This window comes from Diospyros lotus, chromosome 12 (genome assembly GCF_014633365.1).
Source record: "Diospyros lotus cultivar Yz01 chromosome 12, ASM1463336v1, whole genome shotgun sequence".
NCBI lineage: Eukaryota > Viridiplantae > Streptophyta > Magnoliopsida > Ericales > Ebenaceae > Diospyros > Diospyros lotus.
In genome coordinates this window covers 36127077-36269673 of record NC_068349.1, presented here as the reverse complement: position 1 = coordinate 36269673, position 142597 = coordinate 36127077, and the positions used below count along the sequence as shown (strand labels likewise).

General features: G+C 36.7%; 9 protein-coding genes, 1 long non-coding RNA gene and 1 pseudogene across 22 annotated transcripts; 8 read left to right on the top strand and 3 right to left on the bottom strand.

The window, feature by feature from the left end:
• Positions 1 to 5214: 5214 nt before the first annotated feature.
• LOC127787389 (flap endonuclease GEN-like 1) lies at positions 5215 to 15768 on the top strand. The gene is made up of 8 exons (XM_052315407.1): positions 5215 to 5534; positions 6512 to 6688; positions 7274 to 7444; positions 13731 to 13912; positions 14028 to 14274; positions 14415 to 14547; positions 14788 to 15254; positions 15341 to 15768. The coding sequence occupies exons 1-8, from the start codon at positions 5340 to 5342 to the stop codon at positions 15587 to 15589; spliced, it is 1821 nt and encodes a 606-aa protein (XP_052171367.1). The 5' UTR covers positions 5215 to 5339; the 3' UTR covers positions 15590 to 15768.
• Positions 15769 to 23924: 8156 nt separating this feature from the next.
• Positions 23925 to 27717, top strand: LOC127787643 (uncharacterized). Its single transcript, XM_052315701.1, has 3 exons — positions 23925 to 24383; positions 24604 to 27217; positions 27515 to 27717. The coding sequence occupies exons 1-3, from the start codon at positions 23925 to 23927 to the stop codon at positions 27715 to 27717; spliced, it is 3276 nt and encodes a 1091-aa protein (XP_052171661.1).
• Positions 27718 to 38998: 11281 nt separating this feature from the next.
• LOC127813936 (UDP-galactose/UDP-glucose transporter 4) lies at positions 38999 to 41772 on the top strand. 2 transcript variants are annotated; one of them, XM_052355084.1, is made up of 7 exons: positions 39001 to 39249; positions 39884 to 39912; positions 40021 to 40222; positions 40315 to 40557; positions 40669 to 40770; positions 40858 to 40965; positions 41216 to 41772. In XM_052355084.1, the coding sequence occupies exons 1-7, from the start codon at positions 39121 to 39123 to the stop codon at positions 41477 to 41479; spliced, it is 1077 nt and encodes a 358-aa protein (XP_052211044.1). In that variant the 5' UTR covers positions 39001 to 39120; the 3' UTR covers positions 41480 to 41772. The 2 variants fall into 2 exon arrangements, with proteins under 2 accessions (XP_052211043.1, XP_052211044.1); XM_052355083.1 differs by having other exon boundaries at positions 38999 to 39249; positions 40669 to 40965.
• Positions 41773 to 46069: 4297 nt separating this feature from the next.
• LOC127787320 (protein-lysine N-methyltransferase EFM1) lies at positions 46070 to 55140 on the bottom strand. Of its 4 annotated transcripts, none has more exons than XM_052315296.1 (16): positions 54910 to 55113; positions 54734 to 54824; positions 53695 to 53869; positions 53497 to 53602; positions 53083 to 53165; positions 52270 to 52296; positions 52007 to 52170; positions 51748 to 51861; positions 50606 to 50686; positions 50366 to 50430; positions 49731 to 49787; positions 49284 to 49355; positions 48773 to 49018; positions 47726 to 47838; positions 46762 to 46857; positions 46070 to 46432 (listed from the first exon to the last, which is right to left on the bottom strand). In XM_052315296.1, exons 1-16 carry the CDS (start codon positions 54958 to 54960, stop codon positions 46282 to 46284), a joined length of 1692 nt encoding a protein of 563 aa, XP_052171256.1. In that variant the 5' UTR covers positions 54961 to 55113; the 3' UTR covers positions 46070 to 46281. The 4 variants fall into 4 exon arrangements, 2 of the variants coding, with proteins under 2 accessions (XP_052171256.1, XP_052171255.1); XM_052315295.1 differs by having other exon boundaries at positions 48773 to 49021; positions 54910 to 55107; XR_008020139.1 differs by lacking the exons at positions 46070 to 46432; positions 46762 to 46857 and adding an exon at positions 48071 to 48152 and having other exon boundaries at positions 47834 to 47981; positions 48773 to 49021; positions 54910 to 55140.
• Positions 55141 to 56757: 1617 nt separating this feature from the next.
• On the top strand, positions 56758 to 60274 carry LOC127813938 (zinc finger CCCH domain-containing protein 17-like; annotated as a pseudogene).
• Positions 60275 to 65287: 5013 nt separating this feature from the next.
• LOC127786718 (SPX domain-containing membrane protein At4g22990-like) lies at positions 65288 to 72583 on the top strand. 4 transcript variants are annotated; one of them, XM_052314334.1, is made up of 11 exons: positions 65288 to 65564; positions 68249 to 68327; positions 68589 to 69249; positions 69402 to 69506; positions 69635 to 69805; positions 69932 to 70089; positions 70278 to 70585; positions 70898 to 71097; positions 71491 to 71681; positions 71886 to 72019; positions 72194 to 72583. In XM_052314334.1, the coding sequence occupies exons 3-11, from the start codon at positions 69118 to 69120 to the stop codon at positions 72430 to 72432; spliced, it is 1638 nt and encodes a 545-aa protein (XP_052170294.1). In that variant the 5' UTR covers positions 65288 to 65564; positions 68249 to 68327; positions 68589 to 69117; the 3' UTR covers positions 72433 to 72583. The 4 variants fall into 4 exon arrangements, with proteins under 4 accessions (XP_052170294.1, XP_052170292.1, XP_052170290.1 ...); XM_052314330.1 differs by having other exon boundaries at positions 65289 to 65564; positions 68589 to 68709; positions 68938 to 69249; positions 69635 to 70089; XM_052314332.1 differs by having other exon boundaries at positions 69421 to 69462; positions 69635 to 70089.
• Positions 72584 to 75329: 2746 nt separating this feature from the next.
• LOC127786719 (ubiquitin-related modifier 1 homolog 2) lies at positions 75330 to 84995 on the bottom strand. Its single transcript, XM_052314335.1, has 4 exons — positions 84902 to 84995; positions 76302 to 76377; positions 76122 to 76204; positions 75330 to 75759 (listed from the first exon to the last, which is right to left on the bottom strand). Exons 1-4 carry the CDS (start codon positions 84922 to 84924, stop codon positions 75642 to 75644), a joined length of 300 nt encoding a protein of 99 aa, XP_052170295.1. The 5' UTR covers positions 84925 to 84995; the 3' UTR covers positions 75330 to 75641.
• Positions 84996 to 97573: 12578 nt separating this feature from the next.
• Positions 97574 to 107622, top strand: LOC127786850 (peroxisome biogenesis protein 16). Of its 3 annotated transcripts, none has more exons than XM_052314547.1 (8): positions 97574 to 97929; positions 98559 to 98616; positions 100526 to 100742; positions 100848 to 101158; positions 101245 to 101513; positions 106353 to 106420; positions 106517 to 106578; positions 107489 to 107622. In XM_052314547.1, the coding sequence occupies exons 1-8, from the start codon at positions 97861 to 97863 to the stop codon at positions 107521 to 107523; spliced, it is 1089 nt and encodes a 362-aa protein (XP_052170507.1). In that variant the 5' UTR covers positions 97574 to 97860; the 3' UTR covers positions 107524 to 107622. The 3 variants fall into 3 exon arrangements, with proteins under 3 accessions (XP_052170507.1, XP_052170506.1, XP_052170509.1); XM_052314546.1 differs by lacking the exon at positions 107489 to 107622 and adding an exon at positions 106704 to 107468; XM_052314549.1 differs by lacking the exon at positions 107489 to 107622 and adding an exon at positions 106704 to 107468 and having other exon boundaries at positions 98559 to 98632.
• A 5090-nt stretch (positions 107623 to 112712) lies between these two features.
• Positions 112713 to 114234, top strand: LOC127813997 (transcription factor TCP9-like). Its single transcript, XM_052355200.1, has one exon. The coding sequence runs from the start codon at positions 112748 to 112750 to the stop codon at positions 113687 to 113689; it is 942 nt and encodes a 313-aa protein (XP_052211160.1). The 5' UTR covers positions 112713 to 112747; the 3' UTR covers positions 113690 to 114234.
• A 1741-nt stretch (positions 114235 to 115975) lies between these two features.
• On the bottom strand, positions 115976 to 133173 carry LOC127786672 (phospholipase D beta 2-like). 3 transcript variants are annotated; one of them, XM_052314222.1, is made up of 10 exons: positions 131141 to 133173; positions 130202 to 130318; positions 120748 to 120942; positions 120188 to 120436; positions 120030 to 120098; positions 119798 to 119945; positions 117940 to 118088; positions 117544 to 117717; positions 116789 to 117040; positions 115976 to 116491 (listed from the first exon to the last, which is right to left on the bottom strand). In XM_052314222.1, exons 1-10 carry the CDS (start codon positions 132818 to 132820, stop codon positions 116198 to 116200), a joined length of 3327 nt encoding a protein of 1108 aa, XP_052170182.1. In that variant the 5' UTR covers positions 132821 to 133173; the 3' UTR covers positions 115976 to 116197. The 3 variants fall into 3 exon arrangements, with proteins under 3 accessions (XP_052170182.1, XP_052170183.1, XP_052170184.1); XM_052314223.1 differs by having other exon boundaries at positions 116789 to 116986; positions 131141 to 133172; XM_052314224.1 differs by lacking the exon at positions 115976 to 116491 and having other exon boundaries at positions 116868 to 117040; positions 117576 to 117717.
• A 2065-nt stretch (positions 133174 to 135238) lies between these two features.
• On the top strand, positions 135239 to 141055 carry LOC127786673 (uncharacterized). Of its 2 annotated transcripts, XR_008020036.1 has the most exons (6): positions 135239 to 135383; positions 135469 to 135609; positions 135731 to 138491; positions 138567 to 138619; positions 138747 to 138812; positions 140608 to 141055. It is a non-coding gene; the product is annotated as an uncharacterized LOC127786673 (long non-coding RNA). The 2 variants fall into 2 exon arrangements; XR_008020035.1 differs by lacking the exon at positions 135239 to 135383 and having other exon boundaries at positions 135470 to 135609; positions 138570 to 138619.
• Positions 141056 to 142597: the final 1542 nt, after the last annotated feature.

Sequence of the window (142597 nt, the reverse complement as noted above, 5' to 3'; positions counted from 1 at the left end):
TATGCATGTATTTAATTATTTTGTGTATTTAATTATATATTTATACATAAAATATATAATCATTTATTTGATTATATATTTATTTGTTTTAATGTAATGTTTTGAAATTGATCCTACAAATGAATGTCAAAATTACTCAATTAGATTATTTAATTTTGTATTTAAAATAATAATTATTATATCACAATGATAGTATTTATTTTTGTGATTTTTTACACAGTTTGACAATTAAATTTCGAATTATGAAAATATTTTAAATAATTTTGTTAAATAATCATTTTTAAAAAAATTATTTATAAATATATTAAATATTATAAAAAAATCTAATACCATCATATTTATTATTAAATTATCAAATAAATAATAAAATCTTATAATAATAAAAATTATAAGTGAGGTAAAATAAATAGAATTAAAATTTATTAATAAATAAGTGGGTTAGGGAGTGATAGAGAGGAGAATAGAGAGTGTGGTTGGAGCACGCACAATTTTTTAAGCAAAATTAGAATAGGGAGTGAATTGTTTATAATATAATAGGGAGTAGAATAAAAAGTGTGATCGGAGATATAGTGGCCAAGTCAAGACCAATCGCACGGGAGGAGTGAGGAACTTAATTCTGCAAAATGAATCAAATCCAACCAATAATATTAATTTAGTTCAATTAATTTGATTTAATTGAAATTTTGCTCAACACGAACGACAACCAACTTTATTTCTCTAATTATGCGTAACTATGAGACGAACATGCGTGAATTAATGGTTGGAAGGTCAAAAAATAAATGTGGAATTCATTGACGATAAACTGAATGGTTTTTACCATGCCGGTAATATAAATTTTTAAATACTACTAGTGAAATGAGGGTTACTACTAGTGAAAAAATAAATAATATTTTTCATAAACCTTTTCTTACATAAATTTTTCATCGCCTTATAAATCAATTTGAATTTCTTACATTTACACTTTTAAACAATCATCTCAACTTTTTCAACTTTGAAATTGATCTTGAACACATATAAAATCGATAAACTGTCTAACGCCATCAACAAATGTATCAATCAAATGTCTATCATCAGTGAACCTATTATGCATCTAGATGCTTAAGGATTTTCATTAAGTTTAATTCTAGATAATATATATATATATATATATGTATTGTCAATTTAAATGACTATTGTGGTATAATTGTACATGGTCAAATGATTGTGATTTATCTCATACCAGACATCAGCTCAACTAAAAGCAATACCAGAACAAATAAAAATTCTCAAGATCCAAATCTTTGATATAATTGTTGAACAAGCCACTAGCAACCTTTAAAATTCAGAAACAAAAGATTTTTAGAAGAATTTAACTTATTAAACTTATCCATCGGTACAGTCCCAACTTTTCAGTTGTAATCAATCAAATCTTTCACGCTATTGACCACTTTGAATATTTGAAATGTAACTAGAAAATAGAAAAAAAAAATAAAAAACAAAAAAACACAATTATCAATTAGGTATCACATGAAAGTTACACATAAATATAGTTTGACTATGCAGTGTTAAGTGCATCCTATAAGATCATCATCCCACCGCCTTTCAAACCTTCACATATAATGAGTGCATCAGAATCCAAAGACATCAAACCATAGTCAAATGTATTTATGAAATATATATTATCTATCTATATATATAAAGAAAGAGACCGAGGCAGGGAGGAGGAAGGAACTCCGAAGGACTGCCACTGTTGCAGGAGAGGATGATGGAAATTGGATTTTTACGAGGATGGGTTCAGTGCGGGCGAGTGAGGTAAAGGAAGAAGCTTAGATTTTTGGAGAGAGAGAGACGATTGGGAGAGGAAGAATCTCATATTTGGGGAGGGAGAGAGAGACAGTATGAGGAAGAAAGATTTAGGCGAATGAGAGGCCGGTGATGTTGGGGACGCTGGAGATGGTGGTCATTGCTGGAGAAGGTGATGCGGCGGATGAGGCGATAGGGATTCGACGGCTGCTGGACAAGGCGACACGGCGGTGGAGGCGAGACGGATCCAACAATTGCTAGAGACATGGCGGCCAAGGTAAAGAGACAGAGAGAAGGAGGTTGACGTCGAAGGTGAAAAGACAGAGAGAATGGGAGGTCGAGGTTGAGATCGAGAGAGCGAGGGAGAGGGGAGAGAGACAGAGTGGAAAATGTGGGTCTCCCAATTTGGGCGGGGATTCAAAATAATTGCCCAAATATTTGGCCATCAATTTCTCGCAGTAATTTAGTTAAAATCTCGCGACTATATCAGATTGTTAACAAACTTGTCGACCAAATTAGTCGTGTAGCATTATCCATTATCTCAATAATTTGGCTTTAAAATCTCAAGATAAATTGGGATTGTCAACTACATTATCGGCCAAATTAGTCGTGTAGCATTATCCATAATAGAAACGAAAATGCGGAGAAAATATATAAATAAAAAATATAAATATAATTTTTAATATAAAAATATAATTATTTAATTAAACATAAATATAAATTTTATTATCCATAAATATAAATACAAGTTATTTCTATTTCTAGTGTAATCAGCAAAATAGTAGAAAGAGAATTGCTTTCATTTCTAATGTAGTAGAGAAATAAAGATGTATTTCTAAATTAGAAATGTATTTTTAATATTTTTTAAATATTAAAAATTGACTTCAAAATGTTTTTAAAATTATAAAAATATATTCTTCTTCTTTTTCTTTTTCTTTTTTTGTTTCTTAGCACTTTAAGATAGTAAACGTTTTGAAAAATTTGAAATAATATCATTTCAGTGTGTATCAGAGTTTGTTGGTTGTAACCCCTCTTCCCCAAATAAGTAACAAAATCATCTTCTTTTTTTTTTTTCCTATTTGATTTTACAAAATAAATAAAACAATTAATAGTCATCAAGTATTGGCTACTAAGAGCTACTAGGCATCGAGAGAGGCATCTCGAATTAGGGGTGTGTGAATGATGGCTTAATTACACCAATAATAACTCAACTTTGCATTCTATTACTATTTGGTCAATGAACTTTGAAATGTTATCTGTTAGTCACTAATATTTCAAAACGGTTATTGTTTAGTCACTGAACTTAAAAATGTTACCTGTTAGTCACTGATATTTTAAAATTGTTACTACTTAGTCATCGAACTTTAAAATGTTATCTATTAGTCATTAATATTTACAAACTGTTACTGCTTAGTCACTGAACTTTAAAATATTAAATGTTAGTCATTGATATTTCAAAATCGTTTTTCACCCTTCACTCGATAATCACTGAACTTTAAATTTACGAGTGACGAATGAGGAACAATTTTGAAATATTAGTGACTAACAGGTAATATTTTAAAGTTCAATTTAACAGTTTTGAAATATCAGTGATTAATAGGTAACATTTTAAAGTTTAGTAACTAAACAGTAACAGTTTTGAAATATCAGTGATTAATAGGTAACATTTTAAAGTTTAGTAACTAAACAGTAACAGTTTTGAAATATCAGTAACTAACAGGTAACATTTCAAAGTTCAGTGACTAAGCAGTAACCGTTTTGAAATATCAGTGACTAACATGTAACATTTTAAAGTTCAGTGACCAAATAGTAATAAAATGCAAAGTTGAGTTATTATTAGTGTAATTAACCCGTGTGAATGATTGGTTCATTTAATAAATTGATCGAAATTCACTAATCTATTAAATTGAGTTGATGAGCAAAATCGAACAAAATTGACTAATTAACCCAAAAAATTGAACTAACCGATAATAAAAAAAATAAAACCCAAACCGTATAAATTGAATCAAAATAATTAAACCGAAAAAATTTGAAGTAACTGATAGAAAATACACAAAATAAAAAAATTAACATCGTTTTATAAATATCAAAACAACATCATTTTAAAGTTTGATCAGTTCAATTAATTTTATTATTCCAACCAAAAATCAAAAATCAAAATTTTGAAAAAAATTAACCGAATCGAACTAAACTAAACTTTTGCTTTCCCTTGTTTCAAATACATATTTGAGTTTGATAATAATAGAAAAAATAAGAGATGAACACAAATGCATCTAAATTCAATCTCATGCAGATGATAAAGAATACACTTAAAATGAGAGAGAAATAAAATAGGAGAGATTAAGAAAAAATATTTAAAAATATAAAAAAAGTTATTTTTTAATATTTAAATAAATAAATTAATGATAGATGAAATTACAACATAATATTAAACGTTAAATTTATTCGTTATATTTTTTCAAATATCAATAATAATTTTTACAATTATCTAAAACTTTAAAAATATATCATATAATTTTTAATAAAAAATTACTATCTATAAATGTTTTAATTTATTAATGACAATTTAATTTAATCGAGTGTGCTACTTTATGTGTTTTTAAATACAAACAATATTTTTAATTTAAAAATTACAGTGAATTGTTTTCGATTCTCTTGTAGCTTGGGTAGGCACTAACAAAATTTAGATTAAATCAAAATAATCAAATAAAATCGATCGAAATTTGCAATTTAGTTTGGTTCAATTTGTAGACTAATTCAGTTATGTTCTAAATTTGAGTTTTTCAGTTTGGTTCGATTTTCTTACCAAAAAAAAATCAAAATAATCAAATCAATTGAAATCTCGATACATGAATTATTAACTAATTAAGAAATTATTTTTAATTAAATAATATTGTATTTAGTCAAGTAACTAAATTCTTTAATTGATTAATAATTATTGGACATGAGTGTTAATCTCTATACTCAATTTATTAATCGATTAAATTTTTTTAATTAAATAATATTATTTTTATTCTAATAATAAATTTGTTTATTAAAAAATATTATTTTTAGTCGAGTAATAAATTTTTTTAATCGAGTAATATTTCTATACTAAAATCTAATTATAAAAGTTAATTAATTAATATTTATTTTTAAAATTATTTTTATATTTTTACACTTTGTTTTTATAATTTAAATAATTATTTAATTTTAAAAAAATATTCAATTTCAACAATAGAATTGATTTGATGTTCACCCTATTTTGGGCCATTGTATGGAACGCCTTTATATTTAAAAATGACTTTTAAAGTTAGGCCAGATGCGACAATGTTTAATTCTTATGGGCCGAAAATGGGCTTAATACGTGGCCCATCACCCATGTAAATCGGCCCATTTAGGGCCCATAAATCTGGCAACGGTACAAAAACTCTGCTTCCCTTCTGCTCTTCTTGCTTCTGCTCTCCTGTAACGGTACAAACGGCAAGGCTATGGAAGACGACGACTGGTCCGATGCCGACTCCATTTGAATTCCTGGAAAGCCCCTTCTCGTTATCGAAAACCAAGGCGAAGGAAGAATGGGAGTGGGAGGGCACTTCTGGGATTTGCTCAAGCCCTACAGCCGATCGGAGGGCTTCGATTTCCTGCGCAACAAACGCGTGGCCGTGGATCTCTCGATCTGGATCGTCCAGCACGAGACCGCCATCAGAGCCTACGCCCGAAACCCTAATCTCAGGCTCACATTTTTCCGCACCGTCAATCTCTTCTCCAAGGTACTTTTCTTGTATTCGCCGTCCGTTTGGCTTACCGGAGGGAAAACGAAGGGGATTATTAGTTAGGGTTGGGGAAATACTGTCAAGCTCTGCCTAATTGGATTTCTACGTTATATGGGTTCCTGAAACCGAAAGATAAAGGAAGAACACGTGTGGGTATTGAGTTCTTTCGGTTTGTTTTTCTTTTGGGCCGGAGAAAGTGAAAAACTCGACTTAAATAAACCACATTGTTTCCGAAACCAGAAGAACTATGAAAGAGATTTGGGGCTTTTGTGTTTCGTTGATTCGCGGTTGCAAAAACTGAAAATTTGAGTAACTTAGCGGAGAAATGGAAAGAAAGGCGGAGAAATTTTGTGGGTCCTCTGTTATTTGCGGGTTAGAAAACCGTAGAACGGAGCTTCACTTGTTTGGTTTCTGAATTCAAAAGAGAAGCTAGCGTTGTTCTGGGCCTGCAAGAGCTGCAAAACTTAGCTTAACTAAGCCAAATTGTTGCATCATCTTAAAAACTAAAAAATTGCCGATGGTTAAAGTTGTTTTATTCTGAAAGAAGGAAAATGAAAATGACATCTTGTTCAATTTTAAAAGGGGAGAAGGGTAGGTTGGGGAGAAAATAAGGCCTGCTGGTTGGAATCGTTGCATTTTCATTACCTTTGTTTTCACTTTTTTCAAATTGAAACTTATTGAGAAAGTAACCTCTTTTTCATAATTTTTCTTTTCCAGATCATAACAATCAACCATGAACTTGTAAGTTCTTTGAAACAGAAAACAGGATTTGAAACCGTAACAGCTTTCCTGTTATGTCCTTATTAGTTTCTTTAATTTCATTTTGCACCTGGATCCAAATAGGGGGAAGAAGAAAAATTTGTACTTCCCTTCCACCTGTGTTTGGTTTCTGCGTGTAGATTTTTATTCACTTCCTAACAGGTCTGCAGCCGAGCATCTTGTTTACCAATTTATTTAATGATTCCATTGTGCAGTTCGGTGCATTCCCTGTATTTGTGGTTGATGGAATGGCATCACCTTTGAAGTCTCAGGCAAGGATTGCACGGTTCTTTCAGTTATCAGGAATTGATTTGTCCAGTTCATCAGTGGCAGAGGAGGGTGTTTCAGTTGAAAGGAATTGGAAATTTCAAAAAAGTATTCAAGAGTGTGTGGTGAGTTGCTTCTTGAACAATATTTTAGTTGAAGTATGTTTGTGTAGTTCAAATGTGGGGTTGCAATGGTATTCCCATTCAATTTCTGTTTTTTAAGTTGGCATTGCCCTACTTTAGACTACAAGGATAACCATTTTTGTGTTTTCACATGTCTTGGTGGTACTACATATTCGTTCACACAATGGCAGTGGAGACCCAGGTTATTGCTGCAAGATAGAAATGCTCATAGCCTCAATCCATTAAGCTATTTTGAGTTATTTTGGGATATGCACATGTTATTTATCTCCCTGGGAATTAGAAAACTTGGAAATAGCACAAAGCATTTGCCCAGTGCATGTAACTGCTTCCAACTCTTTCATTCTCCAAAATGTTTTTAAATTCTTGCCCACTAAATCAGCACAAGGAAATTTGTTAAGTGAACAGTTTTTGCTGCATTTAGTTGCATCTCACTTAGCCAGGGGAGAGTTAGTAAGTTTGCATCGTATAACTCATTTTCATTTATGCCAAAGTAACCAAATTCTTTTCTTCCTATCTTATAACTGGCTTATGAATGTCCCCTGATCATCAGTGATCTTGTTATATTAGGAGCTGCTTGAACTTCTTGGGATGCCCATTCTTAAAGCAAAAGGGGAGGCTGAAGCACTTTGTGGCAAGCTAAACAGTGAAGGCCATGTAGATGCTTGCATTACCGCAGACAGTGATGCGTTCCTCTTTGGTGCTCATTGTGTAGTAAAACTCATTCGCCCCAACTCCAAAGTAAGTGCTAGGTTCTACGGGATCATTTTCCCTTTGTTCTTGTGTGGATATTCACTTGGGGTAATCTCTCTACTTCTTGATGCACTAGTTCGATGAACAAAACATGTAAAAGCGTTTTTCTTTTATTTTATGCTTTATGTATTTATAATTTTTTTTTGGATAGGGGGTTGGCAAAGATGATTCACATCTTACAAGCTATAACCCAAATCATGTCACTTCAGTTTGCTTTCTGCATAGCATCCTATATTGATCCGTTACATATGCTAGAAACATAAGCAAAATTAATTCTATAAAATGTATAAAAGAGGGAACTCTGCCTATGGATTCCTATCTACTACTAGTCCCAACCAAGCTTGGATAAAGGTGGAGGGTTGCATTAGGTAACCAATAGCCAGTGTAAAACTCATTGGATCAAACAAACATGAATTCTACACAAATGAAAAATTCTTGAGGGTGTGACCCTTCATATCTACGTACGTACTACACTGCTTGTGTGTAGTGACAAATGAGCTAAAGCCATTGTGTCAGTGACTGGATGTAATGTTCAATTTGCAAGGTTTTTTGCATTTTAATGGATGTATGTGAGTAAAGAAGCTAGTCTGAGATCATAGATTAAGGATTTGAACGTGGAATATTGGAATTTTAACAAGAAAATTTATGGAAGTGGTGGATGTGACTTAGGAGGAAAATTACTATTATGCGCCTCCAAAAGAAGAGATGGGTTGGAGAGGATGCTAACATATTAATAGAATTTGGATATAAACTTTGGTACTCAAGGAAGGATTGGGCAAAGAATGAAGTGGAATTTATTATGAATAAGAGTTTACATGATGGGGTAGTGGACGTGAGGAGTGTTTGTTAACCACTATTTCATCTAAAAGTTTAAACTGTTAGATATAAGGTTAATTTATCTTTTATATTATCACTTTCACTCTCATCATGCGCCTCACATGTGTTTATGTTTCATTGCATAACTGGCCCAAACACGTGCAACAATTTAATTATTGGGTCAGGGTGAGGTTTGAACTCAAGACTAGGCCTACTTTGATGCTATGTTAAATTGTTAACCACCATCTCATCTAAAAGCTTAAGTTGTTTGATGGAGGGCTAACTTTATCTCTTATACTATCATTTTCATTCTCATCAAAGAGAATAAGAGATATGATTATTGCAGTTAAAGTTGTTCTAGAAGAAGAAAGATGATTGTTTGTGTTGTAAGAATTGTAAAGTTATATGGGGACTATGCCTGACCACTCAAAATAGACTTTGGTCATTGCTGTTCGTATCAAAAAATGGAGGAAAAAGTGACACAAATGAAACCCAAGATCAAATGCTTGGATTTAAAAGGTGAAAAAGCAAACCATTTTCAAGGCAAAAGTGTGTTATGTCCCTAGGAAGATTAGAAGGGTAATATTGTGATAGGGATATAATAAAGGGTTAATATTGTAATAGGCTTATATTAGTTTGTTAAGAGATATTTGGTTGTTTGTTAGGAGCACATGGGTGCTGTTAGAAATTAGTTAAGGAGCTACCTATGCCTATAAAAAGGCCCATTGTAAGAGGAGATGATTATGCTTGATTTGAATGAATTCTTAATACTCATTTCTCTCTTAAGACTCTTTCCAATCTCCCTCAAATTCTCCCCCTTTCTCTCAATCTCTCTCTCTTTCTATTGATTTCCCCCTTCTACAATTCTGATTTCTTTCCCCAATTCCTATCACAACCCTAACTAACCCTAGGGTTGTGACAAATGGGGTTGTGGCAAATGGTATCAGAGCAGTCATTCCTCGGCTGTGAGTCCGGCAATCAAGTTAGTGTGTCTGACTTTTGAAGGTGAGTCCGACGGTGATTCCAACCAATAGCATTGAACATTCGTAACCTTCGCTTCTTATGTGTTTGCAAATTCCGACTATCTTGCGTCAAAATTCAGAGAAGATAGTAGTGGCAGAACGAACACCAATCCACAGTAGGTTTTGACGCTGACCAACGATTGGTGGCGGAAAGTAACAAGTCGCAGGAGGCGATTTCGGAAACAGCACAGTCGAACCATTTCGGTGGTGCGTTTGGAGGTGATGCATTCAGGAGTCTGTTCTAGAAGTGACTCATAGAAGCAAAACCCGAGGCAGGAAGGTGATTGATGGAAAGTAAGTAGTCGCTTTTGATTTGATTTTGGAAGGAGTCGGCGGGTAATATGATCATTGAATCCACAACGATTGCGAGCATAGTAGATCGAAGAAGGTGATCAAGAAGATGGTTCGACTTTTGGAGGTGAGAAAGAATCCGACTCTGTTATCGATCCCCAAAGGTGACTTACGTTGGTGATTAGGTGAAGCAATTCCGATAAAGTATAAAACCAAGCCAGTGGTCGCGGCCAATGGACAGTGATTGGGTGGGTCGCGACTGTTGCAAATCTGGCTTGACGGTGGATAGTTTGAGCTTCTGATCTGATCTGGAAAGTATCTACCATGATAGCAATTAGGTTTGGAGTCGGGAGAAGGATGGCGAGCTAACCAAGAGAATTCCGAACGGGTTTCCGAATATTGCTGCCGACGTGGTTAATTTCCAATAGGCGAGTAGCCCAGGAATTTTCGGACGACAATTTTGCTGATTCAATAACTCTGTCAATTTCAATTGGGTTCGGTATTGTAGGCGAGTAAGACCAACAGTTTTGATCGGATCTTGGAGTTGAACAAAGGAGGCAGAGTAGGTGTGCAAATCGGGTTGAGATTTTTAGTGATTCAGAGCAACAGAGTTGATTAATTTGATAGGCGATTCATAGTAGCGATTCAGCACAATGGATTCAAGGTTGTTGAATTGAGAGGGGATCAATTCTTAATTAGGCGAAGGCATAGCAACTATTTTGGAGTCAATTGATTTTCTGGAGGCTGCAACAGAACTGATCGAACTCATAGGAAGTACCACTGATCAAACTCACAGGAAGTACCACTGATCGAACTCATAGGAAGTACCATTGATCGAACTCATAGGAAGTACCCTGGGCTTTCGGTTCGACTTGTGGAGGAGGAGCGGAAGGTTCGACTGCGAAGGTGAAGCAACAGTTTGATTCGTTGTTGTGTCCAAGCTGCTGCAGTCGCGTTTTGGGAAGATCGCTGAACCATTTCAATTCTAGCAAGCAGTGAAGGCGTGAAGTGGACGTAGGTCCGAAGGATCCTGAATCTGTAGCATTTGCGAGCAAGTCAGGAGGCTGTTTATCGATTGTGTTAGGCAGCTTTAATTGGCAACTCAATTGCAGATCACAGTGGCGCAGTAGATTCGACGGATTCCATGTGAGAAGTGGATTCTTCCAGCTTGTTGATTGTTGGTGCTTGAGGCTGTGAGCAAAGGGAAACAAGGGTTAATTTCGGCTTTGAATTTTGGTTAGCTTGTTTGAAGAAGAGCAGTATGTATAAAACCCCTATCCCTTGGTCTTCCAAGTGTCATGTTCGTGAGATGTCAGCCATGGGGTCTCAATTGCAGCCGAAGGATGCTGCATTTTCAATGGGATGTCTTGCTCGAAGCCTTGGGAAGCATTGCACGTAGGAGACCATTGGAGCCTCAATTGCAGTAGATGAATGCTTCATTTTCAGTTGGAATGGAGCTTCAATGGCAGCCAAAGAAGGCTGCATTTTCAATTGACAGCAACAAGGATAAGCAGCAGTGTAGCCGGAAGAATCAAACATGGGGAAAGAAGTTTGAGAATGTGTATAGCTGAAGGGACAAAGGAACAAGCAGTGGGATTTATGAAGAGTGCAAGGAATTTGGCCGTATGTTCTGCGAGAAGCTACAGGAGTTTGCAATGATACTAATCAAGAAGTATCACTACAACTTTCCCATTGAATACTTCGATGATTATCGCGGGAGTTTTAACAAGGAAGAATTCCTTAAAGTGGAGTAGTCGAAGGAGGACAACCTTGCTGAAAGTAAATCCTTGGTGTACTCCAGTTACCAGCAAGTAAAAGTATTTCCAATGGAGAAGGCCTCTACTGAAGATATGAAAGGGTCTAAACATACTACTCCTTTGGTCTTGGCTATGGAGAAGGTTGAGGAGTACATGGAAGAAAAGATTGGGGAGGAGAAAGTGGAGGATGACACTTAATCAATTGGCAGTCTCTCAAGCACTGCCACTAGTGCTGAGACTCCTGAAACAACAAAATAAAGAGTCTAAAGAGAAGGAACAAAGGATTGCACCGGGCACCTTGCTTGGAACATCTCACATGTATGTCATTGGCATGGGCACACAAGACAAAGCAAAGTTAACATTGCCGCCCGAAGAGTTGGAGGATGGGGTTGTAGGATTGACGACGCATTTGGAGCAATGGAGGACGCAGAAGGATAAAGCGAAACAAGATGAAAGGAAGAAAGAGAAGGACTTCTTTGTTGAAGGGACCGAGACCCTTGATGTTTTGCTCATTCATGTTTCCATTGGTGTGGTAACAAGCCATAATGCTGTTGTTGCTGGGGAGAAAGAAAAGAGAAGGCAAAAGAAAAGGGAAAAACAAGATAAGAAGAAGGAAAAGCGAAGAAGAAACTACTGGGTGAAGATGGGCATTGGATAAAGAAGCAACGGCTAAGTGGTAATAAGTTTCTTGGGGACAAGAAACATTTCAAGGGAGGTGGGGGGGGGGGGGGAAATTGTCATGTCCCTAGGAAGATTAGAAGGGTAATATTGTGATAGGGATATAATAAAGGGGTAATATTGTAATAGGCTTATATTAGTTTGTTAGGAGATATTTGGTTGTTTGTTAGGAGCACATGGGTGCTATTAGAAATTAGTTAAGGAGCTACCTATGCCTATAAAAAGGCCCATTGTAAGAAGAGATGATTATGTTTGATTTGAATGAATTCTTAATACTCATTTCTCTCTAAGACTCTCTCCAATATCCTTCAAGTTCTCCCCCTTTCTCTCAATATCACTCCCTCTTTCTATTGATTTCCCCCTTCCTACAATTTTGATTTCTTTCCCCAATTCCTATCACAACCCTAACTAACCCTAGGGTTGTGACAAAGTGTGTGATAGAAGAAACTGGACTATAGAAGGAGAAGCTAGCCAAATGTGGAGTGAAATGGCTACTTCTATAATATGGCAAAAATGGTTCTAGTTGAGTTGAAGGGAAAAGTCCCAAATCAAAAGGAGTTTTGGTGGTGGAATAAAGAGGTACAAGAGAAAATACAAACTGGGAGAGCTTGCTAGAAGACTGTACATAAAGGTCGTAATGAAGAAAATATAAAGAGGTATGGTTTGACAAAAAAAAAAGAAGCAGAAAAGACAGTTACTGAAGAAGGTATTCTGTGAAAGGCATAAAAGATGAAAACCAAAAAGGACTAGTACATGAGGGAGTGATCAAGGAAATATGGAAGGAGTATTTCTTGAAGTTATATAGTGACAATAGAGAAAGAAGGGTTATGTTAGGGCATCTTAGTTAACTTTGAATAAGATAGAAATTACATGTTCTATGGATGTATATGCCCAAAAGAAATAGAATTAAGCATTAAAAAAGATGAAGAATAGTAAAATAGTTGGATCATAAAATATATCAATAGAAGTATGAAAATACAGGGAGAAAGAGGACTTATTTTGGTTAATGAAATTATTTAATATGATCCTTAAATAAAAAAGAATGTTAGATGAGTGGAAGAATAACACTTCAGTGCCTATTTACAAGAATAAAGCAGATGTTCAAAGTTGTGAAAATTAAAGATACGTATCATGGAGTGGAAACATGTGGAGGAGATACTAAGGCTTTTCCAATTACAATGGAACCACATCAAGGGTCTCTATTAAACTATTACCTATTTTAATTTGCCTTACTAATGAATGAACTCAATAAACATATATAGGAAGAGGTGTCGTGGTGTATGCTATTTGCATATGACATTGTGTTGGTGGATGAGATAAAAGAAGGCGTGAATGCTAAGCATGAGATATGGTGGAATATTTTAGAATCCAAAAGTTTTAAATAGAGTGAATATCCAAAGGCAGCTGGTCATATAAAAATTTCCTTCCAGCTTTAATGGAATAGATATAAAGAGAATAGTGAATATCCAAAGACAGCACAACACTGTCTGAAAGTCTTTTTATGTAGTCAATATTTATTGCATCACAATGCCGTGTCTCAAACTTCCTGATCTAGATCATGGCTCCATTAGTGATGGCATTGCATTAATGTCATAATTTTCCTGGTTAAAATGCAAAATACAGTTTTCTGCTATTACAATTTTTTGATGATGTATTATTTTTTAATTAGTTTTCCCATCTTGGCAAACATGATCATCTTACTATATGCAGGAACCATTTGAATGCTACAATATGTCAGATATTGAAGCTGGTCTTGGGTTGAAGAGAAAGCACTTGATAGCCATCGCCCTTTTGGTTGGAAATGACCATGATTTAAATGGCGTCCAAGGAATTGGGCTTGATACAGCCCTCCGTTTTGTGAAATCCTTCAGGGAAGATGAGGTTTTGATTAGGTTTGTTATACTGTACTGGTTTGGTTATCATTTCTTTGTTCTATTACTAGAATCAGAGCAAGTGATCACTGGGTGAACAATCTTAGTGTTTTATGGCATTTACTCTTTTTTGTAGGTTAAGTGAAATTGGCAGAGGAGACAGATTGCAGTTCCAGGGTGGCATTAGATCTGTCAGTGATTCTTTGTGCAGTTCAGATGATAGCTCGCCAAAACCAAAGTCTCGTCATTGTTCCTTGTGTGGGCATCCAGGCAGCAAGAAAGCTCATCTCGAGCTGGCTTGTGAATATTGTCATCCCCTTACGAATGAGGGTTGTATGCCAAAACCTGTGGGGTTCAAATGTGATTGCACCTCATGTTATTTGGTACGTTTGTGTCAAGTTTCCTCGCTTGCTTTCTCTATTGATATATGCTGGTTGGCTGCTTTAGTTTCTGTGCAAAGATTTGTGCAGAATGCCTGGCTCTATACTGCATGAGAAGGATGTTCATATTTTTGTAATGGCAGGATAGAAGGGACAAGGAACTGAAGAAGATCAAGAATTGGCAGTTTAAAGTTTGCCAAAAGATTGCTATGGAAGAGAATTTCCCAAATGTCGAGATTGTTGAATTGTATTTGAACAACCAACACGACTTCAGTGGTAAGAGTCATTAGCCTCATCAACTAAATCTTATTTCTGTTCGGCCCTCTTCATTCCTTGGTTTTCTTTTCCATGAATGCTTAGGTTTCTCAGGTGATTGGATATTTTCTGTTTGCAGTTGGAATTTTTGTTTTAATTTCGTAATTTCTCTTTTGTTCTTAGAACAGTTTTTGCTCACTGTCCACCGTTTTGGTCTTTGGTAGTAGCAATTAAATTCTTTGATCTTTCTGCATTTTGCAGCTGACGATGCGGGCCATTTAGCCTGGGAAAGCCCAGAAACCGAAATGCTGGTCGATTACTTAGCTTTCCATCAGCACTGGGAGCCCTCTTACATACGGCAAAAATTGCTTCCAATGCTGTCCACCATTTTCCTCAGAGAAATGGCCTCAAACCCGAATGGCGACTTGTTGTACGGCCAGTATGAGTTTCACTCTATCCAGCGGCTGAAGATCAGATATGGACATCAATCTTTCCTAGTTAAGTGGAAGAAAGCTTCACCTGCAGCCAACAATACGGTTCCAACTGCAAAGTCAGATGAAGTACAATCCGATTCCAGCAAGCTTGATGAATCCACCGATTCATTAGATGAAGCCGATGAACCCCAGATATTTCTCGAAAATGACTCATGGTTTTTGCTAACTGATGAAAACATGGAGCTCGTCGAGGCTGCTTTCCCTGAAACAGTGGATGCATTTTTGAAAGAGAAGGTTGGGAATCGTTTTATCTTCTTCATCCTGCTATCTAGCACTGTGCAGCTGTGTTCACCATGTTTTGTGTGCTTTGACAACTGCAGGAGCTGAAGGAAATGAAATCACGAACAAAGAAGTCTGGAGAAACTCCTTCCGAGTTGGCAACCCCGAAAGGCGTGCAGCGCAGTCTTACTGACTTTTATCGATCATCGAAAGCATTGTGTCAGGTGAAGATCCCAGATGGTTTAGCCAAAAACCGGCATCGGGGTACTACTGATTCTCCTGATGGAAAAAGAAAAGGTTCGAGTCCTAAACTTTCCAAATCTGTGAGGCGTCGTCTTCTCTTTGAGTAATGCATTTATTTAGCAGAGTCTGTCTAGTTTTGAAAAGGGGGAATTGCAGTTCTTATATGTAAATATCAGTATGACCTGACCTGTTAAGAGTATGTATTGTTACAGGTTTTGAAACAGATCTCATGTAGTTTTTGTTTAGGGTTTTGAAAGTTACCCTAAAAAATTTTTAGGGTTTTGCATCCGATTCCTTTTGTTTTTGATTTTCTCGTTAAAGGGTTACCCTAGCTTCAAGGGATATTCGTGTGTAGAATGAGGACTACCTACCCCACCCGAGCCCCGATGATGGTAGACTCAAAAGTCCGCTTAAGCCACTTATGACTTATGAGAATCGCTAATAAGTTGTCAATGGCAATATCAGTGGTCCCTTTGCCTTTAAACGTCGGCTCTAAGCATGGTGGGTCTCTCTTTGTATTCAAATTTGAGAACTCAATGCTAGACATTGATTGATACATATTTGAGAGTAGTAATTGTTGTTGCTTAAATATAAGAGTAAATTTTCTTATGGGGAGTGTGTCTCAATTAAGAGTTTGCGAGTGACTTGTAAAGAAAAAAAAATCGATTAGCGGTACGGATGACTTCTTGCGTGGGCCTTTTGATGTTTAAGTCAGTTTCCAAATGAGTGTGTAGAATACAGAGAAAGTAGAATTACTATAAATGTAGAATTTTAAGTATACTTTTACTAGAGTCGTCGTCTCTTATTTATAGAGGGAGAGATTGACAGGTGGAGGGACAGTCATAATTCTCGACAAGTATTTCGGGCTTTATTTTGGATTTATCGACGAGGATATTTTAAGTAGAATTGACTCTGTTTTTCATGGTCTCGCGTGAATAGTATGTGGAGATCAAATCTCTCAGGTTTATAGTCTCCCAAAAAGGTTTCTCGTGAGGTTGATAGAAAAGTTTTTGAATCGGAATGGCCCGCGGTCTCCCGAACAATAGTGCTCGAGTGAATTATTTTTGCTAATTTTTCTCTAGATAGGCTTTTGGGCTTCTTTGTTTGATCTTTGACTCACTTTCTTGAATACAACAATGGGTCTATTTACCCAACTAAAAATGTAATGATTATATAAAATTTATATTTTAAGTCACAGATAAAATTTATTTAAAATTTTTTGAAGATAAACTTTACTTACCCGTTTAAAATTAAAATAAGTTTAAAAGCTTTATATTTAAAAAATATAGATATAAGACATATTTTTAATATTTATTAATTAAACATAAAAATAAGTAAATAAACGACCCTAATTAGTAATTATGATATTTTCTGGGTAAATTACAAAAAAAAATTAAATCTTTTTTGAATTTGTAAATTTATTGGAACTTTTCAATTTTGTCAATTGTATTTCAATTGATTTAATTAAGTGTAATTTTATTTAACACCTAAATTCAATTTAAAAAATATGTGTTATGTTGACGTAACAAGTCACCTGTTATAAAATATATATATATAAATAAAAATCACATGTTCATATATAAATGAGATTTACGCGTACAAATATATATATATATGTATATGTGAGTTTCATTCATATTTTTTATGACATGTGACATGTCACATCAACAATGACACGTCTCTCAAATTAATTTTAAGTGTTGGATAAAATTACACCTAATTTAGTTAATTGAAATACAATTATTAAGATTGAAATGTGTAGATAAATATATAAATTTGCTAAAAGCTTAAAGAGTTTTTTTTGCTATTTGTCTTTTTTTTATTTATAAAATTAAGGTTTTGACGAAAATAAAAAAATACCCAACGATGCAAAGCAGACACGACAATATATCTTTTACTACTAATCATAATTTATTCAAAGTAAAACAACTTGGATTATTATTTAATTAGGGTAATTAATTAATTAATTAATCCCATATGTATGGTGGCCCACGTGTTTTAATTACTCCACGGGTCGTGCGGAAGAATCACTATTACCAATGTGGGTACTGCTGCAGATGCACACCGTACACGCAGCGTGGTTGTACCAACACAAATGGATCCAACCAAAATGGCTGATCCTTCCAGCAATGGCCACTCCAATCCCAAAGATGCTCTGCTAATCCCAACATTTTCATTAACTAAATCTCACCCTTTGATACTATTTTGTTTCTTAGATCAAAAATATTAACGGTGAGAGATTAAATTTGTCAAAAATTAAGACGATGCGTGGGTTAATCTTAAAATGATATATTTTTTTTAATAAATTATTACGCGTCGTCATCATTTTTATCTGGGTGATGAGATATAGGCTTTAGAGTGGTTCGAGAAGAATGCGTAGACCATATTCATAAGTCACATCATAAGAAATGATTTAGCAAAAATCACACTTAAACTATTTCGAACCCAACTATTTAATCTCTAAATTTTCTAGATGTAAGAGGAAGCTCATAACCTTAATTTGCGTGTTATTTCCCTGTTTTATTTACTTGATCACCAGAGATCTCATCTGAAGACAAAAGCCCCATTTGTTGTAGCAACATGAAATATATTATATTTTGTGTTATATTAATATAAATATACAACATATCAATGTACAAAAATTAGTGATGAGAGAATATTTTACAGAGGCAAATTTACTCTACTACCTCTGGGAAGATGCCATTAACTTGGAGCAACGTGTACTAGTAGAGGCCAGTATGTAATTGCCACGTGTCCATTCTTGAGAGCTCCATATGTCCTTATAATCTTTATTGTGATTTTGAATTAGAAGAGATAGAGAGAAAGAATAAGTCAAACAAGAATCTCTCAAACACTCCAAGATTTTTCTCCATTCGAAAGTTATCTTATCTCTATCTAAAAGTTATCTGATCTTTTCAGGGTAGGCTAAACACCATCTATAAATAGAGGACAATATCTGAGAATCTGACCCCTAAGGGATTTTTCTATTTTTTTTATTATTATCTTCAATTTATAACCCTATGAATTGACTTCGTCGGAGTGATCACGAGGAGCAAGTCTCTACCATTTTTACAAGTACTTGGTCAAGTACTTGGTCCAAGACAGAAGAAGGTGATCGGATCTGCATCATGAATTGATGCCCATCGTGGGACCCTCGTCTTTTCTTTCTGTCTGCCAAGTATAATTTCAAGTCGTATGAAATCTATTCAACTCAATTACACGTATGTGTTGATTGCATCATGGGTACGTTCGTTCCTTTAATGTTTTTGTGACTGCTACAGTTTTATTTTTCAATTATTGTTTTATGCAAAAAATAACTGAAAGAGAATGTCAAAAGATTTATATATATATATATATATATGCTGTAAGAAGTTCTGGTTGAGGCATGATAGAAAATTTAATCACAAAAAACAAGAATAAAATAATTTTGCCATTATTTTGTATCATATGCACATACATACATCATATACATATTCATTCACATTATAATATATTGAGAAAAGTTTCATGTGAAAGTTAGTGAAAAAGATTATTATATATATATATATTATACAAAAAGTTCCTGCAAGGCACTCCGTATACATATTTTATAGTTTTTTAAAGAAGCTTGATTATTAGAAAAAAGCAAATCCAGACCCATGTCGTTAAGCATATATATGTATATATTATATTATATGTTGTAAGGAGCTTCCAGAGAAAGCTTCCCTAGAAAAAGGCAAAATATGCAAGACCCCAAATAGCTAAGAAGAGATACAACATACCAAGTCGCCGCAGGAAGCTGTCGATGACGGCAACAGCAAGGCCAACGACGAATGTTGGAACCGGAGCAAGCAACGATGGCAAGGCCGCGAGCCGACATGAGCAATGTTGGGCCGCTGGCAACTAGCGACGGCGACAGCAAAAGTGATGGTGGTGAACCCAGTAGTTGGTGCTTTGTCTGAGGGGGGGCATGCAGATTTTTGTGAAGACCTTGATCGGCAATGACAATTGGCTAGTGAGGTGGTACATTATATATTATATATATACACATATATATTATCTTCAGGCGTTTCTGAAGAAGCTTGATAGCAAAAGAGTAGTGACCCATTAAAAAGGGCAGCCATGAACAGAACCCTTGGGAATTTTGCAAGCCCAACGCCATATCAAAGACATCTGTTTGAAGTCAATACATACAACACAATGCAGTTGAAACAAGGGTTGGGCTTAGTCAGGATTCGTATTCCCAAGTCAAAAGGAACCTCCGCCTCTAACGTCGCCACAAATCCTCCACTCCACGCGGTTACATCGAGTAATAGAAACGAAGATCACAAATCGACTTATTGTCCTATGCTTCTTTGAGTCTTTTTAAATGCACCTTACTGCGAATCGCCCAATCGAAGCCGATTTGGCCACTGATTTGTGTTTCGGATTGGATTGAAGTTTTGGATATCTCTGACTCAGTTTATTTGATTTGATGCACTATGATAATTGTTTGATTTTACGCATGTGTAGTAGGGGTCTCTTGCCGAATCAAGTTCAAATCTTTTGAGACTGCGAAGTTTGAGCCTTGAGTTGAAAGTATTCTCCAAGATTTTCACGGTGTTGGAGGTCAATGTTTTTTATCTAATTGGCATCCGGTGTGTTGACAATTGAAGACAAAAGAAGTTCGAGTGGTAAAAGCATTAAGGAGTCTCTTTCACGAATTACTCAAAATCACACCCAAAAAGCGCATGGATTGAAATGTTCCAGATCTGGGAGCTAAAGAAACAAATCTGAGTTGTTGAAAGAGCAGATCTAGAACAAATTTTCTAAAATGAATTTGGGTTGCTAAAGGTAAGGATCTGGATTGGATCGGGGTTAATATATATATATATATATGGATACTCTCTCTGATTGCGGATGTAGGCGTTACGCCGAATCGCAGAAAAAAAATATGGTTATTCTTTAATTGCAGATGTACGCGTAATGTCGAATTACAAAAATAAAATATTATTATTCTTTAATTGGGGACGTAGGCGTTACACCGAACCACGAAAATAAAATATTATTATTCTTTAATTGAGGACGTAAGCCTTACGCTGAACCGCAAAAGCAAAATATTATTATTCTTTAATTACGAATGTAAGCATTACGCTAAACTGCGAAAATAAAACTCACTCTGATTACGGGCGTAATCATTATGTTGAATAGCGAAAATAAAATATGGATATTCTTTAAACTCCTAGTCATCAACTACAATCCAAGCCAACATGTGCACACGAAGACCAAGGGTCCAAAAGGCCTCGATAACGCAAGAGTAAAGGATTAGATGTGATCCTCGGGGGGCTCTGAACCCCCGAACACTCAAAAATAAAGGATCAAATGTGATCCTCTGGGGGCCTCTAACCCTTGAACACTCAAGATAAAAAGATCAAATGTGATCCTCGGGAGGCCTCGAGCTCCCGACGACTCAAGACAAAAAGATCACATATGATCCTCGAATTCCTGACAACTAAAAATTAAAGAAAAATAAAATCAAACATGATCTTTAGGGGGACCACCCTTGACCAAAAAATGGGAACAACTCAGGGGACCACCCTTGACCAAAAATCAGGAAAAACTTTCAGGGGACAACCCTGAATCATAAAAAAAAAGGGGAAGAAAAAGGTTCAGTTGTGATCCTTGGGAGGTCCGCCAACCCAATTTTTAGTATCAGATGTGATCAAGGAAGAAAAAGTATCCAAGACTGCTAACTCAATTTTTAGTAGAACTTCTTCGCAAAGGCTTAGAAAAAACAATAACGACTACTCCTTCAACTGTCCAACCTCCTAACCTGATCAGCTCAAGGAATGGGAATGTAATACCCAGTATTAAATATCAAGAGAAGTTTTGGAAGTTATGGGATCAAAATGAAATTTACAATAGTTTCGGGCCTAAGTGCAATATGCTAACATAAACAGAAGGCGAGGGACTGTGTCAAGAGGATCAACAAAGGTCAAAATGGTTCAAATAAGCAATACTCAACACAATCAAGGGACTTTCAAAGGATTGAAGTCAAAAGCACGTAATTAGGAGCACCCGGGCAAAAGTGCAATTTTTGTAAACTGCCCGAGGGAGATCAAGATGACAAGTTTTTCAGAAATTCCAAAGGGAAATAGGAAATATACAACCTGAGGGTAATGGTGAAGGTGCTAGATAGTCTAGGGGTATCAGGAAATAAAAGAAAATTCAATTAAAAGTTGGCTGGGGGCTAAAATGCAATTTCTGAAAATTGCTTGGTGTGAAACCGACCGGCCGCCTATGGCCGCCGGCGGCCGCTTCTGGGGCATCGGGCAGGTCACCCGGAGGCTCTAGGCTAGCCTCCAGGCGACGACGAGGCCGTTGGGAGCTACCATTGGCCGGAAAATGGCCTTGATGTGATCGGAATTAATGGCCAAAAGATTTCCGATTTGGCCGAATTTTTCGAGGGATCTAGCGCTTGATGTGGTGTTTTTCGATTGGTTTAGAGGATAGATTTGGGCTTAAGGGATAAGGACGAGCCGGATATGGTAGGAAATCGGGTCCAAAACGAGTATAAAAGGAGGTTTTCGGCCGAGGGTTCAAAAACAAAAATCGCTCAAATTTCTTGTGTTTTTGCTTGAATCGAGCTTGAGGGATAAGGGGCTTTTGTTCCTTGGGTTGAGGGGATCATTTCTGGAGCATTTGGGAGCGTTTGGTGTAGATTTAGAGGGGTTTTGGAAGATTGGCCGGAAAACCGAACCGCCGCCACCGCGACCTGCAACTGGGTTTTAAACCCACCTCCGGCCACTTTTTCCGACGATTAAGGGCACCATTGAGGTCGCATTGAAGAGATCTACAAGCCCCTATAAGAATTTAGGGCATTGGACATCGCCGGAATCGGAGAAGACGATCGGAGAAGAAGACTGTGCGGCGGCGCGTGGCAACCACTCGCGGGACCTCTGGGTGGCGCGTGAGGGCGCGTGAGGTATGGTTTTTCTTTTATTTTAATTTCAGAATTTAGGTAAAATTATTTTAAGAATTATCATGGAAAAATATTTTGTGAAAATTGATGTTAGGTATTTTTAATGAATTTCCGAAGATAGAAATGTTTGAAAAATAAATAAAAATAGAGAAATTGTGGAAAAATAGAAATATTGATTCTAAAGGTCTTAAATGGTGAAATAGGAATCAATTGGGTCATTGGAAGAAGAATTACACAATTTTTGAGGTGTGGCACGTTTTTCGAGGCAAAATCCGGACTTTTCCGAATTAAGGTGAGTGGTTTGATTTTAGTCTTACCTTGACTCGAAAGTGTCTTAAAGTGCTTTTGGTGAGTTCTTGTGAGTATTTGTACGCTCCTAGACTTAGCTTATTTCACAAGGCATTTACTTACATTCGTTGTGTCAATATTGCATTAACTGTTTATTTTTTTAAAAGTATTGGTGCATGGCGTGTAAATTTTCATATCATATAGGGTCAAGTCTAATTGCATCGTTGGGTCCATATGGGGCGATAAGGGGTCTACTTGAGATTGGGACAATGTTAATCCAGGTGAACTGGTGTCACACTGGGGCACTCGAGGGAATAATGTTAAACCAGGTGAACGGGTGTCACGACGGTGCACTCGAGGGATTAACGTTGGACCAGGTGAACGTGTGCCACAGTGGGATATTCGAGGGATTAAGTATGTCAAGGTGATATCTCGAGTTAGATGTGTCTTGCATGTTATCGTATAGTATGCCATGCTCGTATGTCTTTATGCATTGTACATCTGTTTCATGCCTTCACTTAGATGGTTTATCATCTAACATGGGTTATGCCCCTGGAACATTCAACGTTCCAGTCAGGGACAGCTGCGAGGTCGAGGACACGGCCGGTGAATCTGTGGTGTTTATTTGATAATTGTTGTATTACTTTGGAAACACTAGTATTTATAATGTTGTATGTATGAGCAACCGCTCGACGGTGTTGTAATCGTTAGTATCAATGTTGTATACACATATCGGTATGGGAACATTTTGTGTGTAACACGTGGTGGGCCACGTCATTTTGATTAATTAAGTATTCCGCTGTGTTTATTTTATCTCGTTCAGTTAAGATTTGTTATTTCTAGCTAAATGAGTAAGACTGGAACTCTCGGGGTATATATCTGCATGAGGAGTGGTTCTTTGATCACCGCGGGAGCCGGATGTAGTTTTACGACGGGTGTTTCATCTGCATGCGAAGATTGTGCTCACAGGCGCCGCGGGTATCAAAAAAAAAAAAGAAGAAACCCCGGGAATTTCCTTATAGTGACATGCCTGTATAGGGCGGGGTGTTACAATTGGTATCAGAGCCCTAGGTTAAAACCCTAGGATGACTAGGCTAGGTTATTGAACTTAGCACGGTTAGAACATGAATATGGATTCTAGGTGTCATATGAAAACTTTAGGAAACACTTGTTTGAGGTTTCTGAGGAAAATCTTTGTGTATTATTAGTAGACAATGGTGGATCAAGTGCTGCTGTCACATTGGGCAAATAGGATCGAAGCTCGAGGAAACCCGCAAAATGAGGACATGAATGTGTTTTTGCTTGCAATGGAGGAAATTATTGATGATGTGCCCCCTAGTTACCGACAGATGGTAGATTTATCAGAGTTTCAGATCGGATTTCTTATTGACCAGCTGGAGGGGGAATGGAAGACTTTTGCGCAATGGTTATGGCAGGACTGGGAAGACGACTCTCTACGTGAATTCTGCGCAAGAATGCGGAACGAGCATCAGGATCTACTCGGGGACGTTATGGATGAGGAGGAACAGGCAGAGATTGCTGCAAATCTCGCGGATGAGGTCATAGATATTAGCTCTGATGAGGAATCAGATGAGGAATCTCAGGAAGTCCAAGATGATGACGAAGGACCCCCGGTAGCATCCGACAGTGACGGGGACCACAAGGAGTCATGGGTCTGGAGGCCGAAGAACTACTGAGTAGGGCCGAAGAGATAGTTGTTGGACGAAGCGATATGTAAATATAATATAAAATAAAATAAGATGTTATGTCTATTCTCCTTTTCGGTTGTACTAAGTTGTTCTGTTTGTGGGATATTATAAAGAAATAAAACTGTCCCCTTTGTGTAGAAACAATCTTGTCTTGAGTATAATCTATTTCCGTGATTCACTTCAGATGGTGAATACACGAAGGCTACGGGACGCAGCTCATGACGTAAGTGGAAGAAGAGAAGGAAATAATCTCGAAGATCAGGATGATCGCAGGAATCACTCAGGAGGGAACAGAAGATACGTCGGGGAATCGAGCTCCAGTGAGGACCGATTTGAGCGAATGGAGCGATTTTTAGAAAATATGCTAACATACGTGAGTCGAGAGGAGCCTACACGGCACACGACCACAGCTTTGGAGCGATACCGACATTTGAGACCCCCTGTGTTCAAAGGAAGGACAGGCGATGATCCTAGCTCAGCCGAGTATTGGCTGGAGCAGACCGAGAAACTACTTCAACATCTCCAATGCAGTGAAGAGGAGAAGGTGAGGTGTGCAACCTACACACTGGAAGAAGAAGCAGGTCGGTGGTGGCAGTCTACCGAACGATCATTAATAAGGTCTCAACAGGAGCGTGAAGCTGAGAATGAGGATGTACCAACCTATACTTGGGCGGGATTCAAGGAGGAGTTTAACGCCAAGTATTTTTCCAAGAGTTGGAAGGAAGAAAGAATTTGGGAGTTTATGAGGCTCAAGCAGACAGGAGAGATGACTGTGAGTCAATATGATAATCGGTTCATTCAACTGATTAAGTATGTACCCATGTATGAGACTGACGAGAGTCAGAAGGCACAAAAGTTTGTTTCAGGACTACAAGAACATCTCCAACAAGTTTTAAGTGGATGGGACGTTGAAACTTACAAAGAAGCATTGCACCGAGCTTTGACCATTGAGAGAAATCTGACACGAGCCAAGATCATCAAGACAGAGGAAGGAAGTAAGAGCGGTAAACTAGGCAGTCCGACGACTCAACCAAGGGATGACGGGAAGTGTCCTCGATGTAAGAGGAAACACCCTGGGAAGAGATGTGTCTTGCGGTGCTATGGATGCGGCGAAGAAGGTCACATTGGGAGAAATTGCCCAAAGATCAAAGCAATGCCCCAGGTTGGGAATCAGGGAAAGGTGGTGTGTTACAATTGTGGTCAACCAGGGCATATCTCGCGCGATTGCTCAAAAAGACAGAAGATGGAACCACCGAGTGGAAGTGCACAAAATGTTCGTCCAGGCCGAGTGTACAATCTGACTTGTGAGGACGCTGAGGCCGATCCTGCAGTTATTGAAGGTACACTGTTCTTTTCGAATATTCCAGCTCATGCTTTAATTGATCCAGGTGCTACGCATTCATTTGTGTCGCATGCATCATTAGAAGGTTTAAAATTAGAACCTAAGGAATTGGGTTATCAAATGGTAATAGCCACTCCTATGGGTTCAACTCTAAGAACTGCAGTAGGGTGCCGCGAGTGTATTTTTAGTATGGGATCGGAAAGTTTTAAGATTGATTTAGTGGTATTAGACATTCAAGATTTCGACATAATTATCGGTATGGATTTCCTATCGCTACATGAGGCTAAAATAGATTGTAAGAGTAAGACCGTGAGCTTACCCAAGCTTAACAGAGAATGGGTGGTGTTCCAGGGTCAAAGTAGGAAGACTAAGAGAGAAAATGGCGTGATTCTGCACACATTGCAATCAGCCAAACCCGAATCAGGAAAGAAAAGTCTCAAGTTGGAATCAGTGAGGGTCGTGAATGAGTATCCTGAGGTATTTCCTGAGGAATTACCAGGATTACCTCCCCAAAGAGAAATTGAATTTTCGATAGATCTTATACCAGGTACACAGCCAATATCCATACCTCCGTACAAGATGGCCCCAGCTGAGATGAGGGAATTGAAGGAGCAATTACAGGACTTGACCGACAAAGGATTTATCAGACCAAGTGTGTCACCCTGGGGAGCTCCGATATTGTTCGTGAAAAAGAAAGATGGTACCCTACGTATGTGTACTGACTACCGACAGTTGAACAAGGTAACTATAAAGAATAAATATCCTTTGCCTAGGATTGAAGAGTTGTTTGACCAACTCCAAGGAGCTAGAGTATTTTCTAAGATAGATCTTCGGTCTGGGTACTATCAAATGAAGATCAAACAGGAAGATGTGCCCAAGACTGCGTTTCGGTCACGGTATGGTCACTACGAATATCTAGTGATGCCGTTTGGATTGACCAATGCACCTGCTGCATTTATGGATTTAATGAACCGAACGTTTAGACCATACCTGGACAAGTTTGTAATAGTGTTCATAGATGACATTCTGATATACTCTGCAAGTGAGAGTAATCATGAAAAACATTTAAGGATAGTCTTGCAGACTTTAAAAGACCACAAATTGTACGCCAAGTTCTCGAAATGTGAATTTTGGCTTACTCAAGTAGCATTTCTTGGACATATAATTTCTGCAGAAGGTATAGCTGTCGATCCAGCAAAGATAGAAGCAGTTCAAAAATGGCAAGCACCTAAGACCGTTGGGGAGATCCGAAGTTTTCTTGGACTAGCTGGATACTATAGAAGGTTTGTAGAAGGGTTTTCAAAGATATCGGCTCCACTTACTCGATTGACGCAGAAAGAAGTTAAATTTGAATGGGATGCTAAATGTGAGCAAAGTTTCCAAGAACTTAAGGCACGATTAACCACGGCACCGATTCTAGCAATGCCAACGGAGGCAGGAAAGTTTGTGGTGTATAGTGATGCTTCGGGAATAGGGTTGGGATGTGTTCTAATGCAAGATGAAAAAGTAATCGCTTACGGATCTCGGCAATTGAAAAGACATGAGCAGAACTACCCAACTCACGACTTGGAATTAGCAGCTATAATTTATGCTTTGAAGTTATGGAGACATTATCTCTACGGGGTACAATTTGAGATTTTTACGGACCATAAAAGTTTGAAGTACATATTTTCTCAGAAAGAGTTAAACATGAGACAAAGAAGATGGATGGAGTATTTGAAGGATTATGATTGTACCATCTCCTATCATCCAGGAAAGGCGAACATAGTTGCAGACGCTCTTAGCCGAAGAAGCTCCGAAATTGTGGCTAACATGATGATCGAGGAATTTAGCCACCTAACAGTAGGTGTTAAGCCTAAACCAATCAAGGGATATATGGCAAATCTGACAATTCAACCTGATGTGGTGAATCAAATCAAATCAGCTCTTCAGTCAGACACAAGAAGAAGTCAGTAGATAGATGAGAACGATCAAGTTAAAGCACCTGAATTCAGTTACCATGGTGGTATACTTCGATTTCAAGGAAGAACATACGTGCCAAGGGATCAGGGTCTAAGACAAGTTATCTTGGGAGAAGCTCATCGGGCAAGATACACAGTACATCCCGGATCAACAAAAATGTATAAGGATCTTAGGGAAATTTACTGGTGGCCAGGAATGAAGAAGGACGTGGCACGGTACGTGGCACAATGTGACACCTGTCAACGTATCAAAATTGAGCATCAGCGTCCGGGAGGAAAGTTACAACCATTGGACATTCCCGAGTGGAAATGGGATCACGTCACTATGGATTTTGTAACCAATCTACCTCGAAGTCCCAAAGGAAATGATGCTATTTGGGTAATAGTGGATCGACTGACCAAGTCGGCACATTTCTTGCCTATTAAGATAGGGCAACCGACTCACGCTCTGGCTCAGCTGTACATTGAGGAAATAGTACGATTGCATGGAATACCTGCAAGTATAGTGTCAGATCGAGACCCACGATTTACGTCAAGATTTTGGGAAAGTTTCCACAAGTGTATGGGAACACAATTGAAGCTCAGCACAGCTTATCACCCTCAGACTGACGGACAGTCCGAGCGGACAATTCAAACGCTCGAGGACATGTTGAGGGCATGCATTTTGGAATTCTCGGGAAGTTGGGAAAAACATCTACCATTGGTAGAATTTGCCTACAATAACGGGCACCACAGCAGCATTGGAATGGCTCCCTACGAGGCATTATATGGGCGAAAATGCAGAACACCACTCTGCTGGGTAGAAACTGGAGAAGTAGGATTAGTGGGACCCGAGATTGTTCAGACTACTACTGAGAAGATTAAGCAAATACAAGAGAAAATGAGGATAAGTCAAAGTCGACAGAAATCGTATGCTGATCAACGAAGACGAAACTTGGAATTTTTGGTCGGTGACAAGGCATACTTAAAAGTCTCTCCATTTAAATCCGTGATTCGAGGAAAAAGGAAAGGGAAATTAAGCCCAAGATTCATAGGACCCTATGAGATTTTGGAGAAAATTGGATTAGTGGCTTACAGATTAGCTTTACCTGTGGCATTATCAAATATCCACGACGTGTTTCATGTGTCTCAACTACGGAAACATGAGCCAGACCCTACGCAGGTACTTCGAAATGAGACCATTGAGATACGAAATGATCTAACGTACCTTGAGGAACCAGTTCGAATCTTAGATCAAAGGGATCAAGTCTTAAGGAACAAGGTTATTCCCTTAGTGAAGGTACTATGGGGTAATCATGACGAAGAAGAGGCAACTTGGGAACGTGAAGAAGAGATGAAGATTTCCTATCCGCATTTATTTAACATTGTAAATTAGTAATTTCGAGGACGAAATTTCTTTTTAGAGGGGGAGGATGTAATACCCAGTATTAAATATCAAGAGAAGTTTTGGAAGTTATGGGATCAAAATGAAATTTACAATAGTTTCGGGCCTAAGTGCAATATGCTAACATAAACAGAAGGCGAGGGACTGTGTCAAGAGGATCAACAAAGGTCAAAATGGTTCAAATAAGCAATACTCAACACAATCAAGGGACTTTCAAAGGATTGAAGTCAAAAGCACGTAATTAGGAGCACCCGGGCAAAAGTGCAATTTTTGTAAACTGCCCGAGGGAGATCAAGATGACAAGTTTTTCAGAAATTCCAAAGGGAAATAGGAAATATACAACCTGAGGGTAATGGTGAAGGTGCTAGATAGTCTAGGGGTATCAGGAAATAAAAGAAAATTCAATTAAAAGTTGGCTGGGGGCTAAAATGCAATTTCTGAAAATTGCTTGGTGTGAAACCGACCGGCCGCCTATGGCCGCCGGCGGCCGCTTCTGGGGCATCGGGCAGGTCACCCGGAGGCTCTAGGCTAGCCTCCAGGCGACGACGAGGCCGTTGGGAGCTACCATTGGCCGGAAAATGGCCTTGATGTGATCGGAATTAATGGCCAAAAGATTTCCGATTTGGCCGAATTTTTCGAGGGATCTAGCGCTTGATGTGGTGTTTTTCGATTGGTTTAGAGGATAGATTTGGGCTTAAGGGATAAGGACGAGCCGGATATGGTAGGAAATCGGGTCCAAAACGAGTATAAAAGGAGGTTTTCGGCCGAGGGTTCAAAAACAAAAATCGCTCAAATTTCTTGTGTTTTTGCTTGAATCGAGCTTGAGGGATAAGGGGCTTTTGTTCCTTGGGTTGAGGGGATCATTTCTGGAGCATTTGGGAGCGTTTGGTGTAGATTTAGAGGGGTTTTGGAAGATTGGCCGGAAAACCGAACCGCCGCCACCGCGACCTGCAACTGGGTTTTAAACCCACCTCCGGCCACTTTTTCCGACGATTAAGGGCACCATTGAGGTCGCATTGAAGAGATCTACAAGCCCCTATAAGAATTTAGGGCATTGGACATCGCCGGAATCGGAGAAGACGATCGAAGAAGAAGACTGTGCGGCGGCGCGTGGCAACCACTCGCGGGACCTCTGGGTGGCGCGTGAGGGCGCGTGAGGTATGGTTTTTCTTTTATTTTAATTTCAGAATTTAGGTAAAATTATTTTAAGAATTATCATGGAAAAATATTTTGTGAAAATTGATGTTAGGTATTTTTAATGAATTTCCGAAGATAGAAATGTTTGAAAAATAAATAAAAATAGAGAAATTGTGGAAAAATAGAAATATTGATTCTAAAGGTCTTAAATGGTGAAATAGGAATCAATTGGGTCATTGGAAGAAGAATTACACAATTTTTGAGGTGTGGCACGTTTTTCGAGGCAAAATCCGGACTTTTCCGAATTAAGGTGAGTGGTTTGATTTTAGTCTTACCTTGACTCGAAAGTGTCTTAAAGTGCTTTTGGTGAGTTCTTGTGAGTATTTGTACGCTCCTAGACTTAGCTTATTTCACAAGGCATTTACTTACATTCGTTGTGTCAATATTGCATTAACTGTTTATTTTTTTAAAAGTATTGGTGCATGGCGTGTAAATTTTCATATCATATAGGGTCAAGTCTAATTGCATCGTTGGGTCCATATGGGGCGATAAGGGGTCTACTTGAGATTGGGACAATGTTAATCCAGGTGAACGGGTGTCACACTGGGGCACTCGAGGGAATAATGTTAAACCAGGTGAACGGGTGTCACGACGGTGCACTCGAGGGATTAACGTTGGACCAGGTGAACGTGTGCCACAGTGGGATATTCGAGGGATTAAGTATGTCAAGGTGATATCTCGAGTTAGATGTGTCTTGCATGTTATCGTATAGTATGCCATGCTCGTATGTCTTTATGCATTGTACATCTGTTTCATGCCTTCACTTAGATGGTTTATCATCTAACATGGGTTATGCCCCTGGAACATTCAACGTTCCAGTCAGGGACAGCTGCGAGGTCGAGGACACGGCCGGTGAATCTGTGGTGTTTATTTGATAATTGTTGTATTACTTTGGAAACACTAGTATTTATAATGTTGTATGTATGAGCAACCGCTCGACGGTGTTGTAATCGTTAGTATCAATGTTGTATACACATATCGGTATGGGAACATTTTGTGTGTAACACGTGGTGGGCCACGTCATTTTGATTAATTAAGTATTCCGCTGTGTTTATTTTATCTCGTTCAGTTAAGATTTGTTATTTCTAGCTAAATGAGTAAGACTGGAACTCTCGGGGTATATATCTGCATGAGGAGTGGTTCTTTGATCACCGCGGGAGCCGGATGTAGTTTTACGACGGGTGTTTCATCTGCATGCGAAGATTGTGCTCACAGGCGCCGCGGGTATCAAAAAAAAAAAAGAAGAAACCCCGGGAATTTCCTTATAGTGATCTTCAAGGGGGCCACCCCTGACCAAAAAACATGAACAACTCAAGGGACCACCCTTGACCAAAAATCAGGAAAAACTTCCAGGGGACCACCTCAAACCAAAAAAAAAGGAAGAAAAATGATCAGATGTGATACTTGGGAGGTCTACCAACCCAATTTTAATATCAGATGTGATCAAGGAAGAAAAAATATCCGAGACTACTAACCTAATTTTTAGTAGAACTTTTTCTCAAAGGCTTAGAAAAAACAATGACGACTACTCTTTCAACTACTCGAGCTCTTTATCGGATCAGCTCAAGGAGTGGGGGGGCAAGTGATGAGGGAATATTTTACAGAGGCAAATTGACTCTATTACCCCTGAAAGGATACCATTAACTTGGAGCCACGTGTACAAGTAGAGGCCAATATGTAATCGCCACATGTCCATTCCTAGGAGCTCCATATGTCCTTATAATCTCCATTGTGATTTTGAACTGGAAGAGATAGAGAGGAAGACTCAGTCAAACAAGAATCTCTCTAACACCTCAAGATTTTTCTCCATTCGAATGTTATCTTATCTCCATTTGAAAGTTATCTGATGTTCTCAGGGTAGGCTAAACGCCATCTATAAATAGAGGATAACAACCTCTACAAGTATGGGGGATCTGACCACTAAGGGAATTTTCTATTTTCTCTATTATTATCTCCAATTTATAACCCTATGAACTGATTTAAACGTTGGAGTGATCACAAGAAGCAAGTCCCTACCATTTTTGCAGGTACTTGGTCTGAGACAGAAGAAGGTGATCGGCACCTTGAGCTCCCGACGACTCAAGACAAAAGGATCACATATGATTCTCGAACTCCTGACAACTCAAAATCAAAGAAAAATAAGATCAGATGTGATCTTCAAGGGGGCCACCCCTGACCAAAAAACAGGAACAACTCAGGGGACCACCCTTGACCAAAAATCAGGAAAAACTTCCAAGGGACTACCTTGAACCAAACAAATAGGAAGAAAAAGGATCAGATGTGATACTCAGGAGGTCTGCCAACCCAATTTTTAGTAAAACTTTTTCGCAAAGGCTTAGAAAAAACAATGACGACTACTCCTTCAGCTGCCCGAGCTCTTTACTTGATCAGCTCAAGGAATGGGGGGGCAAGTGATGAGTGAATATTTTACATAGGCAAATTTACTCTACTACCCCTGGGATGATACCATTAACTTGGAGCCACGTGTATCAATGGAGGTCAGTATGTAATCGCCACATGTCCATTCCTAGGAGCTCCATATGTCCTTATAATCTCCATTGTGATTTTGAACTAGAAGAGATAGAGAGAAAGACTTAGTCAAACAAGAATCTTTCCAACACCTCAAGATTTTTCTCCATTCGAAGGTTATCTTATCTCTATTTGAAAGTTATCTGATGTTCTCAGGGTAGGCTAAATGCCATCTATAAATAGACGACGACAACCTCTACCAGTATGGGGGATCTGACTACTAAGGGAATTTTTTATTTTTTCTATTATTATCTCTAATTTATAACCCTATGAACTGACTTAAGCGTTAGAGTGATCACGGGGAGCAACTTCCCACCCTTTTTGCAAGTACTTGGTCCGAGACAGAAAAAAGTGATTGGCGCCTCGAGCTCCCGACGACTCAAGACAAAAGGATCACATATGATTCTTGAACTCTTGACAACTCAAAATCAAAGAAAAATAAGATTAGACGTGATCTTCAAGGGAACCACCCCTGACCAAAAAACAAGAACAACTCAGGGGACCACCCTTGACCAAAAATCAGGAAAAACTTCCAAGGGACCACCTCGAACCAAAAAAAAAGGAAGAAAAAGGATCAGATGTGATCCTCGAGAGGTCCGCTAACCCAATTTTTAATATCAGATGTGGTCAGGGAAGAAAAAGTATCCGAGACTGCTAACCCAATTTTTAGTAAAACTTTTTTGCAAAGGCTTAGAAAAAAATGATGACTACTCCTTCAGTTGCCCTAGCTCTTTACCCGATCAACTCAAGGAGTGGGGGGCAAGTGATAAGAGAATATTTTATAGAGACAAATTTACTCTACTATCCCTAGGAGGATACCATTAACTTGGAGTCACGTGTACCAGTAGAGGTTAGTATGTAATCGCCACGTGTCCATTCTTGAGAGCTCCATATGTCCTTATAGTCTCCATTGTGATTTTGAACTAGAAGAGATAGAGAGGAAGATTCAGTCAAACAAGAATCTCCCCAACACTCCAAGATCTTTTTCCATTCAAAGGTTATCTTATCTCCATCTGAAAGTTATCTGATCTTCTCAAGGTAGGCTAAACACCATCTATAAATAGAGGACAATCTCTGCAGGTATGGGGGATCTGACCTCTAAATTTTTTTTTATTTTTTCTATTATTATCTCTAATTTATAATTCTAAGAACTGATTTAAGTATTGGAGTGATCGTGAGATTAAATCTCCACCATTTTTTCAAGTATTTGATCCACGACAGATGAAGATGATAAGCCCACATCATCAACTAGTAAAAGTGTCACAAGTAAATATTAAAATAATATTTTCATCTCGAGGTAGTGTTTACTTTGATTTGAAAAATAATGGACGGATGCAATCGAGTTATTTTATTTACTAGATGCCCTTATAACGATGGAAGTTCATCTTCTGTACAAGTTACGGTTCTTTCTTTTTTAAGTCTTGATTGAGTGACCCCTAGAAGGACACCAACGCTGACTCAAAAAGTAAGTGACGAAATCACATGTCTAGGACACAAAAAGTCTATTTTACCTTTATATAGTATTCCTTTTTAACATTACATGTACTCTTGTTTGTCACATACGCGCAATAGACCTTTTAAGGGTAAATCACGTCAAAGATTTTTAAATTTTGATGTGTTTTTTATTTTACTCATTAAATTTTAATTTTTTATAATATAATCACATAAATGTAAAAAATTTTATAATATGATCACATATAAAATTTTTTGACTAATGTGATAAATAATAAAAATTATTATACAATGACAATTAATCAGAATGTGTCATGTATCAATATATATTTAAATAATATTTTTATTATTTATCACATCAGCGCCATGTCACTTACTTTGGCTGTAGAATGACTGAAAAATTTTATATGTGACCACATTACAAAAATTTTTAAATTTTTATGATTATATTAAAAAAAATTAAAGTTTAGTGACCAAAATAAAAAATATACTAAAATTTAATAATCTTTGATATGATTTACCTGACTTTTTAACGTTGTATCTAAATGAAAGAGAGTTGTACTAAATAATCGACCCATGATTTAAATTATAAGATTCTTTTTCTCATGAAAATTAAATCATATCTCGATTATGGAAAGTGGCACAATTATTTATTTGATATATTTAATTTCCATTTGAGGGGCATGTTGGAGAGCAATATTGGGCATCGGAATGTCAAATAAAAGAAAATTAATGAGTGAAGGGCGCATCAAATCAAGTGCAAATTGCCGTCTTTGTCATCCACGTGCCCATGAATTAATTGCTTCCTTTGTGGAGAAAATATTCTAAATGGCAATGTTATTTCAATATTAAGGAGAAAGGATATCACAAGAAATAAAAATGATAAAATAATATTTTTTAAAAAAATAAAAAATATATAGAGATATTTTTATAAATATAATTTTTAAAATAAAAATTATAAAAAATAATTATTTAATATAAAAATAAAGAAAAGTCTAGAGAGCCCGACGGGCTTACCGATCACCTTATCGAAAGGGGGCAAAAAGACGATTTTGCCTTCGCTCACTTTACAAATTTGCAAAGTGGGTCACTGTTGGTCTCTCTCTGCTCGCTCGTCTCCTTTCCATGGCCGTTACCATTGCCTCGCTGTCGTGCCTTGCCTCTGTTGCCTCTCTGCCATCGCCGTCTCACTACCTCGCCTCGCCAACCGTCGCTGCATCTTCAAGAGGCCGCAACGGTCGGCAAAGCGAGGTGAGGGTAGTGAGGCGATGGGGGCGAGGCCACAAGGCAGTGGCTGTGGAAGGGAGACGAGTGAGCAGGAATGAGAGTAGCAGTGGGCAAGGGCAAAATTGTCTTTTTGCCCCATTTCTGTAAGGGGCTCGATAAGGCCGTCGGACCCTATAGAATAACTTTAAAAATAAATATAAATTATATAATGCATTCAAATAAATTCTAAAAAAATTTAAAATTTTTAAGTTATAGACGAAAGAAATTCTACAAATAACTTTTTCTTAGATGGAGTTGCATTTCCTAATAAAAAACACATTTTTTATATTTTTGTAATATTACCAAATGGACTCCAAAAGTTTATGAAAGTACAAAAGTGGCCCAAAAATATTTTTTGGTGTTTTAAAAATAGAAATATTTTAAAAAAGTCGAAACAATGCTTCGAGACGTTTCTGTTAATCATAGATTATAAGTATTTTTTAACAAATCAATAATATTTATTTTATCTATTTTTTAAAAATATAATTTTTTTACTATGCATAAAAAGCACATAGTTTTTTCTTTTAAAAAAATAATTAATAATTTAATGAAGAAGTGTTATTAATTCTTTGAAACAGTACTTTTAACTTTGTAAGTGTTGAAAGATGATGTGCATATGTATTCATGCATATAATTTATTAATTTTGGTGTAAATAATAAAATAAATTATTAATTTTAAATTGGTAAATTATTTTTCATTCTTTTGTATAAAATATTTCATTATAAATTTATTTTTTTAATTTTTTTTGTTAACCAAACACTAAGTGGCAGCAATGAGACTCCCTGGACTTTCACTTGATCTTTGTTTTTAGTGTTGAAAGGGGAAAAACAACGTTGCTAGAAGTATAAAATCGATTCCGGTCACTTTGCAAGCCATAATAGACACCACCAAATCTTTCTGTTGTCCAAAAAAATATCCAAGAGGGAGTGAATTAGGTTTTTTAAAAAAATTATAATTTTAGTTATTTTGAAAACTCTTAAATTTGTGATTTTAATATGTGATAATTATAGTAAAATTAATAATAATAATAAAATCACACAATCACAAGGGACAAAAGAAATTTATAGAGATTCGACTCTAAAGAGCCTAATCATTTTTCTCAAGACTTAGCTTGAGATTCTATTAGGGAGAATCAATACTAACTTTTAATAGTAGCTAGAACCAACACTAGTTTTTAATTGGAGATAGAACCAACATACAATCATTTGCTCAAGCAAGAACTACTAGCATACTACTAACAAATATAATCCCCTCACACAACAAGTGAGTAAAAATAATAAACTTACAACAAGAGACAATTACAAACAAATCACCAACGATTGAGAATTCCACCAGTCAGCACACTTCCAACACTTCAAACCTACTCACTTTTGTTTGAATGCTCTATCAAGTTTGTTCTACCTTGAGTCTCCATACTTACCATATATATATATATATATACATATTCCAAACACACTAGCTATTAAAAAAAATGTTAATATGAAATTTAAAATTTAAAAAAATGTTTAGACTTTCTCAAACAATAAGAAAACATGTATTACCTTTAATTCAAAATAAATTTATTTTTTACATGAGAAATCAAGATTTGAAAATTTAAATATAAGTTTTTGAGACATAAATGATTAAAATAAAAAAATGTCTAAAAATAATATTTCTTTAATTCAAAATAAATTTACTTTTTGCATGAGTAAGAGAAAACATGTCTAAAAATAATTCTCCTTTAATTCAAGATTTAAAAATTCAAATATAAACTTTTGAAACATAAATGATTAAAATAAGAAAACATATCTAAAAATAATTATTTTTTAATTCAAAGTAAATTTACTTTTTCATCAGTAAGAGAAAATATGTTTAAAACTAATTTTCTTTAATTTAAAATAAATTTACTTTTTGTATGAGAAAGATAAAATATGTCTAAAAATAATTATATTTTAATTCAAATTAAATATACTTTTTACGTAAGTAAGAAATATATTTATCAATAAATAAAATTAAAACATAAACTTTTGAGACATAAATGATCAAAATAAATTTATTCTTTATACCCACTTTTAATTTAAAATAAATTTACTTTTATATGAGAAAAAAATACATTTATATCATAAAAATATTTTATTATCATCAAAATCGTATTTACTTTCCCTTGAGGTTAACATTTTTTTCAGTGATTTTTTCATTTGTCGCCACATTTGTCTCGCTGATACCATGATGTCTCGATGTTCATGTTTTTCGTCTCCGACAATAGCACACTCACCCCCACAGTCCATTTGTTTGTTTTGTTAAAGAATGACAACTTTTTCTATATGTCTTTAATCGAGCTTAGGCATGTCAACAAAATGAGTCATTTGGCATATTGACGAATTGTGTAATTAATTAAAAAATGTATAATTTAAAAATATAATCAAAATAATAAAAAAATTAAATTATTATATAAAAATATTCAAAATACAGAAAATTAGATTATGGGTTTTCCCAAGTTATAAATGACAAGTCTTGTCTATTGTCATTCATATTCATTTATCCATTGGGGGTGAAACACAAATATGACAAACTTTTGATAGTTTGGAGAAATATCACTTTTGGGAGTTTGGGTTCCCGTTTAGGCCCTCGCCTAAGGTTCAGCATGGGAATGCCAAGTGGCGGAAGCCAGCCACGTGTGTCATGCTAATGGCTATTCTGACTTTATCGGGAACCTAAGTGATATTTTATGATTCGTAAATAAATGATATTAAGACCCTCACATGCACTGTAGGGTTGGAGCCAGCAATAAGTTGAAATTCTGCAGATTTAATTCAAACTCTGCGCGCCCTAAATTTAATTTAATTTAATTTTAAAAGTATTATTTATAATAAAAATAATATTAAAAGTTATAATTAATGATGGTATCAACAGTTATGTATCGTATTTTTATTAGAAAATATGTTAGATATAGAAGATAATGGTATACGATCTCAATCTCTTCTAATAAGAAAGTGACACATAATTGATAATAACGTCATTAATTATAATTTATTATATTTTATAAAATATTAATATAAATATATAATACGTCAAAATATATAATCGTGTGTTTATTCGATAAGATAGACTTTCAAGTTTCGACTTACGATGAACTTGTTCGCTTATCTAAGATTGTAGAGCGAACGATCCATGATTATAAAAAAAGATGAGATAAAGTTAATTCATTGTAATTAATTGAATCAATGCCATTGACTCAAATTTTAAAAGTGAGTTGATTTGATTATACTTTGAGATCAAATCGGATTTGAGTTTAGAATTTCAAACTGGATTACTTAAATCAAAATCAACCCGACCCATGAACGTTCTAATCTATTGTAAAAAGGTAAACTTTTTTTTTAATTCTTTTTTGGCATTTCTCAATTTCCTTTCCAGACCTGTCAAATGGCTACATATACACGCGTTTAACGTAATTGAACCGATTCATCTTCCTTTTATATATATATATCTATTCCTTCCCTGTGTCCAAAGTCAGCATGCAAAGGTGGAAGAGTCCAACTTGATTCAAGATTCAAGGAAAATCGCAACGATTTGGGGGCTCCGAAGCCACAATGAAGAACAGCGAAGAGCAGGTTCGATCGCTTTTCGGAATCTCCCTCTCCGACAGGCCCAAATGGCATCAATTCCTCATCTGTTCTTCTGGGTTCTTCCTCGGCTACCTTGTTAATGGCATCTGCGAGGTATTTTCCGCTTGGTTCCCGAGAAAACGAGAAATATTTATCTTGTGAACTCCCCTGCTCTTTTTTTTTTTTTTTTTTTCTTTTCTCTGCATGTTGGGTTGCTGTCAAAATGGCGCACTGAGTCTCAGAGAGAGAGAGAGAGAGACTATTGTTGGGGTCAAAGTAATTCCCCCTTGTTTTCAGTGTTTTGGGTTTGGTTTTCCTTCACTTTCCTTCGGTTTCTTAGTAGCCAAACAGAGTGCTGCTTGTGCCTGCTTTACGCTGCTTTTATGACTCTTTTCCCATTCTGTAACCGATATATAACCGATCAATTGATATGATATTAACATGATCAAATCATGTTTGGCTACTGAGAAACCATGTTTTCCATTAATTTTGCTTTGCATGTGTCTACGGATGATTTTTTGTTTTCCTAAACCAAGACTTCACCATGAAAATTGGGGTTACCTTTCCGTGCTCCAATTAATTTCTTTTGATGCTTGAAACTCTAGGTACAAATCCTCAAATATTTTACCTTATTTGTCTAACTCGCCAAGGGATCATTATATTCTATGGCAATTTCTTATCATAATATGAAGACTTCACCTTATTTGCCTGCAAATTGAATTTCATCTCTCTAATTGCTTCATTTCAGGAATATGTGTATAATAGGCTCCAATTCAGGTCAGTTCTGGGTCTTTTTCATTGGCCAATTTGTAGTTTTTGAGGTTTCTTTTGTAGGGTTTGTGATTTTGGGGATTCAATTCTTTTTGCCAATTTTACTTGTTGCAGCTACGGTTGGTACTTCACATTTGTTCAAGGGTGGGTTTATCTTGTGTTGATTTACTTGCAAGGCTTCACCACCAAGCAAATGGTGAATCCATGGAAGACTTATGTGAAGCTCTCTGCAGTGCTTATGGGTTCTCATGGTCTCACCAAGGGTTCTCTGGCATTTCTCAATTACCCAGCGCAGCTCATGTTTAAATCCACCAAGGTAGAAGGCTGGATCGAAATGGGTCGTGTTAGACCGAAAATTTGCACCTTGACATAGCCGAGTTTTCTGATCTCACAGTTGGGCGATTGCAGGTTCTTCCAGTGATGATAATGGGCGCATTTATACCTGGACTGAGACGGAAGTACCCACCCCATGAATATGGGTCTGCTGTACTTCTAGTTGTGGGTTTGATCCTTTTCACTCTGGCAGATGCTCAAACTTCGCCCAACTTTAGTGTCGTTGGGGTTCTAATGGTGTCCGGTGCATTAGTGATGGACGCCTTTCTTGGGAACCTTCAAGAAGCAATCTTTACCATGAATCCCGAAACAACGCAGGTAGAGTGGATTGCGTGCATTGTGATTTTCTCCTTTGTTGTTAAAATGCAAGAAGAGGAAAAGGAATAACCAAAAGTAGCGCTTTCATCTTTTTCTATCTTTGTTCACCAGATGGAGATGCTGTTTTGTTCGACAGTGGTTGGTATGCCTTTCTTGATTCCACCCGTGCTCTTGACAGGAGAATTATTCAGAGCATGGAGATCGTGTTCACAGGTAGATCTTCAAGTTCCAAAACTCTCCTTTCTGTCTTCCTTCCATTGCCCTTTGCATCTTCTGAAAATGTTTTCGTTGTCCTTGCAGCATCCTTACGTGTATGGCGTGCTGGTTTTTGAAGCAATGGCTACGTTTGTTGGTCAAGTCTCTGTCCTTTCCCTCATCGCCATTTTTGGTGCTGCTACGACAGCAATGGTATGTTTATGCACCTGGCTTGCCTGCTTCCGTTACATCAAACTCATGCACACACACGAGATCGATGAACTTCACCTCCAAAAACCAAACCAAACCAAACGATAAGTCGAATTTAGTTTCTTCGAATGATGGATGGTGACATTTATAAGATGAATAATGCCTTGTTTTGGATGATCATTCTTAGTTTATGTTTAGGTCTCCTGTTGCTGCAGCTATCTCATAACCAAAGCTTTTTTTTTTTTTTATCCAGGTAACAACAGCCCGAAAGGCTGCAACATTGCTTCTATCGTACATGATATTTACAAAGCCATTAACCGAACAGCATGGGACTGGCCTTCTGCTAATATCCATGGGCATCATACTGAAGCTTTTGCCCGAGTACAAGCCCCCTAAACGCGCCCTGCCCTCATCTTCCGTCGCTGCGCTCAAGAAACCTCCTCATCATGACGACGAAGAGAACATAACTCGATTTCAGGCTGAAGAAGATGAAGAAGAGAGGAGGCCCTTGGTCTGAAAACAAGATGTCTTGATAGTGATTTGCTCATTTCTTGAAGATTTACAGGTATAAGAATAAGAAGCTTGCAGCTTTCCCCTTTGTTCTTGGCATTATTGGATGGTAGGCAATAGCTTTTGTAGAAGTTGTAAAATGGTCCCCTTTTTCTTTATCTTTGAATCAAAATGATGATGGAAACAAGTTGGAACTCTGCCAATTTGTTCTCTGTAAATTGATTTGTGCTTAGCTTTGAAGCATCACATTAGTTATTTGTTCCAAATGTGTGCTATATGCCCCATTTTTTGGTGTTGAAATTGCATATAGATTTTTGTGTGTTGGCTTACTTTGTGATTGTGGATAAAGTAAATTGACAGTATACCAACCTCAAACATATCTCAAGTGGAGTGATCTACGTTGTTATATGAAAACGAAAACGAAAAATGAATACGATATAAAATAAAAATAAGAAAATAATATTTAAAAAAAATAGAAAACGGAAAAGTGGAGAAACGCGTAAATAAAAAAAAAGATTTTTTTATAAATATAGTTTTTAATATAAAAAAATTATAAAAATAATTATTTAATTTAAAAATAAACATAAATTTTATAATACATTTAAATAAATTTTAAAAAAAATTAAAAATTTTAAGTTAGAGACGGTAAATATTTTTTCTCTGATGTCTTTATGGACGAAAATGCGTTTTTGATATTTTTTTAATATAACAAAATGATTTCAAAATATTTTTAAAGTTATAAAAATTAGTTATTTGTTCCAAATGTGTGCTATATGCCCCAATGTTTGGTGTTGAAATTGCATGCAGATTTTTGCGTGTGTGGGCTTACTTTGTGATTTTAGATAAAGTAAATTGACAGCACACCAACCTCGAAGAATATCTCAAGTGGGGGTGGTATGGAAACGAAAATGAAAAATAAGTATTATATAAGATAAAAATAGAAAAATGATATTTAAAAAAAAATAAAAAATAGAAATGTGGGAAAATGTGTAAATAAAAAATAATTATTTTTTTTGCAAATATATTTTTAAATATAAAAAATTATAAAAATAGTTATTTAATCTAAAAATAAATATAAATTTCATAATATATTTAAATAAATTTTGAAAAAAATTAAAAAAAATTAGTTAGAGACATTAAATATTTTTTTTATCTTGATGTCTTAATGGATAGAAATGCATTTTTGATATTTTTTTAATATTATGAAATGATTTCAAAATTATAAAAATGACCTAAAAATGTTTTCGACATTTTGAAAATGAAAATGTCTTAACGGTGGTGTGGAAAGAATTTTGAGTTGAACTATAAGCGTGCGTTTGATTGCAATGATAGAATTTGAGTGGAAAGAAAATGAATTTCAGATAATTAAATTATCTAAAATTAAATTCCAACCAAAATATCAATTGAAGATGTTCGATTGATTTAATTGAATTCCAAGGAATTGTCTAAAAATAAATAAAAAATATTATATAAAATATTTAAAAAATCAAATATATATACATATATATATACATACAGCTTGCTTTTGGTTGCCATGGCCGGCGTTACCCCCATGGCTGTCGTCACTGGCTGTCGCCGCTCGCGCTCACCCTCTTTCTTGCTCAGTTCCTCTCTCTCGCTCGCCCTCTCTCTCGTTCAATTCATTGCCATCACTGTCACTACTGCCGAGCTTCCCCTGTCGCCATCGTCGTTGTCCTCTCAACCACTACCTTTCGCAGTTCCTCTCGTTCAATCGCCCTCTCTCTCGCTCACCCTCTCGTTCAACCACTCTTCTTCTCTTCTACCTCTGTCAAATCACTCATCTCTCCTTGCTTGGAAAGTCTATTCCAACCCCCTCATGAAAAAATGAATTCCAATAAAAGTGAGAAATGAGGGTCACGTGAGACAAAGTGAGAAAATGTTTTCTATGAAAAAATTGGTTAATCAAACACTACAAAATCTAGAATTTGGATAGAAATTGACCATTTTTCATGAAAAAAATGTGCAATCAAACGCACGCTAAGAATTAAACCATGAATGCTCCAAATAAGCCTATTTCTTAGGAGCCACAATTGTCATTTTCTAAATGGAATCTTATCGATCAATGTATGAGGTCAATATACATAGTTTCATAGGAACTAGTCTAAGGGAAATATAAAATCCTCAGATTATCCTTACAAGAAAAAAAACGTGGGACATCCCTTAAATTTATGACCTTTGGTTCCCACATAACATCTCAAAGGATAGGGATTAAAAGGAAGGAAGCAAAGTACAAGCCAAAGATGTTGCATGATGTCAAGGCCCACATATTATGTCGCTATTTTGGGAGAAAAAGAGGGAAAGCAATTGGATAGTGTCCTTATTTTGTAAAGTGGTCACAGCATATGCCACCTCTTTATATTGTACTTTTTATTATTTTTTTACTTAACAAAACATTTTAATGAAGAAAATAATTTGTTAAAATATTATGATTTTAAAATAATAAAAGTGAAGAACTGTTTTTTTTTTTTTTTCTAGGCGATGGAAGATATATTTTTACATGGATTATTTTGTAAGTAAGAGTAAGATTGCGAATGGATTAGATTCGAGTTTGAATTATCTGATCTAAATTCGAGATTCGTTTAAGATTTCGGACTTAAGAACTAACCCATTTATTTGATTGATCTTGATAGGTGCATCCATCTCCAAAAATTGATAGACTTTAGGTTCGAAACTAATTGCTCACAACTAGATTAATATATAATATATATTGTAATTTAAATATATAATATGTTTTAAATAGATGTGGTACTAAGTAATTGGGTTAGAATAGGCATATCCATATTTAATCCAACTAACTTATGTTTAATTGGGTTCTGATTTAGTCCAATATAAATAGATCTCAAAAAAATACTAAACCCAAATAAATTGATCATAATCAGGTCCAATTCGGGTCCAAACCCAAAAAAATTGTATTTATTTTTTCATAAAATTTTTAAAGTATCAGTCAAAAATAAAAATAAAAAGATGAAAAAATAATTTGTAAAAGGCCATTCATCATTTTATTTTAATGTAAAAGGTCAAATACAATATATATATATATATAATTCAATTAAATATATATATATATTTAAGAGTATTTTGTGTAACATTTTGATTTATATTATTTTTGATTAAAATTATTTTCTTCATTTTTTTCTATCCAAAAAAGGCAGCAAAAGAACTAAAACTTTATTCAATAATGCTATTTGTATACTAAAAAAAATAGTAATGCATTTATAAAAAAATAGTGATATTTTACACAAAATTATCAATTAATTTTTAGAAAATATAAACACTTTACGTACTCAGTGTACAACTATCATTACCCAACTAATGCAGAAACCCGAAATAAAGCAAAAGAATAAACCCATTTACGCAAATCAAATATTATTAATCGATGTTAATAATCATAAGTCTGCCTTCAATTACAATCTAGAAGATTATTTATGGACAATAAAGATGAAATCAATTTAATTAGAATTGTATGGACTTTACTTAACGTTTGTTAAAATGAGTAAGATAAGGTTGTACCAAAATAATTTATCTGTAAAATCTAAAATAACTTATCTGAAGGGAGAAAAAGATAAATTTATTTAGAAAGTTCAATATAAGAAATCACATAACTTTTTTTTAAATAAATTTAATAAATACAATAAAAAATATTTTTATCAAAAATAATTTTCATATCTCACTTTTTTTAATTTATATCTTGATTAATAAACAGTACACTAAAAATGATAATGGTTGGGATCGTAAACAAAGATTTGTCCTATGTGAGCACCTACGGGAAGATGGAGCTCCACTACAGAGCCAGAGAGGGTCACAGAGAGATTTACAGAAATGGGGCAAAAAGTCAAAATTGCCCCCACCCACTTTGTAAATTTGCAAAGTGGGCTACTGTCCCTGCCCTTGTTTCTCTCCTCTCCCCTCCCATGGTCATCGCCCTCACCTCGCCTCGTTGTTGCGCCTTTGTCGTCTCGTTGCCCTCGCCTAGCCTTTGTCGCCTAGCTGCCATCACTGCCTCGTCTCGCCTCGTCAATCATCACTGAAGATGCAGCGACGATCGGGTGAGGCAAGGCGAGGGTAGCGACGAGGTTAGGGCAGCGGCCATAGGAGGGGAGAGGAGAGAAGCAGGGCGGTTGCAATCCATGGGAGGGGGAGGGAGCTAGCAGGGCGTGAGAGCAAAATCGTCTTTTTGCCCTCTTTCGGTAAACCCGTCGATAAGCCCATCGAACTTTCTAGCATTTTCCCAAGATATGAGGTTGTGTCCCTTATTTAGCTTTTAACACTCAAATCAATAAAATGGCACCAACTAATAACATGTAATAAGCAAAAATGAATCAGATTCAAATACTCTTACTTGTGGGGTCTTTACCTTTCATATAAGCTCGTCGAGACAAGATATTTAAAGTTGTCTTTGAGCGCAGGCAAATGGAAGATTTGTCGAACTAAATTTGGATAACAGTGAATCTTCCAAATCTTGTCTTCATGGCTTTCAGAAGTTGAATATGTTGACTTTTCTTTGGATTTGAACCAAATATAGGGACATATGTCATTTTTTTGTTACTTGTCAATGGCGACACAACGCGAAATGGGATAAATAAAACGAACAATACTAATTCCAAAAATTTACTATTCTGTCCAACATCACCCAAGAAACCATCATTCAAACTCAAGATACCAAGAATATACTTCATCACCAACCGAGTGGTGAGGACAAAATGCAAGAGAATTATTGTTCTAAAATTCTTCTAAAACTACAAAACTCATCTCCAGAGCTACCAAAGAGTAAGCAATGGATAAGTAGCTCTAGTTCCCCTCACTCAGAGCTAACTGCAAGGCATGCTCTGCTTCTCTCAAGAACAGCCGGGTCAGCTGCTTTTGTCCTCGTCGATATACTATGCTCGATCGCCGGTTTTTGCTCATCGTCTCGCACTCGCTCAACTCGTTGGTCTGACAACTGCAGCAGTTCAAAGAAAAGGAGGTTTCTGCAGTAAGCGAAACTGGGGACATAGTTGAGCATGCATGCAACTCGAAAGAGTAATGTTCAATGATCGAAGAGATGCGAGGTGTTCATACGCAAGGCTCTGAGAGTTCAGTCAGATGAACACATGACAGTCGATATGATGATGTTTGGGCTTAGGACAGCTCGAAAAAGTCTAGCAGGTATATCAGGGCACTTTTGAGTTTCAAATGAAAGCAGTAAACAAGCAACAGTTTACTTATCAAACATGGCATTAAGTAAAGCGGGAATAATCATCTTTGCCGTAATCTTGAGCTGTTTGGTACCTTTTGTACTCTCCTTGAGTTTGTCGGTCACGTGTTCCCTCCAGCAGTTCAGTGTCATGGTCCTCTGTTCCAGAACCCTCTTCGAGATCCATCATCCTAGCATAGAGGGGATCCGTTAGGACAACAAAGATGAGATGTTTGAGGCAAATCCATGCAGGATGATGTGAATTCAATAAATGACGAAAATGTGTAGAAACATTATGGGGAGAGGTGATGGTCTGGACCAGAGACTTCGAAATATTGATTGCAATAATCCCTCTATATCAACTAGTTTTGTTTATATGATAACAAGCTTCTTTCTTTCTCCATCTTTGGGGTGGGAAGAGGGTTTGGTTTGTTTCATAAGACTTTGGTACAAATTTGAGATCACATCATTAAAAATACTTCGACTCCCAGAGTGCTAACAAAGTGTGTGCGTATCTTGGTTGGAGACGCTAAAAGCATCCTCAAACACTTAAAAAGTTAACTGGACTCTTGCAGCGGATATAAAAATTTCTAGCTGTAACATAAAGATAGGAGACAATTAGAGCTTAAGATGAATGAATTCGGAACAGACAAATCCCAACAACTAAGATTATCGAGGAGATTCTTGTCTAATCGACAAGAGATAAATATACAACTTCAGGAGAACTTCTATTGCCATGGATTCGACAACAGTGCATCTGATGCATACATGCAACACTTGTCTGATCTTTTTTCCAATGACAAGTGTGCAAGTGCCATGTTTTGACCTAAGCTTCTGATGTAAAGCTCCTCACAAGTTTTAAACGATCCCATGACAGACAGTCAAATCTATAGCCAAGATTTTGGAACACAAGAACACCCTAATCTTTGAATACTCACTATACTGGCACAATTGAAGTTCCCAAGAAAGTTCGAACTATGTAAAGAATTTTACTGATAGCACAATCAAAAGATTCTAGTAGTACATAATGATGTAAGTGAACTAGTTTCCAGAGGTTACTTCATATTAAGACGGTCAACAAGCAGTTGTAAAGCTCCAGAATCCCCACAAGCTTCCCATATTGCCGCTTGAACTTCTATATCAGATGGTTGCCTCTCCTCACCAGAAACAAGCTTCAAGAAAAGAAACAGAATTTAGTTGCAACTCAAGACTAAAGGCTAAATAACTTGAAATAGACAAATTGCAAAAGTATCTGAGAGAAACACTTCCGAAAACAATGTCTTTGTGTCCTGTGGAAACGAAGCAGATCACCTTCCTGGGCAAGGAAGGATGAAGTATTTAGGAAAATCTGAACCTTACGGTGAATGTGCAAAAAACCTTTCAGGTTTTCCTATATTTGCTTACTGTTTGTGTGTATTTGGTCATTGTAAGACAAATGGCTTAGGAACATCAATCGATCAAACAACTTCTAGCTTTCTGGAGTAGCCTGAAAATATCATTCTATGGCGTCTAAGGACGCTTCCAAAAAATAAAGGGAACAATGTAAGGGAAGATTTCTCTCATTTAGCCAAGTTTGAATATCACTGGCACATCCTGATGATTCCACCACATGTATGTAAATCAGTGGGCATGCTTAGTACTTACAAGTATATCCTAACCGCAATCTTCAGAAACAACTAATTATAATCAACATGAGCTATCTGATTTAAACTTCTGTTTAGACAAGCACATTTTCACTCGATTATTATGTTCTCAATTAGAAATCACCTTTCATTTGCACTAGTAACTGAAAATATATTCCATGGAAGCTTTACGTAACAAGTTTCCTCATTCACTTTACAGGAGGTTCATAATAGTTGACATTGGCAAGGCGATCTACAATCAGCAAGGACCATTGTTCCTTGTTACTTGAATGCAATCTCTTAAGCCAATTAATTATAACAAGTGCGTATTATGGCATAGTGGTGGTGTTCAAGAGTTCATTTAATGAAATTAAATCAACTATAACCTAACCACATTACTGATACACAACATAGTAGTCAAAGCTGAAATTTAAAAAAAAAAACCCCATAGAGTAAATAGGCAATTTAAAGGGAAGCTACACACCTCTTTCAGCAATGATGTAGCCTGATAAACCTCTTCTTCCTGCATGGCTATGGTCCTCAAGGCAGTCAAGAAATCCTCAGGAAAAACAAGCTTATTTAAGTAAGAAGGCATCTTCCGCTGGCCACACCAACTATAGTTATGAGCCCCACCAACAGTGCTCTTATCATTGCCGTCTTTTTCTGGGGTACATAATGGAAAAAAACCATGATCCAGCAAGCTTTGAGGTAAGAGGCACCTCAATTCAGCCTTCTGCAAAATTGTCAAGTTTGTCAAGGAAGCAAATACTTTTACATAAAAACAAAAACATAGATAAATGTGCATTAAACATGCATCTGAACCCTGCACACAACGACAGACATTTTAAATACAGAACCTAGTTCAGTCAATTATATGTATCCAAATAATCCTCAAAAAGACATAAAGACATACATTATCCCCCCCCCCCCCCCCTCCAAAACAAAAAAAAAAAAAGAGAGAAGAAATTATAAGATTAGATCATTAACTTCCAGACCTGTGCTTCAAGAAGCTGTAATTTGGCCTCGGCGAAGGGGGTGCTCTGAATAGCCTCTAAAGGATAATTAACCTGTGTAGTTTATTTATGATATGAACTATCAGTTTCCAGCTTGTCACTCAATTTAGTAATCAAATCTCAAAAGAGGAAGCTTAGCAAGTACCAAGTATATAATACTGCACTGTTGCTAGATATTTAACCAGCATAATAGGCTAGAAAATGTGTATGAGAAGTAAACAAAAGGGGTGAACCCAGTGCATGAGGCACCGGCATTCCAGGCTCTGGAGAAGGTCAAATGTAAGCAGCCTTGCCCTTACTTAGTAAGGAGACTGTTTCTTGAGTTGAACCTGTGACCTCCACGTCACAATGAAGCAACCATACTGTTGCGTCAGGGCTCGCATTCATGTATGAGAAGTAAACATGCTAAGTTTAACATAAATAAATTACCATTAAATAGTCATCTGGATTATCATCAATAACAAATCCATACAAGTATAACAGTTCCTGCATTAAAGATAAATGATTGTCATGAAGCAAAAGCAGACGAAAACTTTCAGTACACAGTAAAATTAAATAGTAAATGTCTATATATGTGACAAATAACCTTGCATAAATTAACAGCCAAAATTAGGTAACATCATATCTTTAATCTATAAGCCTAATTCAATTAAGACCTCATTTCCACAATGTGCAGAATGCAGAGGCTTCTAGTTAGAGGGAGCACAACCTAGGAAAGCCAAATGAAGCAAGGCAAGGTACAGAGGAAATAAGTAATGACAAAGAACTCAAATAAGCTTGACTGAGCTCCAAAGCATTTTGCAGCCAATGCATAACAATCTATGACGATAAAACTGAAAAGTATCATTATTTTATGTGACTAGAAAGAATTAAGAGACTTGGAAAGATATATTTGATGACATTGCAAAAAGGTATCCTGCACAAATCTGGATTAAAAACAAATACTGTTGGTATGGAATTTATATAAGAAATTCATATATTATGATACACATAACTGTGTCACCAAGATAGATGCATACACAAGTGATTATGTGGTGCCCTCCTAGTGGGATTATAGGTAGTACCTCATTTCCTTTGTTACCATAGTTAATTGATATCTCTTTCTCGATTTTGAGGTGATCTTGTCCAGCTGGCCAATCACCAAAACGGAACAATCACTAGCAAGATATTGAGACAATTGACGAATGAAGGGAAGACATACAGTAGTGATCATCATAAAATGCCATGACAACAATGACACTGACAAGAGAATTTAGAACCTATATAATGAACGAAAGAGCATGAGATCAAGGAGAGAATACTACCAGAAAGCAGGTACATAGAACAAGGAACTCCTGTAGTCAATCCTGTTCCATCAACTTCCCAAGTTGCTGCAGCCCTTAAATCTGCATGACAATTTTCAAAGCAGTGGAGATAGGATAAATGCAAAATCCTTAGAATAATTCACCAAGAATGCAGTAAGTCCCCAAGCAAAGAAAGACTAAGACATTAGACTGGCTATTTACCAATATTAATGGTCAATAGACAAATGTCAAGAAATTGTTTATGACATAGATGCCAATAATTACATTTACTTAGACTTGGTGACAGTTACCAATTGTTGAAAGACAATCAATTAACAACATATTCTGTATCATACACCATAGTACTGAAAAAGAGAGAAGAGAACATAATGGTAAAAGTCCAAAATGTATATTCCTATATGTTATAAATATATATTTTACATGTACAAGAATTACCCTTCATGCCAAGGAATCAACATTAGGAGATAATATAAAGCTTTACTCCTAGTCAACAAAAAAATTTCATGGAATATCATAAAGCAACTGGAGAGGATATCCACCATCAGGTGGTCAAAAAATTATAATAAGTGCAGATGGCAGGAGCTGTGAGTATTGCATGAACACTTATAGGACCCAGCAGACACTTCAGCATGAAACAAAGAGAATCACTCCTGGAAAAACAGATAGATAGGGCTAAATAGTAAATAATAACTGTGAGAAACACCATAAGCAATTTTATATGGAATGAAGTACTCGTCAATTTGTAAACTAACAAAAATAAGCATACATTGAGATATGACCATGATAATGGATGAAAGCCAAAAAGTGTCCTACTCCTAAGCAGAGATAAGGCTGCAAATTCAGATAGATTATGTAGAACTACATAAACATACCAACTAGCCACAGAGGTTTCATAACATAAGCAAACTTCAAATCTTTTTTCTGAATGACTTGATAGTGTAGGAACCAATAGGGTGTTTACCAAAAAGTTTCTAGTATCCAACAGAATTGCCACATCAAGAAGCATCTTTCATATGCCAACCACATATGCACTATCAACAAAGATGACAGGAAAGAAGATGAAAAGGTAAAAAATAAAAATAAGGGCCAAGAGCAGGACATATAAGTGAAATGATAGCAATGACAATGACTGACTGAGATACCATGGTTGCAAAAATCGATGCCAGGGACGAGACCCTCAACCCAAACAGTCTCGCCTTGTATTGAAGTGACTGTCATTCCAGGGATTTGGCCTTCCATCCCACAAACCTCAACTCCTTAAAAGAACAAAAAGAAAGAAAAAGATTTTATTTATTTCATCAAAGCAAAAACAGCTAATGATAATCTTGTTATCATACAAATAGATTGAGAAGGTAGTATCTCATCGGCATGGGCATATAACAAGGAAAAACATGGACTCACCATTTCCATCAACCAATTCTTCACTGGAAATATTATTGACACACGCCTCATGATTTTTGTTAAAGCTTGAAAAGGTGTTCTCTTGGTCATCTTGCACTTGTGGAAATACATACGAACGTGGGAAAGGAATACTCAAAGCACGACTCCAAAATATGGAATTTGCCCTGTGATGACATTAAACAAGGTATAATCAATCCATGAATGCAGGAAATGGTGAAGATACGAGGCATAACTCACAAGTAGTTCTCTGAGGTGATGCCTACCAGAGGAAGTCTTCAAAACACACTTCACTGGCCAAGAAAAAGCACATTATCAAAAACTGATAACAATTCTGGGAATTTAAAAACTATCAAGGATGAAAATAGTAAGTCAATAACTCCATTGTTCTCATACCTATAAATAACTGAGTAGCACATAACAAACCATACTAACTATAGCCTACACCTTATGATCCATGAACACCGAACAAAATGAAAGAACGCCACCACAGCAGTTATAATCGTGACATTAAGAAAGCTCATCCAACACCATGAGGAATTGGCCAACAGCATAACTTTTGAAAAAAAAGTAGCTCAATATACAGAGATGATATCCACCAGAATTTTCTATATCTATGCATCTCGTGTATATGCATGTGTTAGAAGATGAACTTTATCTCATCTTCAAGTAAGGGAAGATGAAGTCAAGTTCCAACACCATCTTCAAAGTTTCACGAGATAGCGGTCAATGAAGATAATTGATATGGTCATGTTCTATCACATAGTTGATATTGTAAAACCAACCTATATGATATGGAAACAAGTTTGTTTCATGTTCACAAAAAAGCTTGTTAACAAGCTCGAATTGGATACCATATAAAATAAATAAAAGCTGCAACTCAAATTGGGTTTGTTTAAGTTAAATGAGTCAAGCCTGAATACTGTAACATTTTAATGAACATAGCCGGAACAACCTTTATAGAGCTTGAACACCTTAAAATGCAACTGAGTCGAGCCCAAACACAGCCAAGCTTGGTTTGCTTACATCCCTATGCAATTCCAGTGATGAACAAAATTAGAATAAGAAACTGCCCATACCTTTCTGTATCTCCATTGAGGGCCAAAAGCTTTTTCACCAGATTCTTCACTTTATCATCAAAGACTGCGTGCAGGTTTTTCTTCTGTAAAATTGAACCTGCCTCAATTAATTACATAATTTTGAAAACTGAAATGAAGCAATAAAAATTGAAAATGACAGAAAAAATTAAGTATTCTGCACGAGTAAATTTTAAAAAAATAACAGGATATACTTGCATCGTAAGATATTTTATTTGATTAAACGAAAAAGAAAAGGTCAAAGATGAATATTGATGGATAAGTTTTGGCTTCAGATATACAAATTTGGAGCCACGGGCCAATTCCTTCACCACGTGCCAACAAAATATCAGATAAAACAATTGGAGTGAGAGACTTGCCCATATATGTAAATGATACAGCTTGTAAAGCACTGACCTGCACATCAGTTGCATGATACAATGAGGTGCCTTTCAGCTCCAAAAGCTCATCATCACTGAACCAAAGTGGGTTCCCAAATGTGGTTGGAAGCATATCAAGATAACTAAATATGTTTTCTGCAAGATGTTAGTACCACAAACCAAAACAGACAATGACAAACCATCCAACAACTGACCAAATGCATACTGTACTTACGGCTTCCATGTAGAATTCTTTTGAACAATTTCCATGGTTAGAAACAAAATCATCAGAAACCTGTCGTCTACTTCCCCTTCCTCAAACATTGCTCTACATGCTGGTCCTATAATAGGCTCTCGTAGTACTCTCATTGGAGTTATAGCCAAGTCCAGTGGAACAACAAGCAAAACCCCTGGGTTTAAAATTGACAATTAATTCTATTTCTCTGTTGCAGAGGTGTGATGGAAAAGAAAATTGACAGAAGAATAGTTTAACAAAAAATCATGACTCATAGCATGCATCTTTTTTCACATCCACGAAATGTATGAAGTGGAAATGTTAAACAGAGCTAAAAATGAGGTATTTAGATTCCTAGGTATGACCATTTCTTCTTTACATTCATTGAGCGTGTAATGTCTCTTGAGTCTTATCTAACCTCGCATTTAGTTGCCAAAAGATTTAGGAAGTTAAATAAAATTTGAAGTAGCATTTATTTTAACATCCTCACATAAAATATGCTAATAAAGGAAGTCGATAGGTGAAAAAAAGAATCATGCCTGTGATACTTTCTCATAATCTAAAAACATTATTATCTATTTAACTCCATATCCTCTGTTAAGTTTACATCAAATGTATCTTTTGTTGCAGCCTAAAACATGTCCTCGGTTTTCCTCTTGTGATTTTGACACCGCCCACCTGGATAAAATTACTCATCAACATTGTATTCTACGGGCTGCTTCACAAACTGCCTAGTTCCTTGCTGACGTTTCAAATAATGAAAAAACTACAACTCAAATATCAATTGCTTTTGCATTCTCACTGACCAAGCAGAGCATACAAGACACAGCTACAACAGAATTAGAACAAAGGGGGGGGAACAAATTGTCTAATAGCAGGCTGCTACTAAGGTTCTTTAGAATTCATCAAATACAAAAAACAAAATTGCCATTTTTACTTTTCCCACATCTTCTCACCAACCAAACAGACCAGAAAGGCAAAAAACCACATAAACCCTACAGCTAAAACCGAATTGACAATAGCAGAAGCTTCAAATTACCATCGGAGACATCATCAGATGCGAAAAGACCAAACCCTTTGTCTGAATCGCATAACTTGATGTTGCAGCCGCGTAGCTCAATTCCATTAAACTGGGTTTAACAAATTCGAGCTCAAATTAGATTCGGCAAAAAGACATGACTCATTTCAAAATTAGGGTTTTGACAACTTCGTCACCTTTAGCCACTGGAGAAATCGCTCGAGCTTGGATTCTTCTGGGCTCGCCATTTCTGCTGTGTTATGGCGAGATGGACAACACTGGTGAGGTTTAACGGTGTACTCGGGAGAGAGAGAGAGGAAGAAAAACAATTGAATCAACTGAAAAGGGTTGGAAACATATTTTTATTTTATTATTTTGTTAACGTGAGAAATTCGAGAAATACTTAATCAATACATTAGTTTTAGTCGAAACTATCTCGCTCTCTCTAAAACTCATAATTCATCGTGTCTTTCATTGAGATTGTATCGTGTCTTTCATTCTTCAATCTCAATGGATAGATAAATGATTTGTGGATCAAAATCCAAGCCTTGATATACGAATAAATATAAAATTTATAATTTTATTATTATAATATTAAATAATAAATGATTATGAAAATTTATAAAAAAATATTCAAAAAATTGTAGGATACATAAAATATATTATAATATTGTAATAATGTTTTCAAAATATTCCAATATGGCCACACTCAAACCTAACAAGTTAAAGGATTTAATTAATTTTACAAATATTATGAAATATTGAACAAATATGCATGTATGGAGGATGGTTGAAATAGTGCAAAAAGTATTGTTAATGCAATAAAAAATTAATTAAATATGATTTCTAGTTCGAGAAATCAAAAACATTTATAAAAATAGATAAAAATAAAAATTAAACAAAATTATCACGAGATAAATCACAAATAACCAAAAAATCAACTAGAACACGTAAGAGAAGATATCAATCAAAGATAATTATGAATTAATAGTCTTTTGTCCAAAAATAAGAATAGATATATATATATTTTTAAATAAAACAAAAAAACTCATTAAAAAATTCTTATATGAGATTTCAAAACTACTAACAACAAAAATAAAATTATTAAAGTTGTTGATAAAAAAAAAAAAAGAGTTTCGTAAGTAAGATGGAGATATTGATACTAAATAAAGTATTATTATAAATATCAAGTTGTCAATCAATATGATTAAAATGGTCAAATCAACTAATTAATTTATAGTAAACGAGGTAAGACAAATAAATAACGATGGATAGTGTGATTAAATAGTAATTGATGAGATGTTTGGTTTAGAAAAAAAATCATATTTTGGAAATTTTTATTTCTTTTCTTTCATTATTTGATGAATCGTCAACAAAAAATAAGAAGATTGGAAAATAGTCGAAACAAACTAAAAAAAGGCTAAATTTGCATTAAAATTGATAAGTGATGGTTGCAAAAGGAAATAAAGCACAATTTTGGACAAATTTGAAATAACAACAAAATAAATCCAATTATTAGAATCTACATATATACAAGAGGACAAAGAGATTCCAAAACTATTGATAATGAAAACAAATAACAAATTTTTTTTTTAAACAAGATCGAAAATCTCATTGAAAATCTTTGTAAGAGATTTTAAAATTGTTGGTAATGAAAAGATGAAGATAAAGATATTAAATAAAGTATTATTATAAATATGATTAAAATGTAAATTAATGTAATCATAATACAAATAAGATAGAAATCGTGACTGAAAATCAAAAAATAAGATGCTTAGTTTAAATTGAGAATTTTTTTTATTTCATATGTAGCAAAATTTCATTATTTTCTTTCCTTTCTTTAACAAAAAAATATGGACATTAAATAGACGAAACAAACTAACAAGGCTAAATTTGCATTACAATTGACAAGCGAGGGATGCAAAAGCAAATAGAGCACACTTTTGGGCAAAACCGAAATAACAACAAAATACCCCCAACTAAACTGTAAACGACGTGGGAACCTATATATACAGGAGGGAGGGAGGGAGGGAGAGAGAGAGAGAGAGATTGGATTGGGTCAATTGGGATTGGCATTGGGATTTTGATTTGGATATGGATTTGAAAGCTATATAGAGACAGAGGAGGGAGGGCTGCGTCGTTCAGTGTTTGTTTTGCTGTCATTCTGAACGGTAAAGATTCAAGAATCGAGCGACCGGCGACCATTGTCGAAGGAAGCCCTTTAATCTCGACTTCAGGTTTGCATATTTCCCATCTGCTACCGATCTTTCTTTATCAGCATTGATGGTTGAGGGTTTTCTTTTACCGCAATCGTCAAGATGTCTATGGACTGATAGTTTAGGGTTTTCTTTTACCGCAATCCATGAAGAAGCTGTCAAGAAGGCTACGGCGACCGTAGTCGTCGGTTGTGTGTTTTTGAGTTGTCCGTGTTCGCCCTTTGGGGTTTCGAAACTTTGGAATTTTGTATTTTGGGAATGGAAATCCCGGGCTCGTTCACGGTCTTCGGCTTGCAGTCGAGAAATCCGAAGGCTCAGTGGTGTTGTGGGGATTAGAGATCCAGAGATTTTGGTCTTGATCGGTTTCTTGAATTTGGACGGTTTTCTTGATCGGCTTCTTGGATTTGGATATGACGGACGCTGTTGGTTACAGACTACAGCGCGATTGTTCACGTCATTAATTAATTAAATATCTCTCTGTGCATATAGCATGGCTACCGTAGCGGCAAGAGTTTCAGAAAGGAGGCAGGGGCCAGGTTTTCATCGGCGGCAATCCAGAGGAGGAGCATCGAACGTTATTTGTGCCTTTTGGCTTGAGGGGAGGTGCAGTCGATACCCGTGTAAGTTCTTGCACGCAGAATCAGAATCAGTGGCCTCACCGCGACCTAAACAATTCCAAGCCCCCAAGTCAAGAACCTGGAAGAGGACTCCCGACAACAGCAGTACTGTCAAGAATTCATCCGTGTTGTCTGGTGGAGAGGATGGAGCTGAACATATGAATGGTACTGAAAGAGTTCAAGACGAAGTTTGCCGACATTGGCTTTCTGGAAAGTGCGTGCGTGGTGAGGACTGCAAATACTTGCACTCGTGGTCCTGTGGCAATGGGTTTTCAATGTTCACGAAGCTAGAAGGGCACAGTAAGGTGATTGTTTGAAATTAAACAGTTGTTCCTGCATTTTCTTTTACTTTCAGTATGTGAATAACATTAATTTTGGGCACAATATATAGGCTGTTAAAGGGATTGCACTTCCTTCTGGCTCCTGCAAACTTTACACGGGTTGTAACTTGTAAGGACAAAACCGTACGCGTATGGGACTGCAATACTGGTCAGGTCAGAATAATTGCCTCCTTTTGCACTGGCCTCTTCTTATTGATAAATCTTGCTTTCCCTGCAATAAATAAATTGACATGCTTCGTCAATTCTATGCATGGAAAATGCACAGTGCGTTCAAGTGGTTGATCTTCCAGGTGAAGTTGGGTCGCTGATCAGTGAGGGTCCATGGGTATTTGCGGGCCTTGAAGATGCTGTTAAGGTACTTTTCATTCTGGCCTGAATGCACGATTGTAAATTTTATTTCCTAATATGGTGGTCCAAATTTGTTAATTCTTTTGTGGGTGTTGCAGGTGTGGAACACACAGACGGGCAATGAACTGACCCTCGTCAGACCAGTTGGACTAGTTCGTGCTTTGGCCACCGCGGATGATATGCTTTTGGCTGCGACACAGGTATACACTTTATGGACTTGTCAGTTGTTTCAGATATGTTGTTTCACAAGTCTCCATTGAGTACTCGTTAGAAAAAAATATATAGAGCCCACTATGATTGGTGTTTTGGATGCATATGTATGCTTCCATATTGTTGATAAACATATGTTCTCTTTTGAAAATTAGGAGTCTCTTTATGTAGCTAGCTAACAATGTGTAGTTTTTTCTTGAGGGTATCTGCATTTAGCTAACTGTGTTTTTCCTTTTTCCTTCTATCTTTTTTACTTTTTCTTCTCTTTTAAAAAAATTAAGATGCATGCTTGTGGTTAGCCTTAGATTTGTCAAGCAATCTTCTGACTGATCTTCCTTTTGCCTGTTGTTGTAATCTGATAATTTGTATGTTCTGAATTTCTTTTTTTTCCCCCCTTTTTACCATAGGATGGCACCATATTGGCTTGGAAATTTAGGTCCAAAAATGAACCACCTGAATTAATCGCGTCACTGAAGGGTCATAGTCATGCCGTTATTTGTCTTGCTATTGGAGCAAACAAGATCTACTCCGGTTCGATGGACAACACAATAAGAGTAAGTTGATTGGTGTTCTAATCTTCAATTGATCCGTTGTGGCCTATCATTTGTGTTGACCGCTCATATGTGTTGGCTTCCCCGGGTTTTCGGTGTGGGACCTGAATACCCTGCTCTGTGTCCAAACACTACAAGGACATACGGGTGCCGTTATGTCTGTTCTTTGCTGGGACAAGTATTTGCTCTCATGTTCACTGGATGGAAGCATAAAGGTTGGGTTTTTTTTTTTCCTGCTTTTAGTTCAGAGTAGCAGCCCCTATTTATATGCCATTTTCCTCTATTCTGATTATGTTTTTCTGAGCAGGCTTGGGGTTCCACTGAAGCTGCTGGGGACATGGAGATGATCTACACGCATGAAGAAGAACATGTAATGACTATTGTGAATGAATTTTCTGCACTAGCTGCATCCGTCCCCTGTATTGCATTTCTCTGCCTGCATTTAACATGTGGATATTTGTTCTTTTTTGCTTCTTTTCTCTCCTTTATCTTTTATGTTCTGTATTAGTTCAAATCATTTTAGCTCATCCAAACATAGTGGCCGCCAAAAATTCACAGTTTAACTGAATCGTAGGCATTTTCTTTTGTTCAAGAAGCATATCGGCTCATCATCCAAACATAGTGGCCAAAAGGTCGCAGTTGAACTAAATAAGATTGTAAAATTCCAATCTGTCTGATGTTTCAGGGTGTTCTTGGCCTTTGTGGGCTTAATGATGCTGAGGCCAAACCTATTCTGCTCTGCTCATGCCATGACAACTATGTTCGCTTGTATGACTTGCCAACGTAAGTATGAAATAGATGATACACACGTCTCCAAATGTCACCTTTTTGTTTACAGCACAAACAATTAACCAACCGACCAAGTGATTTGATTTTATGAAAATGAAATGGATTTCAGGTTCGCTGAAAGGGGCAAGTTGTTTTCAAAACGAGAAGTGCGGGCAATTCAGATTGGCCCAGCAGGCACAGGCCTCTTCTTCACCGGGGATGCAACGGGCCAAATAACAGTGTGGAAATTGGATGCAGAGTTGAAGACCTCGGCGTCGTCTTCATCACGAGTCAGCCATTCTTATGTTTAAGAATGTGTAATTAATGTATTTTGATTGTTTCATTTGTTCATTCACCCTCCTAAGGTGTCTAAATATGCTCTTCTGTTGGAGCGGAATTAGTTTGTTGAATGAATGAAGTTGGGTCTGTACAAAAAGTTTATTTGTTGAATGCAATAAAATGGGTAAGTTGTTGGATCAAGGCATTCTTTTGTGCAATTGAAACTTTTAGTTTCCACTGTGAAGAAGCTTTTGAAATGACTCAAATATTCTTGAGGGCTGTTAGTGATGTGCTGAGGGGTACAGGTTACGATTTTGAGTATCGCTGAAATGTCCGAACTACTTCTAGAAGAGGCCATTGGAGTTGCTTAAAAAGAATTTCAAAAGCTTGTCTCGACAGACACTTTGACCTCACTTATTGCCCCTTTTTAGGGATTTTTTTTTTAATTTTTGAGATTTTACACTCTTATTGTATATATTTTTATAAGTAAAGAACATAGTTTTACAAAAGTTTTTATCGAGTTTTTTTTTTTGTTTTTTAATAAGAGAACTCTTAAAAAGATCCTCCTTCAACAATAAGTCAGATTTTTCAAGTTTTAAGTCTTGATTTTTACACCTATTGGGGCTTCTCAAAAAATTTCTACTTTTGAAAGTTTTCTCACCCTTAATTTAGGAAGTCTGAACATGTGTTTTCTATTTTTTAACAATAAATCAGATTTTTCAAATTTTAGGTTTTTGTTTTTACACCTATCGGGGCTTCTCAAAAATTTCTTCTTTCGAAAGTTTTCGCACCCTTAATTTAAGAAGTCCGAACATATGTTTTCTATTTTTTAAGATATTTTACAAATGACTTTTAACCATAAAGGAGCTTATTTGAGTTCATCTACTTTGAAAAATTAGTTTGAGGCAATACTCTTAAATTGGAAAGTCACATTTTTCCTACCAAAACTCAAGATCTTTTTAATAGATTATCAACATGGAATTAGATCGAGACATAATCTTATGCTAAATTAAACTCATTAACTAATAATTATATGTATATTTCTATGTTTGTTTATGAAAAGTCTTCCAGCTTCATTTGAATTAGATTATACTAATTTGTCTTTGTCTTCATTATCACTTCATTGAAGGATACATAAATAAGAATACTGTAATGTTATTTGTATATAATATTTTGATATTATATTTTATATTTATTAAATTATAAATATTTTTCAAGTAATTAACAACACTTTTTCATGAAACTATCAACGCTTATAATTTTTGAAAAATAGTTGATAATTTTGAAGAAATGTCATAAATTTCTTGAAAAAATACTTATAATTATGTGAATGTCAAAACGTGAAAACGTTGTATACAAATAACATTACCGATAAAAAATATTCTTCTACTCTAGTGCTTGTAGTTGTAGAAGTTGATATGAAACAAAAATCTTGTCTTTTATGAAAGATTCTACATGTGTGTGTGTGGTTTCTTGCTATATATCTCAACCATGACATTCTTATCCTAATTTTGCGACCACTTAAATGGGACAATTTGTGTCTTTTTTTTGTGAAAATTATAATTATTCTTTTATATATGTGGACTATGATCTAGTCAAATAAACTCAATAGGAAACCTAAAACAAAATCTTAAGAAAAATTCAAAGGGAGACTCTAATGGAAAAAATACTTAGGGCAAAAGAATCTGTCTAATGAAATACGTATTGACCTAATCATGAAGCCCATAAATGACATGTCCAAAATCTAAAGATAAAGTCTCACATAGAAAGATCCCAAGAGGTCTTCTTAGCCGAGGGGTCTCCAAAAGAGTCTCAATACTCCTGCAAAAGGAGATATGGGAGATTCATAAGGTTTTTCAAAAGTGTCTCTCACGACATATTCCCAAAATCAAAAACTCAAATAGATATTTTTGAAAATCTCTCCAGAAATCATGCAAATAAAAAACTTTATCTATAAAAATTTAAATCCTAATCGATCTCAGAATGAATACCAAGAATGGTTATTCACAATCCCCAAGCTCCACCATAAATAGGCAAATCCACAAAAATAAGTCACTTGCTACCTACAAAAAAGTAAGCTTCCACCATAAATAGGTAAATCCACAAAAATAAGTCACTTGCTACCTACAAAAAAGTTTTACTAACTTTTCTAAATACGAAGATCTGACTTGAATATCAAAATATTTTCGTGAGGAATGTCATGTGCTCTTTGATCATTTTCTTTTTTTGCAAAATCTCAAAGGCTTAAAGATGATTTCTTAACATTTAAATTCTATTATTATATTTAGGTAACAACACATCCTAACTCCACAATATGCAAGAAAACACCTAATGTGACAATTAATTAAGTGCAGGTTGGTGGAAATGGATGATGTTTAAAGCTGAGATAAAATGGGATTAGCCCCAATTCCATGCTTGGAAAGTGCAGGTTTCTTTTTGCCTCATTGGAGGATTATTGGATTAGTGACTTGTCAATCATGTGGTCACTTAATTACCATTGCTTGCTTGCTTTGAGACATATACTGTTATTTAGATATTAAGTGTGACACTCTCATTAATACTCTTTATTAAACTTGATATATTTATATTAATATAACACACAATACAATAAATCAATAAATGGGTATCATCAAAAATATCAAATTTGAGTATAAAAATAGTATGTCCAATAAATATACTTAATGGTTCTTTTTAATGATTTTAATTTTTGTCTAAATTTTATTTTAAAAAATATAAAAATTAGGTTGCAACTATCAATTAAATAAAAAAAGAAAAACAAAGAAAGTGGAGAGACAAGCAGTAGATGGCCCACTAAAGATTGATGATGATTTTGATTTTTTGAAGTTGATTTTGAGAGTGGGGCTTGAAAGATACATATATATATTTATATGCTCCATCAATTGGTTCTTAAGACCACTTTATATGGCCACTGTTTTCACTTATTCAATGGCCACATATTAACAAAATTTTTAGAAATAGATGGGTTACATGAATTTTAGTTTTTTATCAATTTATTTAGAGTTTATAGTATATGATTCATAATAAAATGTGTCAATATTAGTAGGTCCGTAACTTTAAATTTGAATCTCATGAGTTTCAGTTACTTTCTCGTTATATTTCGTTATTCAAATACAAATTTTGGATAATAGAGCTTTAGAGATTTATTTAATTATAAATTTAAAAGAAAATAATTTTTAATTTTCGACACGTTCAATTATTGATTACGAAATCAAAACTATTTTTTCTTATCTTAAAATTAAGCTAAAAAATATATTCCAAATGGGTATATAAGAGATTTTTTCAATTATTATTATATGAAAATATTAATAATAATACTATTATTGTTATAAAAAAAATCATACAATCTATATAATATTTATGATATTTCTAATATTATACTTGTAATGATAATAAATTAGGTTGATAATATTATAAAACTAATAATACCAATAATAATATTAACATTACAATGTTAATGGTAACACTTCACCATAATGATTATATTTTTTTTATTTTTTTTAAACTTTACAAATTTTATAATATTAATATTGCATGTTGTTAATATTTTTACTATTCATTAATAGTTAATTTAATTAACATGTAACGCAGACTCTTTGTTGCATGTATCTAACAGTTTAGGATACTGTAAAGTTGTGGATTTGATTCTACCTTCATGTCGAACTGTACAATCGCTTGTTGTGTCTATCCGGTAAGCCAAGTTTCGAGTTTCAACTCATAGTCAAATATGTTTGTATATATGGATAGAAATTAAGATAGACCGTGAAATTTACAGAGCGTGAAACAATCCAAATTAAAGATTGTCAATGATCATAAACTCTTCAAATTTTTCACAAAATTAGGTTATAATATCACGATATTAATATAATAATATTATATCATCATTACGTCTTCTTTGTTTTTTTCTTTATGGGAAAAGACCCTTTAAAATGGATAAGATTGGGGAAATCTTGTTGGCCATATAGATGGGAGGAAGAGACTAGCACTAGTAAGGGCCCTCGTGTGTCACATGTACCCCAACACTTGAAAGTGCCTAATGCATTATATTGTGGGTTGTAAAGAGATCATGTAATAAAAATTGAAAATAGATGAATAATTTTGCCATGAATGCACATGTTAAACGCATGTATTTATAAAAATAAAATTATAATTTTATTTTTTATTTACTTTTAATATATACAGATTGAGTTAAAAGAATCAACATCTTAGAAAAATAATAAACATTATTTGTTCGATATCATATTAAGCAGTTATCTACCACTTGTTTGTGGATCATCCTACACGTTCGATGAATTGGCTCAATATATATCTAAAAAGTAATAACTATAGGTTTTCACTAATAGCGAAAAAGAAAATTCTTAATATAATATAGAAAATTTTGTGATTTTAAGGTCTGTTCAATTGTGGAAATATTTTTTAATTTTCAACTATTCAATAAGAAATTAGAATTAAAAAATATTTTTTAAAATTGATTTTTTTTTTTTTTTAGATAAGAATTTCATTGCAAAAAAACTAAAAAATGTCTGTCTTCAACTTAAAGTTAAAGTATACTCCGAGCCCCACAATGAAAACGAAAAAAGAATAAGACTAACGTCGCAAACAAAGAATATTCCTTCGAACAAAATAAAGAATAAAAACTATATACAGTTATATACAAGAGTCAGATGAAATCTTTAAAAAATGTCCATCAAAATGTGAACTCCTCAAGCATTTAAAGACTTTAACACAAATGTCGACAAAACTAAACATTTTATGAGCCATTATAAATGTGCACATTAATATATATTTACATTAATATGACACAAAATACGAAGCATCAATTCAGAGTGTCGCTATAAATATCAAAATTGAGTCTCTAAATAACAATTCCGATGAATGCATATATATATATATATAAATATAAGAGTAATATATTATATTGATACTGATATATCAGTTGACTCATCCCAGTGCTTATGGACACATGCTACATTACAAAGTTAGGTTGGTCTGGAAGTAGTAAATGCATCTCTCTATTCAATTACCTTTGGGGTCTCCTTCAGTAATAATGTATGTGGCTTAAAAATAATCAATAAATTAAATTATACAGTGAAAGGCATGCCTTTTTTCAAGTGATATATTTATATATATGATTCCATGCTTTAATTATTAAACCTCAGACAGGTGTCACCTTTGCATGGACCTGCTCTCACTATATATGAATATGAATGAATGCCCCTTGCTCTTCATATAAGGCCACCCCCCCTCCCCTCTTCTCTCTCTCACACACACTATATATGAATATGAATGAATGCCCCTTACTCTTCATATAAGGGCACCTCTCTCTCTCTCTCTCTCTCTCTCTCTCTCTCTGAGTTCCTCCTAAGGTTGAAGGGAAAGTCCTTGTACGTACACACACACACACACACATACACATATATATATATATGTAGATATCAGCTCGAGATTCAAAGAAAGATTTACAATCTCAGAGGACTTGGGGAAGAGATTAAGCCCAAAGAACTGTAAGTACACTTAGTTAATTAGTTGCTTGTGCATTATATTAGTATGAAACCCTTTGCTTTTAACTCTTCCATGGTGGCTTCATTATAAGTTTGCTGTCTTAGAGAGAGTGAAGAGCTTAATTAATATCAGTGTGCTGCCAAATTAAAAGTGATCTTAATTGACATTAATTTAAAGGGGACAAAAAGCAGAGGGGTTACTGTTTGGGGCCTGGAATCTGTCCATGAATGAATGCCAAGAAGAAAGGGGGCAAAGTTTGAAAGCTTTGAGCTGCACTTTCCATGTTCTTCCTGAAAGAGAAACAGAAGCATATTCCTCAGTATATATATATATATAAGCTTTATGTGACATATAATTATAAACAGCCCAAAAATAAATATTCTGTGGGCCAATACTAATGGAGAAGCACATTCTTTCTTTTCTTTTCTTTTCTTTTTTGAAAAAAAAGGGGATTAAATTGGCCCCTTGATTAAATTTAGTTCTCGGAACTTTTTCCCAACTCAAATTTATCTCCAAACTGTTGGAAATGGTTCACTTTTCCCTTTCTTTCTTCTTATTCTTATTCTTCTTCTTTTCTTTCCGTATAAATCCATCTATAAAAATATATTTAATTCCTTGACGTGTTTAAATGATTAAATTAGTGATTTTACATAGTTCAAGAGCATATTTGAAACTACAAAAAATTTAAAATTTTACAAGAAAAAAAATATAAAAGTTCAAGGTCAAAGTTTAGGAGCACATTAAAACTATGAAAAGTTTAAAGTTCTACGAGAAAAAAAATATAAAAAGTTCAAAAACATAAATTTGTTTTTGACCATTTATAAATTTATGCTACTAAAAATTAAAAAGTTAATCACTAGTTGTCGAAATGATTTATTTTGCCCCTAAAATGCTGGCTTTGCTTCACTTTATATGTAATTTTCTTTCTGTCTTCAGAAAAATAGAAGGGTTAAATTGGCCTCATAACCATTTTATTTTGGTTGATTTAGTTTCCCATTACCCCTAAACTGTTGGAAATGATTCACTTACCCTTCTAATGCTAGTTTTTGATCCACTCTTTACCCTTAAAATGTTAGTTTCTCATCTTTTTTTTTAACTTAAACCCATTCATGAATGAAACCATTCAAAAAGTTCATACCCCGAATGGGCTAACAATCAAAAAATTCAATCATTTTTTGTCGAGATGGTTTATTTAATGTCCCTAAATGCTAGCTTTGGTTCACCTTATCCACGAAATGTTAGTTTTTTTTTTTTTACTCAAATTATTCATTGAATTAAACTATTCAAAAAATTTAAAGGCTAAACTAATGAAAATCAAAATGTTCAAGAGCCCAGTTATTCTTTTTTTCTTCTCTTTTTTCTCCCTTTTGAATAGTAACAAGGATAAAGAAATTTGGTTCGAATCGGACCATGTATTTCAAGCACCATTCGGCTCTTACATTATCACGATTCGAATCAAAATTATCTTGTACAAAGATTTAAAGAGACTAATATGCAAAGAGCCTAATAAATTTTTTATTTATACAAAGTGATGCTTTCCAAGAAAAATAAAAAAAACCAAATTGTTGTCCTTTAAAAGTTAAAAAAAAATTAACAAAATCTGATTGAAAAAAGAAAAAGATCCAAAATGTGATTCCATGACTCATGAGGCACATGCATGCATTATGACCCTCTCTCTATGAAATTTCCTCAGAAGGAAAAGGAAATTTACTTTGATATGAGACTATTGCATGCTATTCATCAGCATTAAATTAGAGAAAAATAGAAATAAAAAAAAAGATGAGAGAAATTATCGAGATTCTCGTAATGGTCAAATTTGTCATTTCAGCCCGCACCCACTTCATAAGAATTCTTTGGATTTACATATGTATCTCTGTGTGTGTGTGTGTCGATTTCTGCAATATTAGTTGAAGAAGAATAGGTTTCTGAGAGTACTATGTATCAGTTCTTACATTTTCTCTAAGAAACCTCTTGATTCTCGAAGGTTGGCATTTCTTGAGCTACAGTACAATTTGTATCCTTTATTCTATTTTCTTCAAGAAAAATGATTTTAGGTTTAGACTCAGACTGAAAATATTATCATGTGTGTTGTAAAAGACAAGAGTCAAATGAGAAAATCACTTTCTTCGATTTATATGATTCAGTTTGAGTTGAAATTTGAATATTATCGTCTTTTATTCAAATTTGTGTCTTAGATGTTCCCAAGAAAGTTTGGGAAAATAATTTATATCTATCAAAGTTACTTTCGAGAGATGGGCCTTGACAATAACGATAAAATTGTTTTTTCCTGACCTAAAAGTTAAGGGATTTTAATTGTGACAACAATATTTTTTATGTATAGTAATGATAAATTTACATAAATTAAGAATTTTAATTGTTCATTGTCTCTCTGACCATGGACAGGTCCAAGAAAGTTTGGGGGAATATATCAAACCTTAATCCTCTTATGGTCAATATCAAACCACTCTCACTCATAAACTTTAAAGTAATGATTTAGGTCTAAATTCATTGGCTCAAGGGCTCAAACGACCAAAATACAAAGGGATTTGGTCTTTTGAACCCCTCAACCAATGAATTGAAAATATCATGATACATATGGATCAATTCAGTGCTTCACTGCATTTATCAGCTTAACTAAGAGCTCTGCCATAACATGTCTTTCTTCATTATTGCATCCTTCTCCCAGGCCATTGGCTTTCCCTGGAAATCAAGATGGTTGCTTTTGGCAAGAAGCTTAAGGAAGCCCAAATTCAAGAATGGCAAGGGTATGTGCCCGACATTGATCAACTTTTGTGCATTATTTTCTGCTCAATCTCTTTGAATCCGTACAAGAGGAATGGAAATTTTTACTGAGTTCAGAATACTCAACATGCTACAATGGGGCAAAACCATTCATTAGCAATGACTAATGAATCGTTATGTAGTAATTCACCCTGAATTTACCACTGAGACTCGTTAATCTCGTCGCAGTTATGTAAGAGCTGGTGTTAATGAGTTCCTTAATATGGTTCCAATTGGTCTGCTAGATATTACATCAACTACAAGCTAATGAAGAAGAAAGTAAAGCAATATGCTCAACAAATCGAGATTGGAGGCCAAGATGATGTTTATATTCTCAAGGACTTCTCAAGAATGCTGGACAACCAGGTGCTACAAACTCTACAACTAACTAGAAATCGCGTTCTGTTTCATCGCGATATCCATTCTAGATATTCTTCCAATCTCACCTTGTGATAAGAGTTCAAGACTTGTTTCATTCAGGGAGTAATACAGCTCGTTAGTGAGCTTGTATGTCCTATGTGTACTCATAAATACCGATGTTTCAGCCTTTCATCAAGTGAAAAGATGACTATTAGTTTGTCTTATTGATTTCAGATTGAAAAGATTGTTTTGTTCTTCTTGGAACAACAAGGGCTGATGGCAAGCAAGTTATCAGGTCTTTAGGAAGAGCGTGATGCCCTTTTGCAGCATGTCGGTATCCCAAGAACATCTGAATTACAAGATGCGTACAGAGAGGTTGGCCGGGATCTCCTGAGGCTTCTCTTTTTCATCGAAATGAATGCTATTGGTCTTCGTAAGATTCTGAAGAAATTCGACAAACGCTGTGGATACAAGTTCACTGACTACTATGTCAAAACTCGTGCAAATCATCCCTACTCCCAACTGAGACAGGTTTTCAGGCACGTGGTAATGCATCGAATTCTGGCTCGAAATGTTTACTTTCTTCTAATCTTTCGAGAAGTTTCTTAGCCTGATCTAATTTCTAACCGCGTAGTCTTGTGTCTTCTATGAATCAATTCAATGCCTTCAACTACTAATTGAACAAGTTAACATTATAGGGTATTGCGGCTGTTGTAGGAACTATATCTCGCAATCTTGCAGATCTTCAAGATCATCAGGGTAGCCATGCATCGATCTATGATCACCCCTCTCTTTCTGTACCGGTTTGTACTAATGCCACTTATAAATTCATCCCTCACTATGAGATCATCTCTACTTCAAGAACATGACTTACTTCCTATTCTTCTGAATCGATCTTTTTATCTGTTAGATTAACTGTTATCGCTTGCAGGACCCTATCATTGACACTATAAAAGCTGCAGTTGACCGACTAACAAACTCAACAAATTTCCTCGAATATCTAGGAAGGCATGCTCTTATTGTGCCAGACGATCTGCAGACTCCATCTCAGGACAATCTTCTTGAGGAGAAATACCATTTTATGTCACTCCTCCTGAACCTGGTAAACACATTTTTGTACATGGTTAACACATACATTATCGTCCCAACAGCAGACAACTACTCGCTGAGCCTGGGAGCTGCTGCGACTGTTTGTGGTGTCGTGATTGGATCGATGGCAGTTGCGCAGGTGTTTTCGTCAGTATACTTCAGTGCATGGTCTAACAAATCGTACCTGAGACCCCTTGTATTTAGCAGCATTGTGCTTTTTGTGGGGAATGCCCTCTACGCCCTGGCTTATGATATGAACTCGATATACGTTCTTCTGATTGGTCGCGTATTTTGTGGGTACGTGCGATCACATTCTCATGCTCCTTTTCACTTCTAAAGGATCAGCTTAAGATTTATGTGCTATCAATGCTGCTAGTACTTAGTCATGTTTAAGATTTTGTATTGGAAAGATTGTCATAGTGAAGAGTTCATATTCTTCTCTGCCTAGACATAAGATTCTATAAACGTGTTTATCGATTTTGCAGGTTAGGTTCTGCCAGAGCGGTTAACAGACGCTATATCAGCGACTGTGTGCCTCATAAGATGCGAATGAAAGCATCTGCAGGTTTCGTCAGCGCCAGTGCGCTTGGAATGGCATGTGGTCCTGTTCTCGCGTGCTTACTCCAAACTCGATTTACGCTGTTCAACATTACGTTCAATGAAGACACTTTACCAGGATGGCTTATGGCTCTGGCATGGCTTGTCTACCTTCTGTGGTTGTGGATCTCATTCAGGGAGCCTCCTCTAGAGGAGGCTAAAGATAATAACATTGCATCACATGAAGCCAACACTGGTATGTCAACTAAAATCTTAAATGACTTTTGTGAAGCAAAACCATGTCTTGCTTCGTATATAGGATATTAGGATACAATTTCGCTTCATAGTTAATTGCCTGCCAGTATCTTGTAGTTATTGGGTTTTCTCAACAGGATTTTCGCATGATCAAGGCCTGATCAATGCATGATATAGTGATGGAATCTCGGATCTAAACACAATTTACTTCAAGGACATGGATACTTGAGTCAAATTTCCATATATTAGTCCAACTTAATTACAGATTTTACAATTGTTTACTGTCAAGAATGCTGATTTTAAGCTTCTAAAGCATTCCCCATATCAGGACAAGTAGAAACTGGCTTATTAGAGGACAGTATTTCCAGTCCATTGCTTGTAAGGTCAGAAGAGAAGCAAGAAGAAGAAGACAGGGAAGAAGAATGCGACTGCAAAGAAGAGTCACCCAAGGAGAATCAAAAACCAATCACTTCGATCAAATCTGCGTTCAGTTTGCTTACACCATCTGTTAAGGTATCCTAGAATTGACATTTTTAGTTTTATTCAGCTTAGAGAGATATAAGGGTCATTCTCATTCTAGCTTTAACAGTTATCAACTCATCCTAGAATCAAATGTCTCTGTGACACCACTGTGATTCACTGGAAAACTTGAAAAGATTTTATCTTAATTGTAACCTGTTCTTTGGCCTTAAAAGATGGAAAAAGATCGGAATATACTTTAACTGTATCCTAGAATCATATGTTTTTGGCCTTAAATACAGGAAAATGGTTTTACATTTGCAGCACAGCCTGACAACAATTTGTCTAGATTTGCAGAAACCTTCTCGGTTACTGTATCAAATTCTCTTACATTGAAGTATACTGTTGAACTTCTTGATCTCACTTCAGTTGGGAAAATTTGATCAGGTTCAGCTATTCGTGTATTTTATGCTCAAGTATGCGATGGAGATTGTACTTGCAGAATCAAGTGTTGTCACCGCGTATTACTTCATTTGGTCGACCACTAATGTGGCTGTTTTTCTCGCGTTTCTTGGGCTGACCGTCCTACCAATAAATATTTTAGTTGGAAGCTACCTCAGCAACATGTTTGAGGAAAGGTAAACCTTCAACACTGGAAAAGCTTTTGTTGGCATTTTCTGTTTTCTGTTTCCTGTTTCCTAATCAGATGAAGGATAAAGAGATTAAGTGATTATTGCCTTTTAAGCAGAAGTTGCTTGAACCAGTCACTCAATATTTTGTTGTTCAGTCATCTTGTTAGTAGGATAAAGGCTTGATATTTTCATCGTTGTATTTGATTTCAGGCAAGTATTACTGGCATCAGAAATTATGGTTTGTTTAGGGATAATCCTGAGCTTCCATGTAATTATACCATACTCTGTGCCGCAATATGTCTGCTCGGCCCTCATAACGTTTGTATCAGCCGAAGTTCTTGAAGGTAATCGGTGTTCTCTTTCTTATTCTGACTTGGAAAAGCAAAAGAATGATCATAAGGTGCCAGCAACCATGAAAGTTTACTAATAGTTGCTTCAATCCAACACTCATAAAGAAGAAAAAACATTATACTTCTAACTACTCCCTGTTTTGTGTTTGCATCATCTTACTGACACAGGTGTGAACCTTGCACTCCTATCGCGTGTCATGTCATCACGACTCTCACGAGGGACATATAACGGTGGGCTGCTTTCAACAGAAGCGGGTACTCTAGCACGAGTAATTGCCGATGGGACAATAACATTGGCAGGTTACTGGGGTATGAGCAGGCTCTTAAATGTCACCCTCATTCCTTGCCTCTTCATCTGCATCTCCTCTATTGCTGCCACCTGCTTAACTTACAATTCTCTCTACTGACTACCTCTCAATTGTACACCCCTCCTAATTTATCTAAAACTAGCTTTGAATAGTCTCTTGTATACTCTAATGTTCGATACAGTGGCTTGTTAGTACAGTATTTTTATGTCTATTTATAACACGAAGTTGAGTAGGCATATATGTGCGTGAACATCTTATGACTTGAAGGGGGGATTAGCATGTAGTCCAATTGTGATTTTGAGTGTTAACTATTAACAGTGATAACAGTGACATTACGGTTCGATTAAAACATGTGATGTTATTGCCAACGATTGCACAGATAGTAGAATACTGAATCAATCAGTTCAAACTTGTCTGAATTTGGAGGCAAAATATGGAAATTCTATGGTGGGAAGATGGGCTTCATAATGGAAATTTCAGAGGGGGCAGTGAAGAACAGAGTGTTCAATCCTCCGTTCAATGGGCTCACCAATTTGCATGCCTTTGTTTTGCTTTGATTCTCAAGCTTTTGCCTTTTACTTTTACATTTATATTTTCGGCTACGGTTTGTCTCATTTTCTTGATTGTTGGCCCATTTGAGTTTTGGTTTTAGTGATTTTTTGAGGATCTTTGATGTGAACCAAGGGATTTCAGAGTTCACTCTGACGAATTTGTGGGCGTTTGACCAGAACTTAAGGCAGTAACCAGTTCATGATCTTGGGTTTCTTTAGCGGAGCTGAAGGCTCCCTGTTTTGCGAGAGTCAAGGGGGCCTGATGATAAATTAAATAACTGATCTAAAAGGTCAGCTCGGACTTCCCATCGCCTGTCACTTGAAAAGGCCTTCTTTTAACAATTAAGGAGTTAAACTGTCTCATTTTTCTTAGATATTTATGAACTCTTGCATCTCAAAAACAGATTGTTTCTTGAGTTATTTCTAAAGTTATATAATGCAAGTTTGACTTTGAAACCCATAACTTGAAATTAAGTATGGCAATTCCAACCAAAATCGTGGGAAATCAAATCGAAACTGAACCGGTCAATGCGGTTAAAAATCGTTTGACTGGATAATAGTTTGGTTCAGAGAAAAACCAAACACTGTTTCAATGGGTATGGTTTGCTTACAATTTTCATTAAAATCAAACCAAAACCCGAACCAAAACCGAACCGTTATGTGGGTAACCGAACCGAACCAAACCGAATCGAATATATAAATATATATATAATATATATATAATATATATTAGATATTAGAGGGGCGGCTACGAAACCCAGCGCCAAACCCAGCCCACTTGCAAACCCTTCTCTTCTCATTCCTCTCTCGACCTCGCTCTCGCTCTCTCTTACCCTCATTGCCTCTAGCTCTCTGCCTCCTCTCTTTTGCTCGTCCGCTCGCGCTCGCGCTCGCCCTCGCTCTCTGCCTCTCTCTTGCAGTCTTGCTCCCACTCTCCCTCTCGCTCGCCCTCGCTGGTTCTCTCTTGCTCTCGCTAGGGCTCGGCCCATCTTTCTCGCACTCACCTTCGCTCTTTGCCTCTCTCTTGGTCTCGTTCCGCCCCCTCCTGCAAATAGCAACAAACCCTTCTCCTTCTCCCTTTCTCTCTCGATCTGTTCTGTTGCTCGCCCTCGCTCTTGCTCGCTACCTATCTCGCCCTCCCTTGCCCTATCTGTAATACAAATATAGTTTTGAGAGCAATAATCGAAACACAAGAAACATCGACTAGGCGAGTCGAGAGTCACGGACCTTCATTTTATGAGCATCACACTTGAATTGTCTTATGCAATTTATCTCTGTACGCTGACAACAAGGTCTCTCTCTCTCCAACTCACAAATTAAGATTTCTGACTTGATTTATTATTTTGGTCTGATTGATGCGCAAATGCCTAAATCTAAATCTAACTTCATTCTATATTTTTATGTAAATTTGTAATGTTTAAGAATATGTCTGTGTTTGCTATTTCTTTCTTTACTCCTCTATTTTTGTTTTTTTTCCCCTTACTGCAATGAATAGGAAGGTCGAACTTTTTGTTTCCTCCCTCCATGCTTGGATCGATTTTTTTGATCAAATATTAATATATATTGTGGGTGTGTTTGTGTTTGTCACTTAGATATATAAATAAATTAAATTATTACAATTTAAGAGGCACGGTCAATTTGAAGCCAAAAGCATGGGATTTTCATCTAATAGTTAGATATAGGTTAGCATAATGTTATTGTTAGTTGCCACAACTGTGAAAGGCATAATGTAGTGCATGCAGATCAATAAATTTTTATGAATGCTATTTGCAAGAGTTTGTCGTTATTTGTTGGTATAGATCAAATTAAAAAAATCATGGTTAAAACCAAAATCAAACCGAAATCGAATGGTTTGGTTATGGTTTTTAATTTTTAAAATCAATGAGTTAATGGTTTGGTTTTGGTTTTAGTATTTTAAGTTTGGTTTGGTTATGGTTTTAGCAAAAATCGAAATCAAACCAAACCATTGCCAACCCTACTTGAAATTGATGTTTTCAAACCATGAACTTATGATGGTGTTTTAGAAACAAAGTTCAGACCATCTTTTCTGTGAAATGTAATCCAAAACACCAGATTCACACTTGGAGAAAAAGACTACTTATCTACAACCAGTCTCAAACCTGAATAAAGGCGAAAGATTGTGTTAGATAACAGACCATCAACAAAAAATTCTTAGATTAAACATGACTCTAAACATAATTGAAGAGATAAAATTCATGTAACCAACTTTATGTATTGAAATTAAGGCTTCATGTGTTGTTTTTTACCTCCTTAAAAAAGTGGATCCAGTTGGCTTTGAACAATGCGATGTGCATTCAAGAGGCAAATTCCAACTCTTTTTCCTGCCCCAAAAGACCAAAGATAAGATAAAGGAGAGTGGACCCATAAAATAGAGATGGAACTGCTAGCATTAGAAGTTGGCTAACCAGTCTGTTGAACCATATATTCAGTAAAGACACCTTATAAGATGCATTTCAGCAATATTATTCAACACAAAACAGAGGTAGCCACAAAGCTACCTGAAAGGAACTGCAACAATATCCCATAATGCAGAGACAACCAAATCATCTGCTTTTATCCATATTGTTCTGAATTACAGGACTCCATACTAGGCTGAGAAACAGCACAGGTTCATGTTTTACAACATCGAGGACAAAAATTTAGACAGCGTTGTGTGAAATAATAATAAGTTAATAACCTTTTGCATATATATCAGTAACTGTAAGTCTGTAACACCAATGATGGTAACATTTGAAGCTATCCACCGTGCAAGGTTGAAATGAAAACCACGTTATCTTTCTCTTCCAATGTTGTACTGAGCTGGCCACTTAGTTCCCAATCACAATCGTTCACGAGGACAAGAACACCAGGCCTCCTGCAATGAAATATTCACTAACTGAGGTTAACACCTGGGGAGGAAGTTGAAGGATACCATGTTGTTTCATGAATAAGGTAGTGTTTTTTTTTATTTATTTTTTTGGGTCCCTAAAACTGCCAGTCATCTGCACTGGTCAAACTTCTAAACACTATTCAGTTGCTTCGTACTATAAAACCCGAGTGCACATACACACAAGCACAAGTACATGTATAAATATATGCATGCATATGTTTTGGTATCTTTGGCCTGAATGAGGACACCAGACAGCACAAGCTGCACTAATCCTGGTTGTTGCAGGCTTCAGAACACCATCTAGACAGCATCTTAAAATTAATGGTCATAAGAATCTTCCTACTTACACAGTATCTCCTTTCATAAACATTTCAGGCCTCTCCTTGATGAGATTGGTACGAACCCAAGCAAGCAAGTCCTTCATGGTTAACTGTGAAGAATATGAAACAGAATCAGAGAGATATTGAATCATATGTTCAGAGAAGAAAATTGAACTTGGTTAGTGGCTACTTTAGAAAGATACTTACCTTATCTTCACCATCTAGGGGGTCAACTTTGACGTTGTGAATCTTGACAGAGTCACAGAGTAGTTCCAGTCCTCCACTTTATTTGGTAAAATTACAAGGCAATAGATATGCATTAGATTAAAAGAAAGAAAATTACAAATAAGGAGCAGATGGTAACATAACACCACTGTTTCAGTCATCTGATTCGATGTCATAAGCATTCAAGCAAAACACAAAACCTGAAGGAATATAGGGGCGCTAGGAGCACTAGTTATCAAACAACTTCACAGGTTAGTAAAGGAACTCAGATAAAATAAATAGCTGGATATACGATCCATGTAATCCTCATACCTATAAAATCCCACAAGTACAACATATGTGAGTGCAACTTGAAGATGAGAGAAATGCATGCATTTCCCTAATTAAGATCTGTTTATGATTGTTCTTTTTTCCAGCTAGACAATCATGGGACAGGTCAGAAAAGGAAAAGACCACTGGAATAGAATGATTTGCTCCATTTCATAAACCTGTTCTCACTGGCCTAATCTATCAGTTACTTTTTCATTCCACTCCATCCAGGCTCTAGCATACCAAACATAACAATAGAATAGAATGATCAGTCCATTGGTGACCGTACTAAACATGACAATGGAACTATGATTCCATTCTATTCTTATTCCTATTCCAATTCTCGTTCCCTCAACTTCCATTCTAGCAAATCAAACAGGCCCTGAAAGGAGTAAAGGAAATTACAAGTACTCCACAGTAACAAAACTTCCAAAAACCAACTCTTCAAGATGTACATCCTAGTCCATTTTACAGCAGCATGTTCTCTAGTGCCCCTCCATATGGAATATGGATGATTGTCCAGGATTTGAGAAGCAATCACTTTTAGGGTGTGTTTAATTGCAAGCATGGAACTTGCACGGAAAGAAAATAAGTTCTAAGCAATTCAATTATTTGTATGAAAATTGTCAATTAAATGTGTTTGATTGGCTAAATTTTCAACCTAGAAATTGTTATACTTTTTAATCTTTTGATGTTTGATTGTCATTATTTTCCATGGAAATAGTAATTTTTTCCAGCTTTTGTTGTTTGATAGCCATTATTTTTCATGAAAATTGTCACTTTTTCCATGAAATTGTACCTTTTTGAACTTGAAATTTGACGTGACCCACACGATGTGCTAGAGCCCACACGATGAAATCCCATCATGGGAATTCCCAGGGATGGGATAGTGAGCACGATGAAATCCCATAATGAGACTGTCCCATGATGGCTTAAATTTTTTTTTTCTTTTTTGTGGTGTAATTGGATGTCATTGTTAAAACCCTCGGGTAGAACTCACCCTCAATAACTAGTTGTTAAGAGGAGAGTGCCCAAAAGGTTATAAACCCACACTAGAAGTCTAAACTTTCAATATGAGACAAGTCTCATACCCTACAATGGACCATAACATATCACCACGCTCCGCAGCTCGGCGCCCACGACGACAAGCTGCGCACTAGCCACTGCTAGTCCCGAGCAAACACTACAATATCGGCGTCACCTCCATCGCCGCTCACTTGCACTGTAAGCCATGGGGTCGACTCTGATACCAAGATTGTCACGGCCTAAGTTTGTCAACATTCTTCCTCCCAATTCCGATATGAATTAGGACCCAAATGCCCAAACAAAGAGTAAAAACAAAGATAAAGAAAAGAATGAGTGAGAACAGAGAGAAGAATAAAGAAGAAAGGAGAGAAACCGTGAGAATTCTATTATTTTTCATAAACTTTCCCCCTTGTACGAATAGGAGGATATACACCAGTGTCTAGAATGAGAGATTCTCCTGCCAGGGTGGGCCCTACACCCCTAACAAACTCGAGATTCTCTAACCTCTTTGCACATGGCAGTAACTATCTTAGGAATTACAGTAGTGAAAATAACAGGAAGCAGTAATTAGCAACAAGAAAAATTTTAAAATAGCTTTGAGAAGGTGCTTCTTGTGACATTTCCCCCCACCTTAATCATTTTCTTGTCCTCAAGAAATGTTAAGGAGGCTAGCCGCTCTCAGAAATTGTTTGAGAAGATCTAGGAGATACTCCCAAGTGTTATCTTCCGAAGGTTTTCCCTGCCACCTGACCAACACTTGAATGAGGGGAGCCCCATGTTTGTGTATCACTCTCCTCTCCAAAATAACTCTAGGTTCCACTGTTTGGCCAGCTTCCATAGGAATGATAAGTAGAGCAGCACTCACTGATTGTCCACCCACTGCCTTTTTTAAGAGTGAAACATGATATACAGAGTGGATGAGTGACCCTGCAGGCAACCTCAATCGATATGCCATCTTCCCCACCTTAGCTTCTATAGGAAATGGCCCATAATACTTAGGACTGAGCTTGGTTTCCTTTCCTCGGGTGATAAACTTAAGGTGAGAGTACCTCAACCTTAGATACACTTTATTTCCCACTTCAAACTCTCGTTCACTTCTCCTCATGTCAACAAACTATTTCATGCGATTTTGAACCGAAGCCAACTCTTGCTTCAACTGTTGTGTCACTTCTCTCCTTCGCTACAAATAATCTTCTACTGACACTACATTGGATTCTTCCCCAACTACAGGCAGAACAAGTGGCTTGTATTCGAATAAGGCCTCAAATGGGGTCATCTTGATGGAAGAGTGGTGGGAAGTATTGTACCACCACAAGCCAAGGCCAGCCATTTTTGCCACTCCTTAGGCTGCAGTAGGCAAATGCATCTTAGGTAAGTCTCAAGACTCTGGTTCACCCTCTTAGTTTGTCCATCCGTTTGAGGGTGATGAGCAGTTGACAGGCTCAGTTTTGTTCCCGGCGACCTCATCAATTCCTGTCACATCATACTGGTAAAAATCGGATCTCTATATGAAATTATGGTCTTAAGAGTCCCATGTAATTTAGCCACCTGGTCCAAGAAGGCCCTAGCCACCTCTTGAGCTATGTAGGGATGAGTTAATCCTATAAAATGGGCAAACTTAGTCAGTTTGTCCACCACTACTAGGATACTATCCTTGCCCTCCGACTTGGGCAATCCTTCCACAAAGTCCATAGATACACTTGACCAAACTTGTTTGGGGATAGGCAAGGGTTGCAGTAGCCTAGGGTAGGCTACTTTTTCTAACTTACATCTCTTACAAATGTCACATGCTTGCACCAACTCCTTAATCTCTGATTTCATTCTTAACCAATGAAAAATCTGCCTAACTCTCAAGTAAGTGTTTTGCTCCCCTGAATCCCCCCCCCCCCCCAAATGGGCAACTCATGTAAGGCCTGAAATATCTTCTTTTTGAGGTCTGCCTTATTTCCAATCACAATTCTTCCCTAGTATCTCAACATTCTTCTATTTAAAGTATACCCATCCCCCACATTAGCCCCTACCGCCAATCCTTCCAGCAGAACTTAAGCTTCTCATCTCCTTCATAACTGTCAATCACCTCCTGGTACCACTTATGTTATGGCTACAAAACTCCCTTCTTCATGGCACCTTGAAAGTGCACCAACAACTACATTCTCCTTCCTCTTTCTGTATTGTATAATGTAGTACAATCCCATGAGTTTGGTCATTCCCTTCCTTTGCAACTACGTTTGAAGCCTTTGTTGTAACAGGAACTTTAAACTCTCATGGTCTGTTTTGATTATAAATCTTCCCCTTTCCAAGTAGTCCCTCCACTTGTCTACAACCATCAACACTGCTAAGAACTCATTCTCATATATGTTCAGTGTTCAAAAACGCGCTAGGCGCTAGTCGGGCGGCAGGCTGGCGCTTAGCGCCTAGGCGACGACTAGATCAACAACAAACTTGCTGTTGTAGCAAGGAGCAACCAGCAAGCAACTGCAACATGCAGCAAGGAGCAGCAAGCAGTAACGCAACAGATGAGATCGGAGGAAGATGGATACATACCGAAGGAAGATGAGATTGGCAATGAGAGATGACAGCCAACAGATGAGATCGGCGGCGACAAGAGAGAACGACCAACAGACGAGATTGACGACGATGGCGAACGACCAAGAGACGAGATCGACAGCGAGAGAGAGAGAGAGAGACGACCCGCGATGAACGATTAGAGACAAAAAGGAAAGGGGGTAATAGGTTTGCCCAGGACGCGCGCGACCTAGGCGACCCTGGCCGCGCGTGACCCAGGCGGTTTGGCGCTGCCTGGGCGGCCTAGGCGCCGCCGTGGCCCGATTAATCGGGCCTGGCGACTAGGGGTGCCGAGCAGCCCTTAATCGCTACAGCTAGTGGCCGCCTAACGCCTAGAACGAATTTTCGAACACTGTATATGTTGAATCCTAAGTGTTTAGGACCCAACACTTAGCTTAAGAATGCTAGAGGCCTTCCCTCTTGCTCCAAAACTGCCCCCATCCCTGTTCCACTTGCATCTGTTTCCAGGATAAAAGCCTTATCGAAATCTGGAAGTCCCAGAACTGGTACCCTGCTCATACCCCCTTTAAATTCTCAAATGCCTCCTCTACCCTTGGGCCCCAACTAAAACTTCCTTTCCTCAGTAATTCGGTTAAGGGTTTGCTAATTACCCCATAATTTTTCACAAATTGACGGTAATATCCTGTTAACCCCAAAAATCCCCTTAAGGCTCTCACCGAAGTTAGCCTTGGCCAGGACACCATGGCCTCCACCTTCCAGGGGTCGGTACTCACTCTTCCCTTTGATATAATGTGCCCCAAATATTCTACTTGCCCTTAACCAAAGGCACACTTAGATTTCTTAATAAAAAGCTGGTGGAATCTGAGGATGTCAAGGGTAGTTCTAGGGTGGAGTAGATGTTGTTCAAAAGAGGAGTTGTAAATGAGTATGTCATCAAAGAATACTAATATAAACTTTCGAAGATAGGGTTCAAAAATTCTATTCATAAGGGATTGAAAAGTGGTTGGGGCATTGGTGAACCCAAATGGCATCACCAAGAATTCAAAATGCCCATGGTCAGTTCTAAAAGTTGTTTTGTGGATATCCTCGGGTTTCATCCTAATTTGGTGGTAACTCGAGCATAGGTCAAGCTTAGAAAAGAATTGGGCATTATGTAATTCATGCAAGAGATCTTCTACCAAAGGAATAGGGAATTTGTTTTTTATGGTTATAACATTTAATTGGCGATAATCCACACAAAACCGCCATGTTCCATCCTTTTTTTTAACCAATAGGACAGGGGAAGCAAAAGGACTTTGGCTTGGTCTAATGATGGATTGTTGAAGCATTTCTCTCACCATTTTCTCTATTTCATTTTTCTAGATTGGGGGGTAACAGTAAGTTCTAATGTTAACAGGCTTAGTGTGTGGTCTTAAGTAAATAGAGTGGTCATGCATTCGGGTAGGAGGGAGTGATTGGGGTTCAATGAAAAGATCCTCGCATTCGACCAGCAATTCATTAAGGAGGTTTAAGTGATGTACCTAATCAGGTATCCCTTGGGGTGTGCTAACCGTTAGGTAGATCTCCTCTTGCAGTGCTAGATCTCCTTGTACCTCCTTAGTTGCCACAACTGAGAAGAGTTGTGTCAGTTGCCCCCACTTTCCCTTAATCACCCTCTACAGTCTCTTCCCTGATATCATCTTGCATGTTCCCATCTCTTTTCCTCTTAATAAAGTCATCTTCCTTCCCTCTTTCTCAAAAGATACTTCCATCCGGTTAAAATCAAAACTAATGGGGCTAACCCCTTTCATCCAATCCACTCCCAGAATCACATCACACCCACCTAATTGTAGTAGCCTTAGATCTGTTTCAAATTTCTCTCCCTACATCTCCCAGCAAAAGCCATTGCAAGATGATTTGCTCAACACCCTTTGGCCATTAGCCACTATCACACTCAAAGGTGGAGTCCTTGTGAGTTGACACTTCAGCCTCTTTGTCGTGCTTTCATTAAGAAGGTTGTGGGTACTCCCACTGTCTATTAAGATCATGAGATCATTGCCCTTAAATTGCCCCTCCACCTTGATGATTTTGTTGTTGGCTACTCCCTTCAATGCGTGTATGGAGATCTCTCCATTATCCTCTGCTCCAACCTCCCCACCGTCTCTTTCTATTGTCTCCTCTAGGTCCTCCTCTTCATCCCCTTCCAACAGCAAAATCTGCCTCTTACATTGATACCCAGGATGGTACTTGTCACCACATCGGAAGCAAAGGCCAGCCAACCTTCTTTGCTTCCTTAATTGGTCCCCATAAGGAACTGAGCTTGATCCACCTACACTCCTCACCCCTTGGTTCCCTTTTGCTATATCTCGGTGGTAACTCTTTCCCCCAACAGGGCCTGTTCCCAGAGCCACCCCTCTTTGTTATTGCCTTTGCTTCTTCATCAATGCCTCTACAAACATTTCTTGTAATCAAGCACTTTCAGAGGCTTGCTCCACTATCCTCGATCTCATCATTTTGACCATTGGTTGTAACTCCTCACTCAGGCCACTCAAAAAGCTTGACACAAAGTAAGCTTCTAATGAATGAGGGTTGTGGCAGACCATAAACGACCTTAATTCTTCAAACTTTTGTAAATAAGCCCCAACGCTCCCTGTTTGCTTGAGCTTATTAAACTCTTCTATCGTATCCATCATACTCCTTTCCCCAAATCGCTCACATAATTTTTCAGAGAACTCTTCCCATGTGTAGTCTTCTCTCACACTAAGGCACCCCCGAAACCAAGCATCCACTGCTTCATTGAAGTAAGCAGTGACCAACAACACCCTCTGCCCCCTAGGTATGTTGTGCAAATTGAACAACCTTTTGCATTTCCTTAACCACCACCAGGGGTTAGCTCTTTCGAATGTTGGTATCTCAATCTAAGGCATGGGAAACCCCGAGGGATGGCCATGAGGCTGCTCATTCCTTTCTCTATCCATAACTCCCTCCAATCCTTCCTCAAGCTCTACCTCAATCTCTAAGGTTCCTTCCCTCCTATTCATTCTATTTCTCAGTAATATGAGATCATCCCTCTCACGCGGAGGAAAGTCAGGAGCCATTCTTACTGCGTTTTGGGATCATCCCTCTCAATTGAGCCAAGCTTCTCAAATACCAAATCTCACATGAATTCTTCATCAGTCAAGCTCATAAAGATTCTACCCAAACTTTCGTCCGATTGAAATACTTTCATGACTGGCATGATGTCACGCTTGTCTATCTTCATGCCTTGTAGTTTTGCTATAACTAATTGCCAATTGATGTGATTTAGCGCATCTAACGTTGCTTGAATCTCCATAGCATTATCAATTTTTTTAGACAATTCAGCAATGCTCAATAGGGCATTGAGACTCTCATCAATGGGTTGGGTACGTCTATGCTGGATTTTGTTAGTTTCTCCTTCGACATTACACTTAGGAGCGCAAATTCTACTTGGATTCGTATCTTCACTTAGATCGTCAACCTCATTCACACTTTCATCCGTTACTTAGTAAAAAAAAAAAGAACTTGTTGGAATCTTTATATAATATAATATGAATCATATATATTTATTATTTACTTTTAAATATCATACATGGGAGAGAAATCGCCATTAACGATTAGAGAGCGATCTCCTGAAGCAGCATCATTTCTGAAGATAGCCTCCCAACTCATCATATTGAGGACAAAGTTTGGTCCCCCACTTTCCAAATTCTGGTTTTCCCTAAAAAAAAATTGGAGGGGAAAATACGTTTTATGCTTGTAAATATCCAAAAGAAACTATACTACTAATATGTAATGACTAAAATTTTTATTAGTCAATGAAATATTATACCTTAAGAAACTCGTCCCAAGCTAATGCATCAGCTGTGACATGTCCAGTGTCAGGATCCAACCCAAAAACATTCATACCTCTAGACTTTGAAAACTCTAACACTCAAAACTATTAACAGCGCATCAATAGCTCCAAGCTATTGAAAATTTTTCTAGGAAAAAATATTTCGAGCATTCTAAAAGTTGAGTCAGTAAGACAAGACTCTGAAAATTGCTATTTCTTTCTTTTCCTAATTTTACACAACTATTGGAAAATGAAAAACATTGAAGCAAAGTCCCTAGTTATTGTAAAATTTGCACAGATAAATCCCTTAGCATGTGTCATGACCCCAAGGGCATTAGTTGTAATTGTTTCTTGTTTGTATTTTCCCTTAGTGGGTATTGTGTACTTGAGTTGTTAGTTTCTTAGTTGGGTAATAACTGCATGGATGTAAACAGCCTATAAATAGGCTGTTGAATAGAGAATAGGGGGGATTGATTGAATGAATCCATTCTGTTCCCTCTCAATTCTTATGACCCTCTCTATTTCGTCTGAATCCTTCCCCTTTCTTCTCGATTTCTCCCTCTTTCTGTTCTGTTTTCTCCCTCTATTCTGTTCTTTCTTCTTCAATTTCCTCCAAAATCCCATTCTAAACCCTAGGAAAACCTAGGGCCATGACAGCATGCCAAGCCAGTAGGCAGACAAACAAAAAAACCCTAGTGGCAACAAGATACAAATTTGAGACTAAGTAAAGGGTACCATAAGACTACAGAGAAATCGTGATTATAACTATGAATAGGGCAATTATAAAAGAACTTAAGATTCAAACCAGAACAAGACTCTTAACACAAGATACAAAGCAAACGTATGCCTCTATATATACATATTCAAGGGGGAAAAAAAGGGAAATTACCCGAATTCAAGTGTGAGCTGCATCTCCGCTTGATCCGAGGGCTTACGCAGAGGCGCAGAGAGAGTAGGGAGGAGGGGGGAACAGTCTAAGATTATGCCGCCCTGGCCTTGCTATGCATATACCGCGTGACAGCCTCCTGTTAAGAAAACGACGCCGTTTCTTCAAGCATTATTTTTTTCCTCCCTTTGGTAAAATTTAATTTTACTGTATACCTTTTTTTTTAATATTGTAATCTTAATTTGATGATCTGATGACGAAAATGGCTTGGAGATACTGTTTTGGTGTTTTTGAGATGTTTCCCATTTTGAAAATATTAAAGAAAGCTCCAAATGTTTTTCGAATCATTTTTGTAATTTGTAAAACATTTTAGGGTATTTGGTAATTAAAGAAAACTCTCATAAATGCGTTTCTCAATTGAAAACACATTTTTGGCGACCAAATATAATTAAAGACGGAAGCAATAATCTCTAACCAACAAATATATATATATTCTTTTAATTTTCGTCTCTATCTCTTTAATTTACTCATGTCGCCTTTAACCTTAATTTCTGAATTCAAATATAGCCTCGTCTCAAATCTCTCGTCGTCATCCTCACTTTCAGGCTTGTCAGTTGTTGTCATCGATTCTCGGATATTGTTACTTGTTTGTTGCTCATGTTGCCATTGATTTGAGCCTCAATGACAAAGGGGATTGAGAGAATATTTGGTGCTTTTGCCATCATTTCCCGTCATTGTCGCTGTCGATTCCTTCTTACTCAATGCTTGTGTTGTTATTAATTGCTCCTTATTCGAAGCTCATGTCGCCATTGATTCAAGCCTTGGCAACCAAAGGGATTGAGAGAATATTCGATGCTTTTGCCATCATTCCCTCTCGCCATCGCCATCGTTGTCACTGTCGATTGCTTCTTGCTTAATGCTTGTGTTTCTGTTGATTGCTCCTTACTCGATGCTCGTGTCAGTGTCAATTTGAGCCTTGGCAATCGAAGGGATTGAGATAATATTCAATGGTCGTGTCATTGTCAATTACTCTTTGTTTATATTTGAACTACTTTTTATAATTTTCTATATCAAAAAACATCTATATATATTATAATAAAACAGCCGTCAAATTTTTTTCCCACCCATTTTCACTTTCTATTTCAATATTTTATTTATTTTTTTACTTACTCGAAATGGAATTTTTATAAGTCATTAATTAAGTATAGATTTGTGAAAAACGTGTAGTTCTTGGAACCTGTAAATAGTTTTATTTATAGTTGAATAGTATTCGGAGAATGTGTAAGCATACTGATATATGAAGAGGTAATATCTAATCCATATTATTAATTTTTAAATATTAATATAAAATTTTAATTAAAATAAATTACGAAAAAAATAGACTTTTTTAAATCAGGAGAAATTTTGAGACATTAAGTAATATCGCCAAATATCGACTGCCAAGTATATTTTTTTGAAAAATAAATTTAATTTTTTATTTTATTTCCTATAATTTACCTCTCATTCTCTCTCAATAAAGCCACCACTCAAAACTCTAAAACCCTTAATTAGTTTCATGCAAAAAAAATACAAATCTTATATATGTTTATGTTACTACTTAATTTTGAAAAATAATTAGTTTGTAGGTTATGTTAAATTAGTTATTTAGGCAAAATTGAATTATTTTAAATAAATAATTTAAGTTATTTTGACAAAATTAATATTTTGTATAGGCTATTTATATTTATCATATGTTGTCATATTTCTTTTGAAAATTTTTATGTTTTATTATTTATGTTACTAATTTATATAAATTATATGTTGTCATATTATTTATTATTTTATATAATCTATTTATATTTATCATATATTAAATTAATTATTAGTTTATGAAAAATGTGTAGTTCTTGAAATCTGTAGATAGAATTTATGGTCGTGAGATTATCAATTTTAAATAAATTCAATACATATGAACTTTTGTGCGTCACACTGGGAATAAACTAGTACTTACAAAAAATCCTTATATTTCCTTTAATTTATTCTTTACTCTACGTTTTCGTTTTTTACTTTTTTGAAAAAATGTTGTTTCTTCATTTTCGTTCCATATCAAAAACATTTTCTATTTCTATTTTTGTGTAACCTAGAATAGATGTTAGCAAATTGTTCATATTTTAGTATTATTTTTATTTATGTCATGTGTTTTTATAAAGTTTGGGTTAATTTTTAGGTAGATTTAGAGTTAATTAATATAGTCTAAGTAGATAATTGGAGAAATTAGCTTTCCATGAGAATTTTCAAACCTAATAAAAATGGAATTGAGGTTAATTTTTCCTTATCGAGTAAGTCTAAGGATGAGTTTATGAGTTTAAATTTAAAGTCATTGATAACATTTCTCGTCCTGACCTACCCTATTGTCATTCCTAATAATGATCATATACATTAACTATCTTGTCATTTTGTACAAAATCAATTAATTACACTATTGAAATTGTCTGGTCTCGTTTTCGAAAAGAGCTCCCAATTTGTGTTTTACATTATTCTTCGAGTAAATTACACTCAACATCTTTGTAATTTAATAAAAAAACATAAACATATTTGATATTTGAAAATTGACAAAAATCTCAGGACTTTATAACTCTAGCTATAATTTCCTTGTATCCTTACTTTTAGAGGAGTGAAAAAGTTCAGTTTACCCAAACTATCCGAACTGAACTTTAAAATAATGTTATTTTGATGTTTATAAAACGACTTTATTTTATTTGATTTTGTGTGTTTTCTATCAGTTACTTTGTGTGTGTGTGTGTTTTTGCATTTATTAGGTTGAATCAGTTTGGTTCGGTTCGATTTATATGGTTTTGGTTCTTTTTTTTGTTTATTATCGGTTGGTTTGATTTTGTGAGTTAATCGATTGGTTCGATTTGATTTAGTTTAATAGGTTTGTAGATTTTTGTTGAAATAATAGCAATAATTTGTATATGTATTACATTGATTATATTAAACCCCGTAATGATAAACAACAATATACTCCACACAATAACAACATGCAAACAAAATAGCAGGTAAAGAAATACAGTACTGCAAACCCAAATTTCAGTGAGGCAGGCGACAATCGGAGAATAATAGTACAACAAGTACACCATCAGAACAGAAAAATCGACAAGAAGCAGAACGAAAACGATGATCAAGGCACGCTAAAAAGTGTTATCTTGAAGATAGAAACGCCTCGCTTCGATCACACACAAACTCTGGCGACTGTCTCAGTAGGATCTAATGGTCAATTCCAGTGAGTCGGAAACCACGAATGGCCGGATTTGGCAAAACTCCCAAAGACACTTGCTTTCTATGACATACAGAAACTCGGGGGAAACAAATACACGAATGAACTTTGAAGCGAGCAATCCAACAACAAAGTTCAATCAGCCTTATATAGCTGAGTCGAAGACACATAACAGACGCTTCACTCAAGTCAACATTGATCGCCTACATAAATCTCCAACACTTGAAGCAATCGAAGCGACATGAAATTACACGAAAGCCTGCTCAAAATCTCACATGTTGAAGACCAATGAGCTCACCCACTCGCAAAATCTGGGTGCCATTGGGGCCCAACCCTAAGTGTAAGGGAGGGATATAAATACCCACTCCATTCCCTTTGCACAGCCAATATGGGACACAAAAACCCACACACAGATTTATACTCACACATAGACACACAATAATCCCCCACATGAGTGTAAGTGTGCTAAAACAAATAAATTAACACGACACCACGAAGAGCAAACAGAAAAGTTACGCATCATGTAAGGTGTCTTTTGGACTTGAAGCTTCCTTAGTGAATATATATCCATCGAACTTACTGAAGAAATAGTAAAGTCAGCTCTTGAACTATCTTTCTTGTGGTAAATAATGGAGTTCTATATGATTATGTCCATTTTGGTTCTAGATAACATCATGAATTCATGAGAGCTCTAGAAAACTCCAAGCCCTTTGAATAGTTCTCATAAAAATGACCCACTTCTACTCTCACATAGGTAATCATTGATTAAGAGTACTTTGTCACCACTCCTTTTGTAACAAGATATAAATATTACATGTATCATTGATAGATCACACATTCTCTTTTCTACCAAGAACTGGGGAAGAAACTATAAGTTCATTAATGTGTAAACTATGAATTATTCCAGTTAGTTTGCCTATTCAACTTAGATCTTGAGATCTCCAGTCAAGTAGATTAGCTTACCACCAAAAAATTAATTTCACAGGCTTTAGCCCCATTCTCTTAGATGTATAGGTGACTTGTTTTCTTTTCACTCATTTAGTCAAAGGATCGACCAAATTTTCCTTAGACTTCACATAGTCTATGGAAATTATTCCATTAATAAGCAGTTGCTCTATTATATTGTGTTTATACCTTATATGTCTTAACTTCCAATTGTAAACATTATTTTTAGCTCTCATCGAAGCAGTTAAGTTGTCATAATAAATACATATGGTGTTTATAGGCTTTGGCCACAATGAAATGTTTTCAAGGAAATTTTGAAGCCATTCTACTTCTTCACCTACTTTATCCAAAGCGATAAATTCTGACTCCATAGTAGGCCATGTTTTGAAGACTTCCACGACACAACAGCATCACCTAAGGTAAACACATATCCACTAGTTCATTTTATCTCTAAGCTATTTGTGATCTAATTAGCATCACTAAATCATTCTAGTATATGTGGATACCTCATGTAGTGCAATCCATAATCAAGCGTGTACTTCAAATGCCTAAGTACCCTAACAAGAGCATCCCAATGGTCACGTCCAGCATTGCTCATGTATCTAGCTAATCTACTTGCAAAGCAGGCAATATCGGGTCTTATACAGTTCATTATGTATATTAAACTCCCAACAATCCTAGAATATTCTAGACGAGATATGTAAGAACCCATATTTTTGTGAGATTATCACGTAATTTAAGCAAGTTTAAAATGCCGAAAAATTGGCTTGATAGCAGTTATAAGTACTAAATCGACTGCAAGGGGTGCCCTGAAGCCGAGATGTCAAAGGAAAATGATACGGCATTGATAAGCATTTTGAGATAGGATTTATGGTATCGAAAGAAATCGAATCGGGAACGATTTTCGGTATAACTAAAATACAGTTGTGAATCAGGCTAAGAAACCAAATTGTCGCAAGGGACCTTTGGGAAGTCAATGGAAGCCTAAGGAGGCTTCGATTTTTGTAATGAGCAACCCTTCAGTTGTTTCGGGATAAAATGATAGCCCGATAAGGATACTGGGGTGACATTGTCATTATCGAGTAATCTTGGATTATTAATTTTGCGTTTTCGGTATTGAAATGCAAATTAATTGGATGTTTGAGGGTATAATTGTAATTACGGAATTGCTCAAGTGTAATAGGGATGAAATTTGGGATTTAAATATATAATTTTTCTATTCTTATAATGTAATATGTAGTTATATATATAAATATGTATGCGTGGTTGTGTGTGTAGTGGCCAAGCTTCTGTAAAGCTTGGTGGCCAAGTTGTAGAGAGGTATGGCCAAAGTAGAGAAGTACATATGAAGCTTGGTGCCCAAGCTATAGGATGCCTATAAATAAGGAGAGATTGAGAGCAAAGGGATAAATGAAGAAGGGAATGAGAGCTTGGGAAGAGAGTTGTAGAGAGACAGTGGTCGCAAGCTTCCAACGAGCAACAGGTGGAGCATGCACGACAACAACACCCACAACGATTCTGAAGTAGCAAGGGAGAGCTTAGTGGAGGGCCGGGAAGTGGCCGACGGAAGGAAGCGCGACCGTGGAGGCCATGGCCGCAACTGGTTGTTCCAAAACAGCAACCAGCTGCAGCCGATGGCGGCCGTGAGCAGCTGTCAGCGATGGTATGGCGGTTGTAGCAGTGGATGGCAAGGTCGGCGAGGGCAGCGATTTGAGCGCGGGCGGCGGCAGGAGTGAAGATGGTTTGCGCGTAAGTGGGAGGAAGAAGAAGGAGAAATAAAAGAAAAAAAAAAGAAAATAAAAGAAAATAAAAGGAAATATAAGAAAATTGGGGAAATTTGAGAAAATTCTCGAAAAAATCTTGAATCATTCTGGGATTTTTTTGGGACCAGAGAAGCATGCCAAGTCAAGTAAATTATTCGGGCACGCGTTTCGAGGATATGACACGCGTTGCGAGGATATAGCATGCATACCGAGAAAGCATGAGAGGCTAAATTAAGGTGAGTAAAATTTCTTAGAAAATTTCAGAAATTTAGAAATATTATTTTATAAATTTTCATAGTAAAATATTTGAGAAATATTTAGTTTGGATTTATTGAGAAAAATAGGAAGAAATAGAGAGAAAAATAAAGAAAATACAAGAAATTATGAAAAAATAGGTTTTAATGCTTATTTAATCAAATATAGTGATTAAGATACTTTGAGGCTTAAAGTTGAAGTGACTTGTGCAAATTTTGGGGTTGGCATGCAAATCAAGGCGATGCACATATTTCAAGATAGGGCACGAATATCGAGGTAACCCAATAAGCTTGAGAAGGTAAGTGGTACTTCCCAACTGGATTTAGTTTTATGAAAAATGCTTGGTTTGTAAATGGTTCAACCTAAAAACCCGATTTTAAGGCAATAATTTTATCATGTTGTCATGCCTTGATATGAATATACCATGTAGATTACATTTACATGTATTGATGATGAAATGTGCATATGTTCATGATGATATTATTGATCATGCATTGCATAAGGGTTTGGGATTATAGACTGGCACCGCTACTCTGCCAAGGGTGCACCCATATATCTCAGCCTGGTAAGGAGGCTGTAAAAATAGGGAGCAGCTATTGGGTGCGATTGACTCAAACCGAAATAATATGGAAATGACATTTTACATTTTGCATTCATGCATGAAATATGTTTATTATTCCCTTACTTAAATGATTCACTATCTAACTTGGGTTTTGCTCTTGGAATATTCAAAAGGTTCCAGATGGAGATTGTAGAAGAAACAAGAATGAATGAAACATGAAATGGCACTTAGCAAAGTGCATAATGAATGAAATGTATGTAATGTAGCCTATGTATTTAAATTCTGCTACTTAGAAATCTAAACATTTTGAGGACGTATGATGTATAATCTTATTTAGGGTTAATGTTAGTTGAGAACTTGTGTTTTGTATTAAGTTATGTTGAGGAACGATGATGTAAGAATTGAATTTTGATTAATGTTAAGATGTTAGGTTCGATCATTACTTCCACATTTGATGTGTATAATAATTCTCTTTCAAGAAAAATGTTTGAAAATTTTGGGATAGATATGAGGAATGATATGGTTTAGCATTAGGTTTTGAAGAAAAAAGTTTATTATCCTAGAATTGTCATAAGTTATAACACGTTCGAGAAAGTGGGGTGTTACAAGATACACCTTCACCATTATTTTTTTTTAATTTAGAATTTGGATCAAATGGAGTAACTACTGGCTTACTCTCATAATGACGAAATTTTCTCAACACTTTCTCTACATAATGTGACTGAAAAAGTACATGTCCGTCTACATTTCTTGTTATGTTAATTCCAAGAATAACATTAATAAGACCAATGTCTTTTATGTCAAAGTTAGAATTCAACATATTCTTTGCGGATTCTATGACACTTCTATTAGTGCCCAACATCAACATATCATCCACATACAAGCATACAATGGCATATTCGTGATTTATGGTTTTAATGTTTACATACTTATTACATTCATTTATCTTAAATCTATTCCATAACATAGTGTGATCAAATTTCTCATGCCATTGTCTTGGTACTTGTTTCAACCCATAAAGAGACTTTTATTAGTTTACAAACTTTCTTTTCATGTCCATTTACAATAAACCCTTTAATTTGTTCCATATAAACTTATTCTTTTAAATCTCCATTCAGGAATACAGTATTTACATCCATTTAGTGAACTTCCAAATTATATAACACAGCAATCGCAATCAACATCCTTATAGATGTGATCATTGTCACCAGAGAATAGGTATCAAAAAAGTCTTACACTTCTTTCTAACGATAGCCTTTAGCTACTAAACGGATTTTGTATTTATCAATAGTGTCATCAACTTTTAATTTCCTTTTAAAGATCCATCTGCAACCAATTAGTTTACTTTCAGGAAGTAAGTTGACCAATACCGATGTCTGGTTTTGCATAATGGATTCCATTTCACTATTGATAGCTTCCTTCCAATACGAAGCATTAGAAAACGCCATAACCTCATTAAAAGTTTTGAGTCTCATCTTCTAATATGTAAGTTAGGAAGTCTGGTCCAAAGGAATTAGTTTTCTTATATCTTTTGTTTCTTCTAGATTCAACCTCAGTTCCCTGACCAACTTGACATTCAGAAAAACTCGTTTCATACTTCCTCTTGGAACCACCGTCATTGTGTCTCTCTTCATCGAAAGGGAATATGTTCTCAAAGAACTCAATTTCAATAGATTTCATTATGGTGTTACTCTTAATATCAAGAATATATGATTTTACCACTAGGAACCTATAGGCAGCATTATGCAAAGCATAGCCAATAAAGACATAATCTATAGTTTTAGGTCAAAATTTAATCCTTTTTGATAAAGGAACTTGTATATTTGCCAGACACCCCCATACTTTTCAGATTTTATAGAAGAGTTGCTTCCCATTCCATACTTTATAAAGCGATTTATCAGTATTTTTATGTGAAATTCTATTCAATATTAAATTTGCTATAAGCAATGCTCCCCCATATAAGTTATGGGATAAACTAGAGCTATTAAGCATGCAATTAACTATGTCCTTCAAAGTTCAATTTTTCATTTCAGTTACACCATTTTGTTGCAGCGTATGAGGCGTTGTAGTTTGACAGATTATACCATGAACTTCACATAACTCAAACACAGACGATGATTCATATTCATTATCTCTATATGATCTTAACACAATTACGTTCTTCCCAAGTTGATTTTTAACTTTTGTCTTATATGTTTTGAAAACATCTGAGGTTTCATATTTATTGTGTAGTAAATATACATAGCAGTATTTACTACAGTCATTAATAAATGTGACAAAGTATTTTTTCCCACTTCTAATAGGAGTACTCTTCATGTCATAAACATTACTGTACATTAGATCAAGTAGTTCACTATTTCTTTCCATAGACAAAAACGACTTCCTCGAAAACTTTGATTTGACACAAACTTCACATTTGTGTCATTTGTCAATGCTAAAGTTAGGCAACAGCCCTAAGTTTACCATTATTTGAAGAGAACGATAATTGACATGCTCAAACCTAGAGTGTCATACATCACACAACTCAATAGTATAAGCCAAAACCTTGTTCTTATTATCATTATTTTTGGGAACTTAGGCTAGTACAATGAGTTTGAACATGTTATCATGCAAATAGCCCATTCCCACATACATACCCCCCTTAATCAGAGTAAATTTATCTGACTCAAACACAAGTCTGAACCCATTTTTGTTCAATAAGGTTCCAAAAACTAAATTCTTTTGAATTTCTAGCACATGACACACATCATTGAGGGTAAGTGTTTTTCCTAAGGTCCACTTCAACAAAAATGTCTTTTTCTTCCACAGTAGAAGCTGACGCATTTTCCATATACAACTTCTCTGTGCCGTTCGATTTCTCATAAGGACTTATCCCACAGATGTGCCTTATGGTTCCAATGTCTATCCACAAGCCTTTGTTGCTAGACACCATGCAGATATCAGTGACAACAACAACAAGGTTGTCATCTTCCTCCGTCATATTGGCCTGACTAGGCATGAACTTGCACTGGTAGTTACTAGAACTTTGTCCTTTCTTATGACGGCAGTCAATAGCTCTATGACTCATATTTCCACACACCCAACATCTTCCCTGGATGCACTTGTTGATGGCTTTATACTTAGGACCCAGGTTCTTCTTCTTAGCTTATTGCTTTTGGGGTTGAGTTCTTGGAACCTCATACATATTAGCCCTAACTTCATACTCGAGAGAGGCTTTATCTCCCTTCCTATTGTCCTCTTCAATGCGGAGTCTAATAGTTAGATTCTCCATGGATAACTCTTTTCGTTTGTACCTGAGATAGTTTTTGAAGTCTTTCCACGAGGATTGCAACTTCTCAATCACAATGGCAACTTGTAATGGTTCATTAATGACCATCCCCTTACTTAACAAATCACTGATGATGATTTGCAGTTCTTCCAACTAGTTAACCACCAACTTGGTATCAACCATCTTGTAGTTAAGGAATTTTCCCACCAAGAACTTCTTGGTGCTAGCATATTTCAATTTGTACTTCTTGTTCAATGCCTCCTAGAGCTACTTGGACGTTTGATAGGCCGTGCAGTAGATATTGTACAGTGAGTCCGCCAACCTACTCAGTATGTAGTTCCGACAAAGGAAATTTGAATGCTACCACGCCTTATTGACAGCTTGAGTCTCTATTGTGACATCTTTTTCAGAAATGACTAGACACTCCTCCTTGAGAATATGGGCTAAGTTCAGGGTCGTGAGGTAGAATATCATTTTTTTGTTGCCACCTCTTAAAGTTCTCGTCATTAAATTGATGTGGTTTCTCGACATGAGGTGTTGCCTTTGTGACAATCGGCCTAACAACGACGACCGTGATAGCAGCCAGAGCACTGGCAATAGCAAAGGTCGTTGTGATAGCAACAATAACATTAGCAAGGGTGGAAATCATTTTTTTCTATCTTCAGAATGTTGAAACAATAACAATAATTTGTATATGTATTGCACTGATTATAACAAACCCCCAGAATGATAAATAACAACAATATACTCCTCACAATAACAACATGAATATCAGGTAAGAAATACAATACTACAAACCCAAATTTCGGTGAGGCATGCGGCAACCGAAGAATAACAATATGACAAGTACACCACTGGAAAAAAAAACCCGGCAAGAAACATAAAGAAAATGATGATTAAGGCACGTCGAAAAACATTGTCTTGAAGATGGAAACTCCTTACTCCGATCACACATAAGCCCAACCCCAAGTGTAAGGGAGGGATATAAATACCCACTCCCTTCCCTTTGCATAGTCGATGTGGGACACAAAAAGCGCGCACACACACACTTACACTTACACACAACAATTTTGCCTAACCAACTATTTACATATTCCTAATTACTTCACAAATGTTAAAATTTGTAAGGTGACCAAAATCTTCTCACATTTTTTTTCGTTGTTTCTATTGCTTTTATGTCTAGTGAATTATTTGAAATATGATGATTGGTCAATCTCTCTCCATGTGATTTGGTGACGACTAAATAATCATCATTGAACCAAATAGTGATAAAGAGAAACCGATATAACATTAGATTTTGGCTAGGTCATTGATCAAAGAAAATGGTGAGAATGAGAGGAAGAGAAAATACAAAAGTATTTTTATTATATTAAAAAGTTTAATAATTACAAAATATCAATAAAAGTAAAATGTAATTAGAGTTATAAAGTAATAAAACGTCTTTATCAGGCGTGAACATTCGATTGGTTCGATTACCAAACAAATGTTGAAACCGAAATAATCAAACATATATTATGTCGACGTTCAATTTTAGCCGACTGTGATTCGTTAGGCCCGCAGTGAATGAGTAAGTGCCAGATACAAGGAGGAAGGACAAAATAGAAAAGATACAGAGAATTTTCACGTGGTTGGGTCGGAACAATGCCTACTCCACAACTGTACCATGATTATTCTTTCAGAGTGACAGTATTTGATTATTCCTGTTGTCTCCCCCTTTGATGATATTTTCGCCCCTATTTATAATGAGGGGTCTTTACAATTTGCATAAGATATAAAAATATAAATATGATATAATGAGAGACAAACAGTCCTTATCATTTGCATAATTTCGGGAGTATGATCCTCGTTACGAGGGATATGACTCGCCTCATATAAAGTGAGTGGATCCCATGCCTCCGGCTGTCCAACAGCTTTGTTGTTTATGCAAGTTGAAGGATTTTTGACCAGCGAGTTGAATGGTTAGGCCAACGAACTAGGAGTATCGTTGGAAGCTCGTTGGATATATCGTTGGGAGCTCGCTTGGTTTCGTGATATAAGTTTATGCTTCAGCAATATGTGAACTTGCTCTAGCTTGCTCGCTCGGTTCTTTTGGGTTTTAGGCGATTGAGCCGGCCTATTGGATTGAATTTGGCCCATAGGAAGTGGTGCGAAAAATACATATAACATTTCAAAAAACTAAATTGAACAAATATGAAAACTGAAAAAGCAAACAAATATGAACAAAACCAAACCGATTGATAATTGAAAAAAATCGAAAAAACAAAAAAAATCAACAAAATCGAACAAAAATAATCGAAAATGTTGGTTAAAAACAACGTTGTTTGACAATTTTAGTTGGTTTGATTATTTTGATTTTTTTTAATACAAAAATTGAATCGAATCGAATCGAATCAAAATAATTGCAATTGCCAAACTTAAAAATTAAATTAAATCGACTCTTAATTTGAACTGGGTAAAATTGACAATTATAGTCGATTCAATTCAATTATTTCTATTAAATTGAAAATTTGCTCACTCCCTAGTCTTTATGATTTTTTAAATGATAATAATTTTTTTTTATCAAATATCATATATGTTGATATAATATTTTATTTTTATTTTTAACGAAAAAGAAGTCCGCGTGGTTTCCATCCCAGTATACAGTACACCCACAGACCTGATATCCGCTCCTCGCCGATATTTTGCCCCAGTTTTCATCTTCTCGACGAACCAGAGCTCTGCAACTCTTGATCGGAAGCCGTTTTGTACGTTACCGGAAAGTGCTCAATTCTTGCCCTCTTTGCTCCTCCTTGTCCAATCCAGAAGAAAATTGAGCATGAAACTGAACCAGCGGTGAAACACAGAGTTAGGGTTTCAGACTGGTGCTAGAACTTTCTAACTCTGTTTGTGGTTTTAGATACAGATTTTGAATTCATGGAGGCTTATAAGCGATGGGTGAGGAGGAACAGAGAGTTCGTGCATTCGCTGGAGTCTTTGGCCAATGTAAGCCTAAGCCCCTCCCTGTTTGAATTACTCCTCTCTGTTTGAATTGCCCTTTTTAAGTTTATCTTGTAAGCCATACATGCAACGGAAGATCTCAGTTGGACTTTGATTCTAGTTTATCTGAATTGCAAGTTAGGCTATGCGTGGAACGAAGTTTGTGTAGTTCTTTAAACAACTGTTGGCTTGTGTCGAGTCAATTGACAATTGGTTTTCTTTTCGTTTTCTTACCCCGTGATCTGAAAATACTAGTGTAAATTATGAGGCTAACAATGAAGTGTAGAGATGAAAACAATTTGCATTCAATTCATACTATACTCATCTAATGTTTGCTTACATGTATTGGACTTTGTTCTCCACTGCTGCTTGCATAGAGTGTTTTGTTTAAGAGTCTGAGATGCACTTTGAGATCCACAAATTGGTGAGGTTATGAAAAATGATTATGTATGAACTGTCTGAAATGGTTTCTTTTTTTATTTTATTTTATTTAGTCGTTATACCGTTTCTTTTTAGTTGGCTATACCATGCATGGTGGCTTCAGACTGAAATACCTGAAGAACAGCTGCTAGTTGACATGCATCCTATTTCATCATAAATGTTTCTGATTTTACGTTGTGGAAAATATTCTCCAGGGATTGACATGGCTTCTTCCAGAAAGATTTTCTGATTCAGAAATTGGACCAGAAGCAGGTTCTGTGAAACTTTGGTAACATTGGGCTTCTTCTTGATTACTTTGTTACTGCCTTATAGAGTGTTTTGTTTTTTTTTTTGGCTTTAAAGGAAGTTTTCTTTGTTCACAAGAGGATGGAAGAAAAAGTAGGACTAGTTACTTCAGTCATGTTTATATTGTCTTTTGGGTGGAGTAAGTTATTTTAGTCATGTTTATTGACAATTAACTAAGATATTGTTGCCTCACAGAATCAAGTTAGGATGATTAAAATGGAGAAGTGCTTTCAACATTTTATGCTTGTACAATTCTTTGGAAGCTAACAGAGAAGTTTTATCAAATGACTATAAGTTTATTCATGTTGTATGGCTCAAAATATTGGACAATTGAGTGCTAATATGCATAAAATATGAACGTAACTGAGATGAAAAGACAAATTTGGAAAGATTATCTGTAATAAAGTTGGTGTAACACCTGTTAATGGTTAGATGTTTAAGATGCAAATAAGATGTTTTGAATGTGTGGGAAAAAGACCATTAAATGTACCCTTGAGGAAACTGGTTGGAATGAAAGAAGTTTGTAATAGAAGATATAAAAGAAGACTAAAAAAACTTGTAGGTATGACATACGATATGATGTCCGTCTAGGAGATATGCCCACGAATAGAGATGACTTGAGAGCTAGAATCTATTTAATGACTCTACGTAGTGGGATTAAGGCTCGTGAGAATGATGATGATAATAATGTGTTGATTGACAATTGATCTTTATTTTAGGGGTGGGGGTGAGGTTGTTATTGTTTTAATACAGCCACCTTGTGCAAATCCTTCTTAAGGTATGTATTGGACCCAATCTGGCAGCTCTAGTCTACTAGCTCCCGCCATAGAGTTGGATAGTGGCCTGTTTTGGACGTTTTGGCTTTTGTTCAGTTTGTTCTTTCTAGGGTGAGGGAAAGCATAGTTACCAGGAACATGATACTTTTCAGGTTGTGATATGGGAACAGGAATGAGGTACGTTAGTATGCTAATTTTGTGATAATGTAAGGGGTAGGCTTAATTGGTTCGTTATTTCAGGTCTTGGTATGTTTTATAGTTGAATTCATGTTCATATTAGTTGGGTAGATACCTTCCTATTATAGTAGTTGGTTTGTTTTGTTTTTGTTTAAATTTTTTTCTATGTTTTTGTACAACTTATGAAGTGAATTATACTATGCAAACAACATTATGTTTGGTTTCTTTTTGTTTTGTTTTAAGTTATTTTCTATGTTTTTGTACAACTTATGAAATGAATAATACTATGCAAACAACATTAGGTTTGAATATAATTCAAAGTGCAATAGAATACACAAGAAAGTGAGGTGGGCAACCTTTCTTTTATCTCCTTTTTTTTAAAAATGATTTTGACTTTAAGTTTATTCCCTAAATTTAAATTGTTTTAATTGAATACGTCTGCCCCTGGGGATCCCCATTCTTGGGATATGGATCACGTTTTTCACAATCCAGGGATGAAAAGGAACCACAATCTGGATTGTGTTTTTTTTGGGGACGCGAACTCAGTAACTATGAGGGAAAGCCTAGGTAGTAATGGTAAGGCTGCTTCTCTGTGACTGGAAGATCATAGGCTTGAGTTTTGGAAAACACCTCTTTGAACTTTGCATAGGAAGTGTAATGTTGTACTAAATAATGGTCGTCCTCCAACCCCAAAAAGTGGAAAGCCTTGTGCACTGACAATTCCCTTTTTGTCTTTTATGTGCCATTTTCCATTTTCGTGGGTTTACCTAATAAATGAGCACTCTATCCAACTCTTACATTTCATGGCTCCATTTTATTTCACTTTACTATTCTGGATTTTTCTCTATCCTGTGTTATTTTTTTTTTAATGCAGTGTAGCCTTAAATTGTCTTTTCACTGATTTAACAAAATTTCTTCTACAGTAACTGCAGTTTTGGGCATGATTACTGCTGTCAATGAACATATAATCAGCACAACTCCAACCCAGATGCATAGGACACCTGCAGAGCCATCTTCCTTCCCTTACTCTTTGTGCATAACTTTACTGAAGGACTTAGAAACGTTGGTTGAAGTTGCAGCACAGCATTTCCTTGGTGATGATAAAAAGTGGAATTTTATTGCTGCTACAGAGGCTATCAAGTAAGTGGTATATTTAATCTAGTGGACACCACTCTTTGTCATCATTGGTACCAAGGACAATGCTTATTAATTTGGCTAAGTATTTGGATATTAAATTAATTTCAGGGTGTGTGTTAGGCTAGTTTTGTTCCAGAACAGTGGATACAAGATGCTTTTGCAGGGTGGGGAGATACCAAATGTTGAAAAGGGTTCTGAGACTTTAGATCCTCAACATAAATTTGGAAACCTCTCAAAGCCTGGAAGGCGTGAGGGGCCTGGTAACTTAAAGAATTATCATGATAAGAACCCGTGGAATCTTGAAGGAAGGGCACTCTCTGCTTTGAGCAGGTTCGGGGAAAATGCTAGGATGGCCTCAGACCCAACATGGTTCCACAGGGTTCAGCAGCACCATGCAATCATGGAGCCTCCCTGTAATGGTAATTTGAAGAAACATTTATTGTTTGGATGCTAATCTGTGTTTGTTGGGTATATGTGCTAAATTGTGCTATTTTTTTTGTTGCAGCTTTGGTGGTTGAGAAACCCACCTTGTCAGCTATCTTGTCTGAGAAAGGTTTTTGTGGGGCTTTATTCTTGATAGCTGAGGTGATGTTCATAACTAGACCACTTATTTATGTTTTATTGATACGAAAGTACGGAGCTCGGTCTTGGTTTCCTTGGTGTACTTCCTTGGCTGTGGACCTTACTGGAGTGGGCATTCTTTCTAATTTTACAATGTCATCGTTTGGTAGGAAAGATCATCATGTTCATCTTTCCGACCACGAAAAGGATGAGGTTAGATTTCTTTGAAATTATTGCATTTTAAACATTTCGATGCATCTTTTTAAGCATTTCTTTGAAATTATCTTTGTTTATTTCCCCTTGTTTTTGGTAATTAAAAGTTCACTCTTTTTCTATTGCTTTAATTTTTAGTTAGACTGCATTCCTTTCTCAAAATTTAAAATCTAGTAATTTGACATATTGTGGAATTTTAAAATCCAAGATTCTAAAATGACATGGTTCACGAATTCTGTTGTTCTTTTCAAACTCAGATTTGGATATGAATTTTATACAATTTTAAATTCTAGGTCCATTTATTCAATTCTAAATTAAAAACTTAGTTATCTTCAGTTGTGGAGAAGGGTTTAGAAAATAAAAGAAGTAAAGATCCTGCATCTTATGACTCACTGGAAGCCATTTGTATCAGGCATTTTGCTTGTGAATTTTGTCAGTCTGTTTTGACTTAGATTCATAACCAAATTTCACATAATCAAAATTCTTGCTCAATTATTCAATTATAAAGTCTCAAACACAAACACCAAAGAAAATTTGTTAGTTATGAGCAATGGTGTTGGGAAGGTTGAGGTTGGTTGACAGCCTTTTGTTAATTGTAGCGGGTGATAGCTGGCACAAAGAACCACTAAAGTTGGGAAAAAGAACCACTAAAGTTGGGAAAAGAGACCTAAAGTAGCTCTTAGAGCAAGCATAGTGGAGCATCAGAGCTAGAGCACAAAGGGTTTTGTCCAAGAGGGCTATATGTCATGAACAAAAATCTTGTTGGTGGAGTAACTCCGAGTTGTTGTGGAAGAGTAACACGGAATGGGGGAGGTGACGCCTGTAATAGTGGAGTGGCATGCAAAACTGATGGAGATCATGTGACCTTAATCTAGGAGTATGTGGATTGTGCAGGTGTTATTTTCAAATTTTCTCTCTATGAACCAATCGAGGTAAGGATTCTTTGCAGTGGGGATCCATCCTTGACAAATCTTAACCCCAATATCCATTCCACAATACTTTGAAAGTCTCCTAAGGAAGAGATCCCAGGCTCCACCTCAGCCTACGTTGTTAGACTCTATTATAACTATCAGAGTTATTGGAGTCTATGTAGAGTAGAGGCCAAGTTCTTTTTTTTTTTTTGGGGGGGGGGGGGGGGGGGGGGGGGGTTGGTGTTAAGAATAGCAGATAGGAGAAAGGGCTTGAAAAGGAGCAGCCTATAGAGCTTATGTGGAGTTCATTTTCAAAAGATGGTGATTCACATTGTACTTGGTGAAGAAATTCTTAAGGCCCAATTAAGGGGTGCTATGAGCATCCTTATAGAAAGGGGCAGTACTCTGGCAGAGGAGTCATACAAACTAATTGATGGTGCCATGAGTGCAATATGACACAACATGCTATTAGGATTGGCCAATTCAAGGAGACAAGCTTGTTATTTGTGATAAGGTTTGCCTAGAGTAAGTCTAAGATTCAAATGAAGCAGTCAAGTATCTCAAGCAACTAAGTAGATAGGCGGTGGCTCAACTGTAAATTTATATAGTTGGGGGGGGGGGGGGGGTGAAACCAAAAATATCTAAATCCCGATTAGTTAAATTGGGGTGTCTGCCTCTCATTCTATAAATAAGGGGCAGGGGTAGATCGCTTGATATGAAACAATTTTGAGCGAGTGCATTCTGTATTTTTCTGAGAGGAAAGGCTAAAGAAAGATAATTCATTGTAATCTTGGAGAGAAATCAAGAGTGTACTCGGGTAGAAAGGAAGCTGCTGTACTGATCGTTTCTAATAAAGATAGAACTGCTCTCGGAGGGTGTTTCAAGGCTGGATGTAGGGTCATTCTCATTGAATGATTCGAACCAGGATAAAGGGACTGTCTCATCTGTGGTTTGTTTTAATTTTCTGTTTTGTTTTACATTTCTAGTTGATACTTTAATATGTTCTTTCAATTTCATCCGTGAGCGTGTGCTGTTGTGAGTGGTCTAATTCCGCCTAAGAAATCTAATACAGTAAACCCTAGATAACATTATTGGCAATAATCATGAAGATATGCTTACTCATTGAGCGAGAGACCATGGAGATACATTCAATCCCCTAAGATGAACTTGTGGATGCACGTTGATGTGCCTTGCTTGGTGTCACACTGATGGCTGCTGATAGCTTGTAGTGATGCACATACCCACAGTTTAGCCCCCTTGCACTTGTGTTTTTATTTCTAGTAGGAGTAAATGAGCATAGGAGCTAAGACTGAAAAGGATTCAGGTGCAGGCTTGCAATTGCTTGGATATGTGATGGTATTGAGGTGGCATTGTTATAAATGAGTTATTGTTAATGCAGTAAAGTTTTCTGTTAATGATGGCTGCTTGATCCACGAGCTATATTAATTGCTTTTGTGCTTGTCTAAGATAATACAATCTTTTTTTTCCCCTTCATTTCTTTAATTTTTTTTATTTTTATTTTTTTTGGGGGGGGGTTGTGCAAAGTTGAACAGATAAATCAATGAGCTGCATGTTGTTTTATTTTACTATCTTGTTTTCCTTGTACATGCAAGTTACTCAGCCGAGCTAGTTTCTCTTTATTTGCTTCATGTATAATTGAGTAATGTGTTCTACTGTATTGCTCATTTTTGCATCACACATAACACAAGTGTTGGATAAAAGATTGCTAGCAAATCTCTCTCTCCCTTTCTCTCTGGTGTGCGTGTGAGCTGAATGGACAAGTGGAGCTGCATAAATAGAATTTTGGACCAAATTGTGAAATGGAGTTGCAAAGTGGAGACAGATAACTAGGTCATAGAGGGGAACCGACTTAAATGGTACCCAGCTTGGTAGTTTATCTTTTTATTTTTGTGTAACTAGAGCAGTGGCGAGCAATTATATGAGTAACCGTTAGTCTCATGATGGAAGGGGTGGTGCTGATGCTTTTGCTCTGCCATTTTTCTAGATGGCATGGAGGGTCTCCAACATAGTTTGGTAAGTCTGATACATGTTGAGAATGGTAATATTGAGATCAAATTGGTCATTGCCACTTTGGGTGTTGTCATTAGCTTGGTCTTGTTACCTTGCAATTAGAGGTGGGTCATTTTGACAAGTTTAATTTGTTGGAAGCTTTTGGGGCTTCTTGAGAGTAGGTAAGCCACTTCTATTTGGTTCCATTGCTTATTGAGCACTGCTCTTCACTGGGTGTGTATAATATGACGAATGTGTCAGGTCATTTCAGGGTAATTGATGGGCTTTTGGGAATTATGGTGGGCAATAATTGATGTAGGAATTGCCAATGCCAGGCAGGGAGTCACTTAAGGCCATTTGGAGAGCAATAGTGGAGAATCATAGCTGGAGCAACAAAGGGTATTGTTTGTATACTGTCATCCCTTCATCAATGGAAGCATGAACTTCATATTTGTCTTGGAGAGAGAGCCAACACCAAAAGATGTGGGTATGGGTCATGGCTTGAAATTCTATTGGAGTGACCCTAGTCAATTGTGGAAGAGTGACACTAGTAATGGAGTAAGTGGTGCCTGCGAAAGGGGAATGGTACCTGCAAACTGATGGAGATCATGGAGCCATGAGCTAAGGGTACAAGGGCTGTGCATGCATATGTTCAGATTTCCTTTTTCTGTGAACCAATGAAGGTAAGGAACCTTTTGAGCCAGGATCCATTCTTGCTGGAACATTAAATCTAGTATCCAATTCACAAAACCCTAGCGGTCCCTTGCAAAGAGGATCCTGAATCCTGCCTTAGTGAGGTTTGTTGGAACCATTAGAGCTATTAGTCTCATTGGAGTCACTACCAAGTATGAGCCAATGGGGGACAGTTCTAGGAGCAACAAGCAGAGTGGCTTGTGGAGCAGGAATGTGGAGTATTCAATATAGTTGTGTAGGGAAATCATATTTAGAGATATTTGCTCCGGGCCTCTGGCAGAAAATTCCTGCAATCCAACTAAGGTGGTTGTGAAAAAGGGGGCAGTACTCTGGCAGAGAAGGCTAGTAGCCCAGCTTGAAGGGTGTCACCAGTGCCGAAAATGGTCCAACTAGTAGGCATGACATACTATTCCTATTGCGCAATTTATGGTGACAAGTTCATAAACGGAGATATACTGATCTAGGAATGAGAGCCCATGGAGATATACTCACATGCCCTGCATAGGGCCGCATTAATGGTGGTGGATCACTTGGAGTGATACAAGTACCCACAGTGGTCTTCAAATTATTGAAAATAGGTTGAGAAAAAAGGGTAACAAATCTCATCTATGACTTAAATTGATTTGTGATAATCTGTGTCTCAATGTAAAAGGAAATAACTAGGTGCTGACTCCTGGCATCCAAATAAATAATTGAAATAAATAGATATTTTAATAAACCAAAGGACAAGAAGAAGAGAAGACATCTGACCATTTTGATCAATTATTTCAACTATTCCTTTCAGAAATAACCGATTGAAATTGGACTTTATGGCAAGTGACTACCCATGCTACCACTAGGCACCATACTCAAATGTGAGACCTCTAATCTTGGCAAGGGGAGGGGGGAGCATTGTTAGTGGACCTACCACCTTTGCTGGGGGAAGTTTTCCCTTCAATTCCTTGGAACTAATGAAACTTCTAGTGAAATTTAGTATTTCATCCTGAAGGGGTCATCATGTTGCTGATTGGTTGAATGTAGCTATTCCCATTAAGTCAAAATGGGTCCAAGTAGTGTTCTTGGCAATACAAAGAGGAAGGGGAAAATTTATCCTGTGAATATCTGGCTCATCAGTCTTCAACATGAGTTTGGCTATCTGCTGAGGAAGAAACGTTTTTGTATATAGTTGATAGCTTGATTAAACGACTTGATGTTAAATTGTATTCGTCGTGTCTTTGCAATACAGTTGAGAAGGCGCAAGCTGCTGTGGGCACTTTACCTCATGAGAGATCCGTTCTTTAACAAGTACACACGGTAATGATGCATTTGTCTCAGAATTCATTGATCAGTTTCTTTTCTGTTCCCTCTCAGGGGGGAAAACCAGTTATTGATGTGCTTTAAATATATCAGGAAAAGACTTGAAAACACAGAGAGATTATTAGAGCCTGTTCCAATTATTGGGACTCTTACAGGTTCGTTTCTTTTCCTTCCTTTTAAGCATATACAACCTTATCTTGTTTGGTTCGTGTATGTAGGCATGATTTATGCTCTTATTTGTTTATTTATTTTTTTCTTCAATGTATTTGCCAATGTGCAGCAAAGATTATGGAGCTCATCCTTGGAGCTCAAACACGGTACACTTACATGTCAGGTTCATGACATTGAAGATATGTGTGGTACATTTTAATCAGCCGTCTCCTCATGATCATGAAGTCCTCTATCATTAGCCTTATTAGTCTGCCATCTGGCAATTGCTGTATAAATTTTGATTCACAGCTATTTCAGTGCATGCTAGATCAGTTTTCTTCCTCTTTAGATCTCAACAGCCAAATTGTTGTTGCACATGCATAAAAATGCATGGCCATTATGATTTAGTTTCTCTCTCTACATATCTAGATGTGTGCATGTGCAGGGATGCACACGCTCAAAATGATTGGTCATTGACATCCAAAAGCTGAGTGCATGCAATTATATTTCCTGTCTCGTCTTGTCAAAGCCCTCTTACTGCTGCTATGCAAGTGAAATTGCCGTTATTTATCTAAACCCGTGCATGTTATAGCTTGTTCTTCACAAATTCAAAGTTTAGAAATCAAGACGTGATTGGTTTGCATAGCCTAAGATTTTTTTTTTTCCCCCTAATTCCTTGCAAGTCAATTGCTGCTACAAAACCGTTTTCTTTTCTTCTGTCTCTGCATATTGTAGCACTAATTACGTCCTTTTGATTTCAAGATAAGATAAGCCTACATCAATTGAAATTTGTAGTGTTTGTTCCTACATTACAAGTGCATTATCTGGAATTCATTCTAGTTAGTTACTTTGGTGATAAAGAAATTTTTATCTAATAAATCCGAACTTGGCTCTACTGGTTTCTATTTGGAACAGAACGTTGGAATTTGGTACATGTTGGATCCTATTGAGAGTATCTCTCCAAGTTTGTATCATGTTTCTTGAAGCCCCGATAAGGTTGATGGTAAATGGGTGTATCTGAACCTGTTGGTTTAGGCACATTCTTCTAGTCTTTCCCCTTGATTGGCTAGGAGTGTAGTGAGACGGCATCAACTATCGCTTTAGAAGATGTAGCTTTCAGTAGTTTTGTTGATTTAGCAATGTGGTTTGGGTGAACAAACCTTGTATCTCTTCTGTTTCTTGTAGTAGAGGATCGCTGAGACTGGGTAAGCCACCGCTTTAGAGTCCTCTGTTGGTTATGCACTCCATTAGAGTTTTCGATAACATGTAATGTTACCATTATCTTGTCCTCTCTACCATTTTTTTAGGGGTGAAGATGTCAGATCCTTAGATCTGAGCTACGGTTTTTTAGGTAAAAACCAAGAACAGAGAGACTTGGAGGGAGAATTAGAACAAAAAGAGAAAGAGATAAGAGGAAGAGAGATGATTGGAAATCTGCCATCATTCAACTATGCATTCTCTAACTATTCTAGCTTACTTACAGGCTTTTCTATCCTTTCAGTTACAATACAATTGAAAGGTAAAACTACTACAATACAACAAAGTGTACAACCAACTACAATACATGTAATATACTATGATTACTATATCCTTGGGGTTTGTGATAGAAGAGTATTTATTTTCTGGTGATTGTCCGCTAAGGGTTCATAGTGAACGACCAATCCAATGCAGAATAGAGACAGAAAGCAATGTGGGAAGCTTATGGCATGTTCTTTTTGCTGTTTTCAGTCTGTTTTTAGTTTTTCAAAATGGTAAAAACGTGTTTATTTTTATATTTTTAAAAAATAAAAAAAAATTATAAAGAAAATTTAAAACAATAAAAAATTATTTGAGTGTTTTTAGTCAAAACAAGTCAAAAAATTGAAAATGCGGAAAACAACATTGGCAATAACCTTTCCAATGCAGCGTCCTATTCTTGCACACTCCATGGTGGCAAACTCTCTCTCAAGAACATCTCTGTAAATAACTGATTTTGTAAAATCTAACCATTTGATCTTGGATTCGATCATATTTTCATCATGAAAGTGGCCTCCAGTCTACAAGAAGGTAAGTATTTTAGATTTATCAACGAATATTTTTAGCACAAATTCATGATATATGCGTATGTACGTGTGATTGAAGTCTGGCCGAAGGTTTAAGCTAAGATTTATGAAGATTCGATCGTTAGATTTTGCTAGTTTTTGAGTATGTTGGTCGATGAGGATAAAAGTGTTGGGTGGTTGTCTTTAATCGCTGAAAATCACCGACCACGATGGTCTGTGGTGATTGTCAATGCGTTTTTCAATTCTAGTTGAAAATTAAAAATCAAATCTATAGAAATTTAACTATTGGATCTTATTGGTTTTTGAGTATGTTAACTCCCTTGTTTTGGCATTTCTAATGGTAAGTTCTAATCGTAAGAATCTCCGGCCAGAAGTGATTGTCGATGATTGCTAGTGGCGTCAATTGTAACTGGTTTCTAGGTATCTATATATATATTGCAACGATAAGAAGTTATATATGTAATTTATCAACTGAATAATTAAATTTATTGAATAAAATATTATTTAAAAATTATACTTAAAATATTAAACAAAACGTATTTTTAATTTTTTAAAAACAAATTATTAAAATAAAAAATTAAAAATAAATTTAAAATTCAAAATTAAATATTAAAATGCAAAAAGAACGGCCCTTAATTTCGATAAGATGTAATTTGGTTGTGCTTGTAAGCTGCTCGATCATGATTAATCACATGCATTCTTAACATCTTGCTGCCCGAGCATGATTAATCACGTGCATTCTAGTTGTGATTCATTTTGTTGACATTCTTTATTTGGAATCTTGCTTCACTTAGGCTGATGTTATCATTCTTCACCTAACTGGATGGCTGACTCACCTCGTGACATCATGGCTTTGGCTTGAGAAATGTAGTCATTTCTTCTTCTTACGAAGGTTACAAAGGATATTGATTATGAATAATCTAAGTGGTGGAAGCTCATTTATGCTTCCACTATAACTCTTAATAGAAATGGTTGAAGAACTATAATTTATTTAGTATATTGTTTATGGTTAGATTAAAATTCATAATTGTGTATTTTCTGAAAAGGTAGTGATTTAACACATTAAAAATCAGGGTTCTTCTACAGGGTCAGATAAGTTGGTAGAAAGGGTTACTGAATGAGGGTTAAAAGAGTAAAATGTCCTTGCTCATTTTACAAATTTGCAAAGTGGAGCATTGCCCTGCTCTCTCATCTCTTTTTTTCCATAATCGCGATGTGACTACCGACCGCTCTTTGCCTCGTTGCTATCGCCTCGCTGATCATTGGAGGATGCAATGACGGTTGGTGAGACGATGGTAGAGAGGTGATGAGGTAAAGGGTTGTCAGCAGTTGGCGATCGCATCGCAACCATGGAAAGAGAGAGAAGAGAAAGTAGGGCAATGGCCTACTTTGCAAAATGGGTAAGAGCATTTTGGTCTTTTAGTCCCCATTTGGTAAGTCTCTTAGTAAACCCTTCTAACTATCAAGAATTTTTCCTAAACTATGATAATAAGTAGAAATGTTTAAAAAGACAAAATTGCCTATGATGCATGGAAATGCCTTGAGAGTTCTGTTCTAGTGTTTTTCAAACGTTTCTTGTACTGAAATGTTGAGAAATATATATATATATATATTTATATATATATATATAAATATAAATATCATAAATATGTTTTCAATTTGAAAACATGTTTCTTTTCACCAAGAGGTTAGAGATGAATTTTTTTTTGTATCTAATCAAGTTATATTTGATTTTTTTTAAATTTATATTTATTTTTAATTAGTAAGTCATTATTAATCAATGATAGAATTTATATTTATTTTTAGATTGATTAATTATTTTTTATATTAAAAATTATATTTATATATTTTTTATATTTTTTATTTATGTGTTTTTTTGTTTTTTTGTTTTTTAAAATATTATTTTTTTATTTCGTATGTATTTTTTCTTTTCGTTTTGGTGAAACATAGGAAAATACATTTACTCCAAAAAGAGAAGTATTGATGGCCAAGGAAGAGGAATAAGGGTATTTTTGTTATTTCCGATGATATCACGACCTTTTTTTGAAATGTATGAATTGGGAGAGCCGCCAGGCTGCCTCTTAGTGGTCTGTTTGGATGGAAGGATTCGAGGCAGGGAAAGTGAAGAAAAAGGTGAGAAGAAAGGGTAATGAACAAATTAGCCGAGGCCCACAAAAGATGGAGGATTTAACCAGGGAGGGGAAGGCGGGGCCCACTTCTGATCAAACTGGGCCGGACGGCGGTGGCAGTGGTGGTGGTGGTGGTCACGGCCCCGCGCCACCCTACGGTGGTGGAGGTGGACCCCTACGGCCACCAGCACCAGCACCAGGCAGGTGACCATAGCAATCAGTGCTGGGAAATGGGGTGGGGGTGGGGGCCCACCCACGCCATTTTAGGGAGTGGTCCGCCACTCGGTCTCTGCGGTCTCCGGCCCCACCTGGCCCAACTCATTAGGTCAAGTGGCGGGTTAGGTGGGCCTCAAAAAGCTTAAAGATGAATGAATGTGGGCTCGTTGGCAGTACAGTCGATGCCCTCCTTGGGCCTAGCCCAACTGCATTTTGAAGTGTCACTGTCACGTCAAAATATTCAATATAAGTGCGATTTCATATCGTATTATATTAACGTGATTAGGGATGTGAACGGATTCTTAATTTATTTTTTTTAAAGTAAAAAAATAAATTAAGTATGTAAATGAATTAATTAAGGTTTATTTACTAGACGGGATATTACACTATAATAATCATGTTTGGAATCATAGTATACGGTAATTTTATTATTTTTATGCTTTTAAATTTATTAAAAATTACTTGTCATAATTTTTGTGAATTTTAAAACAAGAGTAAGATTTATATTTACTTATTGTAGCGTCGAGATATATCAATAACACGAAAGTTTTCATTTTTCAAAAGATATACAAAATAAAAAATTATTAAAGGGCGCAAAGTGTTTTCTGTTCTGACCTTCCAATACTTAAGTCAAATTTGTTAAGTGAAAATAATGTGTTTAAAATAATATTTTTTGTATACATAGAGGGTGGGAAGTCAATTTCTATTTATAGAAGTTGAAGCCGACATAGAAAAGTTTTTGGTTTGTAAGGTATTAGTTTGGAGGTTAGTTGATACATTTCAATTCGAAGATCGCATTGAAAAAATCTCTGAGATAATAATAAAATTTTCTCTTTTTAACACTCAAATGTGAGTTATTAAGAGGATTTTTAAAGAGAAAGTCTCTCGACTCTTTATGATTTTTATTTTTTGAACTCGTTTAAATTTATTTATTCTTAAATTTAACATTTTTATAAGCAAACCATAATGGAAGACACATCACTTACAATAATGCATTTAATTAGACAAAAATATTACATAAAAATATTTTCTCCTTCGTCAGGTCGCGGCGGCCTTACCAACCCCTTGGCTCCTTCCTTGCATCATCCATTGGGTGCCTAACGCGCACCAAGTTGTGGGCCTTGTGGTTTGTTTTTTATATTTCAATGACTTAGAAGTTTTAATTGTCTTTCATATCTAATTTTCAATTCAACGTAACGAATTTAATTTGTGGTTCATAGGATATAAGATTATAATTAAGGATGAATATTCGAGTCATAGCAATCGCAATATGAGAATTTTATCCTCTTGTGGGGTGGTTCCTTGTGGGCACTATACATTGTACCTCCTACCTTAGTGGTCGTCGTGTATCGTGATTAACTCCTCTCACGTGCATGAGGTAGTGCATGGGGGCGTTTAAGGTGAGGGATTTCACCTTTTACGGCCAAGAAATGAAATATCAAATTTAATGACATAGTATTAATCTAAATTATTGGCTTAATTAATGTATTATTAAACTAAATGGATTCAATCACTTTGTACAAAATCAATGGTCCGGTTGGAGTTTAGGTAAAGCGATAGAAACTACTAGAAGGGATGGGCTTGGGGGGGTCTTTTTTTTATTCCAATCAAATTTGTTATAATTAGACATCGAAAATAAAAAAAACCACCAAAGATATGGATTGGGGGGTAGGGCGGGGGGGGGGGGGGGGGCATGATGAGCATGACCTCCCCCTAGGGACCAAGCCCCACATAGTAGGTGGTGGCCACGTGTCACAAAGTCATTGGAAGAAGGGGGGTTCAAACACATGCTCATAACCGTAGGATATTCATTCCATGAATGTGTTCTATATCTGCCCTCCCTCTCCCAATTTCTCTGTGGGTTTGTTTGTTTTTTTGGGTTTTCGACCATGGCGTCTGGGATCAAGAAGAAGCAAGAGCTCGACGATGACGATGCCCCTGCAATCACGGCGGTCGGAGTGAAGCCGGAGCCCGACGCCGCCATTGCCACGGCGCCGCTGGCCATGGCGATGCCCCTGCCGGCCAAGACGCCCTCCACCAAGGACCGCCACCGCAAGGTAGAGGGCCGCGGCCGGAGAATCCGGATCCCGGCCACCTGCGCCGCCAGGGTCTTCCAGCTCACCCGGGAGCTCGGCCACAAGTCCGACGGCGAGACCATCCGCTGGCTCCTGGAGCGCGCCGAGCCCTCGATCATCGCCGCCACCGGCTCCGGCACCGTCCCCGCCATCGCAACCTCCGTCGACGGCGCCCTTAAAATCCCCACCAGCCCCGCCGCCGCCACGACCGCAAAGCGCAAGCGGGTCGAACCCGTTCCCGACTCCGGCGGCCTCGCGCCCCTCGCCGGACCCGCTCCGACTCCGGCCATTCAAACGGTCCTCCCGATCTGGCCCATGCCGACGAACCTAGCTCCGGCATTCTGGATTGTTCCACAGGCCGCCATTGCCGGACCCTCCAATCAACAACCCCAGATATGGACGGCCGCCCCGTTTGTGAACCTATCGGCGAGACCCATTTCCTCCTTCATAGCCGCCGTTCAGCCAGCCACAAACACCTCGTCGGTCGAGTTCCAAACTCTGGGCCCCATAGCGGGAAAAGCAGAGTCAACCAGTGCGCCGAGTTCAAGCTCGGAGAAACCCACGACGAAGACCCAGATGCTTCGAGACTTCTCCTTGGAGATTCGCGAGAAACGGGAGCTTTTTCCGTTCATGCCCGCCAGTTCAAATGCTTGAAAAGGAACGCTTTTCAGAGTCCGCCATGGAAGTCAAAGGCCGGAGCTTCAGAGCTCGGGGGAAGACGACGGCACCTGGGTGGGGGGCACGTGCGAAGTGGGTCAAATTAGGCGATTGGACGTGGGCCCACTGAGGTGGTGAGTGGGCCGCTCTGTTGGGCTGTCCAGGTAAAGGTGGGCTCTGGGTGGTGGGGCCCGGTTGGCAAATAGGGCTCCCAGAGGCCGACACGTGGCGCTTGGTGAGCTGTTTCTCAGACATGGTGGGCCCTCAACCTTTGTGCCGACACGTGGACTCGGAACGCTTTTCCCGCGTGTTTGGCACGTGATGCTATGGGACAATCAACGAAGCCTTATTATATGTTTAATTAATTTTTCTCTTCTATACTTATATGTATGGCATTTTTGTCTTTTCATATGCTTAGGCTTAATAATGGCCCCCACCCAACAATAATTGTCATTTTCTTATTTTGTCACTTGTGGCTCCTCTTCTTTGTAATTAATCTTTCTTTTTTTTTTTGTTAATAATATTTTTATAATTTAAATTCACATTTTTATGATATTTTTGAATTAATCATAGAGAAAGATTTGTCGCAAGTTGAGACGCCACGTCAAATGATTAAAAAGAACATATAAATATTTATCTAAACACGATCAAAATCATAATTTATGAAAAAATGAAATATGACATCTCGATTACGTAAGTTTCACTAAATTCGTGAGATCTATAAACTCGAACAAATGAAATATGACATCCCGACCTCACTAAATTCATGAGACTAAATTTTCAATAAATTTTGAAATTATTTAATAAATTTGTATGATAGCGTCATTAACCCATCATAAGTTTGGATGACGGGGGAGGCCATAGCAGGTCTGAATGGGAAAAGAGAGGGTTGAATGGAGGGGGCCCAAGTAGAGGGAAATTGCATAGATTGTCATGTGGTGGGGATTGGGTGTGGGCCAGGCCCAAGACAGCCACAGCCTGTATCACAACGTGATTCTTGGTGGTCCACGTGTACGGTGTATCTTCAAGCTTGGCACACCGTGGGGGCTTAAGATGTGGGGACCACTTGGCTTTATTGCCTTGTCGTAAAGATAAAAATAAAATGACTTTAGTATTACATGTAAATATGTTTCAAATTTGGGATAATTTTTTTCTTAAAAAAAAATAAAAATTGAAAGTGGTATTATACTTTATAATACATAATAAAAGAAAAATGTAACTTTACTCAACTTAGATCAAGGACTAATGATGATTTTGGGACTGATCATCATAAGTATCCCATAATTATGATGTTAGAATTCGTATCTGAAGACTGCATCCACAAAAAAGACACACACTGACTTTAAATTTTGATCTCAAGAGTTATACCATAGGAGTTATCCTATAAGAGAATAAGACACGACTAGGTCTCTTGATTTGACATTTAATACTCAAATTGATTAGAAAAAAATAAGTATAGACAAAAGTTGAAAATGAACTTAGGTCTAATTCCATACTTGAGAAGAAGTCTTTGCCTCTTATAAGACAATTGAGGTAGGGTACTAGAAGTGGGTTTTGAGATCCCTGAACTAGTGTCCGGTAGGTTTTGAGAGATTTCCAAGACCAAAAGAAGATCGAATTGGATTCTCCCCATCTATTTCGATTTCTTCAGGATTTTGGATATGAGTTTTCGTCCTGACATTGAGACGTGTCTCTTTCTATGAAGTAAAATTTATCTCTCAATCCTTGATTAGAGGAGATGACATGTGTTGTCCCCTTAAAGAGTTTGAGATTCAAATATGTGATAACCTTAGATTAATTTCCTTGAAATGACATTTTAATAATTTTGTGATACCGCATCAAAAAATTAAAAACTCTCGAGCGCTGCCACAAATCATTAACCTATAACCTCAATAATTAAAAAGCTACTCATATTTCTAATTTAAAGGAGGAGTCCATTGGTTAGTTATGATTTAAAAATAACCTAACTTTGAAAAAGATTAATTTATACTTTAAAAACAAATTTATTCTTAATCAAATACTATTTTAAATTTGTTTAATAAAAATAACTATACTTTTAAAAGCACCACAAGTCAAGCAAGCCAATAATTTACTGTCACCACCACTCTTCCATGTTGTAAGGTTGTGGGTTCGTCTTCTATCCAAGTTATAAGGTTATGGAGTCTACATGTTGAAGTTGAAGAGATTAATAACGCCATTAACAGAGGCTTATTAGAGTGTAAGATGGATCAAATGCACTAACAAGCAATTGGAAACAATGGTAAAGCAAACAAGTCAGTCAGCTGAATCTGCAGCAATATTCAGTCCAAGATAATCTAATCCCATGAATGTGAGGAACGAAACACTATGATGGACACAAAGATTTACAGAAAAGATGAAAAACAGAGAATGTACAAGGAGACAGAATCTAACTCATCAGAACTGAGCTCTAATTCCTGCTTATTCTTCCTCTTCTGCTTCTTCTTGTTTCAGTTACTCTCTCCCCTGAAGGTGGGTAATGTTGGTTTATATGGTTAGGTTCTCCTGAATGGCAAGGAATGATCCGACAATTCGACCTCCCACATCGGGAAAGTTTTCGTGTCCAGGGAGAGGCCGGACCTTGCCCTTTCGATCAACCTCAACTGGGTACTTGAGGAGGTGTCCATTCATCTCTGTCACCTCATCTGCTGCAAACTGTTCCCAGTTTCTCTCACCCATTGATCTAACCTTCCTCACGCATTCAAGACTCTCTGGCCGGGTAAAGCAGTCCTCAATGGTCCCGAGATGCTCTGCCCACAATGACATTCTGTATCCATATATCTGCAATCAAGAGGATGCAGTGTCCAAATCATTCAAAGCAAGTCCAGTATAAGTTCTTTGCATCAGCTACATTTTCATCCACTTCTTGTCACTCTGCTCAACTACTTTCTCCTAGTTTACTCGATCCAAGTCAACTTTTGATTCAAATGCTATCAGCAAAACAAGAAAAAATAACCAAAGAAAGAGAAGTAGTAGTGGGGAAACTTGCAATCTTGGAATGGCAAACACTAAATCAGGTGTTTATTCATTTTGTTTGCATCTACAAGATATAAGAGGATAAATGTAGACTATGTTTACCTGTCCGTGAGGATTAGATAGTTTTCTTGCCCAAGTATGATGGGGTTGATAGGCTCCCATCGCTATCTCAGTGTCTCTGGTGCCCTCCAACGAACGCTGATTGATGTTTGCAGACCCCACGATTAAGTACTCGTCATCTACTATCATGCCTTTTGAATGAACATAAATCATGAATCTTCTGTACTTTCGGCTGAGTCCCTGAATACCGAAACATTGATCATCTCTGCACATCCTTGACAACAAATCCAACAACTGGAAAATAGAGGGCAGAGGGCCAAGATGACGCAAGTATAGGACAGGACCAACAATATAACGAGGCAGTTTTCACAACTTGAATTTATGATCTTCCGGTCACAAAAAAGAGCAACCTTAGGGGCTGTTTAGTTATGGGAAACAACCCCAGGTCTCCAGAAAATTACTTCACAGATAGTGGAAAATTAGGAAACTTGTTTGAATTGAAACTTTTCTAAATGGAAAATGGAGATTTGGGAAACGAAGTTCTCTAAAATTGTACTGAACTTGGAGAACTCCTAAAGCGAGTTTTCCAAATTTTCCTTACTAATTTTCCATGGAAAATGAAAACTAGAGATTTTATAGCAAATTGGAGATAGAAAACTGGAAATCATTTTCTACAACTAAACAGCCACTTACTATTCATACCAAGGCTCACTCTCTGACTTGACGTCTTGGTAATACTAGAAAAGCAATGAGAATTAACAGCTAGAGAAAAAATAGTTAAGGATAAAGAAACAAACCTGAGGAGTATTTGTAGCACTAGAGAAATCACCTGATCGTTTGCCACTGCCTATGGCTTCACGATTACCCAGACAAAAGAAGTTCAAGTAGTCTTGTGGTGTGAATGCATCCTCAAGCCCAACCTCCACCAATGCCTTGTAGATGGTCTCATACATCATTTGCATTGTTTTGTGCTGCACAATCAATGAGAAAGATTATCTAAATTTTGAATGTTATGTGGCCGGGTAGATTTGTTGAATTAGTTAAGAAAAATTAGAAATTGTTCTAGCACTAGTAGAGTCATCGATATCTGATGTTCCCTTTGAAAAAACATGCACCAAAATGCAATAACTGCCTTAATCCCATGAGGTGAGATGAACTACATGGATTCTAACTCACCAACAATTAGTCCCTACCTGCCAAAATAAAATTCTTTGCGTAGCGGCACCTGTTGGGTTGCCCTCTGGCCACATCGGAATAACAATATAAACTGAAAATCTCTCATGTGCTCTGATTTTATCGGCAATTTTAAGGGCAATCTCCATGGGAATCAAATTGTTTGCACCTGCAGCAGGACGGCATGCTTCCAATCAGTAAAGGTATTTCTACTAACTGCCGCCTGATTATGTTCCTCTGTTTACTATCAGCTAGTTAGTAACTTCATTTGTCCTTCCTCTGTTCTGCTCTTCCTGCTGGTTAGTTACTGAAGAACATGATTCTTATAACAAAAAGGCAAAAAACCAAAAAAATCTTCATTGGGAAAGATCATTAGTAAAGCTTCAAATGCAGTCATATATAGATCTGACAAATGATTCAATGAACTATACCTGAGATGAAGGACCTTCAATGTAGCCATATGAAGCCAAAAAGGGAATTATAGCAGAAGCATCTGTGAACCCAGATTTGCTTCTCAGAATAGCAGCTTTCCTATCCATTGAAAACCCACCAAAATATTTCCCCACAAAGGCTCAATTCATGCCACTAATTTTCTATGCTTATTCATTACTTATCCATAGCCTTGATAGCAATGCTAAGGTTGCCCCTTTGTGATTGGAAGGTCATGGATTCAGCTTGTGGAAACAGCCTATTGTTAATACAAAGACGAGCCTTCCCCAACCCTTGTAAAGCAAGGAGTCTCGTGCACTGGGTATACTCTATTCATTCGTTTTCCATGACATATAAACCCCAGTTCTCCTTTGGACTCCAACAACATATAGAAATTAAAATCAATTGCCACGGAACAGCAACACCATATAGCCAGTTCATGGTAACTGCCTAATCCTAGTAAAGCCCCACTTTTTCACTATTCTGACAAACCTAGAATTCCAGTGCATCATTTTATATGACATAGAAAGAAAGAATCCTCAACCAAAGTTCCCTTGTTTGCTGCAATTCTGGAAAGTTTCTGAATAAAAAGATCTTAAAATTCTGCTACTTCAGAGTTCAAACTAAATATCATCTAGTTCTGGGAAAATCTCACAATTTAAAGACACCAATTAGCATCCAACATCGACCAAAAAGAAGAAAGAAAGAAAGCACACTAGAGGAAAAAACTGAGCATTCCAAACCCAACCTTAACCAAGTCATCTACATTGATTTGTGATGTGGCCAAACATATTTTGGACTATCCCACATGACTTGATGTGACTGATAAATATGAATGTCTCATATTAGTACGACACCCTTTTTGCAGCACCTATATATGATGTAATGAACATAGCCACCCACAGCTATCCTATTGTGTGTTAAAGGGAAGCAGGGCCCTAACTTTCTCTTTTCTATATTTCTAACATGCAGGTTCAACTTTCAAATTTTTTTACTCCCACCAGTAGTACTGCACCTTGCCAAGGCAACCAATATCTCACTGTTTATAGACCTGGAAAATGAAAATGAACATAAGGAGCAGCTATGTTTCATAAACTACTCCCACATCTCATGAATCGGTGTCTTAGTACAGATACCAGTGCCAAACTAAGCATTGGTCTCTTCTTATTTTATAGTCTAGTGTAATATGACATGCAACATAGGGTATCTGCAAGTTTCTTTTTTATCATATAGAACATTAAGGGAGCCATGCATTCTACAGTTTGGAAGCATGCCATGTCATTCCTGATATGGGTACCTCATACATTTAAGTTAAATAAAATAGATTTATTTTTTCCTAAGACTTCAAAGATTTATCGCTTTGCTTTGAGAAAACCATGCCTTCACAGTAAGCAGAAGATATAAAATCTGTCAAATAGTCTTCCCATTTGTAAAAGAACAGGTCCTTACCCAAGTCCTTGTTTGAGTTCCAATTGTAAGAAGATCCGATAAAATATTGATTCTCTATATAGATAAAATGTTGAGCAGCACGAATAGCCTCTATGTATGCTGTATGTATGCTCATATCAATCATTAAATTCTTCCCACAAACCAGGTTCTGGTGGAGAAAGAAAGTAACCAATCAGTTTCAATAATTTTAAAGCAGTAGATGATAAATGGTGAAAAGAGAGCTAAAATTCACCTTGTTAATACCATCTTTTGGATCCTTAGGGAAGCCCCTAACAGAATTTGAATCAATGGAACGGAAAATCTGCAATTAAAGTACTCTGTAACATCAATTTGGAATCTCTGATGAGAGTGATTACATACAAGTATTTTAATGGATGAATAACAATGCACCTGAACATGCCAACCCTCAGGATCATTCTCACTAAGACATGGTGCATCATGTACCCCCATAATGTCAGGCATCCTTTCTATTCTGAGTAAAGCATCATCATAAGAGTTCTTCAGTTTCTTTAAACCATGAGGCTTAGAAGCTTTCAACCAGCGCTCTTCAAAGTTTGCGAGAACATCATATGCTGCTGGGCCATCAATTCTACAGTGCAAGTCATGCCATGCTTGCCTTGGACAACCAGCAACATTACCCTGTTAGGTAATTTCATGATGCATAAACATGGAAAATTAATGTCATGGATCTGGAAATACTAAGGACCAATTTGATTTCCATCTACATGCTTGACTTAAAGTTAAAAGACAAAATGTTCACTCCAGAAAGTGGCACCCCTAACCAAATGGAAGGGGTAAAAGTAGAACATTAGGTACATGCTAATCAAGGACATTGCTCCTTAATTCCTTGTTAAAATGATACATGGAGTAGGATTGACAAATGACAACTTTTAACTGCTTAGCTAATGAAAAGAATGCAACAGCAAAGATATAGGATGACAAGAAAGTACCGCAAAGGTAGGGTTGTAGTAGTCATCTACATGCACAGTCTCTAGTGTCCTAAATATTGGATGCTGTGGAGTATCGTATCGCCCATCACATAAATCAAGCCCCCCAAGGAAAGCTACTAGTCTTCTTTTATTATTCCCAGAATCAACATCCACGATAATAGTTTTCTGATGATGTGTGTAGATTGCTCCAACTTCCTGATAATAAAACAGCAAGAAAATTAGGTATATTCGTAATATTCTCATCAGACATGCAAGTAATAAGAGGAGATGAATAGGTAGAAAGCTTTCTAGGAATCTGCTTATGATCAGATATATGATAAAATGAACTTAAAGATCAAGGGCAAGGAAGTTTGGAAAAGCCATGATATCTTGCAAATTATGCACCATTCCTGGTTCCTTTTTTTAAAAAAAAAAAGAAAATCTCTAGATAAGTTGCAACACTCCTAGTTCATGCTTTTAACAACAAAGAAAAGTACCCCAATATATCAGCAAGAGAGTAACTGACTAGTTATCAAGCAAGAATCGTTTCAGTAGAAGTAGTAATACAACAAATCTATCAAGCTGACCAAACCAGTAAAGGAAATGACTGGACATTGAAAGATAATATCCATGGTTTCAATTTCCCCTTTCTTTTCTTTCTGCAATGACATTTGAGTATGTTTCACTACGCCTTTTGAAAGTAGCTAGTATTGCAGTCAACGATTTTCTTGGAATTGCCTAATACTTCTTTGAACTTCTGTTAAGCCGAATCCTGTAATTAAGCTTCAGCCTAAGTGCCTCAAGTCTGAGCATAGGAGCCAGTGTAAGACCAAGAGAAGATAAAGAGAAAAGAAAGAAGAAAAGGAGTCTGAAGAGGAAGAAATCAGAGAAGAAACAGAAGAAAAAGAATAGCAGGAGTAGAAAATCAGGAGAAGAGAAGAAAAGGGAAAGAAAAAGAAAGAAAGAGATCAATAACCAATGTTTGTATTCAATATTTAAAAACCAAAAATTAACGATTCCTACATTTGTGATATTTATAAACTCATAAAACACTCTCAAACTAAGAATCCTAATTAAAACAAGGAACAAAAACTTAAACATTCTAATCCTAACTAAATTAGGAATCTATATTAAAGAAGGAAACATAAGTATAAAATTCATGTTCCTATAGCAACAACAATATATCAAGCCTTAATTTGACTAGATAGCATTGGCTACAGGAATTCTAACTCATTAATCATCTCTATCTATGACCATATATCTATCTTGGCCTTCCTCTACTTATTTTGCTAAAGACTTCTTCCTTTTCATCCACTCTCATAACCATCTTATCCTCAATAGTAACCACCAGGACTCTATTATGAAAAATCTCATTTTTAATTCTATCATTTATTGCATGACCGGACATCCATCGTAACATTCTCATCTCTATGGCATTCATATTTTGCATACATCAGTGTTTTACTATCACACCCCTCATGGGGGTGGGACTGGTCGTGTACCCTAAGCCTCCACCTCCTTAACACATAAGCGACTCAATAACTAGAATAAAATTCTAAAATACACATGTTTCGCAATCACAATCTCATCAAAATATGTGTAACATTACAGAAAATGAAAATATTAGAATGTATTCCCATACACAATACAAAATATTCCAATGCAGTTCTTGCTACTAGTACAAAAATAAACATTACACTCACTCAAAAACTTCCCTAGGAGGTTATGCTAATGGATCCCTGACTCCAAAAGTCTGCACTAATACTTTCACTGCTCACCTAAAATTGTAAGTATGAAATGGGCCCACAACTCAATGATTGGCAAGCCTTGCAGTAATATGGTGAGTGAAAATATAAGACCTTTCTAAATAATAAGTCAACAGGGTCTCATTCTAAACAAATTTTCAATGCATGCATGACCATTTCAAACTTACTCGTATAAATCTTCCCAAGTAGCTTTGTTTTCAAGTCATCGTTCTCAAGCAATCTTTTTCAAGAGATTCCTTCACAAGTGATATTTTCTTCAACCATTTTGTTCTCAAGTAACTATTTTTCAAGTTCTTTCTCCAGTAATACCCTTTCGAGAATTCTTTCTCAAAAAACTCTTCTCATGTAGATATTCTCAAATAACTCTTTCTTGAATAACTCTTCTCAAATAATGCCTTAGCAAGTGATAACAAAATCTCATATGTTTTTGCTAATATTTTATTAAACTTGGGGAACCAATATGATATCTTTTCTCAATCTCTTTGAACAGAATGAACACCTAAGCTTAAACACTTAGGTTGAATAGAACTTAGGAAAAAATATTCCTCGTTGGAATGCATTAGACCATAGGCAAATCTCTTTTACAAGAGGTATCCTACTTATGTTAGAATTCTACTTAGCTACAACACTGTAAAGATTTTCAGATTCTAAGATATATACACTATTATCTCTATTATTTAGGAACTTATCTTTTATCTCCTATAATTTCTCCAGTTTATGTAGAAACTTTATCTGCATCATCTAGGCTTCATTATCTACATCATCTCGGCTTCATCTCTGTCTCTAGTTGCTTGCATGCCTTGTTGATGTCCTCATCTTTTCACACGGATTCTCAACACCCCCCCCCCCCCCCCCCCCTCAAGCTGGTGAATAGATATCTTCCATTCCCAGCTTGCTAATTAAAGCTTCAAATCCCGATCTTGACAAAACTTTTGTAAGAACATTTGCTTCTTGAGTTTCTGTAGGAACATAAGTTAGCTGGATTCCTCCTTCATCAATTTCACTTTGTATGAAGTTTCTATCAATCCTCACATGCTTTATCCTATCATGTTGTATAAGATTATTAACAATACTTACGGCCGACTTGCTATCGCTATATAGCTTTGTTGGCAATGTTAAAGGCATTTTCATATCTTCCATTATCCTTGTCAACCAAATTAATTCACAAATACCTTGAGCTATTGCCTTGAATTCTGCTTCAGCACTGCTTCTTGCAACTACGGTTTGTTTCTTACTCCTCCAAGTGATAAGGTTTCCCCATAGTTTAGTGCAGAAAGCCGAAGTGGACCTACTATTAGTAACTGATCCGGCCCAATCAACGTCAGCAAATCCTTCTGCCCCTCTATTCTCTCCCTTCTTGAATAATAAACCTTTTCCAGGTGTCCCTTTTAAGTACCTCAAAATATGGTGTGCAGCATCCAAGTGTTGTCGAGTAGGTGAGTGCATAAATTGGCTCACAATGCTCAGTGCATATGCTATGTCTAAACGTGTGAGTGAGAGATAGATCATTCTGCCAACAAGTCTTTGATACATTTCTTTATCAACAAGTGGATCATTATCTTTTAGGAGATATTTCCAATTTCTTTCTAAGGGTGTGTGCCTGGGTTTACAACCTAACATACCTATATCTTTGAGGAGGTCCAGAGTGTATTTTCTTTGAGAGATTAGTATGCCTTGCTTGCTTCTTACCACTTCCATTCCCAAGAAGTATTTCATTTCTCCAAAGTCTTTAACCTCAAATTCTTCTTTCAGTCTCTGTTTCAAAGTGTCAATTTTTGAAGTATCATCACCGGTTATAAGTATGTCGTCCATGTATACAATTAGGATACACCTTTTTCCGCTTGTTGTACACTTGGTGAAAAGTGTATGATTTGCTTCTCCTTATGTATAGCCAAATTTAGTGATCGTTGTGCTGAATTTTTTGAACCATGCTCGTGGAGACTACTTTAGCCCATAGAGTGATCTTTGTAGTTTGCACACTTTGCCAGCTTTCCCTTCTTCTTCAAACCCAGGTGGGATTCTCATGTATACTTCTTCTTCTAATTCCCCATTTAGGAAGGCGTTTTTAATATCTAGCTGAAACAATTTCCAATCCAAATTTACAGCAAGAGATAATAGAACCCGTATGGAATTTAATTTTGCTACAGGAGCAAATGTCTCCTCATAGTCTATTCCATAGATTTGAGAATACCCTTGGGCTACTAACCTTGCTTTGTATCTGTCAACACAGCCATCTGATCTATACTTGACATTAAATACCCATTTGCAACTAATGATCTTTTTGTCTTTGGGAATTTTAACAACATCCCATGTGTGGTTACCAATCAGTGCTTTCATTTCCTCCATCACTGCTTCCTTCCACTTAGGATTTCTTAGAGCTTCTTGGATATTCCAGGGTACTGTTATTGTATCAACAGTGGTTGTGAAAGCCTGAAATTGTGTAAACAGCTTGGAATATGTTAGATAATTAGAAATAGGATGCTTAACACATGATCTCACCCCCTTCCAGATAGCAATGGGAATGTCCAGATCACTCCCGTGGTTGCCATCATGCTCTCTGGTTAGTTCAACAGTTTCAGCAGGGTCCTCATCTCTTGTTGGACCTCCCCCTGGTTCTAACAATTGGCTGGGATAAGGATCAGGACACTTGGACTGTCTGGAATATACTTTGACAGCCTTTTCTCCCCCTAAATTAGTCATTAATGGCTCAGGTTGTTGGGGAACCAACGAGTTGGATGAGTCAAGGTTGGCTGATTCCACAAGGATTGGTTGAGAGGGAGTGCTTGTATCCTTGAGAGGTAGATCAGTGTTTTGAAAGGAAGGTGGAAGACGGAGAGATACCATAGGATCCCAATGAGTTTCAATCTGTTGTAACTTACTACTAGAGTAATAGTGCTCATTTTCCAGAAATGTCACATCACAAGAGACAAAGAACTTTTGTGATGATGGGCAGTAACATTTATATCCTTTTTGTGTAGGAGAATAGCCGATGAATATGCATTTAAAGGATCTTGGCTCGAGTTTGTGATGGTTAGACCCGGTTTGGTGAACATATACAACACAACCAAAGACTCAAGGAGAAAGTGAGTTAAGGATGCGTGTATGAGGATAATAATGCAAGAGATGTTTCAATGGGATTTGGTAATCTATCACTTTGGATGGCAGCCTATTGATCAAATAAGAGGCTATTAAAATTGCCTCACCCCAATACCTATGAGGAGTAGAACTAGCAATCATTAGGGATCTAGCCACTTCAAGTAAATGACGGTTTTTTCTCTTTGTTACCCCATTTTGCTGAGGAGTATAGGGGCAGGTGCTTTGATGAAAGATCCCATGATTTGTTAGGTATTGGGTGAGGGATTGAGAGAAGTATTTACGGCCATTGTCAGTCCTAAAGATGCAAATAGAGGACTGAAAAACATTTTGAACCAATTTATGAAAGGCTTGAAAGATAGCATTTACTTTGGATTTGTCTTTCATGAGATATACCCAACATACTCTAGTACGGTCATCGATAAAGGTGACAAACCATCTAGCACCAGTTAAGTTTGGAATTCTTGCTGGTCCCCAAATATCGCTATGAATCAAGTAACAAGGCTTAGAAGGAGAGTAAGAATGAGACTGATACGTGCTATGTGATTGTTTTGCAAGAATGCAACTTTCACATTGAAGAACTACTCCCTCTATTGAAAAATAAATCTGGATACAAGTGTTTCAAGTAAGAAAAACTAGGATGGCCAAGCCTATTGTGCCATAACAAAATATTGGAATTAGAATGAACAGTAAACAAAAGTCTAGGAATTAACTGATTTGAGGGAGATGGGTTGTCTGATATCCAATAAAGCCCGTTCTTTTCCTCAGCACTGCCAATCATCTTCCCACAGGGTTCGGTCCTGAAAAATACAAAGAGAGGGAAGAAAAGTACAGCACAGTCCATATCTCTCGTTAACTTGCTAACAGATAACAAATTGCATGTCAAATTTGGCACATATAGTACTGTTTTAAGTTGCAGTCCAGCCACACATACACTCCCATGCCCCTTAACAATAGACATACTCCCATCTGTCATCAACACTGTTAGCTTCTTATTTTGAGGCTGAAATTTCTCAAAAAACAGGGTTGATCCAGTCATGTGATCGGATGCCCCAGTATCAACAATCCACCCTTTTTCATTCATTCTCCTAATAGTTAGAGAGTACTTTAAGTTACCTCTTTGGGCCAATGATGCAGTATTGTTGTTGGTGTGTCGAGATCCTTTGTTAATTGAGTGATGTTCAGTAACTTTTGTAAAATCTGCATCTGGTCACTGGTTAGAGTCATACTTACACCTTTCTCGGGTATAGGAGGAGCTGTAACTGAAGTTGTATATGCTTTCTCTTTTTCTTTTCTATTCTTGGGTTTCCAATTAGCTGGCTTTCCATGCAATTTCCAGCAGGTCTCCTTGGTGTGATATGGCTTGTTGCAATATTCACACCATGGTTTATCCCTAGGAAATTCCTCCCTCTTGGTTGTGACAAGTGCCGACCTTGCACTTGGATCTCCTGCTGGTAGCATAACTCGTTTTCTGCTTTCCTCTCTTCTTACCTTGACAAATACCTCTCGGAGGGAAGGAAGAAGTTTTGCACCAAGTAGGCGGCCTCTCACTTCATCTAGATCGGAATTAAGACCCTGGAGGAAGTCGAAAATCATTTCTTTCTCTAGCATCTTGCCATACCTCATACTATCAGCTGTGCACTCCCAGCTTGGATCATAAAAGAGATCAATCTCCTGCCAAAGCTCTAACAAAGTATTGTAATATTCAGTCACACTCACATTACCTTGCCTAGTGGTTCTAATGGGTGATCTAATCTCGAAACATTGGGCAGTATTTTCGAGATCAGAGTATGTTTCTTGGACTGCATCCCACTCCTCCTTAGCTGTCTTGTAGAAGAGGTATGTGCGACCAATTTTCGGCTCCATTGAGTTGATGAGCCATGCCATTATAATCACGTTCTCAGCCTCCCATCTTTGGTAATCAGCAGAAGTTTCGGGTGGTGCAACAACCTCCCCAGATAAGTAGCCATACTTGCCTTTTCCTTTGACCACTAATGCGATCGATTGACACCACTCTCGGAAATTACGGCCATTCAATCGGTGTTGAGTGATCTGCAGGCTTTAGCTCTCGAATGATAGGGGCAGTCCTTGATTCACCATCGGTTGAGGGTTAGGATCAGGGGATGATTCTGTAGATGCCGTAAATGTTGGAGTAGCCATGCCTACTGCAGGGATACGGCTGAATAACTCAGACTCGGATCAATCGAGTTCTGATACCATGAACAGAATGAACACCTAAGCTTAAACACTTAGGTTGAATAGAACTTAGGAAAAAATATTCCTCGTTGGAATGCATTAGACCATAGGCAAATCTCTTATACAGGAGGTATCCTACTTATGTTAGAATTCTACTTAGCTACAACCCTGTAAAGATTTTCAAATTCTAAGATATATACACTATTATCTCTATTATTTAGGAACTTATCTTTTATCTCCTATAATTTCTCCATTTTATGTAGAAACTTTATCCGCATCATCTAGGCTTCATTATCTGCATCATCTCGGCTTCATCTCTATCTCTAGTTGCATGCCTTGTTGATATCCTCATCTTTTCACACGGATTCTCAACACTCTTAATGTTGGTTACTTTCTCTTTAGGCGATAGTAGTAGGCCCAATGGATCCACATCATCTAAGCTTGCGCCTTAATTACCCTTGATAATTGTCTGATTAGTTAATTTTATTAAATTAGTGGGAAAGTTTTCTTTCATTTTTAACTTCAATACCATCAATTCTTGTAACTTCATATCCCTTTACTATAGTTGGGCCAGATATCATCCCCCATGGATGATAGCACAACAGATAGCCAAGCTGGGAATCCTCAATCCCTATTGTCCAGCCATTGACAAATGCTCAGGACAAGAGTGGACTTTCATTTATCCCAATAGAGTATATGTTGCGTGAAAGTAGGTCTTAAGAGGGTGTCTCCAATTATACCTCAGGTCTTTTCATTTCAGATCCATCTATGGTTAGCCAATCAACTGTCTAACCAGAGACTGTCAATAGTTCATCATTTGACTGTTGACAGTTCTCACGCACTGAACTAACTGCTGACAGTTTCATCCCAGTTATCAATAATTTTCCTTGCTTTGGGTTGACTATTGACAATTTCTGCCCAAAAACACACTCTTAGTTTCTCCCACTTTGCCTGCATATTGTCGAATGCCACTGCATATGGTCACAAAATTTTGCCAAACTGTAGACGGTTTCAAGCTTGAGAGTTTCCTGTACAATGTTGACAGTTCCTGTAACACCATGGGTTCTCACCCAAAAGTGCTAGTTGAAGGCAACTTATGGGCTCATGGAACCAAGTAATATATCCAAGACCTCCCCAGCAGACTACCTATGCGGGATTGGGTCATGACAGTTCCAATCAACTGTCCACCTCTTTGAGGTCTCTATTGACAGTCACTTGCTGACTATCAACAAATCTCCTTACACTATTGACAGTTTAGCTGTTCCTGCAACAAATATCTCACTACCCCCTCTTATATCTCGTATTTATAGGTCCTTGTGTTCTCTTAGTTCATTCTAGATTGGTTCCTTAGGCCCTGATATGTCTCATACTATGTGTATATATCCCATCTTATATGTTCCCCTCATTCACAAATCATACAAACAGTGAACATACTTAACAGAATCCTGTCACAACTTCCATTGAATAGGTTCAACATAACTCAAAACATGTACAAATTGAAATATTTGTCTTCACTCTTCAGACTCATATTCGAGGCATTACATAAATAAGTAATTAAGGGGGGGGGGGGGGGGGGGGGGGGTTTCACATTATGGCCACAAATACAACATGCTGAACCCTAAAATTTACATCAATACATCAGTCAAAATGTAACATGCTTAGGTGGTTGTTCACCGCACTTGGGAGAGACTCTAATCCCCTCTTGGGGCTTGGTCCTCAGCATCATCATTTGTGGAATATGATAAAACATATAATGAGCTGTAATAATTTAGTAAGACCATATGCACACAAGCCACCAAATGCACAAAGAAACCATTTTACATCAACCGGGTACCTGTTGGTTGACAAACCACTTCTTGACTAGGCAGCCCCAACAGCTTTAAATCGGACACTTAGGCATTCTCATTACATAAACAGTGGAAGAAACGTGAACTTACAACCACTACATCAAGACTGAGCAAGTTGGAACAAATAATTAGTTTTCCACTGTTTTGAATTGTCATCTCATGATCATCTTAAGACTTTAGCTGGTAAACAAAGAGTTAACTTATCTTTTATATTACTATTTTACTCTTAACACACCCCTCATGTGTGGCCAAGCTTCACTGCATAATTGGTCCAAACAAGTTCAACTATTTAAATATTGGGTTAGTGGTCTCAAGAATTTTGCATACTCTAACACCATGTTGAATTGAACCACCCTGTCATCTAATAGGTTAAACTGGTAGATAGAGGGTTCACTTATTTTTGATATTATTATTTTTACTTCCACCAAGGTTGATTAATTTATTTGTTAAAAATAGCTTGCAGCTTCCCAACACAGAGAAAGTAAAACTGTTAAGGATGTAAATTAGGCTTAGAGGTTGAAATAGGACAGTGAATATAAACAAGAAAAGGGGGATCTTTGATTTTCATTTTACCCTTTGCTTCATCCAGCTGTGTTTCTTTCCTGCCATGCGAGGACAAAGTAGCACTTGTACTGAAGAATGCTTGAAAAAACGCCGAGTTTCTTCATCGTGGGTTTGCATGATTCCATCCTGCATTTCTCAAGTTTTAGTACAAGCCACAGGATAACGCTGCAGGAAAACTTTTCTAATGAAACCATGATTTCAGGGAGTGCTTCAGTAGATAAATCAGGTAAAGAACATTTTTATTATCATAACCATGCAAATCACAGATCAGTGAGCAGAAAAATTGGGGAACTGAGTGCATCAAGCTCCAGTCAGCAACTGTAGATGAAGAGAAGACATGCAGACAAGAATCTATAACAAAAGTGCCCTAAATTCAGTGTTTAGACCAAATTTAGCTGCAGCAGATATTGATCTAACAATCACATATAAATGTAAGATAAGTAATTAAACAACAACAACAACAATAATAAAAACGGTATATCAAGCCTTAATCCCACTAGGTGGGGTTAAAAACTTTTAATATGAGTTTGAGTTTAGCTCCATGTGGCTGAATTCATATGAAAAAATGGAGATATTTTAATGAGATTAGGGTTTAGTGGAGGTCAATTGTGTTGTACTGACAAGTAGATGCCTATCAAAATCTACATCAGTATAATTATCAACATGGATAAGCATTGAAATACAATTTAGTAATCTGAGGCTTTTTTTTGGATATTTGTGTGTATGTTTGCATTTTCATGCCAAACTCAACATCATGCTTATGGAGGACTATCATTCAACAATAAATTGATGGTACAAAAAGATAAGAGGACATGTCATAGTTGCTATACAGCACTCTCACGTAATTGATGGTACCAAAAGAATAGAGGACATGTAATAGTTGCTATACAGCACTCTCATGTACTGCAGCACAATGTCTTTTTGTAGGATACAAGGTAAACTACTTACAGTTTTGTAGCCCAGGATGCTCCTTGAAGTAGGGTCATCCCAGATGAGAAGCAACACTCTCACACCTTCCTGAGACTTTGACTTGAGAAGATCACCCAGAGTACATTTTGGTGCATAATCAGCATCCCTGACCAGTTCAACTTTGTGCCAGACTGACCAACCAGCAATATAAATTAAACGCCGTGCCTGTGATATTGCATCAAAGATGTCTTTCCAGCACTTCCCTTGCACGTATTGCATCCCATAATCAAGTTTCAAATTAGGAAGGGAACCATCAGGTACATGAGCATCTTGGTAAAGAGTAACTGTTCCACCTTTCCTAAGGGGAAAATACGTGCCACGAACCCCAGAGTACTCAGGACCAGCTCCTACTCCATGATGATAAATGCTCAATTTCTCTATTGGTATGTACTGAATTGAGAGACTCAGAACAGCTCCAGGCTTGCAGGGCTTCCCATTACCATTCAGGATTGGATAGATGCCCTGAACTTTTTCCCCCGAGTATATCTGTTCAACTGGAACTGCAACAACTCCCATGAGCTGGGATCCAACTACGTCACTGTCCTTAACAAGAAAGTGGACTTCGGCAGCATAATGCGCAACGGGAATGTAAAACCGTTGCATCCATACAGGATTTTCACTATTACTGATCACATAAGTCCTCCCAACCACAGAACTTGTTACTGAAATGGAGACGTACGGATCACTAGTGATCTTATGATCCATGGTGCCTTCAATCTTGTTGCTCAAGTTCCCTGGTAACTTGTTAAACATGTCTCCTAAAGTTTTATGAAACATGTCCATGTTTGGAAGGTTTTTGGCCTCACGGACACAAATATCCAAGTTCCCATGTAAGGGTAAAACTTTTAGAGACCCTTTCGAAGTTGAAAATGGCATAATCTGCAGACTCTGATTATGTGGGGAATCAATAAATGAGTTTGAATAGGATAAAAAAGGATGGGCAGAGGGGCCGTCTGCCCCCCTGCTTTGGACATCGTACTTTCCACTTAAAGTATGCAATGCCAGAGGAGAACTTGAAGCTGATACTGCCGCAGATGCTGGCGGTGATGCCAGGGCAGACGATGGATTACCAGATATATGCGCATTAGCTAAAAGATTGTCCACCGGGGAGTAAACAGGAGAGTAAGGATGGATGTTATCTTTGGCATGATCATGATTCGTGAAGGACCCAATTTCCATGGATGCCATGCTATCCTGGCGGTGATGGCCGGAGAAACTATTGAGCCGAGATGGAACATTGACCCGAGATGGAACATCAGAGTAGCTTTCTGATGATGAAAAGGATAATGGTGCCGAGGGGTGTCGGTGGTGATGGACTGCTGCACCATATTGGGAACCACCCTGGTGTTGAGGCGGGGGAATGGCCACTGGGGGAACCAGGAATCCAATATATGATGGTTGGGGAAGTGGGCCGGGATGTGGTGACTGGTGGTAGCCATATTCCAAGGGAGTCGAATGGGAGGCGGCCTGGGGAGGAGGGCCTGGCGGCGGGTACTGATAGGGCAAAGGGACAGAATGAGGGGCGTTGTAGTAAGGATGAGGAGGAGGGTATCCACCAGAATTTGGATGTGGATATGGAGATGAAACATGAGGGTATCCATATCCATATCCGTAACCAAAATGGTAAGGGTATGAATATGAATTGCTGTGATTATCCATGGAATTTACACCAATCAATTGGGATTTTTCTCGTACATTTACAAAATTGACAGCACAAAGATCACAACAACGACAATGTACCAAAAGGGTTTGCTTCTTTACATTGAAAGGGGATTATTGTTGTTGGATTCGATTAATCCCAGAAAGATCATCAACCATAAAACCTCCGAAACAGAGGACGAAGATCAAATGGCTTTGCTTGCTTGCTATCTAATTCACTATATGAAACAAAAGGAGCCCAGAGAGATAGATGCAGAGAGAAAGTACCTTCCCTTCACAAGGTTGATTCTTCAAAACGGATGTGAAATTCTCAATGTGGAAAGTGGGAAGGAGAGAGAGAGAGCGGTGGTTTGAAATAATTAGCTTGTTTACCGGAAAAGGTCAAACCGTACGGAATGTTCTGAGCTGAAGTGGACAAAATTCAACGGTCAGCCTAGTCGTCAAATCTAACTAACTGTATGTGTGTATTTTCATGTTGAATAATGATAATTAACCTCCGTCAAGTGATTGAAATTATCACTTTACCCCTCGCATTCAAGTGTCATTTTAGAATAAATTATTAAGATTATTGTGAAGAATTTATACATTTTTTTTTTTTGTAAATGAAAATTTTATTAAAAAAATAAAAAAAAAACATATACTATTTTAAGATAAAGCATATTTGGAGCCTCACAACAAAAAATCAAACTAAAAGATCTAAACAACTAATACACATATACAGTCTTATTAATAGAAAACAAAAATAAGTAATGTTAGGAAAAATTTTCGTCAGTGTCATTTTCTGAAACCATCTAACTTCCCTAATAAATAAATATTAGATTTGGTTGTTCAAAGTTAATAGTTGTACTGACAATACTAAGATATTTATCAAAATAATTACTTAGGTTGCATAAGTATACTCGTAGCTCAAACCACTATTTTATTAAAGTGTTGACATTTGTGATACTAACCCTTAATTACTAAGTTGACCAAATCAGCGGAGTAGACAACAAATATTAGAATGAATCGTTAATTCATGAACTTTCCTAAAGATTATGTTAGTTTTAGTCATCAAAAGATTAATAGTTGTACTAATAACCCCATTATACTTGACAAAATAATTACTTATGGTACATAAGTATACTCATAACTCAAACCACCATAATAATTCAAATCAGGAGAGTAAATAAGGTTGGTCAGTTGGAAGCAGCCAAAAGTGTCAGCGAGCTCGACTTTGTAGAGTAAGAGAAAAATAAATAATAGTTAACCTCTTCTAAACAACACACTAGATCTGATGCACCACCTGGGACGCAAATCACTCTTGCTCCCTAAAGCATCTATTATTGTACTCTAGCCACTAAAAATAGACCTTAACTTGCAAAACTAAACAATTATCAACCTGCTAGAGGTTCTTACCATTCCACCATACTATCACCCATAATATTTTAGTCTTTTATTGATACTAAGGTCATTCAAATTTATTCGAACGACAAAAAAAAGACAGCACCTAGCGAAAATAAGAGCAATGAAAGAAAAAATGACTATGACGTTCCGCTGTCTCCCTACAAATAAACCATCTATTTGAAAAAGATAAAAAGAGATTAATACGATCAATAGTAGATAATTGTTTCCTAATCACTAACAAAAAAATAAACATATGAAAAATAATACCAGTGCTATGCCATGCCAAGTGATGCCAGAGGACACGTAGAAGTTGCATCATAAGACCTTGTAAGGCATAACGTACAAAAAAACACCCAATTTGAGGTTAGTAGTCATCTCAACTTACCTCGACACCTAACCCTAGGAGAACCAAGCACCTAGTTTTGAATAATGTTAAAATATAACGATAAAACTCTCTCTGGTCATACCCAAGAACCACCAACAATGATTTATGAGACATAAGAACTCTCTAACTTGATATGAATTTAAAGTCATTTAAGAAAATTGTTGCAAAAAATCATATGATGTGATTTCATTATTTCTCTTACTCTTAAATCTTTGACTACCCGAACAATTGTTAGGCATCAAATTCAAACTTGAGTTGAGTAATAATTCTAACAGTTAAGTGGAAGTTTTTTTTACTTTTGGTCAAGTATATTTCCAAGTTGCTCAAATTTGTAAGTATTCATATTCAATTTGTATACAGGGGGACATTTAGCTCATTTATATTAGTTATTTATTTGATCACTTGATATTAAGTGTATACTCATGACTCTTCCAATTTAATAAGGACAACAATGATAAAAAAAGCTATCTTAACCTTTTGCTTTAAAAACGAAAAATCACCAAAATAATATGATTTCACTCAAATTGAAGGGGAGGTAAATCCTTTAATAAATTTGAATTTTCCTTTCTTTTTAATCTTCTTTTGTGGTTCTTCATTTTTTTATTTTTAAAACCATTTTTGAGCTTAAGACCAGTTTTTGAAGGGCACATTCAAGATTCACCAACCAATCAAAAAGCTCAATCAGGTAACCAAAACAGCATAACTTGGATGATTATGCATAGTAATCCAGTTGAATCTTCATCTTCAACTACAGAAAGTATCAGATGCCCCATTTTCAGAGCTAAACCTATCAGGGTTCTGTCTTATTCCTAGTATATTTCCCAGAAGATGTAAATATCTGAATATTAAGCTTGAACTAATTGTGGGTTTTCACCAGTAGATCTTTCTCTGTTGAACTTACTGCCAATTGACTGCAATGGGGCTTCTGACAGTGTATTTTCCAGACACCCAAACAAGAGATCCAAATGAAGAAGTGGGTGGACTTACTGATCCTCCTAATGCAACAAAGCTGACTTGATAGGTCAGTTTTTCACCAGCTTTCTTGAAAGTTAGAACCTTAGGCTCAACCGTTACTGATACTCTACTGGGCTCAGTTACATGCACTGAGTAAGTACTAACTGGAATCCCAACATTTGTTACAGTTCTCTTGTATGTCAATGAGGTGTTTGTGGAAATGCCGCTGAAGAGGACGGACAGAGAAGGGTAGTTCAGGTCGCCAGGCTGAAGAGCTGCATCGGCTGGACAAGTGAAATCCCTCCTTGACAGAAGAGATATTTGGGAAGATGTGTAGTTCAGGCTGCATAAGTAGTTCAAATAGTCCTCTGCGGTGATATCATACACCAGCCCAGGATTGGATGCCCTCTCTGGATCGACGTGGCCAGAGCCATATGCGAAAGGGGTGGCCGGTTTGGACCCGTCAGAACCAGCATCAGCTATTGGACCCTTTCTGTTGTCGAGAGTATAGGCAGTTGTCATCAGCGCCGACTTGATGGCTGCTGGTGACCAGTCCTTGTGGACAGATTTAAGCAGTGCAGCCAAGCCACTAATGTGAGGGCAGGACATGGAAGTGCCGGAGATTATGTTAAATTGAACGCTTCTCTTGTCGATGCTAAGCCTGGTTGGACTGACATTGGGCGGCCAGGCAGCTAATATGTTCACCCCTGGTGCAGTCATGTCCGGCTTGATCACATCCGGTCCTACTATGCTAGGCCCCCTTGAGGAGAATGCTGCCATCACTGGTGCAGGATTGCCGTAAACAGTTCCTCCAAATGCAATGGAAGCTGTTGGGTTCTTTGCTGAGGTCGCGTGGTTTTTGATGGCACTGCCAGCAGAAGCTCCCAGAGAAGTGGCTGGAAGAATGTGTGCATCAGCCAAAATCTCTTCACCTTCATCGTTGGTGTTCACTAGCAGCATTCCGACACCCCCTGCCATCTTCACTTGCTCTCCCTTTTCAGCCCGGCTGTTGATTCCTCGCTCGCAAACAACAATCTTCCCTTTGACAAGCTTTGGCGAGAGGGATCCATCAGTGCAATACTCGGCTCCTTGGCCACCTGAAGTTTCACCATATACTAATGGCAATTGTTTAGTAGGCTTACCTGAATAGAGTGAAGCCCCTTTGAAAGTTTGTTCATTGCCAAGCTTGACTGTGGCTTGGAAGCTTCTATCAAGGAAGCTTGCAGCCACAGTCATGATCCAAGGAGCAGCATTGCTTACAGTTGATGTAGAAGGGCCTGAGTTGCCGGCTGAGCAGGAGACAAATACCCCGTTCTGAATTGCACCAAATGAAGCTATTGCCATATTATCACTGTGGTAAGGCTTTTGAATGCCTCCTAAAGAGAGTGATAACACGTCAACCCCATCCATGACAGCTTGGTCAATGGCAGCCAGCATATCAGAGGTGGAACAGCCCAATGGCCAGCAGATTTTATATGCTGCAATCCTTGCAGTATACCTCATGCCACCAGCTGAGCCTTTGGCCAGGCCTAAAAAGCTTGCTCCCGGTATAAGATTTCCAGCTGCAGTTGAAGCAGTGTGTGTTCCATGCCCGTCTGAGTCACGAGCTGAACGATACGCCACTGTTTCATTAATTCTCCCTGCAACAGCCTCGTACCCTTTGAAAAAGGCCCTTGCACCAATGAGCTTCTTGTTGCAGTTGGAACGCGTGAACTTTGTGCCCTCCTCACATGTGCCCTTCCATCTAGAGGGCACTGGGGACATGCCAGAGTCGCTAAAACTGCCATGTTCTGGCCATATTCCAGTATCCACAACGCCAATAATTACATCTGAAGCCAAGTTTGAACCATTCCAGAGGCCTTTGCCATGCTTTAGGCCAAGAAACTGAGGTGAGCGTGTGGTGTGGAGAGACAGAATTTCATCCGGCGTGGCAGAGAGGAAGCCATCAATGTTTTTTAGTGATTCAAGTTGGCTGGTGGAAAGTTTTGCGGCAAAACCAAAAATAGTGGTTTCATAGACATAGAGAAGCTGAGGAGCTGATGTTTCTGCTTCTTCTTCTTGAGAAGAGTTCATGCTGATGAAGTCCATGATTGATTGGTACCATGTTCTCGAATTGCCATGAGAAGTCTCTAATGCTGTGATCTTAGCCCTGTCCATGTGAACTACATATGTTTGTCTTTCTGTTGAAGCAAATGAAGTTGCAGCCATGAGAGCAAACAACAGCAAGAATGTCCTGAAGATCATTTTAATTTGGCTGCAAAATAGAGAAATTTATAATCAATATTGGGATGATCGCCCTTGCGCAGCTCCCGATGCTCGTGCCCTCGATTACGCCAAGGGAGATAAATCGCAAGTTGGGCCTTTGGCCCTTGCGCATTACGAGAATCAAACTTGCAACCCACTGGATTGACACTGGCATATTGCTCATCCGACCACTTGACCTATACCTTAGGGACAATTTAGAATCAATATTGAACAATGCCAAAAGGAAAAGTAGGTAGTAGGTTAATGTTTTTAATGAAACGTGTGGGAAGAAACTCTTTAGTAGATTAGAAATACTATTTTTAGAACAAATGTAAAAACCTGAAAACTCTTTGGTAAGTGTTCAGAGAGAGAGAGAGAGAGATGTTATACCTATTCATTTCCTTCAAACTAGGAAATGGTGTATGTGGGCCGAGTATCTTGGTTTGAGGCGCAGCTTCTATGTTGTATATATATAGGCAAGGCTAGTATAATAATGAGTTGACTAGAGCTCCATTAACCGTGCTTGTTTCCTTGGAAAATTAAAGAAGAAAACCTTCCAACTTTGTCTTCTCCTAAAGTGCAGGCCTGGGATTGGATAAAAGACAAAAAGAGAAAGAAAGAGAGAAAATTAAGTTGCAAAAACTCTACTCCAACATGGAAGGCAGAGGTTGAAGATAATAAGAGTTGGAAGTTTGAACTTGAAAGGTACTAATTAACATGTCAACATGTTGTCATTGTAATTTGTAATTTGTAATTTGTAATTGATGGTTGTGGTTATAGCAGTGGAGGCCTAAACTGAGGAACCCTTGATTTGATGATGGGGCAAAGGCCAGGTTAGTTTTCCATGGCAACATACATGTGTGTTGTGTGCTTATTTTACATCTTAATTGCCTTACTCTTGTTGGACCCTTAGCTAACTGTTTGCTTCATCTTTCTCATGATTCAGTTACTTTCCTGCAGGTTTGGCACTTTCCCACTCACCAAACAATGCTAAGGTTCCACTTCATGTGACTGACAAAGTACAAGGTATGATATGAATTATAATAGCCTTATAGAAGATAATGTTGTAGATAGAAATGACTAGCGTGTTAGAATTCACGTCACTAACTCCACATAGTGAGATAAATGCTTAATATGTTGTTATCGTTGTTGTCCTCATTGTTGTGATACAGATAAAACAATTACATAAAACTGCTATACAGAAAATGCACGAACTATGAACCTAGTAAAAAATGGTTAACTACTTTGTGGGGATGGGCCTTTTTGCTTCCACTGGAAGTTGATTTTTTCAGCTTTCATCTCTGAAGAACCCTAGTTCATCACCAATCTGTCAGTTTCATAATGTCTTGTCAGGCATCTAAGTTGCTTAGCTTCAAAGAACTGCACAAAAGCTGGACTTCGTTCAAAAGAGAGATATTCTAAAGATGTTGCTGCACAAAATTCAACTCTAGCATGCCAAACAATCATTGATGAGATTCCTTTTCTCTACCCTTTGAAGACTAGGTTTAACTTAGATCATTCACATTCACATGTATAGCCTTCCCCTTCATTGATCACTCCTCCTTCTAATTCCTATGTCAAATGCCAATTAATCTAAAATGCCCACTCACACTATAGATGAAATGCTATTTACTGACAAAGAAAAATCATCGTAGCTGAATCCCTCCCAAGTTCATAGTCTTTTTTTGGGGGGATACAACCCGAGCTTATAGTCTTGATCGACAGCTTTGTTTGCCAACAGTAAAGTTGTTCGATTATGACATGGGCATCTCAAAGAACATGCTGGGTTAGAGTTCTTATATATGAATTTCAACTATGACTTAATTAACCAAGTACCTTGTTTTGTTCATCGTGTTAATTTCTTTAGAAAACTTAAATTTTAAAAGATCAGCCATATTTGTCTTTGAAACCCTAAAATTCTGATAATTGAGTCGAATTCGAAAAATTTGGCAAAACCATAAACATGGTACCTAAATATTTGAAAGGTTGTACAATAGACTAGAAGATAAATACAAAACTGCATGAAGTTGACCTAGAATTAAGGCCCATGTCCAAAGAAGTAGACATCAAATATGATCAAGAAGAATCCATTGATCAAAAGGAAGCATGAATTGAATTATAATCCGCCATGGAAATGCAAATGTCAGTGTAATGGGTTGGGGAAGAAGAAGATAAAAAGGAGGCTTCTGATCCATAAGTTTTTTGTTTTTACTCTCAGATTTTCTTGCTCTTTAAACTTCCATGGCATCTTTTAACTTTCTCTCCAAGGATAGGAACGCAAACACGTTGGTGGAAAGAATTCAGAACCTAGGACCATTTTTTTTTTTTTTTTTTGACAAGTAAAGATTCGAAAGTGGGAAATGTTCAATCACCGTGGGAGAGCCGAATAAAAATTATTACACTCAATAGAGTGAGCCCATTGAACTTCCACTATTAGACAATTGTTGGCTCGAAGATAGTTCATGACATCTTTATGTGCAAATATGAATTTTGACCCCTAATCGTTGCAAATTGGGCCAGAACTTGTTAAATTGTTAATTAACAACTTATCTAAAAGTCTAAACCGTTATAAAATTTAACTTCATATTTATATTATTATTGTACACTCAACACATCCCCTTGCATATGATTAAGTTTCACTACATAATTAGTCCAACGATATGCAACAATGTCAAGTATTGGATTGGTAATATGATTTGAAATTGGAATCTTTGTCTACTCTAATATTATGTTAAATTGATAAGCACTGCCTAATTTGAAAGGCTAAACTGTTAGACAGTTAAAGTGATTGAAATTCAACAAGCAAATTTCTTTTTTATAGGTAAATATTTGGAAAATGGGAAGCTTTGGGACCATTGGTATGGAAGAGGAGATAGACCCGAGGAGGATGAGATTCTTTCAGTGCTGTGCATATGGCTTTATCATCAATTTGCCCCCTTTGAGTCTCCTCTAAGGTACAAATTGTCCCAAATTAAAGAGAGTAAGGTGCAGGTAAAACTTTTACTAATTAGATAATAGATGTCATTAGACATGTGACATCAAATATTTTGTCATTTTTTCTATTTTTGGGAGGGTTGTGGTTAAATTTAACGTGAGTCTATTGACTCACTAACAACTAATTGATGGGTGTGAATTTTGTTTTATATCGATTAGGATATATTACACTAAAAAAGATCCATATGGGTAATAATTTTGTTGTTTCCAAAAAGGATACATAACATTAAATTTGATATTTACTTATATAATAGAATGAATATATATTATTAATTTATTTTTTATGTCAAAAAAATAAAATTTGGGTGACTAAAAGTAAGGTATGTCAATCTCTCGAAGTATCGCAAACAGTTTACTGCACATATTTGAGAGTTTAGGATACTGCGAGGTCATGAATTTAAATCTATCATCCGTACAGAATTGCATAATCATATGTGTCTATTCAAAGGGTTAGGCCTCCAAACTTTGGCTCACAAAGAACTTATTCATTCACCAAATATTTGGAATAGGTGAATTATGAATTTTAAAGAGAGTGAGACAAGTTCAGGTCAAAAATTGTTTATGATCGAAAAATCTCTCAAGTTCCTCGCGTTATAAAATAATATTAATAAGAAGAAGAAGGCATATCACCTATTAATTCAATAGAGATTTAGCACTTTTTATTATTTAATACATGTAAAAAAAAAATTCTTATCAGAAATTTGGGTAGATCATGGGGTGTTGAAGTGAGACTAACTTTAAGTTGAACCAAGGTTTAAATTATGAAAACACTAAATGAGACCATTTTTTGGGCTATGATTGTCAACCTTTTAAGTGGAATTTTGGTAGATTTATGTGCGGGATTTGCGTACGAATGTAAACTCAAATTAATTTTTTACAACTTATATAATTGATGTATCATGTAACTATGGGTAAATATGAGAATTCATTTTTATTTTCTAATGAAGAATCCCAAATCATTAATTTTTGAGTGTAGATTTTCAAATGTCGCCGGAAATCTGTCCACTGATAGCGGTTTTGTTGGCGTCGCTGTGGTTGAATTTGAATCTCTCCCTAATTTTGTAAGCGAAACAGAGGGTAATTTACATCAAAAGTCACAAAATTTTGGTGTCTTTTGTAATTTGATCACTAAACTTCAATTAATTATAAAGTGATCGCAAAATTTTTAAATATTTTATAATGTGATCACATTTAAGACTTTTTGATATGTTATCAATGGAGTTGTTGATGTGTTGATGATATGACGCTAATGTGTCGACAAGAGCATGTCGAAAAGTCTTAAATGTGATCACATTATGGGCCTGTTTGTTGCAGCTTAAAAGCTGTAACTTTTAGGTTCTAGCTTAAAAAAAGTTAGGATGTAGTGTTTGTTTCAACTTATGAAATTCTAACGTATAGCTTCTATTAGTTTTTAGAAGAGGTAGAAGCTGACTTTTTCAAAATTGGGATACCCCAGCTTTTACAATTTCTACTTAAATAATTATATTTTTGTGACAATTTTGCCCTTATTTTTAACAAAGAATTACCCTCTTGTCTACACAATTATGAATTTTTCTTCTCCACCACCATCTTCATTTTCAGATCTCTTCTTCTTTCTCACCATCTTCCTCTCTCTTTATACTTTAATTAATTTTTTTATAACACTTGAAACTTATATATATACACTAATTAATTTTTAAATTATTATTTTATAACTATTAAAAGTATTATGAATAATTATACAAAAATAAGTTATTTTACAGCTTATGATATCAAACACCACAACTACTTAACTACAACTTCTAAGAAGCTGCAACAAACAGGTTCACAACTTATTC

What these genes read in the sequence shown, in the direction of transcription:
- LOC127787389 (XM_052315407.1), top strand. Translation starts at nt 5,340, where the DNA reads ATGGGAGTGGGAGGGCACTTCTGGGATTTGCTCAAGCCCTACAGCCGA. An exon ending in TCATTCGCCCCAACTCCAAA is followed by an intron (nt 7,445 to 13,730) that starts GTAAGTGCTAGG and finishes TACTATATGCAG; the next exon opens with GAACCATTTGAATGCTACAA. An exon ending in CAACCAACACGACTTCAGTG is followed by an intron (nt 14,548 to 14,787) that starts GTAAGAGTCATT and finishes TGCATTTTGCAG; the next exon opens with CTGACGATGCGGGCCATTTA.
- LOC127787643 (XM_052315701.1), top strand. Translation starts at nt 23,925, where the DNA reads ATGGTGGATCAAGTGCTGCTGTCACATTGGGCAAATAGGATCGAAGCT. An exon ending in GGGACCACAAGGAGTCATGG is followed by an intron (nt 24,384 to 24,603) that starts GTCTGGAGGCCG and finishes GATTCACTTCAG; the next exon opens with ATGGTGAATACACGAAGGCT. An exon ending in AGGAAAGTTTGTGGTGTATA is followed by an intron (nt 27,218 to 27,514) that starts GTGATGCTTCGG and finishes CCTATCATCCAG; the next exon opens with GAAAGGCGAACATAGTTGCA.
- LOC127813936 (XM_052355083.1), top strand. Translation starts at nt 39,121, where the DNA reads ATGAAGAACAGCGAAGAGCAGGTTCGATCGCTTTTCGGAATCTCCCTC. An exon ending in TGAATCCCGAAACAACGCAG is followed by an intron (nt 40,558 to 40,668) that starts GTAGAGTGGATT and finishes TTTGTTCACCAG; the next exon opens with ATGGAGATGCTGTTTTGTTC. An exon ending in GTGCTGCTACGACAGCAATG is followed by an intron (nt 40,966 to 41,215) that starts GTATGTTTATGC and finishes TTTTTTATCCAG; the next exon opens with GTAACAACAGCCCGAAAGGC.
- LOC127787320 (XM_052315295.1), bottom strand. Translation starts at nt 54,960, where the DNA reads ATGGCGAGCCCAGAAGAATCCAAGCTCGAGCGATTTCTCCAGTGGCTA. An exon ending in TACAGCTTCTTGAAGCACAG is followed by an intron (nt 49,022 to 49,283) that starts GTCTGGAAGTTA and finishes ACAATTTTGCAG; the next exon opens with AAGGCTGAATTGAGGTGCCT. An exon ending in ACTCAAGGAGAGTACAAAAG is followed by an intron (nt 46,433 to 46,761) that starts GTACCAAACAGC and finishes GAACTGCTGCAG; the next exon opens with TTGTCAGACCAACGAGTTGA.
- LOC127786718 (XM_052314330.1), top strand. Translation starts at nt 69,118, where the DNA reads ATGAATGCTATTGGTCTTCGTAAGATTCTGAAGAAATTCGACAAACGC. An exon ending in GACAGGTTTTCAGGCACGTG is followed by an intron (nt 69,250 to 69,401) that starts GTAATGCATCGA and finishes TTAACATTATAG; the next exon opens with GGTATTGCGGCTGTTGTAGG. An exon ending in ATCACATGAAGCCAACACTG is followed by an intron (nt 70,586 to 70,897) that starts GTATGTCAACTA and finishes AAGCTTCTAAAG; the next exon opens with CATTCCCCATATCAGGACAA.
- LOC127786719 (XM_052314335.1), bottom strand. Translation starts at nt 84,924, where the DNA reads ATGCAGCTCACACTTGAATTCGG. An exon ending in CCCTAGATGGTGAAGATAAG is followed by an intron (nt 76,205 to 76,301) that starts GTAAGTATCTTT and finishes TATTCTTCACAG; the next exon opens with TTAACCATGAAGGACTTGCT. An exon ending in TTTATGAAAGGAGATACTGT is followed by an intron (nt 75,760 to 76,121) that starts GTAAGTAGGAAG and finishes ATTTCATTGCAG; the next exon opens with GAGGCCTGGTGTTCTTGTCC.
- LOC127786850 (XM_052314546.1), top strand. Translation starts at nt 97,861, where the DNA reads ATGGAGGCTTATAAGCGATGGGTGAGGAGGAACAGAGAGTTCGTGCAT. An exon ending in GCTGCTACAGAGGCTATCAA is followed by an intron (nt 100,743 to 100,847) that starts GTAAGTGGTATA and finishes AATTAATTTCAG; the next exon opens with GGTGTGTGTTAGGCTAGTTT. An exon ending in AATTATTGGGACTCTTACAG is followed by an intron (nt 106,579 to 106,703) that starts GTTCGTTTCTTT and finishes GCCAATGTGCAG; the next exon opens with CAAAGATTATGGAGCTCATC.
- LOC127813997 (XM_052355200.1), top strand. Translation starts at nt 112,748, where the DNA reads ATGCTCATAACCGTAGGATATTCATTCCATGAATGTGTTCTATATCTG.
- LOC127786672 (XM_052314222.1), bottom strand. Translation starts at nt 132,820, where the DNA reads ATGGATAATCACAGCAATTCATATTCATACCCTTACCATTTTGGTTAC. An exon ending in GCATCCTGGGCTACAAAACT is followed by an intron (nt 130,319 to 131,140) that starts GTAAGTAGTTTA and finishes TGAGAAATGCAG; the next exon opens with GATGGAATCATGCAAACCCA. An exon ending in AAAGAATTTTATTTTGGCAG is followed by an intron (nt 117,718 to 117,939) that starts GTAGGGACTAAT and finishes TTGATTGTGCAG; the next exon opens with CACAAAACAATGCAAATGAT.